The following is a 117887-nucleotide window of genomic DNA, read 5'->3' as shown; positions in this document are numbered from 1 at the left end:
ACAGATTTTGAATGAATTCACCAAAGTGGCTTTGAGTTGGAAACACCCATGGTGGTTTCCAGAACCTAATCTGACCTTGCATATGATTTTGCTTTTATCTCTCATTTCACTTTACAGAAAATACAATTTGTTTGGAGGTTTCTCTGCCATTTTCCTTCTAGCCTTGAGTCTTGTGTTTGTAGAAGGTCCAGGTCCCACTCTTGCCTCTCCCCTTTCACTCCTTTGTCCCCTCCTTTACCCTTTTTCAAACCCTTTCCCATCCCTTTTCCTTCTCTCCTCACACCCCTTCTTTTACCCCTCCACCAAGGCCCTCATGGGCAGTCCTTCCTTCGTTCAAAGTACTTGTGGTGAGAATATCCAGGACCAGGGTGAGATGGGAGCAATGGAGGGAGATGCCATTCTGGTTCCCACTGGCCCATCGTAGGTGTCCCTGGGCTAAGAAGAGGGAAAATAATCTGGCCTGGGAGGGGAGGATCCAATCTTTGTTTCCACCAATATTTCTGGTCCCTAGGCACTTGAGAGTCACTTAGTCTCTGCAGCTAGGTCCTTATTGGATAATCCCCCCCTGAGTACCTGACCAAATCTATTTCATTCATTTCTTTTTTCTTTCTAAAGCAAAAGATTCAGTTTTGGAAGCCAAAGGCCATAAAGTGGGTTTCTTTGACTTTCATTCTTACCATATGAAAAGCATTTCCAAATCTTCTATTAGAAGGAAAGGTCCTGAGACCTTGTGAATTCAGTGGAATGTGCATGCCCTGTATATACGTCTGGCTTATTTTAAGGTTTGTATTCTCCCAGGCTGAGAAGTCTAGGTATAAATCTCACTGATTCTGGTTGGGAGGTTTGCTATCTAAATGAAGCCATCTTTATTAACCAGGACAAAGCAAATAGTTGGAAGGTAGATGCCGTAAGACACTTTCTCTAGATGTTCTAGGTATTGTGGCAGTCAGTGAGTGGAGAGACCCTGTGGAGGGCTGGCACTGGTGTTATCAGGAAGGTCAAGCCAAGAAGTCAAGTCAGCAAGCATTTATTAAGAACCTACCAGGCACTATGCTAATTCCTGGGGATGCAAAGAAAGGCAAAAAACACTTCCTGCTCTCAAGGAAGACATAACAACTATGTAATATAGGAAACTAGTCACTCTTTGAATGGCTTTCTCCTCTAAAGCAAAGATGGTACCTAGAGTTGGGCTGGATGAAGAGCCAGGGCTCTGACACTGGGCCAAGAGTTCCCTTCCTTGCTTCTTGCAAAGAGAGATCCCTATGGAGAGTAAGCTACTCGAGGACTAAGATTGTAGGTGTCATCCTTGTATTCCCTGAACTTCACACAGTGCCTTGTACGTAGTAAGTGCTTATTAAATGTTTCTTGATGTACAAATTATAAGTTCTTGAGGGCAGAGAAGGTGTCTGTAACTTGAATTTCCAGTCAAGCCTGGAGCATTTTGCAGGAAATTCTCCTGGTTGATGGAGAGAATACTGAAGTCTCCCTGTATGACTTCGAGGGCAGAGTTGGTGTGAGCTTTGGAGATTTTCTTTATTCTTTCAACTAATGGAAGCCCCAACCTCATCCAATGGGAAATTCCCCAAAGTTCTAGGGAGGCAATATGGAAATCAAGCACATATTGAAGACCTGGTTTCCTCTATATGTTTGAAAGAGTTTTTCTCTTTTACCTCCCTGAAGTCAGTTCCAAGGAGAGTCTGGAACCATATATGTGTCTGTCTGCCTGTCTGTCTTTTTCTGTCTGTCTCTCAGAATGTCTTTTCCCTTCAAAACTCTTGTGTTAATTCCACCCCTCACTATAATGTTACTTCAACATTCTGTCAGCCACTTAGGAGAATTTTTGTCAAAATGTTTCAGGATTGGCAGGAAACCCAGGTTACATCTCATTTAAAAATGTTTTTTTAAATATCCCTAGTACATAGTACAAGACCCTATACCTACTAGGTGCTTAATAAAATTTTTTGCATTGAATCAAATGATGGAATGTCACTGCCCTATTCAAAAACTTTTAGGGATTCCCTATAGCCTCCAGGATAAAATGTAAACTTCTTGGTTTGGCCTACCATGTGGCTCCAACCTGATTCCCACCTTCTCTGAGAGTATTTCTTTTCACCTATGTTCCAGCCAAACTGGACTGGTAGCTGTTGCCTGAACTTGGCCTGCTGTCTCTGTGCACTTGCACAGGTTTCCACCCCTGGAAGGCACTCCTGCATTTTTGTGGGTGAATCATTTCTTCTTTCTAAGCCTCAGAATGATTATTTTTCAAAATGGAAGGGTTGGATTGGATGATCTCCAAAGTCCCTTCTAGCTCTAAGTCTGACAATGCCATGAAGTTTGGTCCCCATCATCTTCTACTTGCCTCCCCCAAGACTGAGGTTCTTCAAATCTCTATGGGGATCTTTGTTTGAAGTTGTTTGCTGGGAGGAGGGATGCCCCTATAGTTGGGATATTCCAGGAAGCAATAAGCACCCACGTGAAAATAGCTCCAGTCCCTCTTCTTAATCCGCAGCCTATCCTTTTATCTGATGGCATCAGCCAGAGAAGAGGGAGGGGGAAGGGAAGCTGTGTTAACTGGGCTGAAAGGACTGTGAGCTCAAGGGATGGAACCAACCTTGGGGAAGATCCATTAGGGGCCCCTCTGTCCTGGGCCTGAATCTGGGAGGCTGGAGCCATGTGGGTGGCCATGGGAGTACTCTGGTGCCTGGCCCTCAGGGGTCTTCCCCATGCACTTGGCTCCTGTCCCTCCCAATGTAGCTGTACCCTACACAGCCTCAGCGATGGCACCAAAAACAGGTAAGTGGACCACCCAGGACCTGCCCGAATACCTAACTTGCCTTCTGTTTTCACAATGGGGGCCCTATGTCTGGGAAGGGACAGAATAGAGGGTCCCCTCCTTTCTTGGCTGTGTTACTTTTACCAAGTGGTTTTGCGTAGGGCTAGGTTCAAGGTTAGGCTGTTTCACACCATTTGACCTTGGGCAAATTGCATAACCTCTCTGGGTCTCAGTCTCCTCATTCATAAAACGAAGGGGTTGGACTGGTAAATCTCTAAGGTCCCTTACAGCCCTATATCCTGTAGTCTTTGATTTCATATTGGAGACCCTAACACTTGGAAAGCATTTCACGATAATCAAATTTCATGATGATCAAATGAGATACTATTTGTGAAGCACTTAGCACAGTGCCTGGCATATAGCAGGTGCTCGATAAATGCTTGTTCCCTCCCTCTCCCATCTGTGTTGGTAAGGCTATAAGGGAACCCTGGACCTGAGAAAGAGTGGGACCCTGGTTAGGCTATAGCAAAGTATCTGGATCTTTTCCTAGGGTAACAGTCCTTCCTTCCCCCTCCTCCCCACCCTAGGCATTCTTAGCTGATGGAAGAGCTGCCATCCTGGGTTGCCTGGAAAATTCTCCATATTTCCACATAACCAGTCCCACAAACACAGTCTCTGGAGGGAACAGTTGAAGAAGTCAGGGAGAAATCTCCTAGGAGGAACATTTCACATGGTCTAGAAATCTGAGACTGTATTTAGTGTAAGTCCCTGTCACGTATGAACACCTCAAGCAAGGGGAGCAGATGAAATCCTAGATGCTGAGATTCAAGAGATATATTTGAGGTGATTTATCCTGTCTCTCACCCATTCAGTCCATGAAGTAATCTCTTGTACAGTAGCTTTCTGAACAGATGGCCAGCTAGCCTCTACTTAAATGTTTCCACTGATTGGGAGCTCACTCTTTCAGGAGGCAGCCTGTTCCATTTTTGGAACATTCTATTTCTCAGCCTCAATTTTGCTAATACCCTCATTTCACTGTGAAACTGAACTGCAATCATTTCTTTTTAACTAAGTGTTGCTAGAACGTCTCAAATAAGGAATGCTTTGGTATTCGTTATTGATTTCAGCAGAGAATCAGACTAGTTATTCCCCCCTCATCCCCGGAAGTTCCCAAGCGGAGAGAAGTTTCTTTATTAAGACAGAGGGACAGCTTTTACTTTAATGCAACTTCCTGGAAGAGTTTATGAAACCTAGAGACATAATTCCATCAGGGCACCTGGTACTTTCTCCCAGGGTGCAGAAATTTAGAGGTGCAAATATATAGCCTAATAATTTAAATAAAAAAGATTGTGCAATTTAAAAATATGCTTCATTTACAGTTTGGTGGTACTTTTTTTCCCTCACTGGCCTAGAAACTAGTTAGCAAATTAGCAAGGTTATTATCTAAACTAGGAAGTTATCAGTTGGCCCAACGCTGTTCTATTCTTTCCCAGACAGTGGCCTCCGCAGAAGTAGCTTTTTGGTGTCCTAGGATGAGTGCCAGTATCCCAGGGTCTCTCTTCTTCACAAAGGTCAATGTTCCAGGGATGATTTGAATGGGCACACAGTGCTGCTTGCCCTAAGGATCCAAAATTGTTAGTTACTGCTCCGATGATAGCAATTCCTATTGCTTATACACCTAATGTGTCCTTTTGGAACTAATTTGCTTTAAGACAGTTATTGGAAAACTGGGAAACCCTATTATCCTCTCTCCTCAAAGTCCTGGAAATTGCCAGGGAGGGGAAATAAAGGGGAGGGAAAACGTAGCTGTGATGTTGAGAGTCTTCCCAGTGTGGCCTGGAGAAGGCTAGGCAAAAGCACTCAGCTGGCTGTTTGATTTCATTTGTTGCATAGGGTTAGCCAGAATGAGCAAGTGTGAGCCCTCAGAGGACCCAAGAAGCTACTGCTTTTAATCATTCATATTTACATAGAATGCTTTAAATGTCCTAGCCATGTCAAATATTTTTTAATTCTTATTTTACAGATAAATAAAATGAGGCTGAAAGCTACTAAGTAATTTACTCACAGTCACGTAATTAGTGAGGTGAAGGAGCTGGGACTGAATCTGACTCTGATTCTAATGTTTTTCCCACTATTGTTTGGTGTTGAAGAGAGTGAGACTGGGAAACATTTCCTTCATGGAATTTTAGGATTACATAATTCCCTATGTGGAAAATCCCTCAGATTCAATTCAATGCAATTCAATCCAACCAACATATGTTTAGTACCTACTATGTGCAAGGCACTATGCTGAAGACAGAATGCACAGACAAAACTGGAACAGTCCTTGTCTCAAGGAGCTTATAGTCTACTGGTGGCAGGGAAGTTACAATTTGGGTGCAGATAAGTAAACACAAAGTATGTAGAAAACAGTTTCAGAGAGAGAGAGACTCATAGCTAATGATATCAGGAACGGCTTTGAAGGAAATGGGATTCTGAGAGGGAGAAGTGAGGAGAAAGAACATTTAAATAGAAGGGAACTACTTTGTGCAAAGGTGCTCAGGGGGAAGATGAAGATGTTGTACGTGGAGAATAGTTAACAGGCCAATTTGATTGGAACTGAGACTACATACAAGGGAGTGCTGTGCTGGGGCCAGCTCGAACTGGTTCCAAGAAATGATCATTAAATTTTCCACGTGAGCATCTACATCTTAGAAATTGGCAGGTGCTACACATCATGGTTTGGTTTTTTTGTTTTGTTGATTTCTAGACTTAAGAAGATGGTGGAGGAAATGTTAATTCAGATTAAACTTAAAAGTGTGTCATGGGAATATTATCCCCTCCCCCCAAAGAGCTGGTGGTTAGAGACATTTACTAGTACACCCCTGAAGGTACTTCAAGTGAGACTGGAAAGGAAGGTGAGTGACAGCTTACATGGGGTTTTAAATATCGTAGAGATAATTTTTGAGTAGGGGAGTTACATGGCCAGATCCTAGCTTTAGGAATATTAGTTTAAAGACGTTGAGTTTGACTAAGGGGCATCTAGGTGGAGATGTTCAGCAGGCTATTGGTAATGAGAAATTGGAGTTGAAGAAAGAGTCGAAAGCTGAATGTATTGATCTAGGAGTCATTTGCATTAAACCCATTGTAGATGATGAGATGGCCAAGGGAGAGAAGGTAGAGAGAGAAGGGAACACAGGACAGGAATTTGGGAGACACCCCCACTTAGTGGATGAGAGAAGGATGATGATCCATCCAAGGAGACTAAGAAAGAGTGGTCAGACAGATGGAAAGAGAGCCGAGAGAGAGGTGTCATGGATACTAAGGGTGGAGAGTATACCTAGGAGAAGGGAGTGTGGTCAACAGAAGTCACTGAGTTCAACCCCTTTCTTTTTACAGAGGAGTGAATTAAGACCCAGAAAAGTGAAATGACTTGCCTAGTGTCACACAGCTGATTAGTGCCAGAGCCAAAACTAAAATCTAGGTCTGCTTACTCGGAGTAAAATTTTATGATTTTATTTCATGGGGCTACCAAGACATAAAAATCTAGGAGGAGGTCTATATGGACATAATGAATCTTGAGTATTATACAGATGTAAAGGATTGAAAAGTGACATGGCTGTGAGCTAGGAAAGGACCTCAGAGAGAAAGAGCGCAGAGAATAGTGATGACTTTAAGATCCTTAGCCCACAGTGGGTTTTCTTTCTTTGGAATTCCTATAACACATCTTGTCTGTTCTACTCACTTGACATTTAGCATGTTGGCAACTCTTCATGTAGACATCTTGAACATATTCATTCCTAACTTCATTCAATAAAATTTATTAAGCATCTCCTGTGTATATCCTATATACAACAAGGATTGAGGTGAAAGTTTTGATGCACTTTGCCCAGGTCAGACTACACATGAACTGCTTTGTGCCAACGTATTTTAGGGAGGGCATGGATAATCTGGATGGTGTCCAGAAGAGAGTGACCAGGGTGCCATAAAAGGATTGGCCAAAGGAGATGGGAATGTTTATGTGGAAGAAGAGAAGATAAGGATGACATAAAAACTGTCTTCAAGTATTTGGAGGCTCCTGTGTAGAAGAGGGATTTGGTTTTTTCTGTTTGGCCCCAAAGGGCTGACCTGGGAACAACAGTCAGAAAAGGCAGAGAGGCACACCCAGGATTAATGATAGGAAGAACTTCCAATATTTGGAGCTGTCCAAAAGTGGAATGGTCTCCCTTGGGAGGTGGTGACTTCTTCTTCTCTGGAAATCATTAAGTGAAGATGTTGAAGGTTGCTGGAGAAGGGATTCTTATACAGGTAAGGTTTGGACTAGATAGATGTCCTTGGATGTCCTTTCTAGCTCAGATTCTATTAGCTCCAGAGGGACTATTTACTCTTTGAGGGAAGGGTCTTTACTGTTTCTTTGAATCCTACACGAGTGCTTACCAAATGGTAAGTGCTTTATAAATGTAAAATTTATTGACTGGTTGAGACTATTTATACCTTTTGTATAGACTCTTTATGGGAAAAATAAATGAATCTTGGTACAATGTATTGGCTGTGTCATTGGAAGCCAGTGGCAATGGTATATGAAACTGGGATGGCATGGGATCATCACTAAATCTTGATATTTTGTCCTTTTTCCACTTTATGTCTGACTCAGGGTGGTTGTGTGCAATGACCCTGAGATGACCCTCCCTCCCATGATGATCCCATCGGACACCTCCAAGCTCCGAATAGAGAAGACTTCCATTCGGAGAGTGCCAGGAGATGCCCTTCACCAGCTCACTTGCCTCGAGTACCTGTGGCTGCCCTATAATTCCATGACCAGTTTCAGTTCTGTCATGCTGCGGGGCCTGCGGAGGCTTCGAGAGTTGCGCCTCCCCGGGAATCACTTGGTATCCTTCCCCTGGGGAGCTCTTGGGGATACCCCACAGCTAAGGCTGCTTGATCTGCATGGGAACCGCCTGTCAGCTGTGTCTGCAGAGGCTGCCCGCTATGTAAGGAACCTCACTTTCCTGGACCTCTCCAGCAATCAGCTGATGCGTCTTCCCCAGCAGCTTCTTACCACCTGGTCTCATCTGCAGGCTGGTCCTTATTCCCCCAGTGATAACTCCAAGATCATCCTGGGTAAGAGAGGTCAAACTGTCTAGCCCAACTCCTGAGAATAACATTTAGAGACACTCAGGGATTTTCAAACACATAAAGGAACAGAACTAGAAGAATAGCACTGTGCTTGGTAGGTCCTTGATAAATGCTTATCAAAAGAATGAATTCAGCTAGCTCTTTTTTAATTAGTCAATTGACATGTCTGTATTAAGCACCTACTACTGTATATCTTTCTCTGTACTAGGTGCTTTGGGGGATGTAGGCAAAGCATAAAACAATCCCTGTTCACACAATTTAGAATAGGAAAAAGCCTTAGAGATCATCCAGTCTTGGGCTTCTTAATCTTATTTTAGGTCATAAACCCCTTTGATAGTTGGGTGAAGCTAAATGCCTTTAAATGCATAAAATAAAATACATATATTACAAAGCAAACCAGTTATACTGAAATATAGTCATATCAAAATAAATAATTTTTTTTAAAAAGGTCCATAGACCACAAGTTAAGACCCCTTGATTTAGACCAAACCCTTCACTTTTCAGAGGAAGAGCTTGAGACCCAGGCTGGGTAAGTGACTTGCCCAAAGTCATACAGCTATTTAGCATAGTCAGGACTGGAACCTAGGTCCTTTGCCTTGAGATGTTTTTCTCACTGCATCACATTATCTCTTGAGAAGTATCCCTCTCATTCATAGGCTCATGGGACTTAGAATTAGAAGGGTCTTCAGAGATGATTTAGTCTGATTCTTTTATTTTGACAGAAGTGAGGCCCAGAAGTAACTGGCCTGCCCACACTAGTGGTATATTTACTGCCTGTGCATAGCTAGTATTTGAACCTGGGTTCCCTTGCTCCAAAACTAGTAACTTCTCTATTATAGTGCAGTCAGTGCCTCTTACAGAGTGTCAGTCTAATTAGAGAACATGGAGCCTCACAGAATCTATTCTTGATTAAGTTCTAAATTAATCAAAGGAGCTTGAGTCATCTGTGCAGGAGGAATTTGGGAGAAGGAGATCACAATTTGGGCTAGAGTCACCAGGGAAAAAAGAAGTGTCATAGAACAAGTTGAAAAGGGTCAGATGTTCCAGCTGGTGACCTAGAAGTCAGACCTGTGGATGCTGATCGTAAGCACTAGGAAATGTTGGGCTGTGCTTCTGAAGATGTTGCTGAATCCAATGACTTTTCACAGTAGAAGACAAAGACCAGCCTGGAGTGGTTTGGGATCAGGGTTTGCACAAATGTCTTTGTGAAATAAAATGTCAAACAGAAAGAAACTTTGAGCTTCCCTTAACAGCCCCATCTAGACCCATGATTCCGCAGTCATATGACCCTTCTCATCCATAGTCCTCACTTTGGAATGTTAGTGTGCACCCTCTTGAATGGTTTAAAGACCAGCTCTGCTATTTATTACCTGTATGGCCCTAGACAAATCCCTCTGCCCTCCTCCTGAGGCATTTTTGCCACAGTTTCCTTCCCTTGCTTGAGAAATTTTTAGCACAAAGATATTGAGGAGAAATATCGGTTCTTTTCAGTCATCTCTTGTTGTGGTCTTTGGGCTAGTTAGCTCAGTGGGTTGGACCATGATGTCTGTAAAACCGTGGTCCCTGGGCTCCATCCTAGCATGATGAGTCGCTTCTGGGGAATGGTGAAAAGGTGATATGTGAGATCCCAGGCTGGCAGAGGAGCAGTGACCCAGGGAAACTCTTGCTAAGGGAGTAGGCCAAGGTTATTTCAGTCATTGTTAAATGAGTCCTGAAGCTCATTCATGTCGAATCAGCCTCTAACACCCACCACCATCATGAAAGCAAAACATTTCCCTCCTCCCCCACACCTCACCACTCCTGTTTCCACATGAGCTTTTTAGGTAGCATGTTGCTATATCATGATTCTTTTCCCTCTTAAGTCTGCTTATAATGTCCATTTTAATTTGATTTCCTCTGGATACAAAGGTTTGTGCTGTGAAGGTTGGGCTGATGGGTTGTAGGTAGGGTGGGGTGTGGGTGTGTGTGTATGTGTGTGTGTGCGTGCACGCGTTCTAATAGAACCTTAAAACTTCACTAAGACTTTTGGGGTATTCTATATAATAATAATGATAATAATATATACACATATGATATAATTATATAGAATTTATAGTATTTACACATACATATATGTTTACATGTTTCATACATTTTCATGTATAAAATATATAGAACATATATGTATATATGTATATGTTTGCGTATGTGTATATATATATATACATACACATATACATACTATCTATGTATATACATACATGTATGCATATATATGTATATGTATATATGTTTCATAGACTGGAACCAATTCTAATCTCAGACAGCCATTTGGCAAATATATTCTTTTGGGAGGAAGAATGTGGATGGTTTAGTACCACCCTAGGGATGGAGAAACACTTAACAGGGCAAATTCTGTACATGTGCACTTTGGGTCAAGAATGTCTTATAGAATAAAGGGCACGTAGGTGTAGTGAATAGAGCATCAGATTTGGAGTCAGTAAGACTCTGAGTCCCAAATCTACTACTTTTTAGTTATGTGGCCACGAGAAAGTCAGTTAACCTCTTTGAATCTGTGCTTTCTCATCTGTAAGATAGGCATAACAATTGCACTTACCTCACAGCAAATTTTGTAAAGTTTAAATGGGATACTATATATAGTCTTTTTCAGTTCTCAAAAAGTTCTACATAAATGTCGGTTACAACAACAACAACAACTACTACTACTACACCTACTCTTCCTCCTCCTCCTTTTCCTCCTTCCCCTTTTCCTCTTCCTCCTCCTCCTCCTACTACAATGCTTGGAGCTCAGAGTCTTGAAAAGGTGACTGAGACTCCTGGAGGCTCTCGTCTTTCAAGAGTGTGTTGAATGAAGAGGATAGGAGGTAATGCATCATGAGTGTGGAAAGAAGATGGGGTGCTCATTTCATTTTCTCTTTCCAGGTCTGCAGGACAACCCCTGGGTATGTGACTGTAGCCTCTATGAAATGGTCCAGATCCTAAATTTCCCAACTCCAAATATGGCCTTCATTGATCCAAGGCTGAAGTGTTCTACTCCTTGGAGCCTGGCTGGAGTTGCCTTCAGCCAGCTGGAACTCAGGAAGTGCCAGCGTCCTGAGGTTTATACTTCAGTGGCCAAGGTCAAGACCCTTCTGGGTAGCACTGTGTTCCTGCGGTGTGGGGCCACTGGGGTACCCAGTCCAGAGCTCAGCTGGAGGAGAGCTGATGGTCATCAGCTTAATGGGACAGGTGAGTTATAATAGCCAGGTGACTCTGTTCTCAGATGTCTGGCCTTGGAAAGTGAGCAGTGCCAGGCTTAGGGGGCTGAATCTCAGTAAGGATCAAGCCTGCCAATTAGGGAAATGGAACCTTGTGCTAGATGTACCCCCATGTACCTGGGAAGGGTTTGGAGGCAGTCTTGCCAGGAGGTCATATAGGTTCCAGGAGTTCCATGAAATCTGGCTCTGAAAGTTATGACCCAGATGTTGGGTCCAAGATGGTGATCTAGTTAAGCATAGCTCTGAGACAATGTAAGTGGTGAGAATAATAAAAAAAAGGTTGACTTTATAATAACAATAATAAAAAACCCTTTCTTTACGTTAGCATAACTTGATGGTTTATAACTTGTTGTACTACTGTTATTCAGTTTACATGCATTATCTCATTTGATCCTCATAGCGCTTCAAGGTAGATGGGACTGGTGTTACTATTCTGAGTTTATTGATGAGGAAACTTAGGCTCAGAGAGGTTAAATAGTTTGGCCAGGGTCACCTAGAGAGCGAATGATGGAGCTGGGACTAGAACCCAAGTCTTCTGACTCTTATTGCTCTTTCCCTTAGACCGCCTAGCTCTATAATACCTTAGGTTTGTGCTGGGGCTCTCTGCTTTTCATGTTCACCAGCTCATGACACATGACGTCACTGAGGGGTATCAGGCTGATGCCACTTAGGGATGGGTCTCACCTAGCAGTAATCCAGATTGCTCTTGAATGAAGTCCCCTACAGAGTGAGCAAGGATCAGATTGCCTTAGTTTTTTGTGGGCTTCCTATGCGTGTCTCTTGTTTTTCAGTACATCAAGAAACTTCCAGTGATGGCATGAGCTGGTCTCTTCTGGGCTTGCCCGAAGTATCCCACCATGACTCTGGAGAGTATGTCTGCAAAGCCAAAAATTCTTTGGGGGCCACTGAAGCATTTGTCTCCCTCATCATCACTGAGGCCCAGACTGCTGAGCCCCAAGGGCCCACAACTAGGCCATGGCCAGGGAAGGCCGAGGGAGTAGAAGCTGCCGCTTACAATGAGCTAGTGGCAAGATATGCCTCCACTACCTCTGGTCTGTCTTCTGTGGTGGCCAGGCCCACCCTCCCCAGCTACGAGAAGAATCCTGCTCTCCAACATTTCCACATGAATGCCCTGGGAGAACTCTCCATGGGGAGCCTTGGAGAAGAGCAGGCTGATAGAGCCAAGGACCAGCCACTGAATCAGCTGGAACCAGCCCAAATGGTGAGATCAGTTAAGGTGGTGGGGGACACTTACCACAGTGTGACCTTGATGTGGAAAGCCCCCCAGGCTGGAAACACTACCATGTTCAGCATACTCTATGCCATCTTTGGGGAGAAGGATATGAGAAGGGTCAGTGTAGACCCTGGGAAAACCAAGGTCACCATTGAGGGTCTTATGCCAAAAACCAAGTATGTAGCTTGCGTCTGTGTGCGTGGCCTGGTCCCCAAGAAGGAACAGTGCATCATCTTTTCCACGGATGAGGTGGTTGATGCTGAAGGCACCCAGAGACTCATCAACATTGTGGTGATTAGCATAGCGGCCATCATTGCTGTGCCCCTGACCTTACTTGTCTGTTGTGGGTCTCTAAAGAGGCGTTACCAGAAATTCCGATTAAGGAAGAATGAGGAGACCCAGAGTTCATATGTCACATTTGAGAGACTGGGCCCTGGTGAAGACGGAGTGGAGGATTCGACTAGGGACAGCCCCGAGGAGGGAGACAGGCTACTTTCATCGCGTTCCAGCATGGATTCACATGCACTATCCAAGGTAGAAGGCCCAGCCAATGAGTACTTCTGCTGAAAGAAGCTCCAGGATCACTGGTGGCTTACATAAACACTTTTGTTCACACGCTGTTGTTTACACACTCTCCTATCCTCAAATCCACACAAGGGTTCTCATGAACGCATATGTAAGCAGACTTACACACGGTGGTGTTTCTCTTTTCTTCACTTTCTGTCTTACCCTTTTGCACATGCACACACGCAAAGCCCACTTGTCATACTCATTGAGTGTTTTTTCCTTGCAGGTGACCTTTTAAGTTCCAACAGATTCCAAGAGGTTTAGGTAAATCTCATGACAAACTGACTCTTGACTTAGAGAATATTAAGCCTAGAGGGGACTTGGGAGGATGATTGGTCTACCCTCTGGCCTTACAGCTGATTCACATTTAGTTTTCTTTCAGAATCTGTCTTTTTAAAAAAGAGGATTCCACAGCCTTTCTTGGTGACCCTCTGCATTGTTTACAAGGGCATTTTCAATGTAAACAAATTGTCTCTGAAATCTAACCCAAATTGAACATGTCACACTATAAGCCCATTTTTTCTTGCATCTGCCTTGCTGATGGAGAACAGCTGATTACATCTCTCAGTCTAATAACTCTTATACCTGCTGGCATTGGTAAGCCTGATATCAATGAGGTAAGCCACCCTCTAAGCTCAACTGCAAGGCTTATGATTTCCATATGACTTGGAGCGGTGGCTCATTGATGGCAGCTCCATAATTGATAGTGACTTTGTACTAGTTATACAAGACTAATGTACTGTGTGGGACATAAGCCAGGGTGTTCAGGGCAGAGCCTTTGAGTGACACCCAGGAAAATGGTCAGACAATTGGGGAACCCAAAGAAGTCATTTTTTATTGTTATGTGTCAAATAAAGCCACTTTATGCAGGGCATCGAACCTTCTGCTAAGGTTAATGATTCTTTATTTGAATAGTGCTTTTCAGTGAATGAGGCTCCTTCATCCACACTAAATCCTTTGATCTTCATAACATCCCTGAATAATTAGCCAAAACAGGTACTCTTAATCCTCAGGGAGGTTAATTGACTTGTCCTTTGTCAACATAGCTATGATTAAGCAGTTAAGACTAGAACCCAGATATCCTTATTCTCATTTCTGTATTCTTTCCTCAGTATTGTCTTATATCTCCATCAATGGATAACAGAGAAATAGCCAGTTAAATGGTCTGAGTCAGATCAGGAAATATTCATGTGTGATGGTCAACCTAATATGTTCTGCATGGTCAGTTAGTCTCTTGACATGCTTCTGGAAGGAAGGTTTATTTTACTGCTTGAACATAGTGACTACCTAGCTTATAGAATTCATGTCAGTTGGCTGTTGGTGACACTGTAGTGGGAAAGGAGGCCACATACTGGCTTGAAGATGGTTTGGGGGGAGGGAGAGAGATAGAGAACTGTTTTTGATGAAACCTTGGAGAGGACTTTAGGGAAAGGATTTCCCTGAGTGCTCTAAGAATGGTTGGGCTACAGACAGGGGTAAACTACTTGTCTGATCCGATCCAATCTAACAAATATTTTTTAAATATCTACTATGTACAGGGCACTGTGCTAAACATGGGGGATACAAACACACAATGAAAACTGGTTCTTACCTTTAAGAATGTAAATTAGTAAGCCTAGGTCTAAGGAGCAAAATGCCACCTCCCTTTTAGAATTAAACACAGAACTTGTGTTTGAGCCTGAGAAACAGAAAAGAAGATGGAAATAGTCAGGAAAATTGAAGCTGAGAATGTGAAAGGGAATTATCTGGCAATGACATTACCAATTGTCTTTTATCTGTACATCTGAACTCACAAATCCTAGCCTTAGGAGCTGGCATTGAAAATACCAAATATAATGATATGGGTGCAGAGTAACACATCACTAATGGAGGCAACAAAATCTTTTCCTGGCATTCTCAAAGAATCATTGCATGTCGCATATAATTGTGGAGAGAACATTGGCTCGGGAGTCAGGAGATCTGGCATCTGGTCCTGAATTTGCCACTAATTCTATGACCTCAAGTTAGCTATTCAACCTCACCTTTACTTGATGGGATTAGAACCAGGAGTTCTTAACCTGGGTTTCTGTGAAGTTGTTTGAAAAATTTTTTTGATAAATGTATTTCGATATAATTGGTTTCCTTTGTAGTCTTAGGTATTTTGTTTTATATATAGCATTTAAAAACATTATTCTGAAGAGTCTATAGATTACACCAGATTGCCAAAGGAGTACATGATTCCTCAAAATTAAGGACCCCTGGCATTAGATCATCTCTTAATATTCCTTCTACCTCTATTATTCTATAATTTTTCTTTTCTTTCTTTCTTTTTTTTTTTGGCAATGGAGGTTAAGTGACTTGCCCAAGGTCAAACAGCTAGTAAGTGTTATGTGTCCGAGGCCAGATTTGAACTCAGGTCCTCCTGAATCCAGGGCTGGTGCTCTGTCCACTGTACCACCTAGCTGCCCCCTGTAGTTTTTCTTTAGGAGTAACTTGGATTCTGTCTTTCCTGGGGAACCAACTAGCCCCTGAAATTCATTCTAAGTTGGTGATCTTCAACCTTTCAAGATGACCCCTCAGGACTACCCTACATTAAAGCCCCTTAGCTGTTCTAGTGGCAAGGCTCTTTGATAGATTATGGAGAATAAGAAAGTTGCTGCATGACTGTAGAAAGAAAAACACTGTCTTGAATAGCAAAAAAGGAAAGAGAATGGAGTCTGCATACTAGAGGTTAAGGAGCTTGACTTTGATTCCTGGCAAAATTCTAGAATGTATCAAAGAGATGTTTAGTGATTATTTGGAAAAAGAAACCATGATCACAAAGATGCTTCACCGAGAAAGATCATGTCAAATTAATCTGACTTCTTCGGGATGGGCTATTAGACTGGTAGATGAAGAGAATGCTATAGGTAGAGCTTATCTGGACATTCTTTAAAGTTTTACTTTCCTTCCCCCTTCCTCCCCAATTAACAAGCATTCATTTTCTTTTCCACTTCCCTCTCTGCCATGAAAAAAAGAAAAATAAAACCCTTGTTTGCCTATATTTTATCAAGGCACTTGAAAGTTCTCATGCTCTCCTTGTGGACAAAATTGAGAGAGGCAACCTAGATAATAGTACAGTTAGGTAGATTTGGAACTGGCTTAGTAAACCTAAAGGGTAGTTAGTAGTGGTTTGATGCCAACTTGGAATGAATTCTTTAGTGGAGTTCCCTTGGAAGCTGTCTTTGAACCCTGTGCTAATACACACACACACACACACACACACACACACATATCTGTATGTATGTTATATATACATATATTTATCTACATGTAAGTCTAAAACTAGACCTTGATATGTATGCTACATATATACAATACGTTTATATATTCATCTATCTCTATATCCACATTTTTATCTGTCTGTATTTTACCAGTGACTTGGATAAAGGTCTAGGTAGCATGCTTGACAGATTTATGGTGGCCCAGAGATATGAGGGATAACCAGTATGTCAAATGACAAAAACAGGGTTTAAAAAAAAACAACAGTCTGGAATTCTGGGATGAATCTAACGAGATCTTAGTTAATAGGAAGAATGTAAAGTCTTACACTTGCATTTAAAAAAAAAGCAACCTGATACTTAGGAGGGAGGTGTGGGTGGCTCTCAGGGCATCTGGTAATGATCTGGGGGTTTTAGTGGACTGCAAGCTCAACATGAGTTAATATAGTATCTCAGCCAAGGAGTCCAAGGTGGCTTTTGTCTGCTACAAGAGAGTCCTAGTTTTTAGAACTAGTGAGATAATTTCTTTTTACCCTGCCCTGGCTGGATCACATGTGGAATATTTTGTGCAGTTTAGGTGAGAACAAACGATCCATATGGGATTGTTGAATAGCTGCAAGGGTCCAGTCAAGGTTCTTGACCATGGGTGTATAGTAGGTGAAATTAGTTTGACTGAACCCTCTTATGTGTGTATAAAAATTAGATTTCTTTTTCTTCATACAAGTTTTGGAAACCATTCCCCCCCCCCCCCCCCATAGCACTTCATCTTTTAAAAAACATGTACAATGGAGGTCATAGAGCTGGGACAAACCTTAGAAAACATCTTCTCCAATTCTTTCATTTTACATATGAGGAAAATGAGTCCCAGAGTTGTAAAGTCAGTTGTTGAAAGTCACACAGCAAGAAGGTGATGGGGCCAGGACTAGAATTCAGGTCTTCTGCAAGCCAATCCCATGGTCTGTCTGCTGTATCACCCAGCTTTCTACCACCTGCCTACTGTCTTTTCCCCATCACACAGATGGTCAAGAAAGGTACTGAGCAAGATTGGGACTAGCTACCAGCCAGGGCTGCTAGGTAGTGAAGTGAATAGAGTGCCAGCCCTGGAGGCAGGAAGACCTGAGTTCAAACCCGGCCTCAGACATTTACTAGCTGTGTGACCGTGGGCAAGTCACTTAACCCAGTTTGCCTCAGTTTCCTCAACTGTAAAATGAGCTGGAGAAGGAAATGCCAAACCACTCCGGTATCTCTGCCAAGAAAACCTCAAATGGGATCAGATGTGACGGAACACCAGCTGCATCCAGACCTGTAATAATACTGCATAGCAATAACCTGCACTACTACTGATGCTGAGCTAGGGACACATCCAATGTTTGGTAAGGGACAAGCAACATCTCTGCATGAAAGGGACCCCCATCCAGTTCAGCCCTCTCATTTGATTGAGGAGGACGTCAAGATGTAGGGAGGTGAAGGGATTTGCCCTGGCTTACACAGTAAGCAGAGATGCCACCTGAACCAAGGTTCCTTGCCTCAAAGGCCAGTGCTCTTTGCACTGTACCACACGGCCTCTCTTTGGTTGAACAACAAACACACAAACAAAAGGCAACTTCATGGGATAATGATGCAGGGTAAGGGCTATGCCAAGGCTTTAATCCTCACCAGCATCAGCATCCTTCCTAATATTTGCAGAGCCTTTTATGTCTTTCTAAGCACATCTATTAGCTTCTTCCCTAATAGACAGTAATGGCCTTGCCAGAAATAATTTAGCTCCAGGGCACTTGCTTCTGATCTTACCTTTGCCTGGGTCCACGTTTTTCATCCAATAGCTTTGCAGCAAGACAGGTTCCTCTTTTTAAATCCAACCTTCTTCTCCGGAGAAGGGATCTTAGATTATCACAGCTTTTGCACCAACTCTCCTGCTTTAGGGGTGCTTCTAGGGGTCCTTCATTCAGGGAGTTTCATTTGGGCAAGTGTGTAGTCAAGGGAAACTGTTCTGGTAACAGGCTGGAGACCTAGGACCAAGAGGAATTGGCAATGAGGTCTGACCCTATTACCAGTCTCCTTTTCACTTTAGAATGGATTGGAATTTTCTAAGGTCACACAGCAAGCAGTGAAGTGATACAGTGGAGAGAATTAGAGGTAGAGTCAAGAAACTTGACTCCTGCCTCAGAGATTTACTAGCTGTGTGACCCTGGGTAAATCACTTAACCTCTAGTTGTCTCGGTTTCCTCATCTGTAAAATGGGGATGATGATAATAGCACAGATCTCACAGGGTTGTTGTGAGGATCAAATGTGTTGATATATGTAAAGCACTTTGCAAACCGTAGCCTCATGAATGCTAGCTATTTGGAGGCAGCATTCTTGGGCATGTTTCTTTTAACATGCTCCCTTAACATTCAGAGCCAGAGATAATGGTAAGAAAACGAGATCCCTCAGGAGAATTTTTAAAAGTCTGAGTTTTTATAGACTCCACAGGCAGCTAGATCCCTGAGGTGTAGTGTACACATTTTCCCTTAGTGAATTTTCTCTGTCTACTGAACACATGTCAGCATTCTTATCCTTTCCCAGAATGCACTGGGGAGGAACACAGAGGTATAGGATGTCCATATAAGTTGTCCATCTCAGTGTTATTATAGGACATTACATTTCTATATCATTTTAGGGTTCTAAAGTATGTTTTTCTCATTTGATTTTTCCAGTAATGCTCTGAGGTTAGGGAGGAATTACTATTATCTGAGGCAGCATAGTATAGTTCAGAGAGCACTCAATTTGCAGTCAGAGGATCTGGGTTCAAATCCTCACCTGCTACTTACTATTATTATACTGTTTATGTGACCTTGGCAAGCACGTCACCCCTGAGGAGCTCATTTTTCCTTTCTTGTAACATGAGGGGGTATGTCTAGATAATTTCTACGTTTTTTCTGAACTCTAAATGTATGATGTCATAAACTCTACTTGACAGACAGAAAAAAAGAAACCAAAACGGAGAGACGGAGAGGCTGTACCTTACTCAAGTTTGCCCAGTTGGTTCCTGATGGTGTGGTGACTTGAACCCAGGTGGCTCTTTGTGATGCTGTGTATCTCTCGCATCTCTGTGGCTGGGGCAGTAGTTCACAGTCTGGCCCAGACATGCATCTTTTGTGGGCTGCCTTTGCTCCATTTTTGCCAGCTGCTGCGCTTCAGTAAAGGAGAGCTCAGGCCTCAGCATTTCTTGTCCTGTAGACGTTGTGGATAAAAATCTGGGTGGTAGGACTACATAAGCCATGGGCTATGCTCCTTTCTCAGAAAAGGTCCTGTGTCACTTTTCCAAGTCCCCTTCATCAGCACCTCCTCCGAGAGCTCCCCTTTGCTGCCTCCAGGTTGCCATTGAGGGAGGAGTAGATTTTAACTCACCTAATTCAAGCTCCTTCTTAGATTGTGCTCATATGTCATACTTTGCTGGACATACTGAGGATTCAGGAGTTTCCAACAGAAGACAGGTTAGTAAGTGATCAAATGCGTCTCTGATAATCAGCTGATTCACACCATGACCCAAGGCTTCCTGAAAGTCAAGCCTTGTGGTCTCATCTCCCTCTGCATCATCCTCCAGGATGTGACTTTCTGCTACATGATCTCCATTGAGCCTGGTGCTCTATGAAATTTATCAATTATCTGTTAAGTGACTTACTATGTGTGACGCTGTACTGAGCATTGGGAATACCAAGCATTGGGGGTACAGAGACAAAACAAAAAAATAGCCCCTGTCCTCAAGGAGCTTCTATTCTCCTGGGTGATACAACATTTAAACGGATAAAGAAAATTCAAGGAGAGAGAGCATTAACAACTAGAGGGAACCAGTTTTTTGTAGGAGGTGGCGTTTGTGTTGAGCTTTGAAGGAAACCAAGGGACAGATGACTTGGGGTTATTCTGGGTTGATGGTAATCTCAAGGTTGAGCCATTTGCCTCCTAAATCATCAGCAGAGTCAGAATAGTTGGGGATGATGTAAGTCAGACCCAGGATTCTGGCATTTTCCAGGACAGCCATGCCTGTTAATAAAGGGTAAATGGATCTGTTTTGCTAGGTGTCTTGCCATTAAGGATAAGTACAGAGATGGTTGTTTGGTTGAGGATAGAAGGGAAGAAATTTCAAAGATGTGGTGGCAGTCTGGCCTACCATGCAGATAAATGCATCTAAGAAGGACAGAGAAGGGGCATCAGGTCCATCAGGGCTCTCCTGCAAATATAAAATTGAGCCTGGCATTTAAGGTGCTGTATGATTGAGTTCTCTCCTACATCTTCAACCTTATATAACTAGCTTAAAATGATATAGCAATTTATGTACATTTAATTTCCTACAATCATCTGATAAAGTAGGTAAATTAAGACTTACTGCCCTCATTTTAGAGGGGGGAATAAGCTTGGAAAGCTGGTGACTTGTCCATTGTCACACAGTTGATAGTAAAATGGCCAAGCTCAGACTGGAATCGAGGGCTTCTAACTCAAAATCTCCAACCTCTTCCCACTCTAGCACTATTGCCTTATCTCCTACTGCTTGCTATTAACCAACCAGGCTGGTGTTCTCACTGTCCTCTATACCCACCAGGCTCATGTTCCACTCCCTGTGTTTTGCTTATGCTGTTTCCCCTCCTGGACTGACCTCCCTCCTTCTCTGTAACTGTCCAAAATCCTGGCCACATTTCAAGTCCCACTTTCATGAAATATAAGATCCTCAAGGACAGGGATTGTCACTTTTGTCTTTGTATTCCCAACACCTTGCATGGCACATAATAGATGGTTAGTTAACTCCTCTTGGTAGACTGACCACCACAGCCCACAGTAATCTCTTCTTTCTCTGAACTCCTATTAACCATTGCCATGTGATTTAGCAACTGATTTTTCTCCAATTGTTTCAAGAGTGTGCCTTCCCATTTAGAGTGCATATTCCTATAGGGACAAAACAATGCCCTTGTGTTTTATAATTCCTCTGGTACCTGGCACAGTGCTGGAGGACATTATAGGCACACAGGGACAGCTATTAACATTACTCTACACCAACGTATGTGTAGAATTGTCATAGCTGACAATTATATGGTGTTTTGAAAGTCTGCAAAGTCTTCATCACAAATGTTATCTCACTTCATTTTCACAGTAACCCTGTGAGGAAGATACTACTATTACCCAAATTTTAGAGTTGCTGTTGCAATTTGTTGTTCAGTAAGTTCTGACTCTTTTTGACCCCATTTGGGTCAAATTTTTGATCCCATTTGGGATCTCTCTTGAAAAGATACTGGAGTGGTTTGTCATTTCCTTCTCTAGCTTACTTTACAGATGTGGAAACTGAGGCAAACAGGGTTAAGTGACTTGTGTAAGTGTCTGAGGCTAGATTTGAACTTGGGTCTTCCTGACTCCAGGCCTGGCACTCTATCCACTGTGCTATTTAGCTACCTTCCCTCCTACACCTGCTATTATAGGTAGATGTTATTATTGTCCTATTTTTAGAGATGAAGAAACTGAGGGTCAGAGAGGTTGAGGGATTTCATTAGTCATATAGCAAGTAAATGATCAGAATTCAAATCCAGGTCTTTCTTGCTCTAAGCTCAGTACTCTATTCACTACCCTATCCTGCCACCTCTCAGGTGGCATTTTAAGGAAATTTGAAGGGTATTAGTTTGATTCCTGGACATCAGCAGGAAGATATTATATCTTAAGCAAGGGAAAGAGTTCTGTACTGGGAATCTGGAGAACTGAGTTCTTGTCCTGGCTCTTTTACTCAACAGCTATATGATTTAACTGTCTATCTCTATGGCTATATGGTCCAGTTAATTATGAATGCTGTAGCAATGGCATCATTTGTCAAACTAGGATGCATCTATTAACTAAATAGATTTTGTTGATGTAGTCTGGCCCTGGAACTCTGGAACAGCTTATGCCTCTTGGTTAAGAAGATGGGAGGGTAAGTAGCTTAGTTTGCAACCTAGTTAGGATCTCACTGGTTGGCAGTGTCCTAAATTAAGCTGTTGTTCATCTCTGTGGTCTGTGCTGTAGTGTCAAATGGATTGTGAGCACTAGAGGGCCCCAGCAGAATATACAATAGTCATCTGGCACTCTATAAATAGAGAGGTGAGCTTACCTTCTGTCGATAAAGAGAAACTTCTGCTTTAAAGACCAGAAACTAGAATTGAAATTGTTCCATTGTCCAGGGAGTTTGGGAGCTGCTCAAAGTGATAGCAAAGTCTTGAATCTGGCAAAAGATTAGAGTTCTCAGTCCAAGTTTGAGACAGAGTCGTGATAAAAAAGGGAATATATTTTTCTAACTACCCACCATTGACTATTTAAGAAGCATGGGTTTGGTTTGAAGTCCCAGTGGCCCCTGATGTAACCATGAATAAGTAAGGTCTTAGATGGAGCCAAATGTGTTCTTATCTAGCCCACCAAACCATTTCCTCCATGAAGACTTCCCTGGTGCCCTCTCCTGCTGTCAATACTCTCACTCTCACCTCAAATATTTCTAGAGTGTCTAATTTCTTTTGACTCCACCACTCCCTACCTTGTATGACTCTTCTATGTACATAATCACATTCTCCAAAGTAGAATGTAAGCTCCTTGAGGGCAACAATTTGTTTGAGGAGAGAATGAGAGCATTAACAGCAGGAGAGGGCATCACTGAAGTCTTCATGGAGGAAGTGGAATCTGAGATAAGCCTTAAAGAAAGGGGAGTAATATGAAATGAGTCTAGAAAGCTAGGTAGGAGCCACATAGCTGCCAGGCTAAGGAGTTTGGTTTTTCATCCTAAAGGCAATGGGGAACCACTGAAAATTTTAAGGCAGAGGAATAACATGATCAGATCTGTACATTAGGCAGATTATTTTGGCAGCTGTATGAAGGATGGATTAGTGGCAAGGCAAAAAAGTGGCAGGAGAGAGACTAATCAGGAGTCAGTTACATAGTTTAGGTCTAGGCGATTACATAGTTTACAGTGTAGTGACTGACTGGATAGAGAGGGCAAAGAGAATATAGAGTCAGAAATGACTCCTGTATTTCAAATCTGGTTGACTGGGACAGTACCCGTAACAGAAAAGTAGAGTTTGGAGGAGGGGCATGGGTTTAGGAGGGAAGAGGATAAGTTAAGTTTTCAACATACTGAGTTTGAGGTGCTGATGGTATATTCAGGTGGAGATGGATAGCAGACAGCTGGATATGAAGGACTGGAGTGTGGGAGATATATTCAGACTGGATATATGGAATTAAAAATATCAGCGTAGAGGTGATCGCTAAACTCACGGGAGCCTATGAGATCAGCAAGTGTAGATAGAAAAAAAAAAAGCCTTGGAGGAGATCCTCATGTGTAGGGATGGGAATTGCTGATAAGCTGATGATAACAAATGGATGCTGAGAAGAAGCAGTCAAATAAGCAGTATCTAATTACCAGGAGAAAGCAGTGTCACAGAAGCGAAGAAGGAAACATATCAATTACGTATAAAGCTACAGAAAAATCAAGTAAAGCAAGAGCAAAAAAGAGAACATTTCTAATTTGAAAAAAATTATAAATTATTTTAAATGTCTTCATCTCTGGGCAAGTGACCTAGGGCTTCTTGGGACTTAACATCTCTGTGAGACCTGTTTACATGTCACTGTGACTTCTACATCACAGAGGATTACTGTTAATAGGATTTTCTGCTTAGAAGCTAGGAGCGTATCTCATTCCAGACCTAGAGAGGGTCTTCTTACAGAGGAATATGGGTCCAATGTGTCACTTTTTCTTTTTAGTCTTTGTTTTTCTGGAGGCAGACTCAGCTTACCCTGAATGCAACCCAGATTGTATATGCTCAGATGACAACTTCGGCAGGTATGGAAATGTTGGCAGGGTCCCCGAGAAATCCTAGAAGATTGATTTACTTTGGAAAATCTATTGTATGGGAGTTTGGGGGTATTTTTAAAGAGATACCCACTATCTTATGGACATTCACTTCAATTAATGCTACAATTTTTTTTGTGTGGTGAATTATGTGTTTTTACCCAAATGGAATTCACATTGACTGGAATTTTTATAGGAAATAGAACATTCTTCTTCTTCAGTATATTCATTTTTCCTATGGATATTCTAGTACCTACTCGGGGGATTGTGAGGAGGTTGTGGGAGAGGAGGTATTGAGAAGGAACATTAGAGCTCAAAGGATTGTGAGTCAGACAGTTCATTACTCACAGGCATGGAGATGTGTGTGGTTCCCTTGCCCTTCAGTCCCATAGTCATGAATCAGTGGCTGAGGCATACAGTGGGCTGTTATTGTGAGGTTATTGTGAGGATCAAATGAGATTTTATTATATACACAATTGAGAGCCCAGATCTTTGAGGTTTCTGCACTTATATATGATTTTTATTACTGGGCAGTTCAACAAGGATGAGTGGGAGGAGTCAATTAGTGGATGATCTGGACTATAAGCCCTCTTCCCCACCCCCCCAAATTAACTGAAAGGATTTTGTAATTAGTAACAATTGCTAATTTTACACACCTGAATTAGATGTAGTTTGCTGCGCTAATAGTTTGCTAACTTTGCAATACTAACCCCAAACATAGTGAATAAGTCAATTATTGGGTGTATAGGTAGGTCAGTCAAACATGTCAAACATGGTGTCAGCTAAGGCCCAGCAATAGGGAGCAAGGTGGTATAAATGCAAAAAGAACTGATTAGGGTTTTAATCTTGGCTCTGCTACCTATTAATTATGTGGCTTAGGTAAACTACCCTCTGGCCTCAGTTTCTTCATCTGTAAAATGAGAGGGGTTTGGACTAGATACTCTCTAATGTTACTTTCAGGTAGGAATTCTGTGTCTAAAGACTTGTTTGCTTTTCTGCAGGTCTCTGTTGTGCATGGATACTTCTTTGAGAAAGATCCTGGGAAACATCCCCAAAGATATCAAGAAACTTAGAATAGAAAACTCTCACTTAACTGAACTACCTCATGGGTCCTTTTCCAACAACAGTGCCTTGGAATTCCTTTGGCTCAACTTTAATAACATCACAGTGATTCACCCGGGAGCCCTGGAGCATCTGAAAGACTTGAAAGAGCTGAGACTGCAGGGGAACAGGTTGTGTACAGTACCATGGACAGCATTCCAAGCAACTCCAGTTCTAAACATCCTTGATCTCAAACACAACAGACTTGATGTTCTACCCAAGCAAGCACTTCAGTATTTGATTAACCTTACCTACTTAGATTTGTCCTTTAATGAACTTATGGTGGTGTCTGAGGACGTCTTCATCCAGTGGCCCATGTACCAGAAAAGCCAGCAACTCATGGCTAAGGCCGAAGGTATTTCCAATGTGGTGCTGGCTTTGCACAATAATCCATGGATGTGTGACTGCCATCTAAAGGGGCTTGTCCAGTTTTTCAAATTCATCAGACCCCCTGTCATACTAATGAACTCCTACTTAATGTGCCGGGGCCCTCTGTCAAAGGCAGGGCAATTTTTCTATGAAGTAGAGCTCAATAGCTGCATGAAGCCAAAGATGTCAACCCCTAATTCTAACATTACCATCCAAGTGGGGCTAAACACCACTCTAAGCTGCCTGGCACAGGCCAGCCCCTTACCAAACATTGTGTGGACTTACCCACTGAAGAAGCTGAAGGAATTTGATGGTAAGCTATGGTACTACTTAATTCTTTTTCTCAGGGGCAAGAGAAGGCTCCACCTAGCTCTGTGAATGTTTGGAGTAATACCAAGTGTGGTAACTGCCTGATGGACAAGATAGTGCGTGCTTAGGGCTGAATTCAGATATAGGAAATGATTACCTAAGATATTTACAGTTATGGAATGGAGCAAGGTTTATTAAAGGCAGTGTCAACCAGAAGTCTCATTAGCAGTGAGTACTTTTCACTGTGGAGTTGGGGCAGGCAGTCTTCTCAGGAGGATAGTTAAGGTAATAAAGTAAAGTTATAAAGTAAAGGATAGTTAAAGTAATGACGCAACTTATTCTTTCCCCTTCTCCCATTCTGTGACTAGTTACCACACAGTGCAGAAATATAGTTGAACCTGCAATGCTGGCCTTGGGCCTTTATCACTATTGCCAGATGAAAACCTCCTTCCCTAGCTCTGTTCAGAGCATCTGCAGGAAAGCAGCTCGGGCTAAGCGTTACATGATTTTCCGTCTTTGATGGAAGAACCAGGAGACGGGGGAGGGGGGGGATCTGATTCCTGAGAAACGAAAACTAAAGCAGAAGAGCAGAATGCAAAGACTACATGCAGCACGTGGTTGGTTGCTGTGCTTCATTCTGGAAGAGGACCAGAATGACATCACTGTGTTAGAGTCAAGTTACAGTGTGTCTGACTGTGGCTGCTCAGCCCAGTGCAAGCTCAGAGCGCTCTACCACAGGTAGGGCACAAATAGTCCATGTGAACATTGGGGGTGGAGTCTCTAAATTAGCGCAATTAGTGTTTCTTTTGAGCTACTTCAGTTCTGCTTTGTTCATAGAGCACAGTGTGTTCTTTGACATGGGCACACCCTGCTGGGTGGTGCTGTGCCAATGTCTCCCATGTCACACAGTCAATTCCAAAGTACTGCATTTTTGGAATTGATTCAGTGCATGTTGAGCATTTACAGCTCCAAAATCATATACAAATCAAAGCTTCATATGTTGGTTTTGTTAAGTGTCTAGACTTAAGAAAATGTTAATAATGCAGTGGGAGCTAAGACTGAATTAGGATGTAGAGAACAAAATGCTGGACATGGAGTCAAGAGGGTTCAAGTTCAAATCCTGCCTAGATATTTACTAGTTTAATGCTTTGATCACCACAGACAAATCACTTAGTTTCTCTGAGCCTCCATCTATAAAATGGTGCCAACAGTAGCAACTACCTCACGAGGTTATTGTGAGGATCAAATGAGATTTTATTATACACACATATAGCTTTATATATAAATGTGCCTTTTCTTTTCCTTTCTCCTTTTTTTGTTTTTCTCCTTGTCCTTCTCCTCTTTGACTCTTTTCCTCTTTCGTTCCTCCTTGTACTTTATTTCTTCTCATATAATCTTTGCAGAGTTTCAGAATATGTTTGATTGTCATCAGTGCTATTGAATGGATGTACAAAAATATCTTTTAGAGCATATATGTGTAAATATATGTATATATACATATAAACACACATAAGATTCATTTTATATACCATATACATCTCAAATACATATAAAGTCACACACAGAAAACAATAGATTTCATACAAAGCCAGAGCTATTTCCTAGTCTTCATGGGTTCCTGTCCAGAGTATTCTGGCCTTTGTTGTTGATTTGACAGATGTGTGCATATACTTTTTCATGCCTACACATCCAAATGTATTGAGAAACAGTATATCCTTAGCCTGTTGCTGTATGGCACTAGAACATCTTAGTGCAATCTGCAGAATTCAGTCAGTCCTCCACATATGGTTTACATAATACCAGATATCTGGATGGCTGGAAGCATACTGTTACTTGATTTTTCTCACTTAGTATCCTCATGTTAGCAGGTAGAGCCTTATCTCAGAATTGTGTGTCAGTTAATCAACTAACAAGCATTTGTTCATTGTCTATAGAAAAAAAAGTCCCTTAAGGACGTTTTGAGGCTCAAATGGGATAGTAGACGGAAAGCACTTTGCAAACCTTAAATGCAATATAAATACAAGTTATTATTGTTGTTATTATTAGCCTACATTCTCCAGACCTTCAATCTGGTGATGACTTCATTCTCTGATCCTTATATTGTACTCCTGCTGAGCTCAGGTAATATTGATAGAGCAGTACAGGGCATGCTGGTAAATGTTTAACACCTGGGGCTCTCTGGGAAAAAAGTATGTACACACTTAAAAATATTTGATCTGCATTATTAACATTTTCTTAAGTCTAGACACTTAAAAGAACCAGTATAAGAAGGCTTGATTTGTATATGATTTTGGAGCTGTAAATGCTCACACTGAACATTTAACAATGGAACTCTGGAAAAGCTGGAGCTGGTTCCAGCATACTCATAGCTCCTGCTCTTAAGAAGTTACTTTCTAGAGGGGGAGACAGCCTATATTCATGTAAGTATTGATAAAATATATGCAACGTGAATGAAAGGTGATTTTGGGGTGGGGAAGGTGCTGGTAGCCAGTTGGGTAGATCTGGAAAGGCTTCATGGAGTAGAAGGTGGCATCTGAGCCGAACTTAGAAGGAAACGAAGTATTTTAAGAATTCAGATAAGGAATGAGGAAACTGGAATATCTATAATATAGGACTTCCTCATTCACCATAGAGTCTTCTTTGGAAAAACCTGGTTAAATATGTTCAGGTCTTCAGGCTTTTGAAATATTTATAGGCATCAGGCCCAGTTCTTTAGTTAGTACAGGTAGTACCTATGCTTTTCCTAGCCTCTGGAAAAGTAACATCTAACTGGGTGACATGGCATTTAGAAAAATAACACCATATATCATAATCCAGTACAAAGCCTATAACCATTAGGATGGGTTGAGTCAGCATCACTGCACCCAGCAATGAAGTTTGTGTTCAGCGTTTTGACCTGCATAACGATATTTGTTTTTTTTTTTAATCCCCAGTGTCTACCTCTCCTATTGGGGAAGACTCTATTCAGTCTGAGTTGGTGATACCTTCAGCCCATCTGACAGACAGTGGCAACTACACTTGTGTGGCCACCAACTCCATGGGCAGCAGCTCTATCCCCATCTCCCTTCATGTTCAACCTCCTCAGGCTGTGCCCTCTTCCTCTTCCTATTTGGTTTCTTTGGAGGAGCATTCCTACATTTACATGAGGATTACCAAGCAAACTGTTTATGGGATTGTGCTAGAGTGGTATGCAGTAACAGATAACCCTTCTGAGACCTGGTTCACACTCTACTTTGGGATATATGAAGCTGTCAAGAAAGAAATTGTCTCTGTTGGCCCTGGGATTAACACCTACTGGGTGAATGACCTGCTTCCAGCCACAAAATATGAGGCATGCATCAGCCTACAGAGCCAGCCACCCCGAAAGGACCAGTGTGTTGTCTTTGTAACGGGAAATGACATCAGTGAGCTAGAGAAGAGGGAGAAGATCATACACATCATTGTTGTGGCATGTGCTTTGGTCCTGGCAGTGCCCGTAGGCGTGTATGTCTGTGCCTCGGAGGCTCATCTTGGTGGCCTGGGCCACTGTTTGGGCCACTGTCCTCAGAGAAGGAATGGAGCAAGATGCCCCAGCACTGTCATTGAGAGCAGGGATGCCATGTTTGACAACCTGACAACTGGCATTGACGAGAGCCTCTGTCTTGGGGAGATCAGAGAGGATCAGAGATGGAAAAGTGGGAAAGAGAGAGCATCTAATAAATCCCAAACAGAGAGTCAAAACAGTGTTCACCTTTTCTAGCTAGACTAAGTCCAAGGCAGGTTGACTTGGATCCTGTCAGTCAAACCACCAGGGTTGGGGAAGTAAAAGTCATATTCCTGTGAACTTTATGGTTCCCCCTTTGGCCTGGGAATATTGGCTGACCCACCAAAAGGTGGGCATGGTTCACCTTCTAGCTGTAAGCTCAATATTCTCAAAAATATTGTTGATACAGCAATGGCTCTGAGATCTCACTGATGAGGGTACTCCCACCACCACAGACTGTAGCCCATCCCTGCCTTCTCATCCTAAGTGATTCTTGTCCATTCCTCCTCATAAATTCTCCACTGGGGCCCACTCATTGTAGGATGTTTAGTATCAAATGGGTACCAGTATCCCCTTTATTAGTCCAGTATGATACAAGTGACCTGAGTGCCATTCCCTAATGAGTGAGAATATCACTCAGAGAATACCTAATGGCCCTCAAGGCATACCTTTTTAGAGGTCTTTGTGGACACCTATGGTCTTCATGCCAGCACATCCCTTGTCGTGTGTCAAATATTAGAAAGAAAATTTCTCGACGTGTGTGACAGAAACCAACTCCTATTAGTTATACTGATGCGTTGCATGTTGGGGGTGGGGAAGAAGGTTGGTTCTTCTGTGTAGTGCTTTTGTGAAATGCAATCACTCATTAATGCCATCCTGTAGACATAATAGGACCATTTTGTAAGCATAGTGACTCCCTCACTGCTGAGGGACTTGTGAATATTTACAGTACTTTGGGAAGGCAATGTTGTGATGGATTGTAAAAGCTACAAAACTCTTTAAGCCTATGACCTCTTTCCTAGGATTATGTCCTAAGGATGCCATTGAGAGGAAAAATAAGACTTATCTGTACCAAAATATTAATAATAGCATTATTTAAGATATATATTTTAAAAATAGAAAAAGCCATAGGCATAATGATTATCAAATTTCTAGACAAATTGAGGTACATGAGCATGCTGGAGTTTTGGTACACCATGTTTATCGACTGACCATGGTGAGTGACAGTGTGAAGAGTGAGAAATAAGAAGACACCCATATTAAGTGACATGGCACGAAGAAAGCACAATCAGAACAATCACATACACACTGCGACTATGCGAAACCCGTAGTAGAAAGAGTACCAACAACCCAAGAAAAAGACACAGAATCAAAAGTTCAGAAGGGGACATACGAGTAAACAAGATGTCATTATTTTGTCAAAGCAAACTTATGCATGTTAAGGTTGTAAATATTTTGGAGCTTACAGGTTTTTTTTTTACATCATCACTTTTTATCTTGTTTATCCAAATGTTTTTGTTGATACCAAATTTAGTATTAAAAATAAAAATGGTGACTGAAGGAAATAGAACATGATGGAAATAATTATGGAATTCAGGCACACCTGTCCTTGATGGGCAGTGATGACTATGGTAAGATAAAGAAACCTTATTTTCGCCACATATGGTGGTACATGGCTGTAATGCCTGCCATCAGGGAGATAGATTGGTGGATCTGTTAAGCTCATAATTCTGAGGTGCAGAGGGTTAAGCTGATTGGACATCCACAACAAGTTTAGTGTTAATATGATGAGCCCCTGAGAGTGGGGGGCCACCAGGTTGCCTAAGGAGGTGCAAACCAGCCCAGGTTGGAAATGGGACAGATCAAAGCTCTGGTGATGGATCAGAGCAAGTGACGGCCTCTGTACTTCCAGTCTTGGTGAGATAGAGTCTTTAAAAAATGAAGAAATCTTAATTTAAACACATATGTAGATATTTGTATATGGTGATAAAATTATAATTTATGAATAGTAGCCTACAGGTCAATCAGAGTCAGCAGCATCACATGGCAGCCCCAAAAGGCTAATGCAATCTTAGCTTGCATCAAGAACAGAATAAGAAGGTGATGATTTTGCTGTACCCTCATCAGACCACATCTGGACTATTTTATTTGATCCTAAGAACCATGTTTGAGAAAAGATATAGATAAACTGGAGGACATCCAAAAAACGACAACCAACATGACAAAAGGCTAAATGAACATTGTTGGAAAGCAATGGGGAGGCTTAGCTTGTGAAGGAGAGACTTAGTGGTGACACATTGGCTTGCTTCAAGTGTTTCAAGGGCTGCCATGCAGAAGAAGGATAGATTTGTTCTGTTTGGTCACAGAGGGCAGACTAGGAGCAAGGCTGGGAGTTGGTGACAGGCAGGTTTTGGCTGTGATGTAAGGAGAAGCTTTCTTCCAACTAGAGGCATCTCATAGAGGGTGGGCTGTCTTGGAAAGCAGGGGGTTCCCCCTTCAATGGAGGTTTTTGAGTAAAGGCGGGATGACTGCTTTTTGGGGATGCTGTGGAAAGGATTCTTGTTCAGACATGGGGCTGGGGTCATGTGGCCTCTGAGTACCTTTGCAAGTCTGAACGTTCCATGTTTCTATTCAGTTTGTCAATTCTTGTTCTTCATTCGTGAAAGTGGTCTAAAGTTAGTCTTAAAAGTTAATCTTAAGGGTCTTAAAGTTCATCTATTTATGTGCATATGGATATGTACATTTCTGTATACATACACAGAATAGATATGCATATACACATGAAATACCATTTTCTTACAGAATATGTACATGAAGATATAGTCATGTATTATTCACTTATGAATTAGTAAGTTGAACACGTTTACTTACGAGACACCCATTGATGATGTCTGTATAAATGTATATTCACCTAAACTTAGAGACCTGCATATCTCTACCTGTGCTTACTTTTTCAAGAATACATTTCCTTATCAAGGATTCAATAAAGACTGTATATAATCAATGGTTTGTATTTGTATATTTGTTGGATTTTTGCCTTTTAAGGAGAAAATATGGCAGTGAAAAATGCCTTCATTATTCATGGATGCTTCAAAACTTATTTTTATATGTGTAGGATTTACATCTGGAAGGTACCATGGAGATCACATGGTCTAACCACGCGGTCATTTCACAGTTTTGGAAACAGAGTCCCAAAGAGGTAAAGGAGCTTGCCCATGGTTACACATGTTGTAAATGACAGAGCCAGGATTTAAATCCAGAACTTTTGACTTCAAGTACAGTGATTGTTCTGCTATACCAGTGGTCAGTGTTTAGGGGACCCAGCAATACTTTGTTTGTTTGTATTTTTGGCTAGGCGATGGGGTTAAGTGACTTGCCCAGGGTCACACAGCTAGCAAGTGTTATATGTCTCCATGTGAGGAACAAGGCCAGTTTCTCTGAACCATACCATGTGTTAAGTGAAATAATTCAATTCAATTCAATAAACATTTGTTAAGCACTTACAATGTGCCAAGCACTATACTAAATGCTTAGGATACAAATAAGCAAAAGAAAGACAGACCCTGCCCTCAAGGAGCTTATAATCTAATGGAAGAAAAAAAAACACACAAAAGGAAATTGGAAAGGGGAGGGGGTACCTGCTCTGGGGCACTTGTTCTGTGGAGTTGAAACCAAGCAGAACTATAGATGGAAAGTAGAGTGAGCTGAAAAATCCCAATCCTGCCTTCTATAAAGGAAAGTTTCAGAAGGGTTTGGTATTCTACCCTCTAGCCCTCCAATCAGAGGGGAGAAGAGGCTGAGGGTGGTGAGAAGGTATCAAGTATCCAATGCTGAGTTATCATCATAGTGATGAGATTTGACATGATCAGAATATCCTGGGAGAAGCATCTTGTTCTGTGGAAAGGTAGGTTGGACCCAGGTTATAAAGGGTATATTAAATGCCGGAGGAATCTGTCTTTGATCCTAGAAGAAATAGAGAACTACTAGAATTTGTTGAACAGGAAAATGATACGGTCATGGTATGGTTCAGAGAAACTGGCCTTGTTCCTCACATGGAGAAGTCCATCTCTGGTCAAAGCTCTTCTCAAATAACACCTTCTCCAAGAGGCCATTTTTGTAACAGGAAGTGATGACGGGAAGTGAAAATCCCATCATATGCCAAGAGCTACAGATAATGGTAAACAGAGAAGGCCTCAGTAGGAGACATTTTGGGGGGATCCACACTAGAGGCAATACTTGTTCCAGAGCCTGCCAAGACAGAACTGTAATTACCTAAGGCTATATAGGCCTTGGGGAAGGATTGCTCATAGGCAGCAGTCCTTATTTTCTTCTTTTTGTAAATTTTAACTTCAGTTGACAAGTTTAAGTATTCTAATGGAGACACAAGAAAAGTAGAAAAAAGTAAGAAAAACAAACAAGACAAAGAAAAAAACCTAAACGATTGCATATGTGTTTGTAAACTATTGTTACATATAGATCAGTGGTTGTTCACCTTTCATTTTTTTTGAAGAGGACCAAGGACATCACAGGGTGATATCTTGATTAATGCATGAATCAAATTTAAGTGAGGCAGAGTTGTACAAAGTCATGGAAGTCCAGTGGCAAGACAAAAATCAAGATGACTGGTGATGACCCAGGATGCAGTGGATGACTGTAATGACAATTTCAATACCCCCTACTCAAATTAATCAGTATTTATTCATTTTATTATGATTTGATGGGTATCAGTGATTTTGTTAGTGAATTAAGCAGAATAGGATATAGTTTAAATTAGTTGTGTATTTTAATGCAGTTAGGACAAGAGTTATGAATGATTACTCTACCGTATATTAATGATTATATTAGTTGTATTTATAGCTAGATTCATATTGTTAGTTAGCAATGTAACAAGACTGTAGTTTCTGCACTGGCCCCTCCCCCAATCTGTAACATGCTGTAATACGGTTCATTTACTGGTGTAATATCCCTCCCATCCCTATGAGTCACTACTGTCCACTCCCTTGTGACATTTGCTTCAAAACCACAACTTCCTCGGACCCGGGAATACTGTTGGTCAAACACTAGAGTCTTATGACTTGTGGAAGGCCCTGAGATATGTATTTGGAAAACCTCTGCTGAGATGACCTGGAGTTGATGACATGTGGAAAATGTCATGACTCATGAAAAGTCTGTTGACAAAGTGGTTATGATTGATGGACATTTCCCTTAGCCAACCATAAGACTGCCCCACTTTTGGAATTGACCAATCAGTGACTTGTAATGCCTCCTATTTTTAGTGTTCTTCCAAGTGCATAAAAGTAGCTAGCACCCAAGGGGAGGAGGCCCTGATCATTAGGAAGTTCTTGGACCCAATTAATTAGGAACCCCCAGACTCCCTAATAAATTGGTCAATCATTCTTGGAGTTCTCAGTGACTTTTGTTACAGATTGGAATTTTTTGGCCCATGTGACCTTAGTGTCTTCAATGTCTGACCAAGCTCTAAGCACTTCCACAATGCCAGCTTCATCTGCCTTCATAGCCATTGGAATAAATTGTTCTTCTCTACCCATCCCACTGGGAGAAGTCTTCACATGCTTGGGGTAGACATCCCCCTAACTCACCAATAGGTTTGAGGCCTGTCAGTTACTCTTAACTTGGTTTAGCCTGTCTGCCAAGAGGGTTTACCGGGGTGTGGCCACTGAGCACAGTACGGCTCCTTGGTGAGAGTGGGGTGAAGGTGAACACCAAACATGGATAAGGAGCAGCTCTGAAAATGGCTTGGCAAGCCCTCACACCAGAGGTGCTAGTCTTCCTGAACACCCCATATGCCCCTAAAAAATATTGGTAAAACCAAGACAGATCTGCAGGATAACATAACAGCAGCTAAATCACTGCTGATTTCTATAATCCTTTTAAAACATCTTCCTGTGTGATTAACATAGATTTCTTAATTTCTTTAATTACATAACTGTATTTAAAAGTATATGTTGTTCTTTTGACTTTGCTTTCATTACTCAGCTTTACCAAATGTGTCTTTCTATATTTCTTTGAAATCCTTTGTATTTGTTACTTCTTGTGGCACAATAATATTCCATAATAGACACCATAACTTATTTAATCATTCTGGAACCTTTAGGAGTGTTATTTTCTATGACCTCCATGAGTCCTATTTGTTTTGATCTATAAACTAACATTCATTTTAAAGCCTTGTAAGCCAAGTGCTTGCCAGGAGTTGGTGACTCTGCTTTAGCTGGTGCCAGGTAATGCAGTTTCCAGATTGTCTGGGATGGGACAATAAGCCAGAAAAGTCTACCTGGGCCCTTTGTGTCCTGTGAGAATCTTTGATGCAAGAGTTACATAGTGAAGATAATATTGAACTAAGAGTTGGAGAAACTGGGTTTAAATCACAGCTCCATATTAGCTTCTGCAGTCTTGAATAATTCATTTCTACTCTCTGGGTTTTTGTATCTTTATTTGTAAAATGCTGAAGGAGGAAATGGGGTGTGTGTGTGTGTGTGTGTGTGTGTGTGTGTGTGTGTGTGTATGTAGTGGAGGAATAAAAAAAAATTATATATCTAAGGTTAACATTCTTGTGTTCTATTTTAATGTGTTTTTTTTTCCTTTGTAACAATGACAAGCCCAGGAGCATGCGTTCTAGTTATAAGGACAGACACAGGATCCGTCCCTCCTGTTTGATCACTTGGCTACTGTCACAGGGAGCTACTGTCAAAGATGACTGGCAGCTGAGTCAGGATGCCTTGCCTCCTCAGTGGTCTAGATAAGGGGGCAAAGAGAAAAGCCCCTTCCTCTTTTCCAGAGACTTCTTTGTGGGAACTCAAACAATGCAAACTCTCCCTTGGATTTTCTGTGAGGAGAGGAGGAGATCCCTCTCCTTCCCCATCTCTCTCTCCTTTTCCCTTAATTCACTTAAGGAGTATTTTTGACATATTTTTGCCTTATTTGCCTGAATTCACTTAAGGAGTATTTTTGCCTTACTGCAGGGACCGACTCTGACCTACCTACTATGAGCCATGGACAGCACATGTCCTTTAGCAAGGGAGTCAGAGGCTGCATCCATCCTCAGGGAGCTAGAGGACATGTTCTATGGCCTTGCCCTGTTAACATATTTTAAATGTTTTGTTGATGCTATTTTTAGTCTGTCACTTCCCATTGAGGACCCCTCCCTCACAGAATCCTTGATTTTCAGTATATTTTTCAGAAGCACATTATTGTTTTTTACTCATTCAACCATAACTGTGGCAAATCTGGCTGTTTTCCCCACATGGTCATATCCTACAGCAGCTTCCTGAATTGCAGGCAAAATATCTAGGAAGAAATAGCCACCAAACAGCTAGCAGCACAAGCCCAAATCTATAAATTATTTCCTTCCACAGTACAAAACTATCAGATTGTTCTTAGCACGCACTTGGAGCCACCTCACTTCCTTGGCTGTTGACTGTCATGTGATGTTTGGACTCCTGTAGACAGAAAGTCCTTTTCATTCATCCTCCTGTGTTAGGGCTAGACATGCTGAATTTAGTGTGAGAGACATGAACTAAAGTAGAATTTCCACTGTTACCTCCTGACTTCACTACAAGAACCAGTTCCCAAGTATTATTATCCCCTCAAATCTTAGTTGTCAGAGACAGTATAGGAGCCTCTGGGCTTAGCTCTTTCACAACATGTTTGTTTTCCAATGCAAATCATATCATGGATATTTAACTATAAATGCTTAATTGGCTCATGTTCACTTTATCTCAGAGTTTAAGGAGATTGTATTCCCAAGGACAGATTTGCAGACTGGATTTGTCTGATTATGAAAATCTATTGCTTTATTCTCTCACGTCTATGGCTGTTGCTTGTTATTATTTCTGTAGTTGTATGTTTGCAGGGTTCATCATGATAGCTATGAGTGGGTGTTGTGATAAGAGGGAATCATATTTGCATTCTTTTTGACTGAGATTTTTTGAAGTCCCATAGAGCCCGGATGATGACTCACCTTCAGAGTTTTGATCTATGATAGACTTGGCTGTATTCCAACAACAAGATGTTTACGGGAGCAAATGAGGAATCTCAGAGCTGTCAGGACTTTAGAGATCAGCCAGTTTAACCCACACCTGAACATGATTCCCTCCCACCCCACCCCCACTTCCACCCCTCCCTAACGCCTTGAACCGACCAAGAAGTAGTTACTTAGCTTCTGTATGAAGACCTATAATGATAGAGAACCCACTCTTTTATGAGGCGTCCATTCCACTTCTGGATAATTCAGATTGTTAAGTTTTTCTTTGCCTCAAGTGTAAACCTTCCTCTCTGAGGCTTTTACCCCATTACTCCTAGTTCTGTTCTTTGGGGCCAGGCAGAACAAGCCTACATGAAAAAACTTAAAATAAATGAAGACAGCTGTCATGTCTTTTCTATGTCTTCCCTTCTCTGAGACAGATATCCCTATTCTTTTAACTTATTTTTGTATGGTGTGTTCTCCAGTGCTTTGTCTGTATCTTTCAAAAAATATGGTGTTTCAACTAATACATTATTGGTAGAGCTGTGACTTGGTCCAACTGTTTTAGAAAGCAATCTGGAATTATGTGAAAGGAGTGAGGAAAATGCCCACACCCTTTCAACCCAGAAACTCTTCTGCTAAACACAGGTAGTAAATGACAAAAAGAAAGACCCCAAGGAAGTCAAGAACAAAAAGAAACACCCCACCATAACTACTGTAGGGAAGTTGAATTTTAGTGTGTGTAAAGTGGATTTGTTATTCTTTCTTCGAGTTTTCCCCCCAGGATACATAGCCATAATAATCTCTATTTCCCAGGTGTTAAAAATGAGTTCTCATGATCACGGTTCAAAACAGTTTCTACTGTGAAGTAATGTAAAATTGTGCAGCTGTTGCTGGCAATGTGACTTCTTTGTCTGTTGCCCTATAAAGCAAGTGGGCGCTGGTCAGTGACTGGGGCTGGAATGCTGTATGTGCCTTGATTGGCCCTCATCAAGGCTTGAGGGGATTTAGGGGAGAGCACAAGTTGTGCTGGTCTCCATTGATCCAATCGAGACAGAGGGGTAGTTGCCTTGCCCTCTCCACGCTGGCCCCTGAGAGAAGGGTTGTTAGGGGATGCTGTAGGAGTTGGTGCTCGCATTATCAGCAAACTCACTTTGAGAAGACTAGCCTAGAATAAATAAGCTATTTAACCCTTTATTATTACTCCATTCCTGTCTTCCCTTCTGACCAGATCAAAAGCGAACCTACTAGTGAGATAGGTGCTAGGAGGCCTCCTGTGTCTTCTACCTAAAGAAATGGCATAGTTGATGTGTTTACTTGTCCAGCAAGTACTTTTTGTAATAGTAAAGAGCTAGAAACATAATTGATGTCCCCTGAGTGTAGAGCCCCTAAATAAACTTTGGTGCATGACCATAATAGAACATTACCATGCTACAAGAAATGATGAATATGATGAATGCAGAGAAGTATAGGAAGACTTACATGAATTGATACAAAGTAAAGTAAGCAGAATCAGAAAAAGATGCATAGTGCAAACAGAAAAATAATAAAATAATCAAAGCTGAATCCTGCAAAATTATAGTGACAAGGCTTGACACCAAAGAAGTAATATGAAAAGATCTCTCCTCCCACTTTTTTATATGGAGTGTGTGAAACACTCCACATAACATCAGACTCTTTTTTTTTTTTAATATGTTGGTTAGTTCTACTGAATTCCCCCTCCCTACCATCTTTTGTTCTTTATTAAAGCTGGGAGTGAGGGTTGGGGGGGAGTGGTACATTAAGAAACACAGGTACTATAAAAAACAAAATATATAAAAAATTACTTTAAAATATGATGCCCTGAGCTGAATCATATACTTCAGATGTGACCTGATCTGGGTAAAATACAGCAAAATGACCATTATGGACACTATGCCCCTCAATGCAACCTAAGAGAGCACTAGCTTTTTTGGTTACCTGTTACTTAGTTGACTCATTGAGCTTGTAGTGACTAAAACCCTGAGATTGTCATCACATGCCACACCCACCGGTTATCTATGAAGTTGATTTTTGGAAATCAAGTGTGATAGACATGAGTCCAAAGGAATTTGCTCTATTAATATTTTAACTTCATTTTCAAGATGCCTGAGTCTTGATTTTCAAGATGCTTACGTCAAGCAATGACTCAATAAGAAAAATTCCTAGGTCTAAAATCCCACATTGAGAAATAATACTTAAAATAAGATAAGACGTTTCATCATAAGGAAGAGTCAGAAATTCCTGGTTAACACTCAAAGCTGTAACTCATTTCCCACTTACTCTGGAGTTACTGTGGATTCCTGGGTTCAATGAGGAGGATAATTTGGTTGGTTAGTGTACCTCAGTCTGCTCAAGCTTCTATCTCACATATTTGGCAACTTGTCGGATCATCTAAATTCAACCATAGGACCTTCCTAGAAGACCAGGACAAAGAACTAAACATTTTTTTAAATGAAATATGTAATACGTATTAAAACAATTGATAAAGAAATAGTGAAATAATATTACAAACTTCTCTGGGGATCATTCTCTCTCTCTCTCTCTCTTTTTTTTTTGCTTAGGCAATTGGGGATAAGTGACTTGCCCAACAGCTAGTAAGTGTCCTTTGTCTGAGACTGGATTTGAAACTCACATCCTTCTGACTCCAAGGCCAGAGCTCTATCCTCTGCACCACCTAGCCATCTCCTTTTGGGGAAGCATTCTCATCTCAGTAATATGATGTTGATTAGAGTCACAAAGATTGGTGAGTAAAAGTTCTGGGATTCAAACTCACTGATGATATATATGATGGACCATGTCTTGCCAGAAGACATGAGCACTGAGGGACTTGGTCCAGTTGATGATCCTCTTCTTTGGGAAGGGTATAGTTACAGAAAACTTCTTGCTTCTAGTCAGCTCCTATTGAGTGACCTGAGACCTCCCAACCTCTTAAATTCTCCAGGTTGTCTCCAATGGTGGAAATATCCATTTTAGATCACTATTCAGTCACTTGTGCTTAGGGGAAGAAATGCAAACCAGAAGAGGCAGTCATAGATTTGAGGGAGAGTCTCAGGCTTATCTAGGCCAGCCATGTGATCTAACTGCCAATTGATAGGGATGATCCAACCATTTTGGAGAGCAATTTGGAACTATGCCCAAAGGGCTATAAAAATGTGCATACCCTTTGATCCAGCAATACAACTACTAGGTCTGTATCCCAGAGAGATCATAAAAAAGGGAAAAGGACCTACATGTACAAAAAAAAATTTACAGCAGCTCTTTCTGTGGTAATAAAGAATTGGAAATTGAGGGGATGCCCATCCATTGGGGAATGGCTGAACAAGTTGTGGTACATGAATGTAATGGAATACTATTGTGCTACAAGAAATGACAAGCAAGTGGACTTCAGAAAAACCTGGAAAGACTTGTATGGACTGATGCTAAGTGAAGGAATGGGAACCAGGAGAATGTTGTACATAGTTACAGCCATGTTGTACAATGACTACCTTTGATAGACTTACCTTTTCTCGGCAATGCAAGGATCCAAGACATCTCCAAAAGTGTCATGATGGAAAATAATATCCACATCCAAAGAATTATGGAATTTGAATGCAGATTGAGACTACTGGCTCTTTTTCCCCCTTCTGTTTTGTTTTGTTTCTTCTTTCTTGTGGTTCCTCCTATTGATTCTAATTCTTCTTTACAATATGACTAATGTGAAAACATGTTTAATAGGAACGTATGTGTAAAGCCTATATCAAATTGTACGCCGTCTTGGGGAAGGAGACAGGGAGGGAAGGGGAGAAAATTTAAAACTCAAAATCTTATGGAAGTGATTGTTGAAAACTAAAAATAAACTAAAAAAATCTTTCCTTTCCTCTTTTACTCTTTGCTTTCCTCCCTCCCTCCTTCCTTCCTTTTCTCTGTCTCTCCTTCCTTCCTTCTTTTTTTTCTTCCCTCTCTCTCCTTCCTTCCTTGCTCTTTTTCCTATTTTCTCCTCTGCCCCCGTTCTCCACCCAAGAAGTATTCTTTCCATTCCATGTCCCTTCAAGAAACATTATGTTTTCTAAGAACAGGGACCACATAAAAACATTCCTCTAGCTTTTTAACCTTCTCCTCTAGTGGGGGAACCAGCCTGCACTTTGAATAAACATAACTGTTACTTGACACTGGCAGAAACACAACATAACCTCCTCTCTGCTAGTCACTTCAAAATTCCCTCTTACCTCCACATTTGTTAGAAGCAAGGTCCTCAATTCTCTGTCATTCTTGTTTGAGGCTTTTGTGGGTAGCTCACATAGCTGACTACCTGGGCAAACTGGGGAGTCACTGAAACTCAGGCGTGAGAATGGGCTTGGGTTTCCTCCACCTTTTGACCGCTAGGTGTAGCAGTGCATAAGAGCACTGATCCTAGTCTTGAAGACCTGAGTTCAAATACGTCCTCAGACACTAGCTGTTTGACCCTGGACAAATCATTTAACCTCAGTTTCCTCGACTCTAAAATGAGGATAATTATAGCAACTAGGGTTGTTGTGAGGATCGGGTACCTAGTAGGTGCTATATAAATGCATATTCTTTTCCCCCTTCCTTTTGGAGATGATGCAGTGGATAGAGCACTATGCCCAGAATCAGGAAGACCTGAGTTAAAATCCAGTCTTAGATGCTTAATAGCTGTGTGACCCTGGTCAAGTCACTTTATCTCTGCCTCAGTTTTCTCAACTGTAAAATGAAGACAATAGCACCTGCCTCCCGGGGTTGTTGTGGGGATTAAAAGAAATGTTATTTGTAAACTATTTAGCACAGTGCCAGGCACACAATAAGCACCGTAGAAATGTTTCCTTCCCTCCTTCCTTTAAGCTTGCTTGGTTACTTTAATTCATAAGAATCAGATTTTTTTTGGGGGGGGGCAGGGAGCAAAGGACCAACACAAACAGAAGCTATTCTCAGACGTTAGTTGTGACAAGTTATTAAGTCATAATAATGATACATAGAATTTCTATAGAGCTACAAGCCTCACAAAGTACTTTGAATATATTTTTTCATTTCAGCCTCATAACAACCTTGTAGAGTAGGCTCCATTATTGTCCCCATAAAGATGAAGGAACTGAGGTTGAGAGATTTGCCCAAGGTCCTAGCTAATAAATGTCAGAAGCAGGATTTGTTCTTAGCTTTTTCTGACTCTAGGTCCAGCAGTCCACCCACCACACTGCCAAGCTGTCTAAGAAGACATACAGTTTTTAACCATCTTCACCTCCTTCTTTCTTTTCTCTTTGCTTATTAAACTTCAGGCGTTTTAGAAATTCCCTCACTGTCTTCTGAGACAGAGAGGATGGGTGAAAGAATGGTGATAGAGAACAGATACTACATATGGTAAAAATATGGCTTCAACTTAAAGGGTTTTATTTATAATTACAAAAAAAAAAAGAAATACAATACAACTGGTAGGAATGGTAATGTTTAACGAAAAAAAGTCCCCAAACATCCATCATGTAGAACAAAAGTACCCCACCCTAATATTTGTTGGACTTGACCCTATTCTTCTGGTTAGTTTCATTTGATCTGGTGGTCTTTCTTCTGTTCTCAATTGTTAGTTATAATTCTTGACCTTAGATAATGGCAGTGCCATGCATTAGAAGAAAAACCCAACATGGAGCCTAGGGATCACATGGCATATCTGTGCATCAGGTTGTTAATGGAACACATTATATAAACACATTTGGCCAAAGAAAAATTATGTGCAAGTCAAATTTTCATAAATAAAATCATCTGAAATGGAGTAGGTGCTGACTACCCAAAGGAAGCAGGGAACTCTCTTCCATTTCTCTTTTTATGTATTCCTGGCTTTCTTTAGAGTGGACTTGCTGAAAACAGGTCCTATCTACAAAGGATAGGAATACTCTCCTTCCCCATCTCTTAGAGAAGGATGGTCAGACCCTTAAGATACATGCCCAAGATGAGTTTTATATGTAGTGTTGTGGAAAAAGCCAAGACTCAAGAGACCTGAATTCTTATGTTGGCTCTGCCATTAACTAATCTTACGTGACTCTGAAGAGTCACTTCATAACTCTAGGCCTCAATTTCCTCATAAATAGAATGAAGCTATTGAACTAGATGATTTTAAAGGCCCAGTCTGCCTTTAATAGTCTGTGATTCTATGCACACAGCCATCTGAAAGCGGTGGAGAAGGGGTGTCTAATAGGACTATTCTGTCACTTGATTTCTTATTTCTAAAATTTCTGTTGCTTCCCTGGCTGTTCCCTTGTGTAACACTGACATAGGTGACTGGTTGAGCAGCAGTGTTGTGTGAGAGAGTGACCCTACTGAGAAAAGAAAAAAAGCCCTTGACTTCACACACACATTGTGACTCTGCAGCAAACTCAGGAGAGGCAAGAGACACCCAGTACTTTGTGGAACAACTATGTTCCAATGAAGGAACCTTAATAATAATGATCATTCTCATTTATATGACACTTTCAGATTTACAAATCACTTTCCTCACAACAACCCTGTGAGACAGGTAATGCAAAGTGTATCCCTATTTTGCAGATGAGAAAATTGAGGTTCTGAGGATAACTACTTTGCTTAGGGTAATACAGCTAGTAACAGACCCAGGGTTCAAATACAGGTCTTTTAAATCTCAGACCACTATTTTTGCCACCTGATATTTGCAGAATGCCTTGTAGCTTTCAAAGCATGTTCCAATTCATTAGTAACTCATTTGATCCTCACAATTCGGTGAGTTAGGCTGGGCAGGAATTATTGACCGCTTTTACTAAGTTCATTGAAACACAGAGCAGTTAAGTGATTTGCCCCAGGTCACATGGCAGAATCAAGAACATTCGCCAGAATATTAGCAGAATCAGGGCTAGAACCCAGGTCTTCTAAGGGTTAGTCCAATGTTGTTTCTACTATACCTTGCTGCCTCTTTAAGGAACTACCATGCCAGGATAGTTCCATGGAGAGAGGAAATGCTTAGAATACTTGTGGGTATGTATAGAGATGCAGTATATACAGATGTATGTGGTTCAGTCTGATGGATTTGAATTTGGTCTGCATTTGTAGTTCCTGGATCATCCCCAGCCACTAATGTGCCATTCCCCTAATGGACTTGGATACTTAAATATCTGCTTCCATTGATGGGAAAATTCAGTTAATGTTTTCTCCATTCCAAACCCTGAAGGTAGAGAGGATGAAAGCATAATCTATCAATTTTTTCCCTTAAAGACCTAGACAAGTAGGTCTTTAATTTCCCCTTTCTCCTTTAACTGCATGGTTTAATGAGCATTTTCAGCTCATCTTTGACCTCCTTTTGTGTCTGTTTTCCTAACAGCTCTCAAAATGCCTCCTTTGAAGTTCCTTTACTTAGGTCAAGACTGAACATTATTACTACCCTCTCCACCTCCTTTATCAAGGAATTTCCAGTATTTGGAGGCTAGTTTGCTGACAATAGCCTGAGATGGCATTATATTTTAGATGTCTCCCCACATCTGGCAGGAGCTCTTTTCATAAATTGAGGATCTTTTGGGTCAGGCTGCTCAAAAATAAGGGCCAAATGAGCTTAAGTTTTTCAAGGGACAGGAATAGGAATAATGAAGCCTCATTCAATGGCAACTCGAACACCAGTCAGCAAATGAACACTTTGTTTGCAGTGGGACATTTGATAAAGTTTTAGGGGAGAGAAGTAAGTTCACATGGTCAGACTATGATCTAGTGGTTAGCACTTACATTCTAGGTCACTACAGAAATGATTCCCACTGCAAAACAGAAAAGGAGATTGGCAGAGAATCCATGCAAATGAGCAGTAAATACTTGTACAAAAAAGTGAGTGATTTTCAGCTAAGTTGTCAGGAACAAGGATAGCGAGGTGACAGGCTTGAGAGTGGCCACAGTAGATTTCTCAGTCATAAGGCTTATTGTCTGCAGCCTTCTTTTCAAACTTCTTCTTGAGCTCAGAAACGAGGGCAGACTGGACAGGTCTGTCCAAGGCCTTTTGCTTCATCGGCTTACTAGTATGCTTGGGAGTCAGTGAGCCCGAGACTGTGGGCACTGTCCACTCCGTGGTACTGATCTTGGGGACAGTGATGGGTGGAGGGGGCAGGGCTGGTGCAGTAGGAGGTGGGGCGAACATCAGGCTGTTGTTGTTGTGGTTCTCATTGGGAAGTTCATCCTTGAGGGCAAACTTGTCTCCTGCATGAGACCTCTTGAATTTGAGCCACTCTGCCCTGATGGAGCGGGATGGTGGGCTTGGCCTCTTTCGGATCACCCGCCTCACTGGTAAAATCTTGTTGGACTTCTTGTTGCGCCAGAACATGGCAGTGGAGATGAAGACGGTAATGACCACCATGATGACTATGACTCCAGCCAGCACGCCTATGGCTTTCATGGGATTGTCTTTAGTTTGCATTAGAAACGCAGCCATGGGCCCTCTATTCAGGGTCTGTCAAGGAGTATAAACAGAACACAGTATATCAATGGTTACCTTCACCTATGGAAGCTGGACAGGAAACTGTAGCAGTTTCACTTACCTAGACTCTTGACCATGGCAGAGAGTCAGATGGGATGGATATGCACACATTTATATGTATATAATCTAGACAGTTCAAATATTATTTCTACTTTAGAAATAAAGAAGTTGAAACTTAGAGAAGTAAAATGATTTTATTACCATCATGCAGCCAGTAATAAATAGAACCAGGAATTGGACCCAGGCCTCATGGTTCCAAATCCAGGGTTTTTTCCATAGAACTCTGCTGCCTATCTAATTATAGGGTTAGGAACAGGACCTGTGATTTGATTGATAGAAGGAAGTGACAAGTGATGAAACTCCTCTCCCAAGGCAGTCTTAGAGAGCTGATTAGAGCATTGAGAGGTCAGGTGACTTGTTCAGGGTCATTCAGCCAATATGGATCAGGAATGAGACTTGAATACAAATTATCCCGGCTTTGATACTGGCTGTCTATCCATTATATCACATTCCCCCTCTCTCTTTATGTGGGTGCATTGTTATTTACCTTTTTACATACATGTTCTATCTCTCCACCTCTGCTATTTGATCCTAGAAGGCAGAGACTGTCTCTAACACACAGTTGCTTTCCCGGTGCCTAATACTGTGCCCATGCACAGTAAAAGCTCAATAAATGATGGCTATTGAGGAGAAGGAAGTACCTTGATCTTCGCTAGACCCATTCAGTTAGCTTGTGTCGTAATAAAAAAATTCACAACTTCAGCACCCTGTTCAGACCACAGCAAGGAAATCAGAACATGATTTAGGATATATGTGAAGCTTTGCCTTAGGCTACAGGCATGGTTAGATACATTAATAATGAACTCTGCTCTTAATGAAAATAACTTTTCCCTTAATGAAAAGAAACAGTTGGTTTCTTTTCATTAAGGAAAAAGAAAGAGCTTTGGCTTACTTTTGAATTAACTTGGAAATGCATGAAGAAATAATTCAGTTGTAGCTGGATAGACAGAGAACTGGAAACCAATCTTTCTTTATGTGAAGCTAATAATCACTGACATTTATATGGAGCTTTATAGCCTATAGCAAGTCATATACATATATATACATACATATATATGTAGATATACACACATACATCCATATATATGTGTACATATATGGATGTATGTGTGTATACATACATATGCACAAAAAATATATGTACATATATAAAATTTACAGTACAGTGTAATGCATGAAACTAGCTTCAAAGCCAAGAAAACTGGGGTTCAATCTGTGTCTCTGAAACTCTGTGAGCCTGAGCAAGTCATTGAATGTTTTAATCTCTGTGCAACTCACTAAGACTTGATATGGTAGAGAAAGTAACCAGCCTGAATTGGTAGAAGGGGTTTCCTTGCCTCAGAGTTCCTTACATCATTGAAATCACAGATTCAGTTTCTATCCCCATCTTGTGCTTCATCATGACCTCCCCTCTTTTGATGCCTCCATTTTCTTTTAATCCATCACCTCTGTTTTGGTTTCCTTTCTATCCCTACCCAGTCCTGACCCTTGGCCAGCCATTTCAGTGATGCTTTCTTTACCCTTGAGCACCTTGCTCTTTTGTGCTTCTGTCTTTCTGATTGAAAACCCTGGTTAATACTCACCATTTGAGTTTTGAAGATCATAGGAGTTAAAGCTGGTAGGAATTTCAGAATCTAGTCTTTTTTTCAGTTGTGTCAACTCTTTGTGACTCCCTTTGGGGTTTTCTCAGCAAAGATATTGGAGTGGTTTGCCATTTCCTTCTCCAACTCATTTTACAGATGAGGAAACTGAGGCAAACAAGTTTAAGTGACTTGCCCAAGGTCACATAGCTAGTTAGTGTCTGAGGCCAGATTTGAACTCGGGTCTTCCTGCTTCCAGGCCTGGCAATCTATGCATAGAGCCATTTAGTTGCCCTTTTAGAATCTAGTACAACTCCCTATTTTATAGGTGAAGAAACTGAGGCTAGGAGCCTTGCCCAAGATAGTGAGCAGCAGTAGAGATAGTAAGATTCAAACTCAGGTCCTCAGATAACCAAATTCAGTGCTCTATGACATGACATATTTGAGCATCACAACAACCTCATGGAGAAGATAGTGCAAATACTAATATCCATATTTTAGAGGCAAGGGAACTGAAATCCAGAGAACATCAGTGATCTGGTCACAGTCACAAAGCTAGCAAGGGGTAGAGTCAGGTTTAGAGGACAGCCCTTTTGTCTCCAAGTCTGGATTTCTTCCCCCTTGTATTATATTTCCTCCATTGACATGGGGTTCAGGCAGGAGTCTCATAACTTCTGTAATGTCCTAAGATCTGATTTAGGATTCTAAAGACTGCTTTTTGGATTCAAAATGGGCTGCAACAAATGTGATGGGATGTAGCATTGAAATTCCCTTGTTTTCTCTTTTACAGATAAGACCAAGCTCGAGACAGAGAGAGAGAGAGACATTGGGTCAGGGGGAAGTTTGATTTCCATAGGAAGCAAACTATAAACATCATTTGTATGTAGTATGTTCATAACAAAGGAATACATGACTCACTCTTTAAGGAGTAACATAGAGTCGGAGGCCTGGGCAATTGGTTAGATTTGGGAGTGAGGATGCAGGCAGGCTTATCCCATTGGATCTCAGAATTGGAGGCCTATACCTCTACAAGAATCCTGTCCACCACACACCTGCCAGTGAGATGATCATGAGTTTCCCTTTTACTCCCCAAGCATCTTCCTTCTTTTGGCCTGCCCAGCTTACCTCATCCAGGATGTCAATCTTTAGCACAGCTGTAGTACTGAAGGATGGGGAGCCCCGGTCCTTGGCCTGCACCAGCACAGACCAGATGCAGTCTCTGTTCTTGGTGATATTGTGGATGATGTCCAGTGAGTGAACAAAGGCTTTCAACCTGATCTCACCCGTGCTTTCGTTGATGTCAAACACATTGGCAGGTTCTGCCTGCATGATGGAATAGTCCACGACATTGTTGGGCTCCTCTGCATCATGGTCTGTAGCCTGCATGTGAGGAAAGATGGAATCAGACCTTGGGAACTCAAATATTCCCTGAGCAATGATCCTGTAAGGGGGCCAGATGAAACACAAATAATGACTTCCTTGGCCTGTGGAAGGTAGCAGAGCATAGAGTAAGTATTTATCAGGGCTGGATTTACATATAGGTAGAGTAATATGATGGCTTACATTTTACAATTTAAGGGGTTCTAGGGAAACCATCTTTCCATTAATAAAGACATCTCCCTCACAGTTTATGAATTTTTTCATTTTAAAATAGTGACATATAATTCTATCCATAAGAGATTCATTTGAGCTAACATGAGGTTAACTCTGAGAGGATAAAGTGTAAGTGATCTAGTGTAAATGAATATAATCAGATTGATTTCTCCCTAATAGTTGGCTTAGAACAGCTGCACTGTGGGGATGAAAATATTTTGTATCATGGAGTACTTCAGGAAGAGGGGAGGCTTGAATGAGTGGCTACGGTGAAGGGCTTTGGGTAGGATATAGTCATTGAACACCTGGTAATGGGGGTAAGAGAACTAGGAAGTAGGAAGGAAGCAAGGGAACAGAAAGGAAAATTTGAGAGGTCCAAAGACCCTTTCACCACACCTATTTCTCATTTCTTCCAAGGGCAAATCCTGGTATTTAAAGAGTAGTTTTTTTACTTATTTGGGGACAGCAGTTTGTGCTATAATTCCTATGGAGGATATAGACTTTGAGTGATTTCATGTCTTAGATGACAGTACATGCATGTGTGTGTTTGCATGTGTGTATGTGTGTATGTGTGTATGTGTGTGTGTGTGTGTGTGTGTGTGTTGTGTGTAGTGGAATCTAGCAATGGTTTTTGGTTTCATGACAGTAAACACTCTCTGCTCAAGTGCTACATATTTATTTTTGTAAGTAAATGAATTAAAATGATTTATTTGGAGGATTTGGAAAGAATCTCATGCCTTGAGTCATGATACTGAAATGCAAAGCAATCACTTATGGAGACTGTATTTATTTGTAAATGACAAAATATGGGTGCTGCCAGAGAGACAAGCTTTTTAATTCCAAAGTTGGGATGTTAGAAATTACAGAGGGGCAACTAGGTGACACAGTGGTTAGAACACTGGCCCTGGCCTCAGACACTTGACACTTACTAGCTGTGTGACCCTGGGCAAGTCACTTAACCCCATTGCCTAGCCAAAAAAAAAAAAGAAAGAAAAAGAAATTACAGAATTTCCTTTTCATTATAAATGCCTTTGAATGCAATTGAAGATCTTAAGAAGCCCCTCAAAGCATGATGGATCTGAGAGCCTGGGTTTGTTTTTCCCCAACAGATTACATGTCCTCGTTGTTGGTGTGTCAGCCCAGGCCCAGAGAAGTTTTGCCAAAGCTTTTGGACATGGAGAAAGAAGCCAAGTGAATGTAGAGGACTAGATTTGAGACAACGTGGCATAGTAGAAATAGCAGCCCAGGTTCTAGTTCGCCTCGACCATTAACTTGCTGTATGACCTTGAGCAAGTCACATTTCAGTTTTTTCAGGTGTAAGGTGCAAGTGTTAGATTCTAGAAAGCAATTTGGCATTTGTGCCCCCAAAGTCACTAAACTATGCATAAGCTTGACCCCGCTATAGCACTCCTAAGCCTGTGTGCCGGGGGGATCAAAGAAAGAAGAAAAGGATCCGTATGAACACAAATATTTACAGCAGCTCTTTTTGTAGTAGTCCTGAATTGTAAACTAAGCAGGCACCCACAGATTGGGGAATGGCTAAAATTATGGTATGTGAGCGGAATGGATTATTATTTTTGTCATAAAAAATGATGAAATGTACAGTTTTAGAGGAAATGGGAATTCTTTTATGAACTAGTGATGCAGCGTGAAGTGACAAGAAGTAGGAGAATAATTTACACAATAACAACATTAAAGAGAAAAACAGCTTTGGAAGACTATGGAACTGATCAATGCAATCATGAATCATGAGTGCAGAGGATTAAAGATGAATCATGCCACCCGCTTCCTGTCAGAGAAGCGATGGACTTCAAGTACAGGATGAGACTACATTTTTGGATGCGACCAATGTGGGAATTTGTTTTGCTGGACTATGCATGTTTATTGTGATAGTTTTGCTTTTTTAAAAAATTGTTCAGTTAAAGAAGGTACAATGAGGAAGATAGATAATAAATGTCTATATACCTTTTTCAAAAGCCAATAAAAAGATATGCAAAGATTGGACTAGCTGGTCTTCTGGGTGCTCTTAACATTCTGATTCAATGATTTTCTTATTTCCCCTGTTGATAACGATTTGCATGGCATAGAGTCTGTTCATACCATTTAGGGAACAGGACTGTTCCCTAAAAGGGCAACCTAGCAACTCACCTCAATTTTTACTGGGGTTCCTAGGACCATTGTCTTCTCCTGAATGTTTTCATCAAACTCTGGGGAGTGGTCATTGACATCAAGCACTGTTACGAACACTTCAGCAAGGCTGTACTTGCCCTCTGTGTCTTCTGCCTTCACATAGAAGTTGTACTTGGAGGTGACCTCAGCGTCCAGGGCAGCCCAGGGCTGAGTATAGATGATTCCTGTAGATGGGTGGATCAGGAATCTGGAAGGGCCAGATGACACACATGGGTTCATACAGATCAGGAACTAACAAAGTGAGAAATTGAAATATGGACCAGTCCAATCTTCTCTGACAGTCAACTCATATTTTCCTCAAGCTTCCCCAGGGGGACAGAGAAATTGAAGCATTAATGTTTGCCCCTTTCCTGGAATATGATTCCCTGTGTTAGCAAGTTGTTCAATCCCCCCAGACTTGAATTCTCTAGATCATCAGCTGGTAAGCCTCACAAACAACCTCTTACATTTGGGAAAGCTAGTGGAGTCTGTCAGTCCATTGGTCCATCAATAAGCCATTATTAAACCCTTACTATGTTCCAGGTACTGTGCTAAAATGCTAGGGATACAAAGGAAGGCAAAACAAGATCTTTGCTTAAATGAGCTCCCACTCTAATGGGGGAAACAACATGCAAATAACTATGTCTATATAGGGTATATACTTGTAAGTTGGGTCTCTAGTTCTCCCCAAATAGAGAGGAGGTTTAAAAAAATATCATCTAGTAGGTCAGGAAGGTACAGGCTGTAATAGACCCCAAATCATATCACACTTATTTCTTTAATGCACTCATTGTATCATTTGAAAAAATGTGTGTGTGTGTGTGTGTGTGTGTGTGTGTGTGTGTGTGTGTGCATGTAATAGAATCTTGAGAGGCATCTTGGGATAGTAGATACTGAATAGTCTCAGAATCAGAAAACTTGTGTTCATGTTTTGCTTCTGATTCCAGGCTGTGTGACTAGGTAAATCACTTGACCTCTCAGTGTCCCAGGAAAGTCCTTAAGACTTTATGTTGCCATTCCTGGTTCAGAGTAAGTGCATAACAAGTGCTCATTGACTGACTTATTGAGTGTTGCAGAGCAGGTGCCCTTCTTCATTGGCAGAGGGGATTTTCTCATTGGAAGCTTCCCAGATCCATGAAATCCCAGGTCGGAGGAAAAAAACAACAACCCTCCATTAAGAGAAGTTATAGTAGTCCCACTGGACTCTGTTCTGCCTGGGCCATATCTTTAATACTACAATCAGTCCTGGGATCTGAATTTTCAATGGAGCATCATTGATAAATTGGAATATACCCAGAGGAAGGTGATCAGGATTGATAGAGGGAAAATCATGACATGATAAATGGTAAGGGCACTGGGGATATTTAGCCTGGAAAAAGAGAAGATTTACAGGGATGTGATGTCTTCAATTATATGAAAAGCTGTCATGTACAAAAGGCATTCGCTTCAGAGAGGAGAATTAGGACAATGGAAGGAAGTTACAGGGAGGTAGATTTTGGCTCAGAATGAGTAAGTACTAATGAATTCAGAGCAGTGGTAGAGGCTCCCTTACAAAGTGGTGAGTTCTCTGTCTCTGAAATTGTTCAAGTTAAGGTGGAATGATCACAGTCATGTGGTTTTAAGTTACAACCTCTCTGGCTTCTTTCCCTGTAAAATTGGGGAGAAATTGGCTAAAGCCTCTTTCAGCTTTAAAATTCTATGGCTGTGCTGTAAAAAGATGCTGGATCAATGACTCTGAAAGATCATGGGAATTAGAACTAGAAGTTATTTTAGAGATCATATAATTTATACTTTCTATTTTACATAGGAAGAAACCAAGACCCTGAGAGGGTGAGTGTCTTACTTGCCCAAGGGCACACAGCTAGTAAGAGGTGGAATTCAAAGCTAAGTTCTCTAACTTCAAATCTAGGCTATGTGGTCCCTATCTCCTGGAGGGGTATCAGGCTCTGAGTTCCTGAACGAAGCAGGAGGATTGACCGCTAGCCTCACAGTTACTCAAGGGCCTTCTAGACAGCTAAGACAGTCAAGGGATGTCAGACTTGATACTTCTGGAGAGGTCTGGAAGGACCTGTCAGTGCCTCCACTATGGCAGCATCTGACTTATTGGATTTGTATTTGATCCTGACCCTGACCTTGACCTGCTTCTTGCCTTTTGTGTTCCTGGACTTTTTTTTTCAGTTTAGTGAATCTTGTTTCCTAATTCTCCTCATAGATTCCATGGTTCTTGGGAAGTTACTTATTAGTCACTTATTAGTTGTGTGAGCTTTCTCCTCTCAGAATATTATTTTCTCATCTGCAAAATGAAGGGGTTAGATCAGATAATGTATAACGTCCTTTTTAGATCTAAGTCCCTTTAGCCTATGGTAAGAGGTCTGGTTGACTAGCCCATCAAGTCCTCTGCTCCATACCCTTCCCCTTCATCTGGTGATCACATCTGCCCCTTCCTGCCTGCTGGGGTAATAAATCAGGTGACAGCTCTCAAGAAGAGTCAGAAGGCCTCCTGAGAACTGGGTCCCACTGCTCCCTCTTTCCTCTACATCCCAGGCCTGTTTGGGATATGACAATTTGACTTCAGAGGTCTTTCATTCATTCATTTAGGAAAGATTATTTAAGAGTTTAGTATGCACAGATTGCTAGATATTGAGGGAGATACAAAAATAAACAAGACCTGGTGTCTGACCTCAAGGATAAGGAAGAAGGGGAAGGGAATAAATATTTAATAAGTGTCTATTATGTGCCAGGCACTGTGCTAAGCACTTTACAAATATTGTCTCATTTGATCCTTCCAGCAATCCTAGGAGGTAGGTGCTATTATTATCCGCATTTTGCCATTAGGGAAACTGAGGTAGGCATTAAATGACTTGCCCAAGATTACACAGCTAGCAAGTGTCTGAGACTGGATTTGAATTCAAGTCTTCCTGACTCTGGGACTGGTGCTGGATCCACCGTACCACCTAGCTGAGAGGAGCCATCTACGTCATCCCTCCGGAAGGAAGATGTCTCTGGCTCCTGTTCTTATGATTCTCTGGAGGAGGATACTCCATGGCCTTTCTAGGAGGGCTTCCCTTTTGCTAACCTAAATCTCATCTGCTACTACGATGTCAGCTTCTTTTCTCATGTTCTTTTGTTGTTCGGTTGTTTCAGCCCACGTGCAATCCTTCATGACCCCATTTGGGGTTTTCTTGGCAAAGATCCTGGAGTGCTTTGCCATTTCCTTCTCCAGCTCATTTTACAGATGAGGAAGCTGAGGCAAACAGGGTTAAGTGACTTGCCCAAGGTCACACAGCTAGTAAATGCCTGAGGCCGGATTTGTACTTAGGTCTTCCTAATTCCACGGCTGCCGCTCTAACCACTTCACCACCTAGCTGTCCCTTCTCATTTTCTACCCTTAGAAAAACTATAGAACAGTGATCGTAGCTAACATTTAAGATTTTTGTAGAGTACTTTTTAGCACGCAAAGCCACAACTACTATACCCATTTTACAGCTGGGGAAAGTGAGGCTGAATGGGCTTAAATGACTTGCTAGGGTCACATAGCTGGTAAATGTCTGAAGTTGGATTTGAGCTCGGGTTTTTCTGACTCCAGGTCCAGAACTCTATTTCCTGAACCACTTAGCTGCCTCAAATGTTCATCATTTCTTACACCATAACCTTGGATGACTATTCAGCATTTTGGTTTGAGAAGCACTCATGACACAGAGCTCAGTGGGAGGAATCTTCATCTCTCTTCTCATCATATGAGAGTAGCCTCCCATGAAAAGTAAATTCACCAAACAAAGCAACAGCAAGCTATGGTATGAATGGGGAGGGTGGAATCATAACCCAGGCAAAGGGTCCCATCTTTTTAAATGGCATTGTGGGCTGGTTAGCCATTGACTGTGGGCAGGGGGGAACCAAGTGTCTGAGATAATCTTTCCTGCAGGTTCTGTTTGCAAAGTGGATAAAGTGGATAGAGCACTGAGCCCTGGAGTCAGGAGGACCTGACTTCAAACCCCAACGTCAGACACTTACTAGCCATGTGACCCAGGGCAAGTCATTTAACCCCTGCCTGCCTCAGTTTCCCTAACTGTAAAATGGGGATAATAATAAAACTTACCTCCCAGTATTGTTGGAAGAATCAAATGAGATATTTGTGAAGTGCTTAGCACAGTGCCCAGAATGCTTGTTTAAAAGGCTCGTTTCCTTCCTTCCCCAAGCTTGAGAACGTAGGAAATTCTAATCAGGCACTGCCAGACTCCTCCTGGAAGCTCAAGAATTTATTTACATTTATAGATGAAGCACTTTTGGAAGGGTAGAAGCCAGAATAAATTGTATAGGCAACAGATGTTTAATTATGTGGTTTGTTAAGCTTTTGGCTTCTGTCGGACTGTTCTCCCTGCTTTTGATGGCTGTGTGAGAGGAGGAAGCAACTCCTGGTCTGTCTTTACAGGAAGGTCTCTGAAGCACAAGGAAGACAGTTTCTGCTTTTCCGTATATCTGTAAACCTTATCAAGACTGGTCACTAGAGAGTTCTTCCAGCTCTGGAAAAAGGTTTGGATTTGGGGGTCAGTCCTGGTTACACTCACTAGCTTACTAGCCTTGGGTAGATAACTTCCCCTTTCTGAGTTTCAGGTTTTTATTTTAATCTGTAAAATGGGAGTAATATTGTTTGTATTACCTATCTTGCAGGGTTGTTGTGAGAACGTGCTCTAAATGGTAAACCCCCAATTGTGATATACATGTAATTGATCATCCCTTTTTCCTACACATCTCCCTACTCTCTCCCACCCTGGGTTCCTTTCTTATCCAACTCCTCACAGCCCGTGCCAGGGGAACTGACCCTTTCTGTAGCAGCCCCCTCCCTCCAACTCCTTCTACTATGCTGATGCCACGAGACACTGGGAGAAGTCTTCTGGACTGTGTGTCCAGGCCTGCCGTTGTACTTACAGCTCTGCTCCTGTCCCGTAAATGGAGTATTTGACTTCACCCCATAGTCCTGAGTCTGGATCCATTGCCTGGAAAAGTGAGTTGGAGTTCAGACTCATAAAAATGCCAGCTCTGAGAGACAGAAGGGGCCTCAGTGGCTGTCTAGTCCAACCTTTGCCCAGAATTCATCCCCATTCTAACAGTTCTGACCAATGCTTATCAGATACATCAATAAACACTCAGATCTTGTCTTCTTTATACTTCATCCTAGACACACCACCCCTCGTAGTTAGTTAGTGGAGAGGTGAGGGTCTTAGTTTTTCCACATTTGCCACTTGGACATCCTTTCTACTGGCTCACAAGAGGATTTTGGAATCTTTTCAAATTGGGAAACTGACCTGAGGCCAGTGGTTTTCCTCCCAACAGATCTCAGGTATCAATGGGACTGGTAGGTATGGGATCTGAGCAGAATACAAAGTAGACTGGGAGAAGGGAAGACATGACTCCCCAGTGGGTCTATGTCTGTGGATTTGAATTCAATTTCAGGATCTCTTGCTCCCATAAGAAGGTTAATTTTAATATGCTCCCTTACCCCATGACATTTAGAAAGACAAACTTCACTGATAGGAAGCATAAGGAAAAAACCCAGCAGAACACAATCAGAGCTGCTCTTGACTCTCTCTCTCTCTTGAGTGGTCACCTATTGGTCAGAGCCCTTCCTAGAGTTCTGAGGCAGATCCCTCAGGCTTGATGTTTTTCTTTAAGTTGAAGTGCGGTGCCCAGACTAGCTGAGGGAAGAAAAGATACTGACAAAAAAATGATAGGACTGAGAAGCCAGGAGAAGGAGGAACCGCATGGTTCTCCATGTGAGGACTGATGGGGACTTTGGAGGTGTTGCTTCTTTCCATTTCCTAACTCAAACATCCTTTACTTTCCTTTTCCTGTGACTCCTGGGTGTCCTAGCAGAAAATAGTTATGACAAAGCTTCCCCTAGTTATCCCTTACCACAATGTCTTCTAAAGCTCCAACCTAGCTTCTCAGATGCAATCTTAGATGGAGAAGCCAGGCTCCTGAGAAACACCAAATCTCAGACCCTTTCCACTTTTATCACCTCCCCACCCTGGAAAATAAACTCTTTATCTCCCCCAACAGTTCACCACAAGCACCTCAACTTCCAGTAATAGTCCTGCCTGTCTCGTGTTCTAGTTTCCCAGGCTTATCCCCAACTCACTGCGACAGCCACCACATTAGACCCCCCTGGAGAATTCTCTGGGATCCGGGCAATGTAGTAGTCAGAGGAAAACTTGGGAACATTGTCGTTGGTGTCCAGGAGGTGGATCACAATGTCTGCTGTGGAGCTGAATTTCTCAGGAGTGTTCACTTCCACAGCCAGAAGCTGGCAAGGGAAGAGGAGAGGGGTTGAGGGCATCCGTGCAATGCTGCCAAATGATAAACACAGCCTGGGAAGGAAGCTTGAGGCAGCCGTAGAACAAACTTGGCCTTGATGGTCCCAAGGCAGAGAGCCTTGCACTTTGTACAAGAGTCGTTAACCTAAGCCACGTATGGCAAAAATGGCATGGCAGATGATTATAAGTTACACAGTTAGGCCAGCTCTAGGCAAATCATGAAGCTGGAGAGACTTGTCTGTTTTGCCTTTCTACCTCTGTTAATAGAATCCATTTCTTTCCCTAGGCATCCTGACCCTCTCTAGATGATTCTCTAATATCCCATTTTAGCAATCTTTGCTGGACTAACTGGCTGTTTAATCACTGCTATGGAGTTGATCATTGAAGTGTTAGCTGGTAACACCCAAAGGTCACCCTGCCCCCATCCTATTGCTTTCCCCTTCCTATCTTTTTGTTTCCCTGGGAATTTGAAGTCTGAGGGAGCATTCTACCTTGGAATTCTGGGGTTTAGGAGCCAGAAGGGACCTTTCTAAGTCTAACTCCCTCATTTCACAAATATGGAAAAAAAAAAGGGCCAAGCACAGTGAAGTGATTTTCATTTGGTTTTCACAGCTAGTAAGCAATAGAGTCTGGATTTGAACTCAGGCTCTCTGATTTCTTCAAATAGCAGGAAGATTCCTCAAACACAGCAATATTTACTGGGTAATACAGGAATAATCTTATTGACAGTTATCATGACTCTGTTCCCCTTTTTCTGAAGGGAGTTGCCACATGTCTTCCAGGGAATGGAGAAATGGAGAAATGACATTCCAGCTGTGACAAGTTGCCAACCCTTGAGTGCACAGAAAAGATGGGTGAGGAGACTTAGGATAGGTATGGATCATGGGGTACTTGTCTATCCCTGGACAAATCAGGAAGGGGTGGGGCTTCAGGACTCAGTGGGTGGGACCTGCTAACCTGTACTGAGAAAGAGAAAGGAGGGCCCATCCCCTCAGCCTGGCTCCTTCCTTTTTGCCTGAGTTCCCTCTAACCCCAAAGGTCAGGACTTGGAAACTTTCATGGTACCTTGAAGGTTAACAACTTGAACTTCTCAAAGTCAATGGCGGCTGAATTTTCCACAATGATGGTGACCTGTGCTTCATTCAAGACTGTCTGGGGAACTACCCGGAAGATGCCTCCAGCCCCAACAAGCCTCAGGTTGAACTTGGCGTTTGCTCCCTGGAAAAGAAAGGTAGAAAAGGAAAGGTAGCAGGAGCAAGGGAACAGAGGGCAGGCGTGAGAGTTGGGGAGAGGAGAAGAGATACAACAAAACTATGGACTTATTGGCTCCTCAACTCATTTTTTAAAGACTACGTTTCATACATTTCATTGAATATTAGCTTTGGAAGGGACCTTAGCGACAATCTAGATGAACCCTATCATTTTAAGGATGGGGAATCTGAGGCTTAGTACTTAGTAAAAGTAATTAATTAATATAGAAAGAAATTGGCTGGCCCAGCTTCTCACCTCTGTATCCCAACTCAAACCTCTCCTCCTCTCACACAGGTAGTGGCTGCCTAGGATTTCCTCTCCAGCCACACGTTTCTCCCAGAAGACCAGAGGGTGTTGTGACCTACCTGATCAGAGTCATTGACTGTGATCTTGAGGCCCCGAAGAATCTCCCCCTCAGATGGATGCTCATACATTGTCAGCTCAAACATATTCTGGAGTCCATTCTCTCCATAGAATGTTGGAGGATGGTTGTTGAGGTCAACTACCCTGATGGTCACAGTCGTTGAAGCCTGAGGTGCTAGAGGCCCTCTGGAACTGACCTCTGATACCTACAGGACAGAACATTGGGGGTTCAGGGCTGTAGAGTCAGTTCACTACAGACCTTCAACTTGCATACACACATATACGCTCACATGCATAAATAAATAAAAATACATATGCTGCGGCTTCACATTTTATCCAGTCATCTAGCTTTTCACCCAGGCCATCTGGCCATCTGCTGCTTCTCTCTCCCTCTACCAGCACTTTCTATTCCAGGCCTGGGACTCTGGACCTGGACCTCTGCACTCTGGATCTCCAGAATCTATTGTCCCAGTACCTGGAGAAGTTAGAACTCTCTCTGTTTTGGATTTAGCCAAGTCGATGGGTGTCATGTAAAAGAGTCCAATTAGCCCACTATGACTAGTGGGCTGGCCCCACTGGAGCTAGCTGACCCCACACACCAGATCTGGTTTCATCTTCACATGCCATCCAGCTATCTTGCCATCTGCTTACCAGCCCTTCTGACTTCCTCTCCCACCTTGCTCTAATTAAATCAAGAGTATAGCAGCATTACTTCTAGAAAGGATGTGGCATTTGACTGCCCTATATATCAATTCATTATCCTTGTGGCTTACCAGACCCAAACTCCCTTTCCTAGTCACCACTCTCCTATATGTGTTGGCTTCCTTTATTAGACTGTAATTTCCTTGAAGACAAATGTTGTCACTTCTCTTAATTGTATCCTCAGAGTTTAGCAAAGTATCTAACACACAGCAAGAACTTAATACATATTATTCATATATTTGAATGAATTACTCCAGATTGCTGGATATACAGATACCCACAAACATCAGGATACAGTTTGCGGTAGTGGAGACAGTTCCAAATTTGAAGACAGAGGACTTGAGTGTGAATCCTGACTCTGCCACTTTCTAGCTATTTGACCTTGGGAAAGCTGTTTATTTCGATGATGTCACCAGTCACACAAATACTTTTCTCCCAATAACCCTCCTCCTATCCCTCCCCCAAATACACAAACACATGCAGATGGGTCTCATGTATAGGCAGAGCAGACATTGGTATATGTGGCATAACTTTTAATAAAACCTTAAAAGGCCCTCTCCTCCTAAAAAACAAAAAACAAATCTCTTGCCCACAAAACTAGCTAATATCTGAAATTCTAGGCTATGATAGGAATTTAAATATCTCATGTATAGTTCCTCCCACTCCCACCCCAGGTAAAATGCAGGTCTCCCCTGCTTGTGCCTTATCAGTCACTTACATCTCAGGGAACATGATCCTTCTTGATAGCAGGTATTAATATTAAAGGGTGGAGGATTTAAGGGGGAAGATTTTAGGGAGCATCTGGGAAACAGGGCTAGGAAGCTGGAGGTACAGAGGTAGTAAGTCCATGTATCTTGGGTAGCTTCCCCCAAAGCCAGGCTCTTGAGTGGGGGCCAGACTTTCTGGTATTCATGGGAGCCCTGTAATATTATAATAGGTAGGCAACAGGCAAGGACAGGACTCTCTGCTGCTGTTCCCCACCCATTCCTGTAAAAGGTGTGCCCTCCCAGATCCCTGAACGAAGGTTGGTGCTTGAAAGAATTATGATCCTTGTTAAACTTGTCTTCAGGGCCCCCAAGAGACCCTTCCTTGTACTTTCTCTCCCTACCTGGTTTCTCCTTAAGTGTCCAGTTCCATTCTGCTTTCCCAGTCCCTCCTGATTAAGGAGAAAGTGGAATAATGGAAAGAGCCTTTTCTCTCCTAGTTTCTAGCTGGGGTAGAGGATAACATGTAAATGGAAACAAGGTTGAGTAGCTGTGTAAACAGTAGAAAGATGACTTCCTTCTCTCTCAGCCTCAATTTTCTTATCTGCAAAAGGGGTATAAAAACACTTGTGCTGCCTCTTCACAGTTTTGTAAAGAACTCTTTCACAAAGACTATATAAATAGGAGCCATTATGATTATTAAACACATTTGCTTTGGGAAATTAGGTACTTAATATTACCCCCAAATTAACTACACCCAAAGGAAATAATCTCTAGTGGTAGAGTTTCGTGTATTTGTGATAGGTTGGGGAAAATGTTCTACGCTCCCTAAATTACATAAGTGATGAGCCATTTCACCTTCCTACAAAGTCAACCCTTCTTCAAGTTGTGAAGGGTCATCAGAACGTGTGCTCCGGCCCATAATCAGAAATTCAACAGAAGTGAGCAGTAGGTGCATGGAGAGCTTCTCCAAGTTCTTACCTGTACTCTCAGCTCATACACCTCTTTCTTGAGCTGGCTGGGGGACACTGTGACAGAGATGCCTCCCGTGGTTTCATTGATCCTGAAGGCTTCATCACTCCCTGTTTCAAAACAAGATGAACTTTAGTGCCCCACAGGGTCACAAGAGGGAGGTCTACAGTTCCCCATAAGGCCACAAGGGGAAGCAGATGCTAAAACAAGAATAAACCCAAACCTCATCAGGATTGGACTACAGGGTTCCATATCTATGAGGCTGATCTCCTGTAGGCTTAAGAGTTTATAATATGACAACGCCTGTACTTGTGTGTATGACCTGGATTTATATTTATCGTAGGGATCTCTGCTTTTCTAGGCTGCTTGTAGATAAAAAACAAAACAAAACAAAAAACCCAACCCCTAAAACACAAAACAAAAAAAAAACTAGATAGAAGCTCCCAGAGACAGGGGTGAAGGTAGAAACTGTGGTGTCTATACTATCATCATTTGCCTCCTTGTGAGGCACAGGCGTGTGTGTGATTGTGTACGTGTCGTGTGTGTGTACGGGAATGTTGATTGTGACACCACGGAGTCAGCTGGCTGTCTTGGAGTAAGCCCTCTCTCCTTCACACCATATCTACTATTTGTGAGGCACGGCCGCCAAGTAGACCAGGCTTCCTATGGAGCCCATCAGCGACACCTTGCAAGAGGAGCGCTTGATCCTTGATTGGTTTGATCCTAACTGTCTCGCTGGCGACTTGGTGACTGACTTCCTTCTTGAGCTATTGCTTATCATAGGTGCTTTTTATGTTCCTGACTCTCAGCCTGGTCCTGGGTAAAGACCTAGATGAGAAGTGGATGGCATGTGATCGGGGATGGGGTAAAGGGGATACAACAGTATAATTTATGGGTCAGTGTAAGTATAGAGAGAAGAATTTGGGTGCACAAGTTGGGGGGTGTGTGAGTGTGTGTGTGTGTGTGTGTGTGAGTCTTATGTGTTTATGCAGTGTACCGGAGCCTGAGTGTTATGATGCCAGTGTAAGAGGAATCTTTGGGTGTGTATGTGGGTGTATGTGCATACTTGTGACCATAGAATAAAATGTAAGCTATTTGAAGACAGGTATTATTTTTCCACTTTATTTTCATAGCTCTAGAACCTATCATATAATAGGTACTTAATACATGTTTGTTGGTTTGTATTAGAGTGAAGGCCAGTAGATGCGGTTTGTGTGAGATTATGAGATTATTATACAATAACAGTGTAAGAGGAATTTTGGGATATGAACGTACGTGTGTATGAATGTGAAAAGAGAGTACAATGTAAGGTCTTTGAGATAATTTTTTTTACCTTTGTATCCTCAGCCCTTAGTAAAGTGCCAGTCACGTAGTAAGCACTTAATAAATGCTCGTTGATTGAGTATGAAGTTGCGTTTTGTTATGTTTATATAGAATTGAGAATAAAAATATTTGGAAGTAAATGTTTTGAGAAGTTTTATGCTTCATAGAATAGTGTAGGCTTTGTCCTTATCATCTTGCATGTCAGTTCTATAAGTGGGAAGCTGGGGCCCAAAGAGTTTCTGAATCAAAGGTAGGGAGACCAGTCATCTAGGGATCCTTTCTTCAAACATCCCCCAGGGCTCACCATTCACAAGGCTGTAGAGGACCATGTTAGGGTTACCCCGATCTCCATCTACAGCAACCACTGTCAGGATCTCTGATCCCTGGAAGAAAATAGAGAGCAGATACATGATGACAAGAGAGGAAGAGAGATTCCTGAATTCCACAACACAGAGCAGCCTTGACAGGCATTCCCAAAGTATCCCTGCTCAGGAGAAGGAAAAGCCTGATCAATTGTTCTTGGTCGTAGTCAATATGCAGGGGATATGGACTCTTATTTCACTCACCATTTACCATAAAATCCATTTCTGTCATTGCAACGCTGGAGTAATCTTTGACTCCTCCTACTTATCTATCATCATAGAATTGTAGAATCTCAGGAACTCATGTTCCCTTCTGACCTTACCCTGAAGCATTGCTAAAATTCCTAAAAAGTCTGTCCTTTTATGAATATCTCCTGGAGCAGGACACTTCTGAGGTAGAACATTCCAGTTTGGGGCAGCTCTAATTGTTAGGCAGGTTTCTTTATACTGAACCAAAACCAGCTTCTTTGTAACTTTCACTCACTTCTTCATCCTAGGTCCAAATAAAATCAGTCTAATCATCCAAAAATCATCTAATCCTTCCACATGGCAAACCTTCAATTATTTTAAGACAGTTTTCAAAAAATAAAAAAAGACAGTTTTCATATTTCTTTATAGTTTTTTCTCTAGGCTAAATGTACTCAATTTTTTTCTCTTTCTTTTCTCCTATTTCTTCCCTTTCCTTCCCTTTTTCTTTTCCTTCCCTTCCCTCCTCCTATGCATTTTTTTTTCTCTTGAAAAATCAATCATTGTTATATACCACAGAACAGGATCTTGGGAAGATGAAGAATAAAAATAGATACAGTTTGTTGGGACAATCATAGAATTACAGAATTAGAAAGTACCATAGAGAGAATCTAATTCAGTATCCTCATTTCATAAAATAAGATACTGAGGCTCAGAGAAAGTGATTAACCAAAGTCACATAGCTGGGTAGTAGCAAGCCAAGATTGGCACTCCAGTCTTCAGACTCCCAATCCTGTGCTCTATTCCAGAATCAAATCAACTCCCAAGGAGGTTATAAGAATAGGATGCAGTTTGGCCACAACACAGTTTTTCAAAAGATAGGATAAGGGTCTTAACTGCCTGCATGAGTGGCCAAAGAGGGTTAAAGGAGAAGTAAAGACAAACCCTAATTCCTTACCAATTTTACCAGGCTCAGGTACCCCCTCCAAAAGACAGTCTTACTCACTGGATGGGAATCCTCATAGACGTAGCCATAATATGGTGTGCCAACAAAGATGGGATCCATGTCCTGGGCATCATCCACATTGATGGTGATGGTAGCAGTGGCTGAGAAAACTACATAATCTCCTCGGAGCTTCCCTCCGCCATCCTAGAGGAAGAAACAAGAATCAGAATTATTCCAGACTTAATGGTTTTGTTAGACAGGTGATTTCCGCCATGAGACAATTACCCCCCCCCAAAAAAAAGGCATTGTGGTACATAGTTAAGCATTTAATTGTATGATATAGCTTATAAATGCTGAGAAATCAGGAGAGTGGGGCAGATATCAGTGAGAGCTGGAGCAGCTCAATAACAACAATAGCTAGTATTTATATAGCACTTTAAGGTTTAAAAAAACACATTACAAATCTTATCTCCCGTGTACCTGACATACTGGACATCTTCTAGGATAGGTTGTTCCCCCCCCCCCCAATTCTAAGGGTATCATTTTAGCCCTTGGATGGGCTGACTCTTTTATCCTTTGCTCTTGCTCCATGACTGGCTGACATATTTTTTCTAATCAACACATTTCCTGGATGATATTCCTTATATCCCTTCTTAAGAATAAGGTGTAGGGGTAGGTAGGTGGTGCAGTGGTTAGCACTGGCCCTGAAGTCAGGAGGACCTAAGTTCAAAACTGGCCTCAGACCAAACACTTGACACTTACTAGCTGTGTGACCCTGGGCAAGTCATTTAACCCCAAATTGCCTAAAAACTAAAAAAAATTTTTAAAAAAGAATAAGGTATAGATGGTATCATGCTGCAGCCTCCCTATGTATACTAATACTTGTGTCTTAGTTATTTGGGTCACGCACAATTTAGATTCTTTGGAGATTATGGTGTTCCCTTGTTCACAACCAAATTTCATTCCCAAGAGAATGTTGGTATTAAAGAGATAGTGTCAAGGAGGAATGTGTAAAGTACATCATGGTTAAGAAAGAGGGAGGGAGAAGAAAAGCATGTGATAACAGAAATAGCACTGGGTTTGGAGTCAAAGGGCCTGGGTTCAAATTCCAGCTGTGATCTTTTCTATCTATGTGACCTTGGGCAAATCACTTAAACTTTCTGGATCTCTGTTTTCTCATCTGTAAAGAGAGAGTTTGGATTAGATAATCTTTAGAGACTCTTCCAGCTGTAAATCTTTCAATTCTGTCATTTTAGGAAAGAAAGTAAAAAGATAAGAGAAAAAAGCAGTCAGTTGGGGAGAAGATTTAAAAAGCAGAGCAATAATAACCAAAAAAATCCCTAGGAAAGGGGGTGACCTACATGTTGGATTTCACTTCCTGCCACAAAGCAGCTATCCAGGAAAACTGATGTTACTGAATTAGTTTCAGTTTCCCCACTTGAAAAAATGAGGGGATTAGATTAGATAATTTCTAAGGTCCTTCCTCATTCTAAGAGCCTAGAAGTCCATTCTATGCAGGAGGAACAGTATAATTATAGGCATGCAAACAGGAATGGACATTGTACATAGAGGGATAGTGAGGAAACTTGCCTGACTGGGAGGTGGGGAGAGGGAGAGAACACTTTTTCTGGAGAGAAGATCAGATATCCGTATTTACAAAGGGAACACCTCCTTGAGGTCATGGATTTCTCAATGCATAGATTTTTCTGCCTTGGAGTGCAGCTCAATGAAACTAGTTCTTACTTCCTAGACAGGAGCTGCATGGTACAATGGAAAAACCATTGATTCTGGGGTCAAAAGATCTGGGTTCAAATTTCACCCCTGGTGTTTACAATCTATATAACCTTAGGAAAGTCACTCAACTCTCCTGGACTTGTTTCCATATCGGTAAAAGGAAGGAATTGGGCAAGATGATCTCTAAAGTTCCTTTGAGGTTCCAAATTGATGACCTCTGGTCCCTGAGCTAGATTAGAGACTTACTACAAGGATATATAAATAGATTGGCAGGGTCCTCCCTTTACCAATGCAGATTACAACTCCTCTGTGATTTAGCAGATGGTCTTCAAGGGTAGCTGTGGCTGAAGCTTTCATCACCCTTCAGCCAATCTAGTGGTGAACTACTCTGCCTCAGCTGTACTGGTCCTACAATGACAGATGCATAATACCTCATCAGGTCCCAACTTGGCAGAAACTGCAAGAACTTGCAGAAAGCAGAACCTTCCAGAGCATAGGAGATGCAGTCTGCTATGGAGTGTGGAGTCAGAGGACCTGAGTTTAAATTCTGCCTCTAATGCTTATTACTTGTGTGAGCTCAGGCAAGTCCACTTAACTTCTCTGACTCCTCTTTTATAAAATAAAAGGATTGTTCCAGAGGCCTTCAAGATTTTCTCCTGCTCCTGATCTGTGATTCTAGGAACCTATGACTGATAGGCTCTCTTTACAGGGGAGAAAAAGCAGCAATGGTCTTTTAAACATTATTTATTATTGTTATTATTATGATATTGATAAACATTAACAACCACTATCATTTCCCTATACAAAGAAAAGTGGGAAAAGAATATCATGCATAAAACTATGATTATTTAGTTTTTAAAAATATATATAATAAAATAAGTATGGTAGTTTCAAAATTGTCCAGCTTGTCTATATCTCCTGAACTTCCTTCATTCCGTGTAAGGGTCTTGAATATGGTGACTGGGCATGTTAGAGCCTCATCTTTCCAGAAGAAATGTAACTTTAAGCTAAAAGGATAACTGAACCTACTCTTTGTCTTAGAACAAAGGTGTTAAACTCACTGTCTCACAATATTCCAGAATGGCCAGAAGCAGATTAAAATATGACAGGGAAATATTTAACAAAATAAATAAAAATAGAATAGAACATAGATAATGTTAACTTGTAGCTTTCTAAGTCACTTTGTGCCCTGTAGGGAATCCTTATGCATGGTTTAGTGGTGCTTATTTCTATTTGAGTTTGATACTACTATCTTAGAGGAAGGAGCAACCCCTCAGCTAATGACTCCAGTTGAAGCCAGAAACTAGAAGGAGAGAAGCTCCATGACATTGTGGCCAGTAGAGCCACACTTAGCTGTGAGCTATGGGGCCAGTGGGGCATTGTCCAGCAACAAACCCATGAAGCCACCAGGGAGCGGTAATCTGCCTGGAAGAGACTGAACCAAGCCAGTGAGCCTGGGAGAGACCACATGCCCAGTAGACAGAGCATGATTACTAGTTGAGATTGGCAGGGCAGAGGACCCAGGAGGAACACTACCAGAAGATGCCAGTGGCTCTGCAGCATTGGAGATGTGCCCACGGTCATATGGGTATTAACTGGCAAAAATGGTCTTTGAGCTGGGTCTTCTATTTCTAAATCCATTGTCCTTTCTACTGACCTGTGCATAGATGTGCTCACTCTTTCCACTGTTGACATGTATGTTTATGAGAGTGTGCCCCAGGTTTATGGGGAAAACATTCTATTGCAAGTTTTCTTGATAGTGCTATTTTATTAAATGCCTTTGCTTGTAAATTAACTGGTCCAGAGAGGTTATGACTTGCTTAGGTTCACTGACTCTCAATTTTAGCTCTTCTCCCTGCATTATGCTTATCTTAGATCTTCCCATCTTTGGTTTTAGGAAAGGGAGCAAGAAGGATCAGAATATTGTAGCTCTGGAGCTGGAGGGCATATCACAGGTCTTTCTGTTCATTGCCCTCCTTTTACACACCAGGAAACTGATACCCAAAGAGATAAATGACTTGTACAAGGACATAAAACTCCAGAGCCAATATGCATTCCACTGTGTTGCTCTGTGCATTTCCTTTACTCTAAAAGAGGAAGCAATATTTAAACTAAGAGAAGAGCTGTAGTAGTGCCCTCAATCCATAATGTCCATGCTTTAAAACCTTGATGATCCTTTTCCTCTCTTCCCATCCCTGGAAGAAGCTGCCTCTTTTAAGATGCAGGAATACTTGCCACTGACAAAGGTTGCTCTGCTCTCTAGATGCCCAGATCTGCCGCCTCAGATTTCCAAAGAAAGCCCCTGTATTACCTTGGCCACGACAGTGATGAAATGAGTCCTTGACTTCTCGTAGTCCAGGGTGGCTCCAGCTCTAATGCGTAGCACTCCACTGTGGCGGTCCATTGCAAACTTGTTGGTGTGGAGATTCTGTAAGGAGTGGGCAGAGGGGAACAATGCAAGTCTCTGAGGCTTGAGTTATGTTCACAGGGTCCCCACCATGAAGCTCTCTCACCTCCCTTCTAGGAGGATCAAATAGAGCTAAAAGGAAGGCCACTCAAACACCAAAATCCCCCTTGGTGTTTCCTCTTGGGAAGACATGGCCATGTTGACCTCAGTATGGACCTCAGCAAGGAGAAACATGCCTGGGAAACAGCATAGGGTGCTGGATTTAGAGAAAGAAGACCTAGGGGTAGCTAGGTGGATAGAGCACTGGCCCTGGAGTCAGAAGGACTTGAGTTCAAATCTGACCTCAGACACAACATTTACTAGCTGTGTGACTTTGGGCAAATCACTTAACCCCAATTGCCTTGCCAAAAAATAAAAAGAGGACCCTCTTTTTATTTTTTTTATTTTGCCAGTTAATACCTGTAAGACCTTGGGCAAGTCATTTAACTTTTCAAGGCCTCTGTGATCCTATGATCCTGGTAAGTAATGGGAGCTTAATAAATGCTTGTTGATTGATTGATTCTAATTTATACCTTCAGATACCCTCTTTACAGAATTAGACTATGTTAGAACTAAAAGGGATCTTTTAGCTAGAATATATGCTGTAAACTACAATAGATAACATTACATTCCCCACACTCCATTTCCTCCTAGGGTAGGCAGGAACCATTAACTGTTACAGTTCCACCTCCTACATGCAGACTTCTCTGGTTGCTCCAGCCCAAAGTTCTTTTCTTCCTCTGAACTCCTATAGCACTCACCATCTAGGTACTAATATGGTACCTAACATCAACCACCTTTTTCTTGCTTGTTAACTTTTCTTGTGCATTTTCTTTAACTCTCCAGCTTGATTTGCAGCTGCCTGAGAGCAGAGACCAAATATTATTCTTGTCTAATTCAGGGCCTCGAAGGTAACTTCATGGACTCATTGACCCTTGTAGCTAGAAGTGACTTCTAGGTTGCTTGGCTTAGCTTCCTGCCTTCTGGCAGCTGCAATATCGTTGTGTATTATAGTAGAAGGAACCCTGGATTTGGTGTCTGAGAACCTGGGTTTGAATTTTAACTCTGCCATTAGATTGTAAGTTCTTTGAAGCAGGGCGTGTTTTGCCTTTCTTTATATTCTCAGCACTCAGCACAGTGCACTTAATAAATGCTTATTGATGTGTCTTTACTTGTTACTTATAAACTATGTCACCTTGGGCAAGTCACTTGGCCTCAATTTTCTCCTCACTTAATCAATGTACATTTATTAAGCATCTAGTATTGTCCAGCTGCCACTGTTAGGCATTGAGAATACAAAGACAAAAACAAAACCATTGTTGCCCTCAAGGAACTTGCATTCTTTCATCTCTAAAATAAGGAAGTACAACTTGATTATTTAGAACAGTGGTATCAAACTCAAATAGAAACAGGGATCATTAAATTGAAAGAAAGATCCCGTGTTGAATCAGAAAACCACATATTAACATCTATTTGTCATTGTATTTTTATGTATTTTATTAACTATTTTCTAATTCCATTTTAATCTAGTTTCTGTGTAGTCAGGAGTGTTATGGGTCACATGCAGCTGGGGGTAGTGTCTGACACTTGATCTAGAAGATTGGTTCCATTTCTAAATCTATAACTATAATCTACCGAGTCTTGCTTTACAGATGAGACAATTTAGGTCAAGACAGGCTGAGTAACACAGCTAGTTAATGGTTTAGCTTGGACTAATCTCCAGGACTGTAGCCATCCAGGGCTATCTATGATACCCCACTTCTGGATGGACTTCTTTTTCTGGGTCCTTAACAGGGCAGGGGGAGCAACCGAAGCTTGATAAAGAGCTATAAATAGTGCCCATTCCACCAGCTATTTCTGTTGGTTTTAATAACTCAGTAAACAACACCCATTACACCCTGTCAGCAGAGAGGACTACATGAGAGACCAAAATTTCTTTTTCTTTTTACTCTTGGTGCCAGGCAAGCATTTCCCCTGGAGCAAGAGTCTTGTTGAAAAAATGCGGGTACTAAAATCAGGTGATGCAACCTGACTATTGGCTCATAGATTTACAGCTGAAAGTGACCTTTGAGGTCATCTAGTCTTACCTTCTCATTTTATAGTTGTGGAAACAGGCCAAGTAAGCACCCAAGGTCAAATGGCTGCCCAAGGTTACCCAGGTAGTACAGCACCGAGCCAGAATTTGAACCTGGCTTCTCTCATTCCAAATCTGGCACAATGATTCTATGTGCTTCTTCTCTCTAGTCTTATCTCTCCAAGTAGACTATAAGCTCTTGGAAAGTAGGAACCATGTAATCACAGTAAGATCTTATGTATCCAAAAACCTCAGGGGATTAGTCATAGGTTATTGATTTTCAGATAAAAGGGCCCTTAGTAATGATCTAGACCAATGGTGTTAAAACTCAAATAGAAACTGGACTCCATATTGACTTAGAAAAACACAAATTAACATTATCTGTGTTGCATTGCATTTTTATTTATTTTGTTAAATATTTCCCAATTACATTTTAATTTGGTTCTGGCCACACCCAGGAATTTTGCCAACAGGCTCGCAGGTTGTGAGTTTGACACCTCTGATCTAGACCAGTCCAAGGTGAGGAAACTGAGGTCGCAGAGGTAGTATGTAGCTTGATGAGATTCGAACCCAAGTCCTCTGAATTCAGATATGACACTCTTTTCTCATGCTTTCTGTCACTCTGGTGAGCTATATTTTTTTAGGCATCCAAAAGCTTCCCCTTGTTTAAAGGCCATACCTTTGCAACATTTTAAATCATTTTATTTATACTCTAATCAAAATAGGGCATACAGTATATGTGAGCCATGTCATGCTGATAAAATCATGGCCCTTTCGAAATACTGTAACTATTTTTCTAAAATGTATCACGCACACTCCCTTGACAACTTAAACAGAGAGCACGACATGACTTACTGTTTTCTTGATGAGTCAGGCCATTTTAATGAAAATCTATTAATATACTATCTTAAATACAGATATGAATTCAGGGCCCACTGAAGTATATAGAGCTATTTGTTCCTGCATGAAATGGCCCCAGACTGTGGGGAATTATGAATCCTTTGGTCTGTTTTGTTTTTTTTTAAGATTTTTGTTCCACTCTCCTCACAGACAATTTGAGAGCTAGAAGGTAGCTCAGAGATCATCTAGCCGAAGTTTCCAATATATGGACCTATATGAATGGTAAGTAATAATAATAATAGCTAGCATTTATGTAATGCTTTAAGGTTTGCAAAGTTCTTTATCTTATTTAGTTCTCACATGTGGGAAGCTAGGTGCTATTATTATCCCCATTTTACAGATGAGAAAACCAAAACAGTAAGAGGTCAATTGATTTTCCCAGGGTCACACAGCTAGTGAATGTCTCAGGTTGTGTTTGAACTCAAGTCTTCTTGACTCCAGGTCCAATGTCCTATGCACAGTTCTTAAAATGTCACCTGCTATGGAGATCCCTCTGCTTATACTCAGGGTACAGAGTAGAGCAGAGGACCCCTACACCCCCTGCACTTGCCAGGGTTAGAGGAGTGAGTGAGCAACAGCCCCATGGAAGACCTGGGTTTCCACAAGGATCTAGTTGAGAACTCCAGTATGTGTCCATCTAAGGGTGCTCAGGACTATCTCAGTGGCCAGGAAGGAGAAGTTCCTGGGCCCCTAGCCTAGTGCCACTACTCCATGCTCCTTTCTTCTGTCTGTGTTCCTTATCACCAAATTTCCAGGCCTAATCATGGGTCACTTTCACTACTGGCCCATGGGCTCCTCTCTTCTCATGTTCTTTTTTCTTTGTCTTGGCAGACATGCCTACCTCCGGTTTCCTCAAAAAGCTTTCTATGAAGCTTTATGAAGCTGACCTGAGACTTGGGTATAACTATAACCCCCTACACATGCATTGTTGTTGTTCAATCATTTCAATCTTGTCTTTGTGACTCCTTTGGGGTTTTCTAGCCAGAGATATTAGAGCAGTTTGCCATTTCCTTCTCCAGCTTATTTTACAGATGAGGAAACTGAGGCAAATAGGGTTAAGTGACTTACCCAGGATCATACAGCTAAGTAAGGTCTGAGGCCAGTTCTGAACTCAAGTCTTCCTGACTCTAAGCTTGGCGCTCTATCTACTATTTTTAAAATGTGTGGAGGCTGTGATTATGGATAATGCACAAATTAATTTAAAAGCGTTCATTTGAAAGTGCCACTTTTTGTACCCATTTGACAGATACAAACAATACTATGATTTGTAGAGTCCAAAATATGTCTTGAAAGTAAAAGCCTATCCTTACACTTGAAAGGCTGGGAATGATTGACCCAGTCCAATCTCCTTACTATTTTACAGAGCAGCAAACTGGCTCCCAGAGATGTGACACCTTTTTATATTATACTTCTTCTTTTTCCCCCTGTTGGCCTTTTAGCCTTTACTTTTTCCTGCTGTGAGGTGCCTGCAGGCATCCTTTTTATTTGTTGCTTTTTATTTACTATGTGGGTTGGGAAGCCAGATTACCCAGGTTGTCAAAATTGTGTAAAAGGAAATAGGTTCCGAGTGAGTGATGGATAGGCTTTCCTAAGCCAAACTTCATTGTAAAAACTTTGTGATGTCCATTTTGGGCTGTTTAGAGTCTTTGTTGTTGTTGTTATTGCTTTTTATTTCCAGATTCTTTGTTATGGTTCCCTTACAATGTCTAAAATAGTACTAAGATTAAATATGGTAGAAGCTCAACAAATATCTTTGAGTTGAATTTCTAGCTGGACAAAGACCATTGGCCTGTGCCTTTAAACTGATTTTTCTTGGTCCACAAAGCCTCTATCCTGGCTTTCCTCTCATCTAAAGGATTACCTTTAATCTGTACTGAGCTACGTGGCTCTGACCCACTTCAGTCCCTGCCCTCATCCCCCTCTCCCCAGGCCCCTGATTGCCAAATGGCTGTGATTGCTGAGCAGGGATTACTGAAAGTGTAACAGAGCTGGGCAGATTAGACCTCTCCATGAGTACTTGGGAATAGGTGGCTTCATCTTCCTTCCTTTTTTCATTTACCCCAAATCCCTTCAGATATAGCAGTTTGGTCCCAAATAATTTCTGCCTGCCAGAGAAAAGCCTGCCCACACCCATCTCAAAAGGCTGTCTAAAGCAAAGAAAGATCTTAGAAATAGAACTGAACAGATTTTCACCTGAAGGCAAAAGCAGTTGAGGCAGGAGATGGGCAGCAGGCAGGAAGTGGACAGTGCTTGCATTCTTCTAGGGACAGGGGACAGTTGGGAAGGCAGTGCTAGCAAGGAGGGTACCAAGGTTACAGGACCTGGGGTTGTGGTCTGCAGGTGGTTACATTATCTGGTGAATGGAGATTGAAATCTTGGGGCCCTGGGACAAAACCCCATTCACCCATGGCTAGTTATGGCTCTGGGTAGGCTTGTACAGCATGAATTTAAGATAAGATTCAATCTGTCAGTTAATCTACAATTTTTATTAGCACATACTATGTGCTCAGCACTATGCTAAATGCAGTGGGGTGGGGGGAAGCGTCCTGCTGTCAGGTTATTCATTGTCTATTTTAAGAAGACATGGTTAATTCAAAAGAAGGAGTTAGTGGAAAAGGAACAACTAACAGAAGAGGCAGCATAGAAATAATGTCGCAACTCTAGAGGCAGCCAAGTGGTGCGGTGAATACAGAAAACTGGACCTGAAATCAAGAAGACCTGAGTTCAAATCCTGACTCAGATACTTACTAGCTATGGGATTCTGGACAAGTCCCTTAACCTCTGTCTCTGTTTCCTCATCTGTAAAATGGCAATAATAATAGCACCTAATGCCCAGGGTTGTTGTGAAGATTAAATGAGATAATATTTATAAAGTGCTTAGCACAATGTCTGGTACACAGTAGGTGCTTCATTAATGCTTATTTTCTTCCTTCCTCCCTCCTTTCCTTCTTTCCTTCCTTCTTTTCTCTTTGAACCTCCATTTCCTCATCTATAAAATGAAGGGATTGGAATAGATCTTTGCTCAGTTTCCTTCCAATTCTGAATTAAGGGTCTATGATCAAGGGGAAACGGAACACCTACTTATTAAGCACCTATTATGTGCTAGACTATGTAAGAACTTTGCAAATATTATCTCATTTGATCAATGCTAATCTGTGTGGCCCTGAAGAGGTGTGCCATCACATTTTAGTGGGAAAAGTCCTGCATCTGGAATTAGGAGACTTGGATTTGAGTATTAATAGTGCCTCTAACTTTGTATGACTTTGGAAAAATCACTTGAAATGTGTTTAATAATTTAAATCCCATAATCTAATAATTTTAATTAAAATGAGGGGGTTAGACTTGATAATTTCCAAGGTCCTTTCTGTTTCCGCCTGCTTCTCAAGGCTGTTGTGAGGATCAGAAGAGACAACTTTGTAGACTGAAATGCACTTTATAAAAGGGAAGTATTACTGTAATTCAATAGGAGTTCAGAAAAAGGGTTTCCATAACTGTCTTCGAGTTTGTGAAGGGTCATCACATTGAAAAGGATTTAGGCTTGTTCTGTTTAATCCCAGAGGATAGAATGGGAGCCAAAAGTTCAAAGTTACAGGCAAACAAATGTCTATTCAATGAAAGGGGGGAAAAAGAGCTTTTGAACAATTACTGTTGTCTAACAGTGGAACCAGTTTCTCTGGGAGATGAAGATTGCTCCATCACTGAATTTCTTAAGTAGAGATTGGGTGACCATTTGTCATAGAGGTCATGGATGAGATTCATACTTTGGCTGAGGACTGAGAAGACCTCTGAGGGCTTGATTATAGGATTCTAAGATTCTATGTATTAGAAAGAGCCCTAGGCTGGGAATCAGATGACCAGTGGTGTAGTCTAGATCCTGAAAGCTAGGCAGAAAAGTCCAGACAATCTCTCTTAAAGTCCCTCTATCTTTCTGGGCTTCAATGTCCTTATCTCAGAAATGAAAGGGTTGGTGGTACCTGACAGCTCTGACACACTATGCTATCATCAGCATAGGCTGAAGTCATAGAAAATTTTGTAAAAAAAGTGGTACTTAAGCTGGGCCTTGAAAGATGGGCTAGAATTTGGATAGCTGAAAGGAGGACAGTTCAGGAACACAGACAGAAATCATCATGATCTGTCTGGGGCCAGAGAAGACAGTGGTCTGATTTGAAGAGAATTTGCTTTAGGGTGCTGGAGGGAAAAAGGGGAGGGGATATTTGGGGGGCACCTGCAAAGCTAAGCAGATGGCCATGGTCCTACCTTGTTAGCTGATGGGAACCTTGGCTTGACCTGACGGTAGCACTCTGAGCCAGTTTGGACTGGGCTTCCTCCAGCTCTTTGCTAATCTGCTAATGCCTGCTGAAGAGTTGGTATACTAACCCTCCCAAGTGAGCTATTTGCATTGCGTTAGGGCCTGGGGTAAATCCAAAGGAATGAAATTAATAGTGGGAATTTCAGGCTCTGTGGTAGGTCAATGAGATAGATAAATTGGGGACAGAATTGGGAATGGGAGGGTTTTCAGTGTGCCACAGATCATTTCATGTAGGTATTAATATCCTATTACTAGATATAAACTTTGTCCTGGATAGTACCAAGGCCTAAAATCAGAATGGGAGTGGGATGCTATTTGGGAAGCGGCAGTGAGGAGTAACTGAGGCTGTAAGAGATTAAAGTAAGAAAAAAAAACATCCAGAACTTCACAAAGTGTGAATGTTGGTGATTTCTGTAAGGGTAGCAGCCAAAAAGGTATTCTCACAATATTTTTTGTCCCTAATTAAGCTCATGGACTTTCACATCATGGAGTCCTTTTGCATCAAGGCCCAGCAATGTTGTAACTTCCTAAAGTTTGTGCAGCTAGTCTGTGTCAGAGATGGGACCACCCAGATCTCTTGATGACTAGTTCAGGACTTCTTGGGTTACCTTATGAGGCAACAGTGGATAGAGTACTGGGCCTGGGGTCAAGAAGACCTGAGTTCAAATCCAGATCCTAAGAACTGCTGGCTGTGTGACCCTGGGCAAATCACTTTGCCTATATTTGACTCAGTTTCCTCACTTTACCTCCATCTGACTCAGTTTCCTGTAAAATGAGGATAGCAATAATATTTACCTCACAGAGTTGTGAGGATCAAATGAGGTACTATTTGTAAAACAGTTAGCACAGTTCCTGGCACATAGTAGGTGCTTAATAAGTGCATATTCTCTACCCTTCCCTTCCCCTTGAATGGCTTGCAATGTGGACTTCCATTCCTTGCCTCCAGGGATACATATCTTCCTCTTGTACATCTAAGGAAGGTCCTGGAATCTTTGGTAATATGAGAAATAAGAAGCATCTATCTGGGGAGAATTAGAGATTGAGCCAAAGAAATGGACCAAGCCCAATACTCTGACCCATTCCCAGGATCCTACCTGTAGAAAATAAGTGACGCTTCCTCCAGATCCAGTATCCTTGTCCACAGCCTGAACCTTAAAGATGCTGCTCCCTGCAGGTGTGTCCTATGGGAGGGGTCACAGAATCACATTGGGGTTTTAGTACCAGCACCTGCACTATTCTTATTTACCGAGAAATCAGGGTAGACTCCTTCCCCTTCCCCTTTTCTCCCCTTCCCCCCTTCTCCCCTTCCCCTCTTCCCCCTCCACTGGGCCCTGAGAAATTGAGGGCTAAAGAGTGAGTGAAAGGGCAGGGAGACTGAAGTGAGAGAGCTCAGGAAGATAAGGAGGCCCAATGTGTATGGAAGGATTCATCTGCAATGGATGACTACACTGCAGAATGAGAAGAAAGAAAAAGAGGGGAAAAAAGGAGATGGAAAGTGACAAGAGAAATGGCCCACAAGAGAATGAGCGAGGGACTGGGAATGAGAATGAAAGAGTGAGAAAGGAATGGAACGAAGCTATCAAGGGAAAAGAGGGAGGAAATCTTTTAACTTCATACTTTGCTTGCTCCAATGTTATTCCCCAATCCATTCCCCCAAAGGCCCCTCCCTGTTCAGAGCCAAAACCCAAGGTAGTACGTCCATGTCTCTTTACTCAATGGCTTGGTTCTCTCTTTGGGTGAAATACTACTCACCTCAGGGACAAGGATGACGTAGGGAGTGTTGATAAACTGGGGGGCTTCATCATTGGCATCGGTCACCAGAATCAGGACTTTCTCTGCCACCTGAGAATGGCAGAGAAAGCATGAATGAGGACCCATATGTTGTCAGACTGTCATAGAAATAGCCACTAATAGATGGTCTTTGGTTTTCATTTAGGCCCAGAACAAAACTGGGCAGGGACACTTACTGTGTAAGTGGTCCTAGTTCAAATCGATTTACATGGGAAAAGCTACATAGTCAGAGATTCTAGAGTGGGGTGTAATACATACATGCTTGAGGCACTGGGGTGCAATGTGGTGATTTTATCCCTTTTCAGGTCCCTAACATTTTGTGTATGGTATGTATACTGCAACGTTTTCTGGAATCTTTTCACAGAAATAAAGTTCTGACTTATTGAAGGCACTTATCTTTGCCCGTTTTCTGATACCCCAAGCCATGCCCATTCTGTTGAAGATGGGATCGTGCTAATAGTTTTAACTAATTACCTGCTCCATGTGACAGTAATTTCTAAAATCTTGCCTATACCCTTAATTATGTCACCATTAATGCCCTGCAGGAATCGTTTGCTCAGCACTTATGACTGTGCTTATCTACAAACCTGGAAGAATAATACTGAAAATTGCTCTCCCAATCTGTTAGCCTCTCTAGAGCCTACATTCTAAATATTAAACAAAGAGCTCCATAAACTAGATGCCTGTTGGTTGGAAAATGACTAAACACATTAACATAGTGGTCTATTACCACACCAAAAGAAAGAGGCATATGAAGAATTCAGAGAAGCATGGGAAGACACACACACACACACACACACACACACACACACACACACGCATATGAATGAATGCAAAGTGAATTAAACAGAACCAAGAACTTCCTGCCCCCTTTCTCTCCCCCCTCTCTATCTCTCTCTCTCCATTTCTGTCTCTGTCTCTATCTTTCTGTCTCCATCTGTCTCCCCCCTCCTCCTCTTCTTCCCACTTCTCTCCCTCACACTCTATCCACTATACTATCTATCTGCATATATGAGAGATGTTATGTAGGTAAAATAAGCTATGACAGCAGATTGGATAAGGAGGCTGAGAGAGAGGAGTTGAGGATGATACATACACACGTATGTGTGTGTGTGTGTGTGTGTGTGTGTGTGTGTGTCTATATCTATATATCTATCTTTGTTGTTGTTCAGTGTTTCAGTTGTGCCTGACTCTTCATGACCCCATTTGGGGTTTTCTTGGCAAAGATGCTGGAGTGGTTTGCCATTTTCTTCTCCAGCTCATTTCACAGATGAGGAAACTGAAGCAAACAGGGTAAGTGACTTGCTTAGGGTCACACAGCTATAAGTGTCTGAGGCCAGATTTGAACTAATGAAGATGAGTCTTCCTGACTCCAGGCCATCTAGCTGCTATACATACATACATACATTGAGAGAGAGAGGAGAAGAGAGAGAGAGAGAGAGAGAGAGAGAGAGAGAGAGAGAGAGAGAGAGAGAGAGAGAGGAGAGAGAGAGAGAGAACAGAAAATATAGGGGGAAAGAACAAAAAAAAACTAAACACAAATTATAGTGACTAAACTTGGCTCCTGAGAAGAGATGGAAAAATATACCTCCTTCCCTTCTTTACAGAAATGGGGGGCAATAGATGTGAAATATGTTATATACTGTTAGACTTGTTGATGTGTTGGTTAATTTTGCTGAAGTTTTTTTCTCTTTCCTTTTCATTCTTTGTTATAAGGAATGATTGTGGGTAGCAGAAAGGGGAGGGTTATATTTAGAAATGAAGTTAGTCAATAAACATTATTATGCATCTGCTATGTACCAAGCAATGCATTCCATAGATTCCCAAAGTGGGTGATACCACCTCTGGGGGGTGCTGGAATGACTGAGGGGAGCAGTTGTGGCCTGGGGTATAATTGGGGGTGCTGAATAAAAATAAGGTGCTGGTGGAAGCATAAGGAAAGAAAAGAAGGTAAGAAAATTTTGAAAAACCATTCGTACATGTTTCATCTGTTATGTAACAGAGTTAAAGTTATAGTGATTACATTATTTTCCAAATAAACACACAAAATACAAGTTATAACTGATCAGTGGTGAAATCCACTGACAGGTCTTAACAAGCAAGTGTTGGCGGGTGACTGTGTCTGGCATTGTCAGGAAATCTAGCATGCATTAGGAAGAATATGTGTATTAATGACGTGTCTACAATATGCTACTGTATGGTTACATGACACAATATTGAATCATTAAAATTTCAATGCAGGGAAAAAAATCACAAATTTACAATAAATAATTAAATTTAAGATGTATCATTCATATTAAACACACACACACACACACACACACACACACATACGATGCAATTTCAAAAAAAAAACACTAAAGGGTTATAGAAAGTAGATTTCCAGGGGGGCACTGAGTAATTTTTTTAAAAAGGGGCAGTAGGCCAAAAAAGTTTGGGAACCTCTGCATTAAGCATTTGAGATACAAAGGAAGAGAAAAGACAGTGCTTGCTCCCAAGCAGTTCACAGTCTAATTGGAGTGATGCCATGTATATAGCTATGTGCATATGTACCATAGACGAATAAATTGGAGATGATTAACAGAAGGCACTGGAACAAATGGAGAATGGAAAGGCTTCCTGTAGAAAGTCCTGGGACTTGAAGGTGATATAAAAATAAAAAATATCAACAAAAGCTAAAAAAAATTTCAATAACTCTCCTCTCTACATCTTTAATGTCGTAGAGTTAGCCACATAGGGTAATAGATGGGTTCATGCCTTGAATCAGTTATGGAGAGGGCAAGGACCAAAAGAACCACCTAGACAATGCAAACTATCTACATGAACTGTTTTCTATAAAGAATCACCTTTCATGGCAGTCACATTAATAATATAGATGTTGTCACATGACCTTGGTTACGCTATATTTCAGTAATCACAGCACTGTTCACATTAAAATACCAGACAAAAGGTATTTCTGGTGACTGGGAATTGATCCTGATATGGAAAAGGCTCTAAGTGTGTAGCCCATGACAGGCTACTTGGCACAATGTGCCACAGACATCTGCCTTTCTATGGGAAGTGTTCAATCTGCCTTGGTCAAAATTCCATTTGGATTTCATAGACCTCTTCCAGGGGAGGGAACTTCTTGATTGTGGCAACTTTCTCAAAATGGACCGAAAGTGCTCCTGATGCCTGTTGAAATGTCTGCTGCTCCAATTACCTCAGCTCTGTGTGAGTTATGGGCAGTCCACAGATTGCCAGACATGCTTGCTTCTGATAGCTTTGCCCTAGAGTGGGGAACCTGCGGTCTTGAGGCCACATGTGGCCCTCTAGGTCTTCAAATGTGGCCTTTTGACTGAATCTAAACTTCACAGAACAAATCCCCTCAATAAAAGGATTTGTTTGGTAAAACTTGGACTCAGTCAAAAGGCCACACCCAAGGACCTAGAAGGCCACATATGGCCTTGAGATTGCAGATCTCCTTGGTTGGCCCTTCAGACTCCCACTACTCACTTTATTTAGGCCGTCAGAGATGCTGATGATGGCTTCAATCTCATCCTCTCTCTGCAAAAAAAAAAAAAAGAAAGAAGAAAGAAAGAAAGAAAAAGAAAGAAAGAAGAAAGAAAGAAAGAAAAAAAGAGGTTGTCTAGAGGCTGAGGTATCACAGTCATTCCTGAAGCCAAGGACTCTTGAAGCCAAGACCTCCACCTGACACCTGGTGTGTACTAAAGGAATTTCAAACATGTGGGCCTTAAAACAAGTCAAGCTTGAAGGGTAGAGTGGTAAGTCCAGCTTAGGGCAAAACCAGGCTCCTTTCCTGAAGGGGCTGTCTGAGTAAGGGGACATCTTTTTTGGGTAGCTTCATTTTGGAAGGATCAATAAATCACCCTAGGACTCAGAGTTGAAGAAGAAACTAATGACAACATAGTGTAGAGGATGGAGGACTTGCCTCAAAGTCAGGAATACCTGTCTGGGTTCAAGATCTGCCTCTGGCACAAATTGGTTGCGTGATCCTATGCAAGGCACATGACCCTTCAGTGCTCTAGGCAATTGGTACTGACTTCCATTGGCAGAGGCAGTTTTCTTTACCTGGGAGTTCCCAATATGATGAAACCAATCCCTAGTCTATGGAATAACACATATGGCTGCAGTAAGAGATATGCCATGATCAAGGTTCCAGAAGGATGCTTGCTGACATTCTTTTCTTTTTGACCTCTCTTTCCCTTCCCTATGTTTCTGGAAGCCAATGCTGTAGAAATTTAGATCTGCTTCTAGGGCTGTATCCCAAAGAGATTATAAAAATGAGAAAAGGACCCACACATACAAAAAAATTTACAGCAGATCTTTCTGTGGTGGCCAGGAATTGGAAGTTGAAGGATGCCCATCAACTGGGGAATGGCTGAACAAGCTGTGGTATATGAATGTAATGGAATACTATTGTGCTATAAGAAATGATGAACAGAGGCAGCTAGGTAGTGCAGTAGTTAGAGTTCCGGCCTTGGAATCAGAAGGACCTGAGTTCAAATCTGACCTCAGACACATGACACTTACTAGCTGTGTAACCCTGGGCAAGTCACTTAACCCCGATTGCCTCACTTAACTCCAATTGCCTCACTAAAAAGAAAGAAAGAAAGAAATGATTAGCAGGTGGACTTCAGAAAAACCTGGAAAGACTTATATGGAATGATGCTGAGAGAAGTGAGCAGAACTAGGAGAACATCATACACAGTAACAGCCACATTGTGTGATGACTGACTTTGATAGACTTAGCTCTTTGCAGCAATGCAAGGATCTAAGACAACTCCAAAAGACTTATGATGGAAAAAGCTATCCACACCCAGAGAAAGAAATATGGAGTCTGAATGCAGATGGAAGCATACTATTTGCTCTCCTTTTCTTTTGTTGTTTTGTTTTGATTCTTCTTTCTTGTGGTTCCTCCCATTGGTTCTAATTCTTCTTTACATCATGACTAATGTGAAAATATGCTTAATATGAATGTATAAGTGCAGCCTATATCAGATTGCATGCCATCTTGGGGAGGGGGGAGGAGAATGAGGGGGAGAAAATTTTAAGCTCAAAATCTTATGGAAATGAATATTGAAAACTAAAAATTAATAAATAAATTGTTTTAAAAAAAGAAATTTAGGTCTGTGATCTACAACTTGGCCTGGTTGTTTGCTGGGTCACCTGTGTCCTGTGACATCCAGAGAAATCTTTACAATAAAACTAGCTGTTCTTGGGATCCCTCTTCTCCCCTGCCTAACCTAAAAAGTCTCCATAAAGGGTGAGATTTCCCCCCCAACCTGACATTCAAATTGTTGAATACTGAATTCACTCAGCCAGGGAAGCCATGTGGAATATGGCTTGGAGGCTTAGAATATTCACAGAAGTAAGGTTCTTGAGCCAGAAAGGACCTCAGAGACTATCCAATCCCACCTCCTAATTTCACAGTTGAGGAAACTGAGCCCTAGGGTAGTTAAATGACTTATCATAGTATAATAGAATTCCAGATGGAAGGGACCTTAGAGTTATGGAGACCAACTCTCATTTAACAGATCAGGAAACTGAGGCAGAAAGAGGTTAAGTGACTTTCCTAGCTATTAAGCTATCTAAAGAAGGAATTTGAACCCATCTTCTTGATTCCACATCCAATGCCCTTTCTGCTACACCACATTGCCTCATGCACCATGATAACATCACATATCAGAGGTAGAGTTTGACCCAGTTCTCTGACTTTAAAAACAGTTCTCTTTCTACTGCTAGTACAGTTGGGATTTTCTTTGTAGTATTTTTATCAGGCAGAGACCAACACTTCAAAAGTTTTCTTCCAGCTTTTACCCTTCTAAAAGCTTGTGAGTTAGGAGCCCCTTTCCAAGGACCTGTTCATCTAACTATGCAATAAATATGTTCCTGAAAAATGAAGCAAATTTTTTTTAACAAATCTAATTTTAAATGCACTAGAGAATTGCCTGTTCTGAGGAAGAATTAAAGAATTCTTTCTGCTAAGAACTCTTTGTTTTTTTAAACTATAGAGATACATGCCTTCATCCTTAGCAATACCACACCCTTTAATTCAGGTATGGGCAAAGGTTTTACCCTTTACAGAGACTTTTTCAGTTGGGCAGGGGAGTGGAAGGATCCCAAATTGCAGCTGATTTCATTGTAAATATTTCCCTGGATGTCACAGAACACAGATGACCCAGCAACACTGTCAGAAAGCCCCCAATATAATCGGGCCAGGTTGTAGATCACAGACCTAAATTTCCATAGCATTGGCTTCCTGAAACATAAGGAGAGGGAAGAGAGGGCAAAGGGAAAGAATGCAAGCAAGCATCTGTATGGAACCCTGATCATGGCATATCTCTTAATTCACTGGTTTGGCAAATTACAGTTTTTAGACAGTGGTTTGCTGAAAGTGGGACCTATTTGCATAGATTTTATACTTCTTTAAGCTCATGTTTCACCTGGGGAAGAGATCTTTTATGTGTTCTTAATGTAGATGGATACCATGGGCTTCACTATACCTCTCTGTCCAACTCTTCAATCAATGTGATATTTCCAAAGTTTGGATCGATGGAAAAGAAATTTCTTGAACCAGACTCAAAGCTAATGCCATAGGTGACAACGTCTCCTTCTGGATCGGTTCCATTCAGTGTGTACACATGAGAGCCTGAAAAGTTGAAAAGGAGAATAGCCCTGTAATTCAGTCTCATATTTTTTGCTTTACTGAGTTTGTAATTATTTAAATAATAATAATAAAAATAATGATAACTATGATGATGATAGCAATTATTATTATTATTCTGAGAGAGGCAGATGAATGAATGAATGAATGAATGAATGAATGAATGAATGAATAGAGATCCAGCCTTGGAGTTGGGAAAATCTGCATTCAAATCCTGCTTCTGACACACACTGTGAGACCCTGGGCAAGTCAAGTAATCTCTGAGGGCTGCTAGAAAATCCTAGCAGACTCTATATTGCAGAACAGGTGCTATTGTATGTTGGAAGAGGGAATTTCTTCTCTGGGAGTTCCCTGAACCAATGAAATCATGGATCCTATTAAAAATGTTTTTGAAACAACATTAACAATTAATAATAATGTTAATAATTTAAAAGTGGCATTTAAGGGCTTACAAATTAAGTGCTTTAATAAGGTAGATAGCAAGATTTTGTCTATATTAAATGAAATGTTTATGAAATGAATCAAGATTATTTGAAAATGTGTGTATACATACATATATACATATATTTGTATTTGGTTCAGACTCACTATTTAATTGGTAGAAGGAATTCCTCTTGAAAATCCCTTGGGGCAGCTAGGTGGTGCAATGGATAGAGCTCTGGCCTTGGAATCAGGAGGACCTGGATTCAAATCCGGACTCAGACACTTGACACTTACTAGCTGGGTGACCCTGGGCAAGTCACTTAACCCCGACTGCCTTGCCAAAAAAGAAAAAAAAAAGAAAATCCCTCTACCAATACAGATCATCCTCTACTTTGCCACTTATAGTCTTGGAGATTCTCCTGTGGGCACTGAAAGAAAAAATGACTAGTTCAGAGTCATATAGCAGCACGTATCAGAGGCCAGACTTGAACCCTAGGATTTCCTGACTCCTGAGACCAGATCTCTGTCTATCAGGCCTGACTGGCATGTAGGAGGTACTTAATAAGTTATTGTTGGTTGGACTTAACGTGAAAAGCATCTAATCTTGATTTTGGGAAGCACCTTGGAGGTCATTTAGTCCATTTCCTGCCTTATGTCCTGCCATATAGATGCAAGCTACTCTTTTGGAGCTAGGTAAGTACATCCTCTTGGGAAATAAGTTATTTGTTTCAGCTCCCTGGAGTGCAGAAGTAAATGTAAGAGGGTCTGGATGTTGAAAAAAGATAAGTCACAAAGTCACCTAGTGATGAACTCATCAAAGCCAAAGCTACTAAGTTTAGACCCTATGAACACCCTATAAATATTTCATACTAACATTGCCTCTTGTACTGGTTTTTAAATGAGTTGGTAGTGATAGAATCACTGAGCAATTTATTCTGTTTCCTGGTATGGAGGTTTTGAATGAGTTACATACATTTTCCCCTAAATATACAAATACCTGGAGACAATGGAGCCCTGACCCCGGTGGCCAGAGAATGGGAAACTGTCCAGGAGCTATCTGGTATCTCCCTTGCTTGTCACAAAAAGATTAATGAAACAGGTCAATGAGTTCTTTTTCTCACTGTGGTTCTACTCCTGGGTTCTCATCTGAGACGCATTCAACCCAATATGGATATGCTGGGTAGGGGAGAGAAGGGAAGTAGAATCCAAACAGAGAAAAGCAAGAAACAAGGAGATTATCCCTAACCACAGCACTAGCTGTAGGAATATTGGGTGGCTGCCTATGGGATGTGGTTCAGGGGATTTGCTCAAAAAATAATTTGAGGACACTGAAAGGCATGGAGGATAAAAAGAACAAGACAAAATCCCCTCCTTTAAGGAATTTACAATCTAATAGGGAATTAACTACTGTACAATGTGAAAGTCTAAAAGACTAATAAGGTATATAATATCTAGTAGTTTGGAGGAAGAAGGAATAAATTCCAGGTTAGAGGATCATGGAAGGGGCTCATGAAGGAGGTAGCATCTGAACTAGATCTTGGTAGATGGATAGGACTTTGGTGGGTGGACCTATAGATATGGGAAAGGGCAAGTCCAGCAGAGGAAACACCGAGGAAAAGGATGGAGTGGGGAGAATGTTGGACATACTGGAGATAGCAGAAAGAACTTTGAATTTTTTTTCAATGCTCCCTCCCTTATCCCTCCCACTAACTATCTGATGTTTGAAATTCCTTTCAAAAGGACTTTTGGAATGAAAGCTGGGCATGGAGCCAGAAAACTTTGGTTCAAATCCTGACTACACCCCCAAAAAACTAGACTTTTGGGCAAAGGTAAACGAATCTTCTTGGGAAATAAGTGACTCTAGCTCCCTGACCTAGCTCTAGGACCATGAGCATAACATTTCACCTTTCTGAGCCTCAGTTTCCTCCACTGTAAACTAGGGATAACAATGCTTTCACCACATAGCTCATAGGGATTGTGGTAAGGAAACTTTGTAAACTGCTATTTAAATAAGAAGAATTTCATCCTACACTAGAGATCAGCTTTCAATTGCAAACCTCCCAGGGAGAGGAGCTCAGTAACGGTCGTATAATGGTACGAATGACTAATATTAGGTGTTCTGCAAGCAAGATTTGCTGGATGAGATGGGGAGGGAACATGAAAGCATTGAAAGGAGAGTTAGAAGGCAAAAGGTGAATTGAGGTGCAGGAAGTGGAGAGAGCACAGAAGAAATTTCCACTTTACAATGTTCCTGAGTCCTACCTGGCCCAATCTCTTCTAAAAAATCAACTTTCCCTGTAAAAGGAAAAGAGACGAAGGAATTGCTTCTTGAATAGAAAGCAGGCATATGCTTGCCTTTAACTCTATAGAATCAGAGACTGTGCCAATTCACTTAAAAAGCGAAATATTGAACAAGGGGGCCAAGGGTGCCGGACGACTTTTGATGATTAGCCTCTCTGTGCAGCACTAGATTCACAGACTGTTAGCATGAAAAGGGGCTGAGAGATCATTTATGCACAGCGTGCTCATTTTATAGATGAGGAAACTGAGGCAAAGAGGAGAGAAGGCGATTTAACCCCAAGTCACTCATCTAGTAAATGATTGAACTGGGGCTGAAGCCAGGGCAACTGACTCCAGCTTCTCTTTCCACTTTGCCTTGTTGTCTTGACTCTAGTTTGTTGTGGTCCAGCCAGCCAACCCAGAAATGCCAATGACCCCTTAGTGTGTGTATAAACATTCATATACATATATAACACACATGCACATGTATATATGCACACACAGGTACATATATACATACACTCGTGTATGTATGCATATATGCACACACGTGTACATATATACATACATTCGTGTATGTATTTTATATATGAATATATAAACAAATGTGTGTGTATATATATGTATATATACATATATACATATATATATACACACACACATGTGTGTGTGCATAATTTGTAATTTATAGTCTAATGGGGCTGGAACAAATCACTTATTTCCCAAGAGGATGGACTTGCTATCTCCAAAAATGTATTTTATACCTATATGGCAGGAGATAGGGAGGGAGATGGTTTAAGTGACAGCCAAGACCCTTTCCAACATCAGGATTAGATGCTTTTTGAGTCAAATCCAGTAAATAATAATTTGCTAAGGACCTACTATGTGCCAATCAGGCCTAATAGAGATCTGGCCTCAGGAGTCAGGAAGACCTAGGGTTTGAGTCTGGCCTCTGACGCACACTGGCTATATGACTCTGAGCAAGTCTTTTTTTCTCTCAGTGTCCACAGGAAAATTCCCAAGACTATAAGTTGCAAAGTAGAGGATGATCTGCATTGGTAGAAGGATTTTCTTCAATAGGAATTCTATCAATTAAATAATGAGTCTGAACCAAGTATAAATATATATGTAAATAATCTTGATTCATTTAACAAATAATTCATTTAATATAGACAAAATCTTGCTATCTAGCTTATTAAAATACTTAATTTGCAAGCCCTTAAATGTTACTTTAAAAAAATTAATATTATTATTAATTATTAATATTGTTTCAAAAATTTTTTAACAGGTTTCATGGGTACAGGGAATTCCCAGAGAAGAAATTCCCTCTTTCAATGTAGTAGCTCCCATTCTGCAATAAAGAGTCTTCTAGGGGCCCTCAGAGATTACTTGACTTGTCCAGAGTCCCATAACCGGTATGTGTCAGAGAAAGGCAACTGTTTGCATAGTTAGTATGGGTGCAAGGCAGGCTGTGAATCCAGGTCTTCCTGACTCCAGGCATGTCCTCCAGAGCCCCCGACTACATTCCCTTTCTAATAGCAGTATAGTTAAAATATTAGAATGTCTAATTCATACTTCCCTATCTCTTCAGCTCCATCTCCCCCCCCCATCATTAACAGACACTGTTTCTCTCATCTTTAAAGAGTGAAGGGGTGACTGTACAGTCTGCATTGAATATGAACTCATTTTATAGCTGATCAAAGTGAGAAGTTGAAGAACTTGCCCTAGGTCACAGAGAATCCCTACTCTGACTCCCAACTCTAGTTTCTCCCCATAAACCATGGGTATTCTGAGCCAACTTGTCAGGGCTCAAGAGAGCCAATTGTTAAATTTTCAGTGTGAATGTTTGGATTTTGGAAATTGGCAAATGCTACAAATCAGGGCTTGACTTACCTATTTTGTTGATAGCCTAAACTTAAGAAAGTGATTTAGAAAATGTTAATAATGCAGATTAAACTGAAAGTATATTTTGGGTACATCTCCCCACCAAAAAGCTGGTTGTTAAACATTTACCAGCGCAAGCTTGCCATGAACCCTCACTCTCAGAGAACCTTGGGGACCTGGGCAGAGAGCTCTTGCTTTTTTTCCTCCACCAAACAGGAGCTCTTCTTACCATGGATTTACAAGGATAGCTTGCGCATTTATCTCCTTTACCACATATATCAGCAACACACTTCCTAACATTTTTAAATGTGGAGAAAAAGGTCAATTAAAACTCTTCCTTCAGTAATTAAAGGAAACAAATATATCTGTGTCTCTTCTCAAGCTCACGAGGGCTTCTCTCACTGCTGAGAAGAAATAGGAACATTTCTTCCTCTAAGTCCCAGGGGTTTTGAGGCCATAGATTTGCTCTTGCCATTGCATTCATTCCATTCTAGGTGAAGAGCCAATATCCTCAGAAGCTGACTCCCCATCTCTCACATATGCTCCCTTCTCAGGAATCCATAAGCCAGCTTGACAGGGTGGAAGCCCATATGTCAGGATCATAGATTCGGAGCTGGGAGGAACCTTAAAAGTCATCCAGCTCAACTCCTTTATTTCACAAATGGGGAAACTGTGGCCCAAGGTCATGCAGCTAATTAATGTCTGAATCAGAATTTGAACTCAGTTCTTCTTGACTCCAGGTTCAGTGTTCTATCCACTTCTGTTGCATCCATCTGCTTAATATCTATCTGGTTCAAATATTTCATAGACTCTATTGCCTATAGAAAAAAAATATCTGAACTTTTCAGTCTGATCTTCAAGGCTTTTCACCAATTGCCTCCATCCTACCAGCCCAGACTTATCTCATGCCACTGCCCTTCCCATACTCTACGTTCCTGTCAAAATGGACCATTGCCTATTCTCATTTCAGCTGACACTTTCCTGCCCAATCTCCTTTTTGCAGATGATTTTCTTGGCTTGGAATACACTCCTTTCTCATTTTCACCTGTTGGAATCCTTTTTTCTTCAAGTGCCTAATCAAGGGTAATATCCTCCACGAACTCTTTCTTAATCTGTTCCTCACCCCTCCGCACCCCAGCTGGAAGTAAAATCCAAGTCTGTCTTTCCACCCCAGTAACAGGTTTACGAGGAGATGCTGAAATAATCCCTCTATGCAAGAGAGGCAGGCATTTCTCAGGCTTCTCATTAGCAATGGTTCTGGCATACCTACAGTAATCCTATCTATTTGTTACCTGCTCCCTGAAATCACTTGGAGATCAGTGTTATTAGTCAGGTTCTGTGAACATGCAAGAGAGTCTTATACATCTATACCAATGAGAAAACAATGATTTGATTAATTTCTAAATCATTTCCATTCATCTTGGGAATAAGTTTATTACTTTCCTATAGGAAGAGGAACAGTGGCTAAACCTGTGATTTCATGGTATAAGGAACTTGGTATAAGGTTGGAAGCTTCTTTTCAATTTATAGTGGAAGGTTAAGTGACTTGCCCAGTATGACACTTACTGGCAGTCAATGTGTCAGAGAGAAGACTTGAAGATAGTCTCCCCAGCTTCAAGACTGGCTCCTTTATTGTGACACCACGCTTTTCTATGCTAATTGCTTTATGTGAACATTTAAAGAGAACTTTTAACAGACTAACTCTAAACTCATAGGTATCTAAGGAGAGAATTTCTTCTTAGGAAAGAGAGATTGGACCTAGGTTGACGTTACATGTAAGTAGGGAAGGCAGTCATCTGTGTGATATGACTTAATGGACCAGGGAAGATCTCTGCTTGAAATAATTTCTCCTGTCTGGGAGCTGGACTATCTGAAATTCCACCATCATATATTCATCCCTTTGCATTGAATTTGGTCCAATTCAACCAACATTTATGGAATACCTACTATGTTCAGGTGGGGATACAAAGGCAAAAATTACATAGTATCTGCCCTCAAGAAATTTACATTTTATTGGGGGAGAGAATACAACAGAACATAAATAAATAAATAAATACATAATCCTTCACCATGCCTCAAATACATTTTCCCTACTCTTTTGTGTATCCAAGTCCTATCTATCTTTCAAGGCTCAGTTGAGTCTCTGTTTGGTGGAGCATCAAGCATTCTCTGACTCCTTTGGCCCACAGTAATCCCTCCTTGCCTCTGAACTTTGTAGTACTTAACATCTATAACCATTTATTTGGCATTTAGCATAGATAGACTACCTTGTGGTAATTTTGTTGTATACTTTTCATCAACTTTCAATGTGTTTTAGTCTAGTCTCCCCAACCAAGTTGCAAGTTCCTAGAAGACAAGCACTTCGTCTTATATTTGGCAATTGTGGCATAATGGAAAAACCACTGGAGTTGGGAGAATTAGGTTGGAGTCCTGACTCTGCCATGTAATAACTGCGGGATGTTGAGCAAGTAATTTTACTTCCTTGACCCTCAATTTCCTCCTCCACAAAAGGGGATAATAATACTTGTGCCATCTTGTCCAATCCCTTCATTACACAGATGACACCAAGACTCAGATAGTTTAAGAGACTTGTCTCACATCAACCCAGGCAGTAACATAGCTAGAATTTGGGCTCAAGTGAAGTTAGCTCCAAACCTAGCATTATTTTCTAATGCTGTGAGGAGGGTTTTATAAACCTTAAAGAGACATAAAAATATTCATTTCATTGCTACTGCCTCTTTCCACATGCTCAGAGTCTCCCCTACCCACAGTGGCCTAAACATGGCAGCTATTCAATAAATATTTGTTGACTGCAGTTTTCAGTAAATCAATCAGCAAACATTTATTGTCTGTCTACTTTGTGCCAGTCATCTAATCTGGTACTGAGAATATGAAGAAAAAGCTGAAATAGTACATGTCCTCAAGGAACTTCCGGTCTAAGGGGGTGGGGGAGGGTGACAATAGGTGCATGTAATACAGAATAGACATTAATTCTGGCAAAGGTGTTCTGTGGGTGAGAGGGAAGGGGTGGGGACAGTGAATTAAAACAGCTGGCCACCTGCCCCCACACTGAGAATGGGAAGCACAAGATGTCAGGAAAGCTAACCTCATATAACACAGTTTTCCAGAAACCATCAATGAGCAGAAAAAGGTTTGCTTCAAGGTCACAAGGTAAGACTTTGCTTCCAAGGAAAACTACCAAAGGAATATCTGACATTGAGACACACCCTGGGAACCAGGATTGGAAAAAATCGATATCTCAGTGATTTTCATCATGACAGTGATGATGGCAATGGGCCCCTGCTCCTCCTTTCTCCCTTCCTTCAACATGAAGAGTCCAGTCCCTATCATTTCTGCCCCCCTCTCCAACAATTCATGATGGAGGGGAAAATATTAAATAAATATTTCCCTCATAGCTGGATAATTAGTCCCTTCCCCATCAAACACTCTTCACCGTAATCCTGAATTCTTACCACCCTTTAATAATAACACATTTCTCTAGCACTTTAAGATTTACAAAGCACTTTCCTCAAAACAATCATGTAAGGTAGTTATTGCAATGTTATTATCCCCACTTAACAGATGAGCAAACTAATGCTCTAAAAATTTAAGTGACTTGTCCATGGGTTATCATGTAACTGGTAAGTCACTGGAGTAAGGTTAAATCTCAGGTCTTCTGACTCCCAGGACCATATATGTTTCGAGGTGCCATAGTGCTTCTCTCTGCTCAGCTAAGGTGACACCTCCTCTGCCAAGACCTTCCTGATCCTTTCAATTGTTAATGTTCAAACCTTCTGAAACCACTTCATTTTTTACTTATCTGTGTACACACCACATCCCCAATGTGGACTTTCAGCTCCTTGAGGGCAGTATCAGGAGTTTTTGTTTGTTTGTTTATTTTTGCCTTTGTATCCTCACCACCTAGCATAATACCTGGTACATAGTAGGCACTTTATCAGCATTTGTTGAATTGAATTCCCTTAACTAGTCCATCTTCCTCTGAGACTCTTCATAGTCTGTCAGGCTGTTAGAGGCATTTGACAATTGCTAAAATGTAAGACAGCTTAACTAGGCCAAAAGACCACTGGCTTTTATACCGTATGTCTTTATCCCTTCCCTGAACACACATGTGATTTCTGGTTTAGTGAGGTAAGGTTTGTGAGGAGGAAAATGGTGAAATGCAGACAGTGGAAGCTCTTTCCTAAACTCATCTCTTCCTCAGGCTAATTATGAGCCATTAGGCTTTTTCAATCCCAAGAGTATAAAAGAGAAAAGCACAAATGACAGCTATTACACTGTAACTACCACGTCATCATACTGACCCACAGGGGTGTCCTCAGAAAGGCTGAAAAGGGCCATATTTCCATTCGTGCTGCTGGCTCCATTGTCGAAGAAATAAGGAGCAAAATTCGCCTGGGCTGGAAAACAACAAAACACAAAGGAGTTCTTTGCACTGCAAACCCAGTGGAATTGGCTTTCTCCAACCCAGCTCTGTGTTCTGACCAATTCCTGGGGGAATCCCTTTAGCTCATAATATACTCAGTGACACTAATGAACTTGTATCCCTTTCAGAAAGGAATCTCTAACACCACATCCCTAGAGGGACACCTTGCCCCCATAAGACCTGACAACAAGAACCCTGGAGTTTCACAGTAACTAGGTACTCAGAGAATCCATCGCCCTTAAGTGTTAGAGCTAAAAAGAATGTTAGAGATCTTCTAGTCTGGGAGTTCTTAACCTTTTTTTGTTTGTCATGGATCCCTTTGAGGCAGTCTAGTGAAACCTCTGGACCTCTTCTCAGAAAAATATATTTAAATGAATAAAATAAAATACCCAGATTGGAAAAAAACAATTATATTGAAATATATTGATCAAAATATTAAAAAAAACCCCAAATTCATAGACCCTAAGATCCCATGTTCTAGGTCAACACCCTTATGATACAGATGAGAAAACCAGGTGCAATGATGTTAAAAGTCACACAACAACGTAAAGTAAGTGCTGGGATTAGAACCCAGGTATCCTGATGCCCAGGCTAGCTACCCTTTCCACTAGCCCACACTGCCACTGAAACAGAATTCAAAATACCAAAAGTTCTGTTTCCAGCAAAGCTATTATGACCAGTTCTCACCAATAACACAGACACAGACACTCTAAGGGCATGAACGTCCACAGAAACACAGGCACAGGAATGCGTTGAATACATGTGGCAAAAAAGCCAAGGAAAAGAACCTCTTTTATTGGTAACTGTTTGGAAGTTACATCTACCAAAAGTAGCAGGGAACCAGAAGGAATATAACCACTTACTTGCTGTGAGACATCATTTAAAAAAAAGTAAAAACAAAACAAAGCAAAAGACAGGCATTAGTCATCAAGTTAAGCACAGTCAATAACCCATCTAAAATGAAATCACCCAGATCTGCTCTTTGTGAAAATAAAGCAGAGGTACCCTATTCATGTTGATACTACCAAATTTCCTGGTGCCCCCAGTACCCAATGAGGAAGGATTCCTCCTTCTCCCAGGAGTCCTTTCTGAGAGCCTCGGAAATAGTACTCACCCAAGCAAAGCTGCATCAGTCCAGGACCAAGGGATACAGGGAAGTGCTGGCCATGTTTCATTGCTCTGGAGTCGAGGCTCCTTAGCACTGTTTAGGCAAGGATGGGCCTCTGGAGGGGATGGAAGCTTGTCCTTCAGTGCCCTACCATGGCCAATTGTGAGAGAGGAAAGGAGGGGGGAAAGCAGCAGAGGGCGAGAGGAACAGATGTTAAGATGTTAAGAGGATGACAAGTCTTATTTTCTGAGGAATTTAAAGAAGCTCCTTCCCACAACCTAATTAAGACCAATTACTGTGCAAGGAGCACAGGGACTCATTTCTGAGTGGAGAGAGCTTGGGAGGAATCCACCCCGCTCTCCCAGGGCTAGGTGTGTTTGTGGAGGCTCAGCCTGTCTAATGAATCTGCCAGTCTTCACACCTACTAAGTTGAGCTCAACAGTCAGAAAAGCAAGGTAACAAAGGAGAAGATATCTTTCTTTCCTGGCTCTGCCTTTAGAACACTTTGTTATTTTCACGTGGCTTCAGAGGCTAGAGTTCCCTATAGGCCGGCAGGGAAGAATTTGTTGATGGGTTTGCTGAATAAGGAACTGAATCATTGAAACTACTAGTTTGAAGGGTAGCCATTTGAAATGGGAAAACCACCAGTTATAGTGTGGACTTAAAGGTTTCAGAGTGGAGCTCTCCTGGGTGCTGAAGACCCTGATTCAACTCAACAAGCTATGCTGAAATGTAGCACCTGCTAAGGAGCAGAGCAGGGAGTTAGGAGGGCAATGCTTTGTGTTAGAGTTAAAGAAGAATCCTAGATAAGAATTCTCTTATCTTTTTCCATTGAGCTCCCCTCCCCCCAACAGTTTTGTAGTTACACAGGAGCAAAACCAACAAAACTGGTGGTCAAGATTGAGCTTGTTGTTGTCATTCAGTTGTTTCAGTTGTATCTGACTCTTCATGGCCCCATTTGGCATTTTCTTGGTAAAGATACTGGAATGCTTTGCCATTTCCTTCTCCAGCTTATTTTACAGACGAGAAACAGAGGCAAAAAGGTCTAACTGAATTGTCCAAGGTCACATAGCTAGTAAGTGTTTGAGGCCAGATTTGAACTCAAGAAGATGAGTCTTTCTGACTTCAGGCCTTGCACTCTATTCCATTGCACTACCTAGCTGCCTGTTGTGCCACTTAGCTGCTCCCCCTCCCAAGATTGGTTGGGGGGGTAGCCAAAGGAAGCTTAGGCTTGGACTAAAATAGGGAATAGACCTAATCAAACAACTTTGTTCATCACCCCCTCCCAATCATCCAAACAATTGCCAAAATAATCTTTCTATAATGCAAGTCTAATCATGCCACTTAAATAATCTTTGGTGGCACCCTGGTGCCTCTAAAATAAAATACCCATTCCTCATCTTGACACTTAACATCCTTTACAATCTGGCTTAAACCTGCATTTCCGGGCTCCTTGCATGTTATTCTCTTCCATACCCAGATTCCCAAGTACCTTTCTCTTTTCATGTTCTCATCCTAACTCACATCAGATGCAAGTGAACTTATTCTGGGATCAATGGCTAAAAGTGAGATAGAAAGACAGATAGATATATGGATGATAGATGGAAGGATGGGTGGATGTTAGATGGATGTATGGATGGGTAGAAGATAGATAGATGATACATAAATTGTTAGGCAGGTAGAGATAAAGCATTTACAAAGTCCTTCCTATGTGCCAAGCACTGTACTAAATGCTGTGGATACAAATACAAGAAAACAAGATTGTCCCTTCCTCTCAAGGAGCTTATATTCTAAGAGAACAAAAACATCAAGGTGAGTTGGCAAGGGAAGGGTGAGAGGAGTGTACTCAAGATTGCTGGTGAGGAGGTGGATTAGTCCAGAGAGTGAGCTAAGCTGGGAGGAAAGTAAGTCTGTTTGAAATGTCAAATCAGGTCAGGTATTCACCAATCAAGGGAGCAGGCCCTGGGGTAGAAGCATGTTGGTATGAGCAAGGCTACTGGTGAGGAGGTGGAGTACTCCAGAGAGTGAGGTGAGTTGGGAGTAAGGCAGATTTCAGCTCAGCATAAGAAATTATTAGAGACATCTCCAAATGGAATGGTCTACTTGTTAAAGTTGTGAGTTCCCTATCATTGGAAGCTTATAGGGTCATAAGGTTAAGAGTTGAGGGTACCCTAGAGGTCATCTAGTCCAATCTCATCATTTTACAGATGAAGCCACGAACCCAAGAATCATGAAGTGACTTACCCAAGGCCAGAAGAGCAGTAAGCCCCTGCTCCCACTCTACACTCTCCCTACAGTACCATGAATATTTAAGTAGAAGATGATAACCAAGTGAGCTGAAGAGTGGTTTGAGAAATTGGACTGGAGTGTCCCTTCCAAATCTTTGATTATGTGCTGCAAGGCCCTTTTTTGTCTTAGTGGAGTCAACTGGGGATAGGGGCAAACAAGATCCCTTTAATTTGCTGCCTTTGAGACAGTGCAGCCAAAGCAAGCCCAGGGCATAAACTGCTGAAGTTTCACCTAACTTCATGTGACACCAAAATTCTCCAGGCCTTTTGTAGTACCAGATTTGTAGGCAGATTTTTTTTCTGTTTTCTTATGTAAAGCGTTATTCTTTTGAACACCTATATTTAAAGACAATTTAAGTAAACCGCTCCCCTGGGGAAAGGAGAAAAGACAGGTTGATGCAAACATCTAAGAAGATGGGGAAGTGAGAGGAATAGGTAGGCCCATAAAAGGGTATGAAATATTTATTGGCCTCAGGATATATCTGTTATCTTAGCTCAACCAGTGATCAGGAAGTCAGAGGAATCCTAGAAATAGGAACTTAATAGGGGAGGCAGGGTATGGAGTGCTGAGATGGAGGTAGGTAGCGGTGGAAAGTTTTCAACTGTAGAGAAATTTAGTTTGGAAAGACCCATGTTGTGAGGAGCATGGTGAGGTCAGATACAGGAAAGATAATAAAATGTCTTAGTCCTCTTGGATTCTTAGCCCTCTTGGGGCAGGTAAGCCTGGAGTCAAAAGGACTTGAGTTCAAATCCAGCCTCAGACACTTGCTAGTTACGTGACCTAATGCAAGTCACTTAACCCTATTTGTTTCAGTTTCCTCATCTGTAAAATGAGCTAGAGAAGGAAATAGCAAAATCCTCTAATATCTTTGCCAAGAAAACCCCAAATGGGCTCAATGAAGAGTCATACATGACTGAAGAACAAAAGTCCTTTTGGACCTGGGCCACATGAATTCTAGAGAGGGCTGCGGATAGACAGTAGCTGGAAAAGCTCAAATGTCACCTAAAGAATGGAACCAGGAACTGCATTTGACATCAATTTACTTCTGGAAAACTAACTAGAACAAAGAAGATAGGTCAAAACTGAGGTGGAGAAGTTCCTTCAATCAGTCATTGGAACCTCCAGGAAGTTGGAGGATGGCAGCAGAGGATCCCTGAAGCCCAGAGGAGGAATCTTTGGAGACCAGGTTGGAGAAAGGGTCTTAGAGTAAGGATGAATTGAGTTCAAATCCTGCCTCAGACATTCATTTGGCTCTGTGATCCCAGGCATGTCATTTAATCTCTCAACCTCAAGTCTATATAATAATAGTAGCACCTAATTCAGAGGGTTGTTAGGATCAAATGATATGCTACATGTAAAACACTTTTGTGAATCTTAAAGTGTTATCAGATGGTGGCTATTTTAAGAGTAATACTATTTTTCACTCAAAAAGACACTGAAGGCAGAACTTCAAATAAACCTAGAGCCATCCATACTGAAGGTGAAAAGGGCAGCTTTTGAGTCCTTGTTGGATGGCCTGAAGCCTAGGGGAGGACTTATTGGGGGACCTCCTACAGGAAAGTGCCTGCTGGAAGCCCGGCTCCTATACACTAGATGTTAGGTAGCCTGAGTTGTGACTGCCTGCAGCTATTGGTCTAGGGAAGGGGATCTGGATCAAGCTTAGCAGGTATAATTCAGATAGGCAGCATTTACATCTGATTTCTGTTTCACTATCTCTTTCTCCCATACCTATACATGTTGTACATGAGCTCACCACGACCTCACACAGTATGTCCTAGACTGACACGAACAACCCTAAACACCTGAATACAGTACAATGATGACAAATGGAGAGGAGACCCAAGATAACTAGTTCTCATAGAGTGTGCCGTGAATTTTGGCCAGGTTTGCTATGGATTACATAGAATTTACACTTCCAATTGTTTATGTTTTCCTGAGATGCCTGACTCGGGAGCAGTGTCTCATCAATTATCATTTGCTGTGAAAAAAAGGTTGAAATCTCTACTGAAACCATTGTCATAGCTGCTAGCCTGAACTATGCCTCTTTGCCTCTATAAATCTTATCTCTACCACTCATTCCAATGGTTCCTTGAATACTTTTACCACCACATTTTCTTACTAACAAAGCCAATTTCCGCCTACCGCCAATCTACTCAGACAATAGTACCCTTCCTACTAGCTGGCATTTCCAAATGCCCCAATGGAGACGCTGGCATTATCAGCTTACAGAATCATAGCCTGGGAGCAACCTTACAGATCATCTTCTTCAATGGTTCTCAAAATGTGGTTCAGAGACCCCCAGGGATCTTGAGACTCTTTCAGGGACGCCTGAAGGTCAAAATGATTTTCATAACAATACAAAGATATTTTAATTTTGAATACAGTAAATATTGCTAGACATAACCCACATGAACAAAAATTATTTTATTTTTGGAAGGAGTTGTTTTGTATTTCTGTGGATCCTCAACAATTCTTTAAGAGTATAAAGGGGTCCTGAGACAAAAATGAGAAACACTAATCTAACCCAACCTGCTAATTTCATAGATAAGGAATCTGAGGCTCAGAAGGGGAAAATGCCCTGCCCATAGTAGGTAAGTGGCATAATCACAGCTTGAACCCAAGTCTTCTGATTCTAAAGTCTACTGCTTTTTCTCTTATTTTTGAGCTCAACTTTTTTTTGGCAGCAGCACTAGAGGCATCCAAGAGGAATCTGTATCCTGTTTCTCTTTTTTCCTTCTGTGCTGACAATGAGAGCTGAGGGTGGGGAAGTAGATTCTAGAAGAGATGAAACACCTACTTAACATCATCAGCCTAGTCAAACAGAATCTATTTCAGCTAGAAGCCCTAAGATGAGATCTTAACATTCAGACAAGAAAAGAATAAGTTTGATGACTCTGGGGAATGAGATCAGGAAAACAAATGGTGGGAAATCAAGGGAGGCAAAATCTTAAATCAGGGGTTCTTGTCCTGGAGTCATAACTTGAAAGGGGAAGAAATGACATCTTCATTTCAATATGATTGGTTTCCTTTGTAATCTGTTGTATTTTTACTTTATGCACATATATGTGTATATATATGTATGTATGTATGTATGTATGTATTCTGAAAAGGAGTCCATTGCTGCTAAAGGGGTTCATGACACAAAAAAGAACTCCTGTTCTAGATCCTAGCACATTTATTTAGAAGACCAGGGTTAGCTACCAAAACTCTTTGCTCCTATTTTATTATAAGAATGTTTTTTTTCCTTGAAAAGTTTATGTCTAAACCTGAATATTCTCTAATGGTTTTGAATCTCTGAGTGTGCTAGGAATAAATTAAAACATGAAACCCCAAATTGATGCATTTCTTTGGCTCAAGAACAGCTCCCAGTAGTATATGCAATCCAGTTCAATTCAGTCAACACTCATTAAGTGCTTTCATTTTGAAAAATAAATATTTTGATTGAACATGTATAACCTATATCAAACTGCTTACTGTCTCAGGGAATGGGGAGGCAAGGAAGGGAAAGAAAAAATTTGGAACTCAAATTTTTTAAAAAATGAATGTTAAAATTGTCTTTATGTGTAACTGGGGAAAAATAAAATATTATTTTAATCTTTAAAAAACAAGGTAAAAATAAATATTTATTTTTTTCAATTATTAAGCATTTATTTTTCTTCCCTTTCACTTATCTTTACTCACTGAAAAACAAGAAAAAGCAAGAAAAAGTAATATATTACCTCTGTATCATATAAGTATAGTCAAACGAACTTAACTCCCCAGTTGACCATATCCAAAAGTGTGTTTCTTATTCTGCATATTATTCCATCATTTCTCTTTCATGAGGTAGGCAGCCTTCTTCATCACTTCTCTGGAAGGAATTGTTACATTGATTAGAATTGATTAGAATTCTTATGTTTTTCAGAATTTTTAAAAACAACATCAATGTTATAGTATACATTATTTTCCCAATTTCTTTCATCAGTTCTTAAAAATATTCTGAGGTCTCTCTGAAGCTATCTTTTCTTAATTTCTTACAGCACATTAGTATTTCATAACATTCATATGACATAATTTGTTCAGCCATTTCTCATTTGATAGGCATAGCCTTAGTCTCCAGATCTTCATCACTGTAAAAAGAACTGCTTTAAATATTTTTTGCATACAGAGGACCTTTTCCTCTTTGTTTCATCTCTTTGGGGCATAGGCCTAATAGTGATATTACTGGGTCAAAGGGCACACACAATTTAATGACTTTGGGGGCGTAATTTCAAATTGATTTTCACAACAACTGGACTAATTTATAACTCTATCAGCAGGGCTTCAATATGCCTTTGTTTCTATTTTAAGCCCTGTAAAGGAGGTGGTTATGTGGTAGTGACAAAAGTGCTAGATTTACAATCATATGGGACTGTATTAAAATCCCAGTTCAGCCTATATAATCTGGAGAAATTCAGTTACCCTTTCTGGACCTTAGTCAACCAATTATCCAATCAACAGTATTTACTGACCACTTATTTACTGCTCCTAGAATAGACACAACTGATTATGTCAGTTTCTTTACCTTTGTAAATTCTTACATAGAATTCATCTAAATCTTTTGCTCTGTGTTTAACTCCTTTGGATTTTGTTTGGTCCTGAATGTTGACAAGCATAAAAACATTTCCTTACATTTGTATCGTGTTTTATAGTTTCCAAATTGCTTTCATGGGAGGTTGAGTGGTGCAGTAAAGAGGCCCTTTAGAGTCAGAGACTCTGTCTTTGAATCCCGTGTGACCTCAGGTAAATATTTTAACCTCTTGGCTCCATCTATATAATATGGGGTTTGGCCTCAATAACCTTTAAGGTCCCTTCCAGTTCTAAATCTATCATGTTGTGTTATTTCATTTAAAGCCTTGTTACAAGCCCAAGAAATAGGCATATTATCATGATATGAATCAATTGACCATCCCTGTGACTCCCCAAACCAAAAATCCCTTCCCTGGTCACCCTCATCAGAATGTGAATTCTCTCAGGGCAAGGACTATCTTAGTTTTGTATTTGTGTTTGTATCCCCATCATTTAGCAAAGTGCCTGGAACATAGTGAGAGATTAATAAATGCTCATTCACTCATTCTTTCATAAGAAGATGAATTTGGACCTACATCTCTTTATTTGGAACCAGGGGCTCTTTTCATTTCCTAGATCACTTTATCTGTATGCTCAGATTTCTCTTTATCAGGTGAAGATGAATGATCCCAATTCTCTTAAATTTACTTTCTATTGTACAGTTGAAGGCAGTCTAGGCCACTAGATTTTTAATTATAAAAATTATAATATATAATTTTATTATAAGATATACAACATTATATTATATAGTTCTAACATATATTTCTAATATTTTCTAAAATATATAACCCCTATGTATTGTAAGGATTTATCCCTAGTCCCCAGGGAGATCACTGTGGCTGATTGGGGTTCTGCGCCATTTATGTCAAACTTTAAATATGACAACGCCCAGCCACTGGAGCTCAAGCTGAGTTTATCAGTGAGCCAGATGCAAAAAGGGTCTGTCTGCAACTTGAGAAATCTCATTTGCTCTTGCCAGCACATCTCCTAGCACCCTCAGAGTGTGAATTGCTTAGGCAGTACTCCAGATCTCACACCTGCAATGGGAAGTGATGAAGTCTGGGAGGTGTGACAAACACCACTTCTGTCCTTGGGGCCCTTCTTCCTCCATCCAGGAGATACAATCTCAGTTCATTTCCAGGTCATATTGTAACTGTTTTTAGTCTGATGAATTTCTGACAGTGGGGCTGGCTGTGTAATAAATGAAAATTATAGTGTAAGCTGCAAGACCTTTCTGGAGCCTTCCTAGTTCAATCTGATAATAACTCAGACATAAGTATATACATTCATTGGTGGTACACACACACACACACACACACACACACACAAATATCAGCTGCTTTTAAAATAGGTCAGCAGTGGCCAGGCCCTCTTTGTCACTTTACTTATATATTCAAGTATGGGCCAAGATATGGATGGAGAGGGTTCACTCTAAATTGGCATTCTGTGTTCCAGAGCCAACCCTTACTTCCTCATTGGTCATTCAGAGATTTTACCTGTAAGGGGTGGAGGGTGTGGAGCAGCTGATGCAGAAGGGGCAGGTTGGTAGGATTTATGCTTCTAGGGGGCAATTTGAATCAGACAAAGTACTTCAATCCCCCTATCTTCAGCATTTCACTTAGTTTTTTTTTCTTTTAAAAATGTTTATTGATATCTTTTATTTTTACATTGCCCACATTCCTCTCAGAATCCCTTCCCAGAAAGCCAAACTATGTAACAAAGAACATTTTTTAAAAAGAGAGAAAAATTAGCAAGATCAATCAATAAAGTAAACTAATATTTATTAAGCTCCTTTATGTTCCAGGATCTTTGTTAATCACTGGGGATATAAAGAAAGGCAAAAAAACAGTTTCTACTCTCAAAGAGCTCACAGTCCAGTGGGGGAGACATGATGTAAACAACTTTGTGCAAATTAAGCTATGTACAGGAAAAATTGGAGAGTAATCATAGAGGTATCAAGATTAAGAAGGACTGGGAAAGGCTTCTTGCAATTGCTGTAGTTTTGGCTGAAACTTGAAGGAAGCCAGGAGGCCAAGGTGAGGAAGGAAGAGGTTCTGGGCATGGGAGATAGCCAGTGAAAATACTAGGAGTTGAGAAATGGAATTTTTTTTTTATGATTTTGTACCACCATTCGCTTTTTAAAAAATTTTTTAATTTTTTGGTTAGAGAAAGGGGTTAAGTGACTTGCCCAGGGTCACACAGCTAGTTAGTGTTATGTGTCTGAGGCTGGATTTGAACTCAGATCCTCCTGACTCCAGGGCCAGTGCTCTATCCACTGCACCACCTAGCTGCCCCTTGTCGTTCACTTTTGATTGTTTTGTGGTTATTCTTTCCATTTATATATTGCAGTCTTTGTATGCATTGTTTTCATGACTCTGCTTACTTCACTCTGCACCCATTCATGTTGTCTTTCCATCTTTCTCTGTATAACACTGACTACTCTGGCCCTCACTGCTAAAGGCAAGGTTGGTTATGTTTCACCCCTCACCCAGTGTTCTCTGTCATCCTTAAGGTAGGTCCAGCCCCTCTGCAAATGGTTTCAGCTCCCATTAGAGGTATTCCCCAAGGATAGGGGATGAGTTCTCTACAATCCAGTTCCATTTAACTACCAACAGATGGATTCACCTTGTCAAAAGAATATCTGCTTCAAAAGGTATAATGACACATATTTAAACAGCTTAGCTCAATTCTTACTAGTCCCAATTTCAAGTCCAAAATCTCACTTTGGGCTCAAGGCTTGGGGATCCTGACTTCTCCACGCCAAGCTACGTAGTGGCAACGTTCCACCTGCAATCCTAGATTCAAGGTTTCTATGATTCTAACTGTTGGGTCCAATGTAGATCCAGTAGGGGATGCTAGTCCTACCTATATATCTTAGATACCAAACCCTTACCTGAGAAATTTGCTAGAAATATTTTTTTCCCCTTTTGGCCACTTCCCTTCTTAACCCAGGTGCTTTAGTTTGGTTTGTACAGTTTTTCATTTCATGTAATCAAAACTATCACTTTTATCTTTTGTTAACTATTTCTATCCCTTGTTTGGCTAAGAATTCATCTTCTACTCATATGATCTATTTCTTTTCTAAATTCTTAGAGCGTAATGTTTAACATTCAGGTTGTACGTCAATTTTGAATTCATTGCAGAATATGATGTAAGATATTGTTCTAAGTTTAGTTTCTCCCAGACTGGTTTTCAGTTTGCTCAACAATTCTTTTTTTGTTTGTTTGTTTGTCTAAATCAAATCCATTTTTAAATTAGCAAAATATATATTTTTCTCCCTCTCACTTCTCCTTCCCACAATCCCTAAGGAAAAAAAAAAAGAAAAGCCAAACCTTTGTAACAAACATGCATAGTCAAGCAAAACAAATTCCCACAGTGGCCCTTTCCAATAAATCTATGTCTCAATTTGTACTTCGAGTTCTGTAGTGACTTCTCTGTCTGGAGGTAACATGTTTTATCACTTCCCTCCATTTTTTTTTTTATTAAGCAGGGAGTTCTTTTCTAAGTAATTTATGTTTTCAAGTCTAGTGAACACTAGGCTATGAAATTGTATTATTTTTTATTCTCCCTTGCTTAGTCTATTTCAGTGTCATACTTTTCCATTTTTGTTAACCAATGTCACACAATTAACAAAATTTTGTTAATTGCTGCTTAATAATATAGTTTGAGATCTAGAAGTACTATTCCTCCTTCATCCTTTCTTTTCTTCATTATTTCTTTTGCTAGTCTAGATCTTTTGTTTCTCCAAATGAATATTATCATTTTGTTGAGATTTATAAAACATCTCTTTGGTAGTTTCATTGGTAAAGCATTAAACTATAAACTAACTTTGGTAGTATTATTATTTTTATTATTTTGGCATGGTTTAGCCATGAGCATTGATTACTCCTCTAAGTTTTTAAGTTGTCTGTGTAATTCTTGATAATGTCTTTCCATAAATCTTTCATAGAGGATCTATTCAGTGTACGGGAAATTTTCATCTATCTCTTTTAATTTTTCATAGATTCCAGTGAAATTTGTAGTCAGGGTAGTAGGAGATAAAGCTGGAAATATAAACTAAGGAGTTTTTGCTTTATCCTGTAGGCAATGAGGAACCACCAAAGATTTTCAAATTGCAGATTAATATGATTGCAGCTAATTCAGTGAAACATCAATCCCTTCTTTCCCATTACTTTGAAGAACTGGATCAAGAGGTAGTCACACCCATATCATCTGTGGTTTTATGATATTTTGGGTTCAGGGAGAAATTAATATATGGATAGGAGGCAAATGAAACCATATTTGATGGCAATGTGCAAGAATGTTAATTAAGCAATAAAGCATTGAATCGGTCAGGGTTTTTCTCTTCAGATTATCTTGGTTTGGATTGAATTGGATAACTTGAGATGAGCTATGTGTTTAATTGATTGGAAAAGATCAAAGCTGTGGTTGGGCACAATAGACTATAAAATGCATTTTGTGCCAGATGGGGTGAAAACATGACATGTGGTCCGGAAGTAGGCCTGAACTGGAAAAAGTTAGGACATTTTGAATTCAACAAGATCTCAGATCTCAAATCTGATTCCTTTGACTTGATAAAGCCTTATGACTTAACATCTAGAAGGAGCGTATTAAATTACAAGAATTTTTTTTAACAAATATTCTGGGATTTACATTTAATGATAATGATTGTGATGACAGCTGACACTTATAGAGCACTGACTGTGTGCCAAGCACTGTGCTAAGCACTTTACAATTATTATTCCATTTGATCCTCAAAACAACTCTGGGAAGTAAGTGCTATTATTATCCCCATTTTATAGCTAGGGAAACAGGGCAAACAGAGGTTAGTCCAGGTTTATACAGCTAGTAAGTATCTGAGGCCAGATTTGAACTGAGGTCTTCCTGACCCCAGGTCTGGTGTTCTATCCACCACAGCACCTAACTTCCTATAAGCAGTTCATCTGATCATAGAGGCCAATTTCCTCATTTTACAGTTGAGGAAACCAAGTCACACAGCCAGTAAGTGTCCAAGGGGGAATTTGAACCCAGGTTTTCTTGATTCTGTCATCTATGCCATTTCACTGTTGCCTCTTACAAAGTAATCACCTTGGAAGACCAAATACTTACTCCAAAAACACTGTCAACGTTCAAAAATGTTTTGGAACTCCTCTTACAGTTAACCAGAGCTGAGCCTGGTGTGCAGAGCTACTTCCTTGCTCCCAGGTCTATTCATTGTTGGGCTGGATCCCCCAGGTCAGGTCTTAGGGCTGTCCATACCACCATGGTCAAGCCTTTGGTTTGGCTTTAGGAAAACTGATATGGACTCCAATTCCTGAACCCCTGGTAGCTCGCTATTCTGACACCTCAAAGCTCACCAGGTCTCCTAAAATCAGGAAGGAATTGACACAGCAGTGACAGACAAACAGCCACACCATGCTCATGGCTATGTGTTGGTGTGGGTGGGGGAAGAGTTGGCTGCTGGCTCTATCTCTTCCCTCCTGGAGGCTTACAGAAATCTTTGTCTCAGTCACCACCAAGAAAGAGAGACTGATCTGGCCAGTCAGTGAGTGCCTTTTGTAGATGTACTTGGTTCTGGCTCAGTGGCCTATCAAAAGGTATTCCTCCGTAAGTGAGTAATCACACAGGAAACAGTTCCAGAATACCTTCAAATGCACTGAAGTGGAGAGCTCCCCTTCCCTTCCCAACCTCTACAACATCAGGTACTTTTGGAAGCAGTCTCACCAAATGCTTATACTCTCATAATTTGGCCCTCATTGGATAGTTCCCCGTAACATAAAAAGCTTCAAACGCTTGGTTGTCTTCATTCCAATTGGGGTTGGAGGTAGGGCTAGTGATAAGATTATCATTATGAAAATAAAAAGAAGAAAAAAGTAATAAAGAGGATCATTGAGGCGTTTAAAATGTACAGAAGAGAACAGAAGGAAGGTCAGCAGGAAACAGACTAGCTGGACTGCTTCAAAAATAAAATGTTAAATTTATTATATACTTACAAAGAAAAGCAAGCTGTATGTAATATAGATTCAGAACTTCATCTACAATCTTTCCCTCCCCTTCTTTTTTATATAGGGATATACTTGTCTTGTATTGTATTCGTTAATAATTTAAAAAAAAACCCTAAAAGGCTACAGCTCCCTCTGTCAATCTCATTATAAAATCTGTACAGCCCTTAACAACTTCAGTATGCTCTAAATTGGGTTATGGTTAAGAAAGGTCCCATTGCTTGAGTTGTAGATATGAGAGTCCTTGCATTTCCCAGAACTGGAGCAGCAATGATTGGTGTCCCAGTAGGCGGAAATACATGTCCCTTTGTATTCTTTGTGTGAGACCACTGCTGGTTCATATGCTAATGAGTAACTCTATATAGTGCCCCAAAAGTCTTAGCACAGTTTGAAATTTAATGGCTTAAAAAGCAAGAGCTCCTGTTGTCCCATTTCCTCACCCGTATTGATTCATAACCCTCCCTTTGGTTTGGGTAACTTCAAAGAAGCTCCTAAGTCTGGGCTGGGCCTCTGGGCCACTTTTGTAACATCAAATCACTCCAAAGGTTAAGGCGGTAACCAGACAAGTGAAGAACGACTACTACAGATACAACAGGAGGAGCTCATCCCTGCTTTTTATTCAAAATGAGCCCCCACAACCCCCAACCCCAAACAGCTATGGTCATTCATAATCCTCCCTCCTGGAAGGTTTCTCACATCCAGTCTTTTATTTCTTTTATGTCCTCTTCAACTTCCAATATCTTTTAGTATCTGGCTTCACAGCCAATGAAATATATATACTGACTAGAATGTCATAAATATTTACTGTCAGCTGCCTAGCAATTCTGTAGTTTTATTTAGTTTGCCTTGTGGGATTATAAGGAAATGCTTTTCCTCCTAGTATTTGATTTTGCAAACTTGGGCAGTGCAGGAGGGAGGAATGGAGCAGCAAGGCAGGGGAATCTTCTGTCATTAGAAATTTCCAGTTATACCTCTTGTGAGAGAATTTGTCTTTTGGAGGTGGGAGAATGGGGAGGGCTGATCTGGATTTGTGATTTCATGGTGTGGGGGAACTCTGCTCACCTTTGCAGAGATCACTCTCCTGTAACTTTTAGTCTTCGTGAGTTGCCTGGGGTACTGAGAAATATGATTTGTCCATTGTTACTAGTGTGTGTCAAAAGAAGGATTTGAACATGGGTCTTTCTCATTTCAAAGTCAGCCCTCTATCCACTAAGTCACACTGCCTCTCATTTGAGATCATAGAATTTCAGGGAAAGAGATCATCTAAACTCTACTTTCATTTAAAGAAACTGAGGTCCAGAGAAGCTCCATAATCAGGGGCCAGTTTTAATGATAGAGACATAGACAATCCAGTTCTTTCCCCCCCACTACTGGAAGCCATATTACCTTCCCATATTTGTACTCTTAAGAGTACTCTAATCCAATTTAGTGCTAGAGTGGAGCAAAATAGGCAAGCATGTTAAATGACACTGCATGTCTTTTAGAAGGTAGATGAAGTACTATATATTAAAGTTGCATCGTGTAGTAAATGAAAAAACAACTTTGGAATCTGGATTCAATTCCTGCCTTTGATGCATATTCTCCATCTAACCACTGGGAAAACCACCTAATTTCTCAGTGTCCCAGGCAACTCCCTGAGAGTATGCATTAAAAAAGGAGTTGATAATCTGCTGCCTGTGAAGGTGGAATTCCCTCTACCACTGAAATCACAGGCCTGAACCTACCCCAAAATGTGGTGGTGGGAGTCATTGCAAATGCCCTGGACAAACATTCCCAGGAGTCAGCAAGATGGCAGGTCTGGAAGTCCAAATTTAATGTGCTTTGACAGGATCTGATAAGGAGGAAGATTTAGTGGGAAATAAGTACATTAAGGACAGAACCATCTGTCCACTCAAAGGAAATACAACACACTGTTGTATATATCAGTGCTGTCAAACTCAGATAGAAACAGGGTCCACTAAACCATACCTAAGGATCCTCACTGGCTACGTATTGAATCAGAAAACCATATATTAACAATATTTATGTTCTACTGTATTTTTATTTATTTGTTAAATACTTCCCAATGACATTTTAATCTGGTTCTGACAGCACTCAGTGTGGGCCATTGTTTTTCCTTCCACCAGGAAACCCCTTCCCTGGGTATTTAATAACTTTGTGAATTGATTAGCTCACATATATTGGCTGTTCTTGGAAGGTAGATTGGAGGAGGTAAGAGTTGAGATTGGAGTCCAATTCTTTGGTCAGGCTATCTCCACCGGACCCAGCACTGACTCCTTCCTCCTCCTCATTCCTTCTTTCTCCACTTCTCTTCTCTCTCCTCTAGCCTTCTCTTCCTTTTCCCTTTCTTTCCTCTCTGCCTAACTCTCCTTTCCCTTATTCTGCAGGATAGAAATCTGCAGGAGACCTTTCCTAGCTCCTCCAGCTTCTAGTGGCCTCCCCTCTACCATCCATCTACTCTCTCTATACGCTTACTTATATGTTGCCTCTTCTGTTAAATTACCAGTTCCTTTTGGGAAGGGACTGTTTTTAACTTTTCTCTGTATCCCCAGTGTTTGTATAGTACCTGACACACAGCAAACTCTTAATAAATGCTTTTGATTAATTTATTGACTGGAAAACATCTTTATTATTCAGCAATATAGTAGGACATAAAGATGAAGTTTACATTGACAGTTATTGGATGTCAGAATATGTTATATGAAGAAACTGTGGAATTTACTTTCTAAGGAGTCCTTCCTTTGGACAAAAGTAAGTGACTTTTCAAGTGCCTTGAAATCTCAGGATTTTGTAATTCTGTCTTTGAGACTTGAAATCAATAATCCTCAGAGCTGAATGACACCCAAAAGGCCAAGTCAAAATCCTTCATTTTATAGATGAAACCTACAGGACCAGTCCAATATCACACATCTAGTTAGGGGCAGAGTGCTAAACACAGAGCTTTATTCCACTGTATTGCACAACTTCAGATTATGATTCCCTTTCCTCAGCCAGCCCTCAAATTGCATAGCCCTGCATAGTGGAAGTAAAATCAAACACGGCTAGTTATAAGGTGAGTGCTGATGCTGTCCGATGGCACATGCCCAGTAATAGAACTCTTTGTACTTGCTCTTGGGGGGTTTAGCACACAGGAACTACACAGGCGTTTCAAACCTGCAATTTATTCATTAGTTACATGTATGACAAACTTAAAGTATAAAGAACAAGAGGTCAGGATCAGTTAAGTAACAATGCCAGAGAGGGACAGAGATACTATAATCTGTGTATCCTTGGCACAGACAGCTATAGAAGCTTCCAGTCTCAAGCTTTCCCTAGGCAGGACAAACACAACTGGCCAAAGGGTGATTGAGAGTCAATGACTGAATGGGTGGCCTTTGTGAGTTAGGTGCAGGAGTTCATCCAAGAATGATCTTTGTCAGCATGATGCAGCTTGGAGAGGGATGAATCTCCTTTGAAGGGTGAGGGGCTTCAGCTTGAAACCAAAGAGCAGCATTGTTAACTTGGAGGTCAGAGAAGGTCCCTTGGTCTTTGCCTTCTTCTGTGGTCTCCAGTTCTGGTGGGTTATATCTGAGGAAGTGCCCCAGGGATCCTCTTACAAAGACGACTGACTCTGCCTTTACAAAATTTGTGGCGTGGTCCCATTTTTGGATTTCTCCCTGTGGATAAGAGAGGAAGGATTGGGTGTGGGAGGAATGATGGATCAAGAAAAGGGGAGGGTAGGGGGAGAGGGGACGACAGAAGCAGAGAGAAATAGGGAGAAAAAATGTACAGAGAGAAAGAAAATGGGGAAAAAGAGAAGAGGAAGAGAGTCAGAGAGGAGGGAGGGAAAGAGAGAGAGAGAAAGAAAGAGAAAGAGAAGAAGAAGAAGAAGAAGAAGAAGAAGAAGAAGAAGAAGAAGAAGAAGAAGAAGAAGAAGAAGAGGAGAAAAGGAAGAAGAGGAGGAGAAAGGAGAAAGGGGAGAGGGGACGGGGGGAGGAGAGAGGGAGAAAGATTTTGATTAAATTAGGACAAGCCAGACATATGTTTACAAAATCAAACACTAACAACACATGGGTGACGGTATCCTCAGCCCCATTACAGTGAAGTGAAAACTTTGTTTTATTAGTAGATAACAGAAGGTGGTAGGGAATCTTATGTCTTAAGAAAACACATTTTAAAAGGTTTGCAAATTTACCCTTGACTTGCCAAGAGGAAAAGCACAGGTCTGCCCCAGCTCACAGAACTTTGGTGATTCTGTTGTCTCCAGGAAAAATACCAACTCCTCTGTTTAATATTTAAATTCCATCACAGTGTGTCTCCAGTCTTTCTTTTCCAGGCTGCTTGAACATTACTTCCCTCCCATATAATATATTCAAACTGTCTTACTTACTGTTCCCTGTAAATCAATGTATCTATAAATCTATCTCTCTTTTCTCTGTCTCTATCTCAACCAAGTTCATGGACACTGAGCTAACTGCAGATCTAATCTAACTATGAAAAAGGTCTTCAGACTGAGATCCAGACGTTAAGTGACTTCCGATGAGCAAATCTAATGATCTTAGTACTATACCATTCCTCACTCTGCCCCTTCTCCTCCTCTGGCGACTATGGGATTTCGAGGAGGGAGCAAAGATTAGTACTTTCCTAAACCCAAAGAGGAGCCTTTGGAGCTGTGAAAGATCCCACTCCCCCACTCCCCTCCCTCCGCACCCCCCCACTTTTTTCCCTATCAAAATGATTGGTGCAGAGGTCATGGAAATAAATGGCTATAATACTAGCTTCTGGCAGCCCCAAAGGAAGAGATTGAATGGGTTACCTTTCAAACTCTTGAGTGCATAGTGTGGAGCATTCTGGCAGCAGAGAACTTTCTGGTGGCTAACTCGTCTTACACCTGTGAAGACATAAACAGAAACATTTCCAGTTTGCTGTAATATGATTATTACACCTGTGTGCACACAGAAGTACATGTGCTCATGTTGAATGAAATCAGATAGTGAAATTGTGAATTCTAAGCATTGGGTTTGAAGCCTCAGCTCAGAGAGGTTAAATCACTTTCCCAAGATTGCACATTCAGTAAGTGTCTAAGGCAAGATTTGAACCAAATTATTCTGCCTCCAAGTGCAGAATTCTGTCCACTATATTATCTCCATTATACCAGGTCCCAAGTTGTGAGGAGCTTGCCATCCATTTGGAGAGGGGGAGCATTAAAATTTAAATGACTATAATGACATGATTAAGTATTCAATGAAAGGTAGAGCTAATAAGTGCTTTCTAGCTCAGAGGAGGGAGAGATCACTGTGTGCTGGAGTAGTCACGTAGGTAGGCTTTCTGCGTTTAGAGAAATTCTCACTCGTTGACAATGAAAATTCACAGGGACCTGGAATTAATTTTCTCTTCTTCCCTCTCCCATTCTTCCTTGCTCTCCTGAGCTTCAAAGAATAAACTTAGCGAAATCTGAGTTTTCCATTGTCATCTTTTCTGAAAGGCAATAGAATGATTATTAGCTCTTAAACATATACACCTCTCTTCTCATCTAAGGCAAATTTTCATTTTCATTTCCTTTTCCAGGAATGGAGAGGATAATAAGCCCATTCATTCTGTGTGTGGACAAGCTGGGAGGTCCTCTGCACATACAATATACTCTGACATTTATAAAACTGAATTTCACAGACTTTGAATAAAAGTCAGCATTTTCTAGACAGCAGATTGGTATGCTGGTGAAAGGGCTGAGCTCAGTCAGAACGACCTGCCTATATGATTCTGGGTAGGTCATCTAGCCTGTTGGGGTCTCAGACAACTACATTGGTAGAGGGAGTTTCCTTACCTGAAGTCCCCTATACCAATGATGTCAGAAGCCTGGACAAAAACAAAAACAAATGAACAAACAAAACCTTCTTGACAACTTATCATTCATTCCAGGTTGAAAAAGACTCAGTCTGGAGACTAGACTGGTGAGAAACCTTGGAATCCAGACATCAGCTCTTCAGATCAAGGGGAGATATCAGAATTCAATCTCTATAGCCAGAGCGCCAAATATTCCATTTTCAAAGGCCCCTCAGAATCTAGAAGCAGTGCCTTTATCTTGGACAAGTCAGACCATTTTTATTGTCCCTTTACTGTCTTCCCAAGTTTTTTGTCTGGAAGTTTATAGTATTTCTTAGGCAAAGCCTAAGTGATGCCTACGAATAGGGACCGGGGTAGATGCTTAGAAGCTTCAGAAAACCACATATCCATTACTATGACTTTCATAAAGCACTCCTAACTAGGCTCAAAGCCTAGCCGGCTTTTCTGGAAATCTCTGTAGAATGGTCTCTTGGGGTGGGGGACCTGCAGCCTCGAGGCCACATGTGGCCCTCTAGGTCCTCAGGTGTGGCCCTTTGACTGAATCCAGACTTCACAGAACAAATCCCCTTAATAAAAGGATTTGTTCTGTAAAACGTGGACTCAGTCAAAAGACCACCCCCCAGGACCTAGGCGGCCACATGTGGCCTTGAGGTTACAGGTTCCTCACCCCTGATCCTGAGCCTATGACTGTAACAGGGAATTTTCACACCCAGACTAAAGACCATGAATGACACCAAGATCAGATTGCATGAAGTTTTCAGGTAAATGACATAGTATTGAACTGGTCACCATCCAGCCTTTGTAAGGGACACTGCCATCAGGGGGCCAGGGAATGGGGAGGTGGGACATACTGGCATTCTACCCATTGCTGGGGAGGCTGATGAAGAGGGAGAAATGGTGGTAGGGCTGACAGGAGTAGGGGACGGACAGAGTCAGATGAAAAAGGAGCTCTTCTCAATTAATTAATCAACTAATAAATAGTTATCATGCGCCTTCTATGTATCAGTCACAGTGTTAAGCACTAGAGATACAAAAAGAGGCAAATGACATTCCCTGCCCCTAATGAACCCTCCCTCCACTATCTGATAGCTTTCTGTTTCAACTAATTATTCTTGAAGACTGCAAGGACTGTTAGTGCCTTAACTTTGGCAGTCTCTAAATTCGGTGCCATGGGACAAAGCTCCAGTTGTCCCACCCTAGTCATGCCTTTGCCCAAAAAGGCCAAGCTAAAAAAGAAATCAAAGCCTTGCGACCCACTTTCTCAGAGTAAGGCCATACCTTCTGTAGAGAAGGCCAGCAAACAGAGGAACAGGATATACAGCAGGCTGGAGAGGGTGGGGAATTTCATGCTGGTGATATCAGGTGCCCTCAGTCTGTGCAACAGTGAGGATCAGCAGGCTAAATTTGTCAGCCTTTAAATACCAGCCGACTTCGTGTGTCTTAGTATGGGTGTGGAGGTGCTCTTTGTATTTTCCCTAAGGGGAAACTTAACTCCTCCCAAGAGAGAAAGTGCCAGCTAGATGAGGGGAAAAACTGGTTTGTGCTATGCACGCATATTTCAGAGGCCTCCAGGTGAAACTGACTCAGGATGTCAGGAAATGCCTGGCTTGGGAGTAGGGCACAGCCAAGGCCAAACCTGAGGCGTAAGGTGGTCATTTCTGTCTGGCGGCATTTACTATCTCAGGGTTGAACTTTGGTATCAATTAGAGCTAAGCAAATGTAGATTCTCTTTCTTATGACCTAGATGGTTAGATAAAGAGATACACAGTTACTGAAAGAATAATAAATTCTTGCAACAAAGTTTGCAGGTAGCAGAGGATTAAAAAAAAAAAGATATGGTAGATTCTAACAGTTGGGCCTTTTTTTTTTGATATAGAGTCCTTGAAGTAAGATGGCTTTGGAGTATAGAGTATGGTGAAGTGAGCTTCCTATGGGTCAGTTGCCGTGGAAAATCCAATGGACAATTCACAGAATCAAGAATTTGTGAATTGGAAGGGACTTCAGTGATTTCAGTATCTAGTTCAACCCATTTCGAAAGAAATCCCTGCTATAATATATATGAGAATCCATCAGTCAACAAGCCTTTATTAAGAGCTTACTATGTTTCAGGTACAGTGTTAAGTGCTGGGGATAGAAAGGAAAGAAGGAAGGAAGGAAGGAAGGAAGGAAGGAAGGAAGGAAGGAAGGAAGGAAGGAAGGAAGGAAGGAAGGAAGGAAGGAAGAAGGAAGGAAGGAAGGAAAGGAAGGAAGGAAGGAAGGAAGGAAGGAAGGAAGGAAGAAAGGAAGGAAGGAAGAAAGAAAGGAAGAAAAGAAGGAAGGAAGGAAGAAAAGAGAAAAAAGAGAAAAGAGATATCTCTCCTCCCCCCAAAAAAGAAAAAAACAGTCCTTGCCCTCAAGGAGCATACATTCTAATGCGGGGAAACAATACGTAAGTAGCTGTGTGAACAAAATGTATCCAACTTATATATGGAGATTTCCAAGGAGGGGAACCCACCATCTCTAGGCTACTCCTTTCACTTTTGTGCAGTTCTAATTAAGAAGATTTTTTTCTGGCATCAATAATAAGTCTCTTTGCAAATTCCATCCATTGAGGCTAGCTCTGTCTTGGGCCAAACAGAAAATCGAATCTCTCTTCCATGTGACAGCCCTTTGCACACTTCTAGTCAGCTATTATGTCCATTCCTGCCTCTCCAGTCTTTTTTTCCCCAGGAATCCTCAGTTTCTTCAACCCATCCTCATGTGATATAGATGGCACTTCACTATCTTGGTTGCTCAGCTCAGTATCCTGGCTCCTCTGCTGTCTGCCCCACATCACAGCCTAGGGGTTTATAACCTCTGCACCGTGAACCCTTTGGAAGAGTGAGGATCACAGAACTATCATGAGGAGTTTATATGTGGTCATGTATTTTTTCAACCAATTGATACAACAGTACTGATACAATCAGGAATATTTGATACCTTAACCCAAAAGAATGACTAATTGTAGAGCCAAAGGATGTTATAATTGGAAGGGCCTAGAGATCATCTGACACAATCTATTCTCTTATTTTACAAATTAAGAAACTGAAGCTCAAAGAGAAGTCTGCCAGGTCAGGGGCAGATTATTTTCCTAATTATCTCTCTATATAGCCTGTGTCTCTTCCCTCAGTTTCCATAGCACTTCATTTGCTTCTTTCTCCTATTTCTTTAATCATTCCTTTTCTATCTCTGTTGGCCACCCTTTTTCATCCTATTTGCTTAATACAAGAGTTGCCCAAAGCTCTGTAATTGAACTCCTTCTCTTTTCTCTATACCATCTTCCTTGGTGAGCTCATCCATTCCCATGGCTTAGACTATCTATGTGGACAATTTAAAATTTTTTCTTGAGTCAGTACTCCTGAGCTGTATACTAGAATTTCTAACTATAGCTTTCAATTAACTATCCTTTTCTACTGAAGACTTTCTCTTCCCTTAGCTTCAGAGATGCCATACTTCCTGGTTATCATCTAACCTTTCTAGCTACTCCTTGATTTGGCTGGCTCCTTATTCTGTTCTTGACATCTTTTTTAATTTATTTTTTTTTAATTTTTAGGCAATTGGGGTTAAGTGACTTGCCCAGGGCCACACAGCTAGTTAGTGTCAAGTATTTGGTCTGAGGCTGGATTTGAACTCAGGTCCTCCTGATTTCAAGGCTGGTGTTCTATCCACTGTGCTACCTAGCTGCCCTTGACCTCTTAAAATGGGTATTCTCTGAGGACACATACTTGGCTTTTTCTACATTCTCTCCCTTGGCAATCTCATCTGATCCCTCCACTCCAACTACGAGATCTTTGCAGATGAATCTCAAATTTGTATTACCATGCCTGACCTCTCTTCTCAACTTCCAACTTACTTCTCCAACTAGCTACACAACGTTTCTAGTAAATGTCCCACTTACACCTCCAATTCAAAGTGTCTAAAACCACACTTAATATTTTTAACTACAGTAGAATCATACATATCTTGTCTCCCACGTTTATAATCTTGGATTAATCTCTAGTTCTTTTTTCTCCCTCCACTCTCAGAGTCAATAACTTACTGGGTCCTCTCAATTTCACCTCCATAATATCTCTCATACCTGCCCCTTCCTCTCTATTTTCCCAGCCACTACCCTGATATAGGCCTGGACAATTGCAATTGCTTCTTGAGAAGAGGTCTTCCTGCATTCACTCTTTACAACTCCACATCAGAATGATCTTTCTTATGCATGGATCTGATCACATCATTCTTCATTGACTCCTTATTACATACCTAGTAAAAGTTCAGATTCTTCTGCCTGGCATTCAAGGCCCTCCATAATTTGGTGCCATCCGGTCTTGTATTGCTTCTCTCTACTTATTCAATATGGCAGCAAAACTGGACAATTTGCAGTGTTCTGCCTTCACCAGGCTCTCATGCTCTGATTGTTTTGCTCAAGTTATTACAGAAATACATTCCCTCCCTATTTTTGTCTGTTGAACTTCCTACTCATCCTTGAAAGTCCCAAATGCTACCTTTCCCAAGAAGCAAAATTGGTACTGGTTAGTAATGACCTTCTCCCTTAGACATCATATGATACTTTGTTTTGTAACTCTCTAAAATACGCTTTTGCATCTTAAAGCTATCTGTAACAACATTGCACACGGTAGCAGCAACATTGTGCGATGACCAACTTTGATGGACTTAGCAATGCAATGATCTAAGACAATTCCAAAAGACTCATTATGGAAAATGCTATCCACACCCCGAGAAAGAACTATGAAGTCTGAATGCAGAACAAAGCATACTGTTTTCTCTCCTCTTTTTTTTCTCTTTGTTGTGGCTTTTCCCTTTTGTTCTGATT

At 41.2% G+C, this 117887-nt stretch overlaps 4 protein-coding genes across 4 annotated transcripts; 2 read left to right on the top strand and 2 right to left on the bottom strand.

Moving 5' to 3' along the window:
- The first annotated feature begins 2671 nt into the window (after positions 1 to 2671).
- Positions 2672 to 12952, top strand: LRIT1 (leucine rich repeat, Ig-like and transmembrane domains 1). The gene is made up of 4 exons (XM_020996761.1): positions 2672 to 2793; positions 7407 to 7873; positions 10811 to 11116; positions 11937 to 12952. The coding sequence occupies exons 1-4, from the start codon at positions 2672 to 2674 to the stop codon at positions 12944 to 12946; spliced, it is 1905 nt and encodes a 634-aa protein (XP_020852420.1). The 3' UTR covers positions 12947 to 12952.
- Positions 12953 to 23898: 10946 nt separating this feature from the next.
- LRIT2 (leucine rich repeat, Ig-like and transmembrane domains 2) lies at positions 23899 to 30185 on the top strand. Its single transcript, XM_020997068.1, has 3 exons — positions 23899 to 24008; positions 25019 to 25800; positions 28730 to 30185. The coding sequence occupies exons 1-3, from the start codon at positions 23899 to 23901 to the stop codon at positions 29533 to 29535; spliced, it is 1698 nt and encodes a 565-aa protein (XP_020852727.1). The 3' UTR covers positions 29536 to 30185.
- A 12492-nt stretch (positions 30186 to 42677) lies between these two features.
- Positions 42678 to 94480, bottom strand: CDHR1 (cadherin related family member 1). Its single transcript, XM_020996747.2, has 17 exons — positions 94353 to 94480; positions 93117 to 93212; positions 84047 to 84192; positions 81036 to 81086; positions 77502 to 77591; positions 76844 to 76930; positions 68332 to 68448; positions 64347 to 64490; positions 63097 to 63175; positions 61479 to 61579; positions 59094 to 59297; positions 58543 to 58695; positions 57303 to 57467; positions 56093 to 56160; positions 51146 to 51374; positions 48530 to 48784; positions 42678 to 45737 (listed from the first exon to the last, which is right to left on the bottom strand). The coding sequence occupies exons 1-17, from the start codon at positions 94411 to 94413 to the stop codon at positions 45198 to 45200; spliced, it is 2586 nt and encodes an 861-aa protein (XP_020852406.1). The 5' UTR covers positions 94414 to 94480; the 3' UTR covers positions 42678 to 45197.
- Positions 94481 to 109908: 15428 nt separating this feature from the next.
- GPR15LG (G protein-coupled receptor 15 ligand) lies at positions 109909 to 114477 on the bottom strand. The gene is made up of 3 exons (XM_020997060.2): positions 114326 to 114477; positions 112020 to 112094; positions 109909 to 110880 (listed from the first exon to the last, which is right to left on the bottom strand). Exons 1-3 carry the CDS (start codon positions 114393 to 114395, stop codon positions 110786 to 110788), a joined length of 240 nt encoding a protein of 79 aa, XP_020852719.1. The 5' UTR covers positions 114396 to 114477; the 3' UTR covers positions 109909 to 110785.
- Positions 114478 to 117887: the final 3410 nt, after the last annotated feature.

Source organism: Phascolarctos cinereus, unplaced genomic scaffold (genome assembly GCF_003287225.1).
Source record: "Phascolarctos cinereus isolate Bilbo 61053 unplaced genomic scaffold, phaCin_HiC Scaffold_3;HRSCAF=262, whole genome shotgun sequence".
In the NCBI taxonomy this organism is placed as follows: Eukaryota; Metazoa; Chordata; class Mammalia; order Diprotodontia; family Phascolarctidae; genus Phascolarctos; species Phascolarctos cinereus.
Note: the sequence above shows the minus strand (reverse complement) of the source record. Positions and strands in the feature narration are given on the sequence as shown.

Coding starts and splice junctions, on each gene's coding strand:
- LRIT2 (XM_020997068.1), top strand. CDS start 23,899: ATGGGTCCAATGTGTCACTTTTTCTTTTTAGTCTTTGTTTTTCTGGAG. Junction 24,009..25,018: donor TCAGATGACAACTTCGGCAG/GTATGGAAATGT, acceptor GCTTTTCTGCAG/GTCTCTGTTGTGCATGGATA. Junction 25,801..28,729: donor GAAGCTGAAGGAATTTGATG/GTAAGCTATGGT, acceptor TTTAATCCCCAG/TGTCTACCTCTCCTATTGGG.
- CDHR1 (XM_020996747.2), bottom strand. CDS start 94,413: ATGAAACATGGCCAGCACTTCCCTGTATCCCTTGGTCCTGGACTGATG. Junction 59,298..61,478: donor TGTATGAGCTGAGAGTACAG/GTAAGAACTTGG, acceptor TCTGTCCTGTAG/GTATCAGAGGTCAGTTCCAG. Junction 45,738..48,529: donor AGATTGACATCCTGGATGAG/GTAAGCTGGGCA, acceptor ACTCCTTGACAG/ACCCTGAATAGAGGGCCCAT.
- GPR15LG (XM_020997060.2), bottom strand. CDS start 114,395: ATGAAATTCCCCACCCTCTCCAGCCTGCTGTATATCCTGTTCCTCTGT. Junction 112,095..114,325: donor GCTGGCCTTCTCTACAGAAG/GTATGGCCTTAC, acceptor ATGTCTTCACAG/GTGTAAGACGAGTTAGCCAC. Junction 110,881..112,019: donor TGCACTCAAGAGTTTGAAAG/GTAACCCATTCA, acceptor TCTTATCCACAG/GGAGAAATCCAAAAATGGGA.
- LRIT1 (XM_020996761.1), top strand. CDS start 2,672: ATGTGGGTGGCCATGGGAGTACTCTGGTGCCTGGCCCTCAGGGGTCTT. Junction 7,874..10,810: donor TAACTCCAAGATCATCCTGG/GTAAGAGAGGTC, acceptor TTCTCTTTCCAG/GTCTGCAGGACAACCCCTGG. Junction 11,117..11,936: donor TCATCAGCTTAATGGGACAG/GTGAGTTATAAT, acceptor CTTGTTTTTCAG/TACATCAAGAAACTTCCAGT.